Here is a 116,434-nt window from a genome sequence, read left to right as displayed (position 1 = left end):
AGGGTGTTCTCGCTGCAGCGAGAGATGTCTTCTTATAGCGAAAGAACCTTGGGAGGAAGACGTGAAATTGTCGCTTTTTCACTGTAGCGAGAGGTCCCTTACTATAGCGACAAAGCAATAGTTTATGGTGCATTTTTTGGTGTAGTCTTGCTGTAACGAGAATTTGCAGAAACTAGGGTGCAGTTTTTTCTGATGTTTTTGCTGCAAAAACTGATGATATATATATGTATGGTGATGAAAATATATGTGTATGTTTGAAACTAGACTGAAAACTTGGCTAAAGTGTTTGGTGCAAAGTGTTCTCGCTGCAGCGAGAGTATCACGAGTAAAGGGGTATTTGAAGGGTTAGGGTTGGAGAAATTCATTTTCCACCTTCCCTCTTCAAAATCTCTTTGATTCTTTCGATCCAAAAATTTATTTCACCGATTAAATTGCTTCCAAAGTCGTTCGTGAGCTAGATTGAAGGTTGTATTTATGTAGGGAACGCTTGAAGGTGAGTTTTAATAATTAGGGTTTCGATTTTCATTCATCTTCTTTATTTTCTGGATTCTCTTTGAGTTCTCATAGAGTTTTCCATGTGTCCTAGGGATGAAATTCGTGTGGAGAATGTTTTCTATCATTGTTTGTGTGTAAGTGTTCAATTTGAGATAAGAGAGACTCTACCCTATCTCATTGTATTTTGTTTACCGTTTATCTTGCTAAACGTTGTAATGTGGTTGAGATAGAGGAAAGAAAATGTGTGATTGATGAAAATTATTGTGTGTTTGAATACAATGTGGTTTGATTGTGGGGTTGACATATTCTTGATTGAGAATATGAGTGAATGTGTGCATGTGCATGTGCATGTCAATGATTGATGATTGAATAACATACATGGTTAGAAATGGGTGTAGATGGCATGTTCAATGTAAATGTAAATTTTGTTGACAATGATGTGTGATGGAATAAGGGCATATGTGTCGAATGTTGTAAATGAATGTGGGCCTATGTGCCGTGTAATGTGAATGATTATGGGCGTTGTGCTGTATACTGTGAATAGATGTTGTATGTAACGGAAATGCGTGTGAGTGAGGCATGTTGAATGTCGTTGTAATGATGCTATGAATAGTTCAGTAATACACTGGAGGTGTGAAAGATATGGACGGTAGAAATACTTTGAGAAAGAGAAAGTGGTGGTAACAGCAATAGTGAGCGTGTGCACCACAGGCCACACACTCTTTTCCTAATTAGACTTCTGACCATTAACTTTGCTGAGCGGTTCGTGACTACCTACGTAGTATCCATGAGGTGGGGTAACTGACGACCATCTATTGTGTGAATCTGTGATCATAGTGCCACAGTAAGCGTAACTGTGTGTGGTGAGTGCATGCATGTAAAATGTTTGATGTCGTGAGTGCATCAATCATGAATTAAAATGAAATGCTTAAAATAATGCTTGTGATTGATTTTACTTGTATGACTATGTTAGAAACTATGTGAAGGGTGACCAAGGTGAATCTCTATGTTGTGTGTATTGAATATTGTAAAGTACTCATCCTTATATTTATTTTTCAGGTGATCAAGACCAAACTTAGTGAAAAAATAGATGTGACTGCTATAAGACTTTGATTTTATTTTAAAATTCTAATATATTTGAATTAGTCATGTAGTAGTTTCGTTGATCAAAATTTGTAGACACTTATTATTCAAAATATTTTGTTAAACCGCGGGTTGGAAAAACCTATTTAAAAATAAAATTTTATCATTCCCATTTTACAAAATTAGTATTTTAAAATTAAATTTAAAGTGATATAGAGTCGTATATAAACGACTTTTCATATAAAGACTTTAAAAAATTATATATTAAGTGTATAGAATAAATTTATAATTATACCTATTTTAAAATTTGAGACTACATATGTTTGATAAACTTTATTTTGTTGGGTTAAATGACATTATTCATCTAAATTTCATATAAAAAATTTGAAAAAATTAAAAAATTGTAAATATAATAATTTACGGTATAATTTTTACTTAAAAAATACGTAAATATTTTAAATATATTAGAGACTTCAATAATTATGTGTTAAACAAGAATTTATAATTTTATCAATCTAAAATTGTAAATAGGAGACATGGCTACTTTTAAAAATAAAAAATGTATCTCCCACTTTCCATTGTCAGAATTTGCATAGCCAAAACAATCAAAGCTTGGCCAGTAGAATTTTATATTTATTATTAGTGGGCATATTATTAGCCACTTTAATCACGGATGTTTATTTTTAAGTTACAATATTATAACAAAATTAAAATAATGACAAGTTGTCACCGTCGAGGTCGATGGGGCCATGCAAGTTTTCCTTAAACTACTAGTTAGTCTGACATTAAAAAGAAAAAGTAAATCCACCATATTCATACATAGATAAAAGAATAACAACAATGGCAGTCAATGTTGACACTATGTTTTAATATCCTCACCAAATCCAAGAGCCCAGGTTCAAATCAAAATGTGGAAATTAAATGGTTTCAAGTTGGACCCGTGTATTATATGATACAGTTCTTGGTACCCTTCTTAAACCCATTTGGTGACAGGTCCAAGTTCAATTGCTTCAGATGATTAACTTATAATTCATTTTCATTATCATTAATTACTTAATTTTGTATGTTTATATCCAAAGTCAAAAGTAGGTGGGAAGGAAGCAATGATGCTTCCAGCCTCATTCTTTACTCCCCAAAAATATGATCATTTTATTGATACCCTTTACTTGTGAGTGAGTTGTGACTTTTCATTGTATTTTTCTTCTATCATTCACATCAGAACTATTTAATAAAACGAATGCATTGTTGTCAATTTCAACTCGAATTCTTTCACATAAATTATTGCAACCTTTAGAGTTGTTGGTTTCGTCCAAAACAACAAACGTGTGCCCAAGTTCACAAGTTGACCCCACTGTTTTGTTTTTGAATCTTGTAGCTAATAACATTCCCTTTCTACATCAGTAAAAAAGTAAAACATTGAACGGTCTTTGCACATGAAGGTGTCTACGACATGTATAACTAATTTGTAACATAGGAGTCTTCGTGTTCCAGTGATGGCAAATTCTTGTGTATGCATCCCGTTGTTCACACTTTGTGTTGTTGGCCTTACAGTTTTTGTTCATGCACAGCAACAAACAGGTTAGCATTTCTCGGCAACATTATTATTATTGAGTGAGGTCATGGAATATTTTCTCCAGGGTAGACTTAACTTGTCTTTAAAGGGTACTTAAAAAGTCTTTGGCTTTGCTCTTGTTCATCATCATTCATCAATCATGATTCATGGAGTACTATGAAGTATGAACATACCTGGTTAAGCTTCTTGCTTTTAAGGCACCCATCTCTTATCTTATTACAGGCCTTTAAGACAATAAATAAACCATGACCCATTTTGGAAAGTTGAAAAAGCTAAAAAAATTTATTCCTTAATCTGTTTTGCCCTTTATTTCAGGCTTCATAAGCATAGATTGCGGTGGTCCAGAGAATTTTCAGTACACAGATGATGCCACTAAAATAAGGTACAGCACAGATGGAGTCTACATACAAACGGGGGTTAATAAGAACATCTCTTCTGACTATGGATACCCAAATAATCCCATTCTGCCAGAACCACTCTCAGATCTCAGAAGCTTTCCTCAGGGAAAGAGGAACTGTTACAGCTTAACAGCAGGAAGAAAAGGAAGTTTACATTTGATTAGGGCTTCCTTCTTGTATGGCAACTATGATGGAGAAAACAAGTTACCAGAGTTTGATCTCTATGTTGGTGTCAATTTCTGGTCATCAGTGAAATTTAGAAATGCTTCGGAGGAAGTTACAATGGAAATAATCAGTATAGCACAATCAGGGGTGACAAATGTTTGTCTTGTGAACAAGGGAGCAGGAACTCCTTTTATCTCAGGATTGGAACTGAGACCACTTAATAGTTCTATTTATAGTTCTGAGTTTAAGGAATCTGCTTCACTGTCACTTTTCAAAAGATGGGACATTGGATCACTAAATGGAAGTGGAAGATATGAAGATGATATTTATGATAGAATTTGGTCCCCCTTTAGTTCCTTATCTTGGGATTATGTCAACACTTCTTCACCAATAAATGTCAATGGCGATGGCTATAGAGCACCATTTGAAGTCATCAGCACTGCTGCTAGACCAAGGAATGACAATGATGCTTTGGAATTTTCCTGGACCCCAGATGATCCAAATTTGAAATTTTATGTCTACTTGTACTTTGCTGAAGTGGAGAAGCTTAAGAAAACACAACTAAGGAAATTCAATATATCATGGAATGGATCTCCATTGTTTGAATCCATAGTACCAAGCTACTTGTATGCAACCACTCTATCTAATTCAAAATCCTTGGTGGCAAATGAACATCGAATTTCTATACACAAAACAAAAGATTCAACCCTTCCACCCATTCTTAATGCAGTTGAGGTTTATGTAGTAAGACAGCTAGATGCACTTGAAACATTTGAACAAGATGGTATGATATGTTTTCTTTGCTAAAATTTCATGTGCAAAAGCAGTGCTCTATAGGCTCTCTGGCACTTGAATAAGAAGAAAATCTCATGCATCCTTGCCAAACAATTGTATTACTTGCAAGTTGCAATTGTTTTTTAGTTTGAATGATTATGCCTTTTAAGTGAATTCAATTATATGTTAACACAGTTAATGCAATGACGACCATAAAGGAGAGCTATAAAATTCAAAGAAATTGGGTGGGTGATCCATGTGAGCCAAAGAACTACTCTTGGGAGGGTTTAAATTGCAACTATAGCATTCAGCTTCCTCCTCGAATCATTTCTCTGTGAGTAATCTCTTCGTATTGTTTCCATTTTTTTCTCTTTTTCCCATTCTGAATGTCCTGATTGAATAATAGGGTATTGCTTTTGAGTTTTAACTTTATATCACGATATTCAAGTTTAGAAGAAAACATTTTCTTTTTATAGGAATATGAGCTCAAGCAGTTTGATTGGGACAATAACCTCTGCTATTTCCAATCTCTCCTCGTTGGAATCCTTGTAAGTACACATGATAGAAAAATTTTGAGTGCGATATCATCTTGTTTTTAACATATACAAAACTTCTCCGTACTAAATAACACTGTTTTCTTCATCCTATATTTAATATCACATAACATACATTTTTTTATTCAGGGACTTGCATAACAATAGCTTAACTGGATCAGTGCCCGAGTTTTTAGAAGAATTGAGATCCCTTAAATACTTGTAAGTTTTTTAATGATGGTTGAATGGCCAATGCATAAAGTGGTAAATTTGAAATGGCTGATGCAAGAAAAATAAAATATTTGCAGGAATTTGAAGGGGAACCTACTTTCAGGTACCCTCCCTACCACTCTTGTAGAAAGATCAAGGGCTGGATTACTTACATTGAGGTATGTCCTCCTATCTTAAACCTAGAGATTCTTATTACAAGCCTAGCTAGTTTTATTTGTCTTGAAATTAACAGGAATCATGTTGAAGAAAGTTAACGTGGAAGTATGAACTATATATGAAGCATCTAAAGATTTATAGGTGTCAACAAACATCTTTACATGTAATTATGACCTGACTGCCTTGTTTTCATCTTTTTCAGCGTGGATGATCAAAATCTCTCTGACTCAGAAGAGAACAAAAAGAGCAAGAAGAAAATTGTTGTTCCAATAGTTGCATCAGTATCATCAGTTTTAGTTCTATTGATTGTTTTCGTTCTCATTAGGAAACTTAGAAGAAATGAACAATCAGGTAATTCTTGTTTTTAATGATATGTAACTCCTTCCATCTGATACTCAACCTGAAGAATGGACATAAAATAAATGGGAAGCAAAATATTAACCATACTTAGACTAATTTTTCTTCTTGAATTAAGATGAGGAGATGAATATGCTCAATAAAGGAGGAAGAACTGTAACAACTAAGAACTGGCAATATACATATTCAGAGATCTTAGACATCACCAACAACTTTGAAATGGTCATTGGGAAGGGAGGATTTGGAACTGTGTACGCTGGTGAGATGAAAGATGGCAAACAAGTTGCAGTGAAGATGCTTTCTCCATCATCATCTCAGGGGCCAAAGGAATTTCAAACTGAGGTAATTAGTACCACATTCTACCACTGAATTAAACAACTTAGATTCCATGCAAAATGATATTTAAAAGCAAAACCATCAAAATAATATAATCATGGCTTGCAGGCTGAGCTCTTGATGACTGTTCATCACAAAAATTTGGTATCCTTCATTGGTTATTGTGATGATGATAACAAGATGGCACTCATATACGAGTACATGGTCAATGGAAACCTAAAAGATTATCTCTTACTCTCAGGTGCCCCCATACACCTCCAGAATTCTGATTACACCTCATTTATCTAATGTAATATTCATGATGTCATAAAATATTTAAAGAGACTAAGAGAGCATGCTGCAATGGAATATCCCATGGTTGCAGATAAAGATACACCTTGCTTGAGTTGGGAAAGGAGACTTCAGATAGCAATTGATGCCGCAGAAGGTCAGTATATCTTGTTGTATATCATCATCACCTTTTGCCTTCAATTTCACATTGATACCACATGTTGTTATGTCCCTAGATCATCACACAGTATTAATGAAATGAAAAAGATGTTTTTCTCATTTTTCTTCCTTTTTATTTGGGATAAAATCTCTCTAATTGTCACCTCATTCAATTTTGTTTGTGGATTGTTTAAACCACTCTAAGTGCATGCTTTATATTTTTCATCTATGACTATGTTACCAAGACTAATAACTTGAAACCCTGTACATGCATAAGTAGTTTTGTGCAACTAAATTCTTTGCAATTTGTAGTGATGTTTGATGAATGATGTGTTTGGCCTTGAAGGGTTGGATTACCTACATCACGGATGCAAGCCACCTATAGTTCACAGGGATGTGAAATCAGCCAACATTCTTTTAAGTCAAGAATTAGAAGCTAAGATAGCAGATTTTGGCCTCTCCAAGGAGTTTAGAAAAGATAACCAAAATGCAGAGTCTGCAGTGATTCATAATGATGCCGGAAACCCAGATACTGCAGTCGTGGGCACCACAGGGTACCTTGACCCAGAGTAAGTCCTAATCCTTGGATTCTTTTTTGTTTGGGTGCTACAATCAGCGTAACCTAAAAAGTTAATGAAAAATGTTAACAACAACTTTTTAAGCAATTAAGAATAATAAGATTTTATATATAAAAAAAGTATTATTTGTTTCTACATGAGTGTTTCCTCACATTTTGGTTTGTGCTATTATAATATTGTAGGAAAATGTAACCAAGTAAATAATAACTTTTCTTAACTATGTTACAACGATATAGACTAGAAATGTAACGAAACACTCCTAAAACATTAGTTTTTTTAATTAGTATAAAAACTAAATTATAAATAAATGTCAACTATCAGAAGTAAAAGTGTATTTTAACTAAATATTTATTATATTTGTATATCTTTAATATAATAAATATTTTCTTTTTCTTTAGTATTCTTAGATACTGTTCCCAACAACATAGTCCAATTACTAGTACAAGATTACATGAGAACCATGCACAAAAAGAGTTTTATCATAGATTTCCCTCGAGGCACTAACTAGATTCAGTAAATTGTCTTGTGCATGTATTCAGGTACTACAAATTAAGGACCATGAATGAGAAAAGTGACATTTATAGCTTTGGAATCGTTCTACTGGAATTAATCACGGGTCGTCCTGCAATAATGAAAGGCAACCCATTAATGCATATACTTGAGTGGATAAGACCTGAGCTTGAAACAGGAGATTTGAGTAGAATTTTAGATCCAAGGCTCCAAGGAAAATATGATGCAAGTTCTGGGTGGAAGGCTTTAGGAATAGCAATGACATGCACTGCTTCAACTTCCATTCAGAGACCTAAAATGTATCTTGTGTTAGCAGAGCTAAAACATTGTTTAAACATGGAGTTGCCTAGTGATAGTGAAACATTTGTGGCCCCTAAGCAATTCTATGGCGAATTTTACAGTTCATCTGAAGCATATTCCTTAGATAGTGGATCCACCACCTATCCTTTCCCAAGATAGTGCAAGTATACATTGATTGTACCATTAGAAAGTATTTAACTAAATTGTAAAATTTCATGAAACCACTAGGTTGCTACAAATAGCACTTCTTTGCCTTATTTGGTGGGGGAAAAAATAACATATTCCTTTTGTTTAATTCATCTTGTCTACACATAATTAATCAATTTTGAACTTACAGATATTCAATTATGCTTTATAAATTTGAGCATTTATTTAATTTTAAATGAAATAACCTTAATATATATTTTTATTTTCCTCTAGTAAAATAGATATTTTTTATTTTATCATATGTCTATTTTGAATTTCTATATTTAATTAAATCAATTTTTTTCTCGTTACTTACTTGTCTAATAAAAAGGAATTTAGTTTATTTAATAATTATAATTAATATAATTAATATTTAAGTTTCTTCAATTAAAATGAGATGCTTATAACTCATAATTAAAATAATATTCTATTAAAAAAAAATTTAGAAAATTCGAAATTAAGAATTTTAAAAGATCTTCGTTTTTATATTTATTTAACTTTCAATAAGAATAAAATAAATTTTCTTAAATCATTTTTCAAATCAATATTTTTTGTACATTTGACATGGACATGTGCTATATATGTGTGAAATACATATTGATTGAATTGCAAATTCAACATTCAAGATAACGAAAGTGTTTGATGTATTATTTGGAGAGATATTTGAAAGGTTTCTTTTTTATATTTCGAATGTATTTTTAAAATGTTACCATATTAATTTTTAATAATTTAAATAACAAAATTATACAAGCTAAATAGTTATCATCAACGAGTATGAGTTGCTATAAATTTAAAGGCGGGTATGTAAACTTATCAGCTCATAATAAATAAATATGCCAATTCACCTGCATTTTAAATGGACTTAAAATATCCTTTGGAGCTGGTAAAACTAATATATATGATATACTGTATAATGTTTAAAATACTAAGTTTTTTTTTTTTTAAACACAGATGATTATTTTCGAGTAAGGTAGATTACTATTTACGGCAAATTAGAACAATCATCTACTACTTTATTTACATCCATTTACATGTTCAGTAGTAAAATACTTAAAATTTGATTAATACATGTCACCAGTTCAGAAACTGTGCTTTTAGGATGTAGGAAAAAGATTTACATCCATTTAAACCTAAATTAAGATTTTTGTAATTACGTTATATTTGATAAATAAATAGATCTTAGCTTGATGAAAGTAGATAATTTGCCCCAATTCATTTTATTCAAGGTACTGTGAGAATGGTTTATACTTATATGCAGAGATTTTGACAAAAGAGAAAAACTTTTATAGGGATTGATCTGAAATCTTGAATAGTTAGTAACAATTAAATTTATAAAAGATCAATTTATTTTACAAACGAAAACCTGTAATGATTAAGAATTTTGATAGAACACACCAATGACACACTATTTTTTTTATTTTAATTTTTTTGCTAAGAATATCCCACATTGAATCTTTTACTGCAGAATTTCTGGCATGTCCAAATTAAAAATATATTGGTTGAGAAAATGAGGAGTATGAAAAGGACAGATAAAGAAATTATTTTATTCAGACCATGACCGAAGAGGCCCCATGGGACAAATCTTCAAAATTGGCAACACTTTCTGGTCATTGTTCAACTTCAAAGAAATTTGTGTAAGAAGATGCGAATACTCAATGTTCATTCTGTTCCTCACATTAGACTTATAACATATAATTTGTTAATTTTCTGCATTCAAATTCTAACATATCAGTATGACTTCAATCGTTCGAATTATCAATCAAATTGACTGTTCAAATCATGTTTCCGCTATTTTGTCAGAAGAAATCGAGTTGCCTTTGCCAGAGCTAACTAAACCTTGTCTTTATAATTGATTCAAATTTTAAATTAATAAAATTTAATTCAGCACACGTTAAAAGATTACATATTCAAGTGAGAAGTTGTATAAACTCTATTGGTTCTAATTCCATTCTTATGAGTATTACTCATATCATACATGTAATATTCTAATTTTTAATAATAATAAAAAGAGTATTCTAACTCTACTTTTTTCAGACCTGCACATTTTAACGCTTAATGCATTAGTGGGAATATAAATCAAGATAAACGGCTAGTTTACTCCAATAGAAGTACACTCTTGTTCAAATATCTTCTTTCGGTAATGCGTTTATTACAAGTTAATTATGAATCTATGATCGCTTTCATTGATTAATTTAGGGGTTGAAGGGTCCAAGAAATGAAATTCGTATACATTAAGCAAAACCAATATTTGGCTTAAATCTAAGCTTGAGCAAAAGAAATCAGGCTTGTTTTCCACCTTATAATAAGATAATATATAGTGCCTGAAATGAATGAGTGTAGAGTGAGGAACAAACACAAGTGCTGAAGAAAGAGAGACACACATAGTGATGCATGCAGTTGTTGTTGTCAGATAGAACCCTTTTTTTCTGCTATTGGAAATTGCTTAAGACCCAACGCTAATTTCGTGATCCCTGAAGCCAAAAAAATTTGCTGACCGCGTCAGATCACATTGTTTGGGTTTGAGGCCCACAGTATTGTAGAAACCAACTATGTACCATAATTAGTGAGATTCTTCTAACATGTGATAAGACTTATGCAGTAGATCCCTTGAATAAGATGTATTTACTTCCAATTACACCGCTATCACTAAGTTTGAAAGTAATTCAGAAGCTTTCATCATTCCTCATACATGATAATGATACAACCAACTACTTAAATAAGAAATTCAAACACTAGCTAGTTACAGTTATTTAATCACTCTAGTACTTTAAATAACTTGATCATTAATTCCACCCTCATTTTCCCTTTACTTTCCTTTATTTTATGGTGTCTTTGTTAGCCATATGACGGAGCAACTTGGCTGTTTTTGTCTTGAGATGCAAATCCATGATTAAGCAGATCGTTAAGCATATAATATTCAAGCAAAATTACATCATCTTCACCTTCATGGTCATACCCAAACCATTGGGTATGTTTCTTCTGCTCCACTGAGGAAGTTGCATTGGAAAGCATTGAAACTTTCCTAGTAGGTGGTGCACTACAACTACTACCTTGGTTATAAAAAGCTTCTGATTCCATAGGCATTGGTAAAGGAACTGGAATTGATGTTTGCTCCGAATCAAAAACATTGTGGGAGTCAAAACAAGCTGAGTTTTGTTTTTGATCAAAAACAAAGGCTTCAACTTGAGGTTGAAGAGTAAAAGTTGAGAAGTGATGAGTACAACTAATAGTATTGCTGATACTGCCATTGTTGCCAGTGGCAATACTAGTGTTTCCTGCCAAAAACTTTTTCTTTAGCTTGGTGTTCCAGTGATTTTTCACATCATTGTCCGTTCTCCCAGGCAATTGAGCTGCTATAAGGGACCACCTAACGCCAAAAACAGTGCTTATTTTCACATGTAGTGATAATGCATAAGCAATGAATCAATGAAAATAAAGATTAAGCGTGCATTATGATATCTATTCCCATATAAAAAAGAATGAACTTGCCTGCTTCCAATGGAGCCATAAAGAGTGCAGATAATTTTGTCTTCCTCCTCAGTGAACCCTCCAAGCTTGATATGAGGCCTTAGATAGTTCAACCATCTTAGACGACAGCTCTTCCCACAACGCTTAAGGCCTAAATGGACACCCAAATATTGAACACAAAAGGAAAGGAGTTTCATATATATATATGTGTGTGTGTGTGTGTGTGTGTGTGGATGAGTAGTACCCTAAAAAAATAATAATCCATTAAGAGATATGCCAGGAAATGATGAATAAAGAGACCTGCTTTTTGAGGGAGAGAGATCCAATTACCACCTGTGCCATGTTTTTGGAGGTAGTTTTTGAGGGTAGCATCTTCTTCAGGAGACCATGGTCCTCTTTTCACGTTAGATTTGTCACAGCATGGAGCCCTTCCCATGGTCTATATTCCTACTTGGCCACTGAACTGATCAATATAAAACCAAGATCAATCACAAAGAGAAGAAAAAGATAGAGAGAAAAATTGGTGTGTGGCTTAGAGAAGATGTCAAAGTGAAGAAAAAATATGTGTGGTTTTATAACCATATATCAACATGGATTGCAACTTTTGAAAGCTTGACTTCGTCTCACTGACTAACTGACATTCTTCTTTTCTTTGTTTCCGTTTTTGTTATCTTTTTCCTGTTCTTTCCATACTCTTAATCAGTGTGCTCAGTATTTCTAACCTTCTGATGAGTTGGCTTTTCTTAAGAAAAATAGGTAAAGACTGAAGAGAGAACGGGTCAATAATGAGAGTATTCAAATGCAATAAAAAGTAACAATATTCCAATGCAAATATCAACCCATACCCAATGGGGTTTAAGGCCAACATGCGCATAAATACAATGCTGCATTTTGCTTCGGATATATTGCCATATATATTTATGCTAGCTGTTAACTGAATCCGTATTTGTTCATTATTGATTCATTTGTCCATTTCAAGCTAATGAACAATCTTCTAGTCCCAACTAGTTAATACGTTTTAGCTCTGTAACTAACTAGTTATATGTTGAAGAAAAGAGTGTGTAAACATTTGTCCATTCATGCAATTAACTTCGACTTAATTCAAGCATTTTTCGAGTGAAGACACTTCATGATTACGCAGTTTGAATGCTTGTTCTTTCGGATGACTATATTATGATTCCAAGTTTGGGGCTTCCTTTTTGGATGATTTGCATACGTTGTTATTGTTTGTTGGGCACATGGTAATTTATTACTAATGGATAATAGTTTCGACTATTTGTAATTTATATGTGACTCTTTTCAGACAATGTGCTAGATATTTGAACATTTTCAATACAATGCAAATTCGTACTAAATTGTGAAAGTAAATATTCATTTGTTGAAATTCAAATTTTATGAAATTAGTAACTACTCATTTTACTTATATGAACAATAATGTTTTCTGTGAATTAAAATTTGATAAATGCAGTATGTATTAAATATAAATGAGCTTGTTTTTATCAATATGTCTAAGTGAGAACATTATTTTTTTTTATTTATATGTAGATTTATAGATACAAGGTAATATTAATTACTTTTTCCTCAATTACACCCTTATGCTATTTCTCAAATCCTAATAAATGTTCTACTATTGGGCATAAATTATTTATAAGAATTTAAAAAAAATATATCATAAAGATAAAGCTATCTATACATTTATTAATGTGTATATGTTTCTTGTCCTCACTGAATATAAACACACTGATAGTATGACAAAAGTACTTTTTTGTGGTTTTGGACTAGGACTTGTGGTACCATACCACATACGCTTGCTACTAAAGCAGCAACAGAGTTGTCCTGGGACCATAACTCACTCAATTTGGAATTTGGTCTAGCAAGTTTTTTACAAGAAAAATAACATTCTATGATGGATTATCCTCTGTCATTTCCTACCCTTAGTTGAAATAAAATAATTTTGTAAGTTGTAGCCCAACAAAAGAACATACTGGCCGTTCTCAACAAGGCCCAATACTTTTAAAAAGTTCAGGTCCAGATAATATCCGGTTCGAGACACCCAAATAAACAAACAGAACCCAATATTTATATTCATTTGGGATGTGAAACTGTGAAAATGTGTAAAAGACTTGCAAACAAGTTTTTCATATTTAGAAATCTAATATGGAATGAAAGGGAAAAAGAATATGAAATGGGGACAGGAATAAAGTATAAGCAAGTATGGTATTGTTGTTTATTCTTAATTCTTGTGCTCTTCTTATCTTAAAGCGAAATTACAAATTCTGACGAACCTTAAATCCCATAAAAGAGAATCTACAAGAAAAACAGTATACATATATCTTAAGAATCCGACCACATCCTTAAATGGTAAATAAAATGAAACAAAAGAAAAAAGTTCCATCTTGGATGGCAATGCTGTAATCTAGCTTAAGCTTAAGAAATGTAACAATTTTTAACCTTCTTTTGAATCGGAGTCCCGGAGAGTGATATGAATTGTGAAGGGCATCAATGATAAACCTAACTCGAAGCACAATAAAGTGAGTTTTATCTTCTTTGTGGGATTCTGTCTTTTGGGATAAGGCCAACTACATTATTAATATTCTCTTTAAAGAGAGAATTTGTGATGAACTTAGACATGCATATGCATAATACATACAAAGCGTTTTCAATTTCATTGTATGGCAGTTTATGGGTCAATTCCATCCCATCTTATCACCAAGTTGCCACAAGCTCTTTGATCTTGTCTGTTGTTTAATAATTCATTTATTTTCTATATTTTAAAGGCCCAAACCTGTTGTCTCACAACCTACAGTTTTTCCCTCAACTCAGGCGATGCTACCAAGCTTTCTCTTTGTAAATATTAATTAATACTTAGTAATTTAATGATATAATAATAAAAAAAAATTAAGAGACGATTTCAAGCTTTGAAATGTGATCAAGTGCTCAATGTTTTATACAGAACAGCAGTTGAAGTGTTGAATGTATAATAAATTCATGAGTGATCTTTTAAGATTGTATGGATTGTGTATTTTAGTCTTAAAATTTTAAAGATCTTTTGTTAATTACTAAATTCGTAAAATATGTTATTCATTTTAATTTTTACTATCATTTTATGTTAAACAAACTTAAAATGAATGTCATTTTATAAAGTCATATACTAATAAAAAGTTTTTAAAATCTTAAAAATTGAAATGTATAACTCGTACAATCGCAAAAAAATAAAAATAAAAAAATTGAATGTTTGTTCTAAATTCATGCATAAAAATGAAAGTGATGTTAACAGTTTTTCATTGTAGGATCTCTATTATAGTTCATTTGTGTCGTATATGCCGTATCCAAACAAGAAATGTCCTATGCAGATACAATCTACGATATATTTAATACATTTTCTCCATTATTTTACAAATATATACTATTAGACATCTTATAAGTATTTGTATTCTAGAAATTTCTTAATGATTAATAGAGTATTAAAGGCATGTTTAGATTTTCTTTTATTTCATATTACAGATGTACTGTGTAACAAAATTTATTGGAATTCAAACTTACATAATAGACAAAACAATGAATGCTCCCATGACAAAATATGAGTATCCGAGGACCTTAAGTGTCCACAAAAGGAAATGGCAAGATGTAGTTGTAATTTGCCATACCCTTCACATGTGTGCCACCTTAACGGTGTGTTTGGGTTAAGTGATTTTAAGAGCAAATACTGTAGGAGGACCCATTTTGTGTAGAAAGGATCATTTTTAATTTGCTTGTTTAGTTGTTTTTTTATTGGAGAAAAAGAGGAGATAATTTTTTGCATCATCTATCAAGCGCTGATCGGTAGGACCACAATGTTAGCATGCAAAAATTTCTTAGGAATTTTGTACTCTATTTCTTGCATGCTTTTCTGTGTGTTTAATCCCATCCTCCAAACAATGCCTTAAGTAGTGTTGCCAACAGAAAGACCAATCCAAAATCCCTGACAATTTTGGATTTAACATAAATATATGTTCCCCCAGTCCATTTCAGGATGACAGAATTATGATCGCGATAAGTGATAGGCTTACTTTTCAAAGTACCTGTTCATGTAAAATTACCCTCACTTACTAACCAAGTTAATAATATAATACCTTCCCCTCACTTTAATTCGCAAATGTCTTCTCAATCGTAAGACTTGTTCAACTTTTCATTTAAATTCTAACTAGTGACATAATGGAACACGCTTTTTTCAATCCAATGTTTAGATCGTATATGTATACACCCTTTTTTTTTTATGGAAGTTAGGCTCCAAGTACCAACACGTTGTCTACTGTTTAGCAAGTGATTCAAACTATGCGTTTTAACAATTTTGGATGTGTCTGGTGAACAAAACAGCAACACATGTATCAATAAAAGTAATTCTACCCAAGTTTGAAAATTAACAAAAACCATAATATCTATGGCTTTATTACATTTAGAAATCACAGGAATCGCCTGAAACAAGTTGGGTTGTTTTTCTTGTCCTGCAATTACATAAGCATGTTATCTGCGAACAAAGTCTCGACCTTTTGAGTGTAATCTTCTAACCCCCGAGATAAGAAGTTCAATATACGCTAAATAAGTAATCCTCTATGTGGGGATCACACTGTTACATCACCAATAGGTTCCCCTTTGCAAATCGACAAATCCTAAAAGAAAACTCAGAACAAGTCACCATTTTCGTGTCAAAGTGGGTTACGAGGAGAAACGAATGAAAGGACTTCTGAAAGAAAATATATTCATTTATCCCAAACAAGTGTTGTGTGCCAAGTCCAAGTCCCAAACTGGGATAGTTCCAGAATACATTATCAACTAGTATAAGAATTTTATTAATACCAATTTTCTCCAATTTTAAACCCTCACATCCCAATTCCGCATATCGTTCTTATCTATCTCCATCAAGATATTTGAGAATAATCGTTCCTGGATTCTAGTATTCTCTACTAGCATAGGAGAAAATTCCGACTGCAAGAATCAAATCAAATCTCCCATATGAACAACAAGAAATTAGTCCCAAATAAGGAAAAAATATAAAAGTCACCACCACAGTTATAAATCACTTCACAGCCACAAAAAATTGAAAACGGGAGAACATTGTGAAGCAGGATGAAACAAATGATGAGAAGAGAGGGGCAAGTCCAGAGCACATTTGGATAAAAATATACATTACATAAATAATTTGCATCACAAGAAGGGGCTTGCATCCTACATATTATAATACATTTATACATCAATGGGATTAGTAAGTGACAACAGACACGCTAGTTAACATTGACACATGGTAATAATTCATAATCATAGTAATAATAATAATAAGGTAGCTATACAAAAGCTTAGGATATAGTTTTATCTCCCAAATCAATGCTTATGGCTGTCTTGACTGTTCAAGAAAAACCCCCCCCCAAAAAAGAGATGCTACTCTTCACCCATACCATTAGAATAGAATATTTACACGGAACATTCACCTTCACAACTCGCTGCTTCCAAAACAAATCTTCAATCGTCCATCTCATTCTTCAAGAAGAACACAAAATACGGCACCGCAATAAACCATCCCTAAAACCCACATTCACTTAACCAGCTCAGAAACCCACCCAAAATCCGGAGCCCCACCCATTTGACGACCCGAACCCGACCCATCCAAAGAATTCTCTTTGCTCAGTTTCTCAAACATCTTAGCCCTTATGTCTCTCCCAGACTCCACCCTCTCCATCACTGGCTCCTCCTCACAGCTCTGATCCCAAAGTTCAAAATAGTTTACCCCAGAACGACCCGGTGCCTGAGTCGGCGTACTTGGAAGACTACTAAACCCGGGTCGGAGCACGGATCCTCTCGGTGACCCGAATCCAGGAGACCCCATTTGAACGTTCCTGCTTGAGGGGATCGATTTCAACTTCCCCAGCTGCAAATTCCGCAGAGAAGCCACCATCTCGTTCATCGAACTTGAGCCCAGTGACCGACTCAGCGACTGCGTCATCGGCGACATCGGCGGCGACTCCGGCGGAGACACAGACGCCGGAGAAGACATGAAGGGCATCGAAACCTGCCTCAGCGGAGACCCATCATAAGAATCCGCCGAGTTCGCGCTCCGGGGACTCTGCTGCGGCATGAGACGAAGCTGCTCCGGCGTGTGTGCGAAGAAGCACACTCGCCTGCGGCAACTAGTCCCGTCCTTGCATGGCTGAGTCCTGTAACGCGCAGGGTGAAGCCAGCACTCGAACACGCCGTGCGCAAACTCGCATGCGTCACCCTTCTTGCAATTCCCCTTGCGGAAATCGGGGCACGCAGTGCCAGAGTAGTGGAACTTCCTCGGATCACGCCGGCGAGCCTTCTCGCCGGGATGAGCGTAAGGACACTCCGTCCAGTCATGGGACCTGCCACGTGCGCACCTCCTCACTTTGAACTCGAACATGCGGAAATGATCGCACGAGTACGCGTCCACCGGCGCGTCTGACTCACGACCCGGAACCTCGGAGTCGGAGTCAGCGTCCGTCTCGTTTGACGGTAAGTAACGCTGCAGCGCCGTTAGTGCTTCTTGCAAATAGTACGGAGAGTACTCGCCAGCATTGCCGTCGTTAGCGGCATACGGAGAATACATCTCCGCCGTTGGATCGTCATGGATTGGCCACGGAGGCACGTGGACCGTTGGATTTGCGCGATGGTGCTCTCCGAGCATCATTTTGGTGTTGGGTTTTGGTTGTATGTGGATGTTTACAGAAACTCCGGCATGGTTAGCTTCCCTTATAAACTGCCACTTAACCGTGGTTCGGTTGGGATTAACCATGGTTGGCTTAAAAAAATCAATGAACTGCAATTTTTCTACTGCGGTTAAAGTAGAGGGAGTTTTCTCCGTCACCGCGCTCGTGCGAGGATCTTATGTGACAGCCTGCTTCCTCGTTTGCCATGTATGACGAATGAGGAGGAATTGTCGTTCCACGTGGCATCTCCGCATTGAAGGTCATTTCCAATTATGACCACGCTGTATTCCGTTTCGACCTTTTCTTTCTCAGACGCCCCTGGTCTTCGGAAAGCGGTGGAGCGTGTGATACGCCACATTAATCAATGAAGATATCTCCATTTTTTTTTGCATTTATAATTAAATATTATTTATTTAAATGAAAGTGGGCAAATTTGGAAGCCCACAGTGTGGTGTGAATGATATTCTTTCAATTTTTTTCTGAAATAAAACCAATGGGCAGAGTGTTGTTTTATTCGTTTTAGTTTTTCAAATAAAAAAATGAGTTTTTGTTTGATATTATTTTACTGCATTCATCAACTTTATTTTTATCTTTTTACAAAAGCAGAAGATTATGAAGACGAAGTTGATAAACACATCTCATTCTTAGGTCATACCACAGGCGTGATTGCATGAGGAGGGCTTCACGTATCCACTGATGAGGTTGAAAGAAGCACGAGTCAGAGACGATTGACACAAACAAAATGGGGATAAGTGGAAGTAGATGCAAAATGATAATCATTCAATTAAAGTTTTCCATTTTAGATAAACAAAAACAATTTTATGAAGTTGAAATCAGAACCAATGATTAGACCGTTTCATACATCAAGAACCTATCATCTATGGTATATAAAAAAAGGGTATTTGAGTTAATAGATTGAAAAGAAAAATGAATAATGTGACCTTTGGTAAATAAAATAGGACATTGAATTGTAGGGGTGCTTCTGCTTCTGCTTCTGTTCTGGTTCATGTTATTTAAGAGTTTTTATCTCACGTCAATATCATCTCCTACTTGATGCCTATCTAATCCATTACTTGACTTTCATGTCACCGGTCATTTTAGCCCCTCACCACACCGTTCTTATCGTTTCCACTTCCCTACCGCCCCTTTTTCTTTTCTTTTTCTTTTTCATTTTTAAGACAACGACAACATCCATTAATTAACAATATATTAATCTTTTCTAAAATCAAGTTATATATCTATTTAAATATACACAATTTTTAAATCCCAAAAGTTATACCACGATATACAATTTTTGCATATTTGAGGAAAAATACCTTAATTTAAAGAAGCACGAGAAAAACGCCTTTAACATACATATGGAAAAGGACAACATAAAAGCCTTTCCGGAACTACAGCAACTAAGTATAATTAGACGCAGATGACACATCTTGGGTTCAGAATCTGCAGTTCTGTTAATCTGAGCTATAATTTTTTCGTAATCTTTTTTATTATAATCAATTTTTTTATCGCATCAATTTCCTTACCATCTATTTATACAAAATTATAGAGTTTTATTATCCCATTAATACTTCTCTGCTACAAGTCTGCAGGACATGAGGTAAAACAAAGTTATTCACTACCTAAATCACTTACCAATTTTAATATTTTGATCATAATATTTATATGTAAAAATATAAGGAAGAAATATATGTTTATAACATATTTTCATATTTTGGATGTGAAGCACAATTAGATGAACGAAGGTTTGCATACACAAAAGTAGATGCGAGGACGCACGCAACCGTACGGATGTCCAGGAAAGTGTACGTCTAGAAGAGGTTTTTCAAGAGAGAATATTGCTTCATTTTTTTATTTTTAAATTACTAAAAACATGTAATTTAAAAAAGTTAATTTAATCAAACATTAAATTATTCTTCTTTTCGTGTTTTTTTTTTTGAAAAGGTAAATGAATTTTGTAAAACCACAACTCAAAAGTAAATTAATTAATTGAAAAAAATTATAAGCAAAAATAATTTATTTTTAAAATTATAAAAAATAAATGAAAGTAGATTTCTTCATATTATTATATATTGAACTTGTTAACTCTTATAACAAGTGACAGAGGTGAATTGCTAATCTTACTCAAACCCTTAGCCTTCAAAAAGCGTTCATTTCAATATTCCATATCATGCTGATCTCTTATGCTTTGGACTTTGCTTGGATTAGAATACTAAACCATATAAAACATATCTCATATACAAATATATGAACTGGAGAAGCAAGCTTTGATATAAATGACATATAATGCTCCTACGATCTCTTCTATCAGCTATTTGCACCGAACCATCCCTTTTACTTGCTAGGTATATTAATATATTCTCTGTTGATTTTGGGTTGTCATTACTCATTATCTCTCACTAGGGAACTAATTTTGAAACCAACAAACCGAAGGTTGGAATGCATTATCATTTCCTTTTCTGAGCACAATATTCTAAATTGTTTGCACTGAAGGAGTTGCATGCATGGAGCCATGCATCTTCGTAACCATGAAACATGTTTTGTCCTGTTTATGAGTGATAGTTGCGATGTTGTTGACGATTAGACGAGAAAGACCGGTGGTGGCATGCAAGAATGATCATTAATTGGAAGCTTAATAGCATGGGGGACAACACTATGGTAAAGAAAATATTGCTTAATATGGAAATAATTTAAATTACAAACTAGTATTAATAAATCATCAAGACTTAATCTCAGTCCTAGTCCACGCTGATGTTATCCTCCCAACCGTAGTTGTTTAATCCCACAGCTTTATTATTTATTCATTTTTGATAATTTTAATTTTTTTATATTATCATATTCTTATATAAAAAAAAGTCACATCATACTATCTTAAGTCTTAACTTTTATTAATTGATCACATGGTGGGTATTATCTTAATATCTATTTAAATAGGTGTACTTTTGAATTATTTATTTACCCATATATATTTGAATTACACACAAGTTATGCTTAGATAGTGATGTGGATGGGATAAAATGTTGGGACAATATTTTGTTCCAAATTTGCATGAGTGGACCACATATCCTTCCGTGGATTGCAAAATCTCATATTGACAAAGCACTTGACAATCAATAAAGGCAACCATTTTGGTAAGAGCATCGAAATGTCATCGATCACAGTGATGTTTTGGCGTATAGTCACAGATCTATGAGAACTGCTTCTGCATATTGTTTCCACCGCATAAATTCTCTCTTCCGTATCATCCTTCTGCCCCTGGTTGGTCGTTTAATTTTGCAAACAACAAGTTCATTCAAAAATATTGCTTTCCAAATCTGGAAATTAATTGCCGTTGCCTCCTCGTTAGGAATCATATTATTTCAACCAAATCATCATAATCCAATTCTATTTTTGTTCTGTGAACTTCCTCAGTAAACAATGAGATTGTTAGATTAAGTAATAAGAAAATTACTATCATTAATTAATAACTTTACTTTACTCGCACTGGATAAGGTGAGTTAAAAATATGAACAATATTATTATAAGATAAAAAGTAATCAAGTAGGAAACCTATCACATTTGACAATTAGCATTTGGATACTTCTGTCTTGGAATCAATTGTGACTAGCCAGCGTGTGAATGCATATGTTTGAGAATTAATTAATTTTAGGGAAGATTTGCCTTGTGTTAGAAAAACTTTACCAAAGGCCAAAGCAGTTTAAAAATTTTACTATTTAAAAAATATATTTTATGGCAATGTTACATATATAGAAGTTTTTAACACACACACACACACTTGACAATAATTCCATTTGAACTGGTCTCTTTCCTTCTTTAATTGGTTTATTTTAAAAATACTACATTTTATAATTTATTACATTTTTTTTAAAAATAAGAATTTTAAAATATATATATATAATACAAATAAAGACTAAAACTAAAATTGAGTTTAGGTAATTGGTTTGATTACTGTTAGTTCATATTTTTTAATTTTTTTACTTAATCACCCATTTTACTTTTTTCTTTAGTTTCTCTGAAAACTGTACTGAAAAATTTTAGTGATTAGGTCCTTTATCTTTTTATTTCTCCCTTGGTTCATTCTAACATCTTCACCTTAATTCAAACGTTGAGAAGTGTTTTTAATTATGCTTATTAATTAATTCTATCGTTGCATTTTATTTTATTTTATATATATAATAATAGAAAAAGATAAGTAACAACAAGTCAACACCAACGACCTTGGTCTGAGGAAAGAAAATATTTGCTTCCTCGCGCCGTGTATTGCGAAGTTAAAATTAAAATAGCTTTCTTGACTAACAATCCTTATCAAAAGCGTTTTTGTTCTTGAAAAATATTTCGTTCAACTTTTCTCTGTATTAATCAAAATTTAAAGTAATTTCTAAATATTGAAGTACAAAATTAAAAAATAATAATTAATTTAACATTAAATTTTAATAAAAACGATTCTGATCGTTTGTATCTGTACCGACAGCCACCTAGAAAAAACAACTCATTTAACTGAGTAGTGAGGAGCCACATTATTATTATTATTCCAAACTCATTAACAAGCTTTATTGTTGCTATATATCATGTTCATCGAAAACGTGTGAATTGTACAAGGTTTGATGTGGGCTGAAAATGAAGCACCACATTAAATTAAGTTTAATGTGGGAAGATAAACTGCATTGATTAAGAACCAACTCTAGAGTTCATTCTTTATTTATCCTTTGGCCATATGCATCTAATGTGTTGATGTGGGGTTTATTCCTATGTGAATCCTTTGGGTAGAATAATGATTGGTGTCACACCTAAGTGAAACAAAATGGGTGGAAACGTGGAGGATAACCTTGAAATGGGCATGTGAAAAGGGATAGAGAGTACTGAAGAGGGAGCATCAAAGATGAGGGGGTGCCAAACTTTAAGCAGCAACAAGCATAAAGACGACTAGTGCAATCTCTGACACCTTTCTGCACACGCTACACTTGGCCTTTTTCCATCGCCTTTGATCGTCCTTTCCTTTAATAGCTCTTCTACGATTACGCCACATGCATCTCCTTCTTTTGTCCTTTTACCCGTTCCTCTGTTACCGTACACGTTGCATTCTTCCGTTGTATTCTAGACAACTCTATCCATATGCTAATCTCCAACTACTCCTTCTGTTACTACTTTCGTTATTCCACTTTTTGGTACACAAATATTATTACTTCTAATCAAATATCTTCCATACACATTGTGCTCGTCAGTTTTGTTCTAATCAAATTCTTATTTTATGTGTATATAACATGAATCGGGTGCAGCTGAGTAATACTTGCTGAAAGATGTAACGATGATTGATTAAGTTTTATAAATATAACTAATTCTGAATTAATATTTGACAATTTTTCACTTTTATTCTCTCATTCTAAAGGTTGATGAAATCTGAAAACACGACTAGTGAATATCATATGAAACTAGTCTCATCAAGCAAAGGGCAGCGCCACAAATGCGCCAGTATGTTAAAGTTATTGGTCGTAGCATGGGCATGTAGGGCTAGTTGTCGTGAATCTAGCGTTGAATTACTAGGCACAACGTATATTTAAGTCATTAATTAGACTTGCTCGTTTATTAAGTTAACTTTTGTCTCTTATCGTAATTTTAAACTAACGGTTTAATTTGTAGATTCGGGCTGTGAAAACGACAAGATTAAAATATAACAGGTTATTCTGTGTGCTGTTATTAAATATTAATAAATGAGTGACGTTTGCTGAAAGACAAGACTAGCACAATCTAAAGTAAATAAGGGTGATTACGTAATTAAATATATACAATAACTAAAAAACTCTTACATATAAGTGTGTTTGAAGGGTCTAAAGCTGATAATATCGTGAGATGCAACTGTGCCAAGGGTTTGCTAACCCTAGTTACAACTAAAATGAGGGACACATGGCCTTCAGGAAGACACGAATGGCCCTTGTACCTTCCGACATAATGTTCAATAAAAAATCTTCCATACATTTATTTATTTGATTGGAACTGCTATGTGTATGCATACCCCACTCCACGTGTCCCCTCCTTCTTTGACCATACACGTGTATCTTGTCTTTTATTCTAAAATCATCCCACGTGTTCATTTTTCGTTCTTTATCGCTCTCGAGATTTGCGTGATTCCTGTTTGTGTCTGTCACGCAGTTTTCAATTATACTTGTTTTCTGTAATCAATATCATTTTTTTTTCATTTTCTTTTAATGTTCCCCACCTTTACCAGAAATAACTATGTATTTTGACTTGTTTGATTGAATGGAAGAATAAAGAAAAATAATAATAAATAAATATTATTTTTTATTTCTGTTAAATAAATCATCAACTTATTTGTTGAATAAATAAAAGCATTGCCACATTGGGAATGAGAAGTCTTTTTTTGTTTTCTGGTCAACAATGAGCAGAGACCAGAGACACCAATGTGTGAGAGAAATTAATAGAATTTCAACTACCTTTCACGAATTGAATGTTTGCAAATTTAATAAAAATTGAGTAAAGGCCTAATTTAAGAGAATAAGAGAGAAAGTCATCTTAAATTATTTATTTTGTTTAAAGAATCTTTTTTTTCCTATTCTCTCATTTACATATATTATTACCTAAATGCAAATGAATTTATAATTTTCATTGGTTTTTTTAAATCATAAATATTTCATGTCATAAGAAAAACTAAATATTATTATTATAATAAGAGAAGTACACAGTACAAAAGAATGATAAAACATTTTTCTCGTTTAATATTTAACACATTTATATTTTTTATAATTGGAACAGATTAAGAACATTAATTGATCAACGAATTGAAGGATACCAATAATACCATCGATGCAGTGGAAAAAATATCTGGCCAGTACTATAGAAAAGCACAGCACCAGTTCACCGTAATTAGTGGATAAATTTCTGGCCACAAATATATCTAGTGGTCAGAAATTATGATCATTACTTGTAATAATTTTCAAAATCATCGTTCAAAAGCTAAGGAATAAAGAAAGGTAACCAAAATTTTTTTCTATTACGTCGACAAAGACACCCTACGTTACCATCAACTCCGAAGCTCTCCACATTGCATATAATAGAATGGAAAAATACTCATAAAGGAAGGGAGCACGTCATTTAATCGATTTCTTAACATTAATTTTAATTATTCAAAATTAACATATTTTTAATAAAAAATGTCATGTTTCAATATAAATATATAATTTATTTTATTTTAAATATGTATTTTGATTATATTTAAGAATATAAAATTAATTCTATGGAACTAGGGAAGACAGTGAGTCAGTGACCGTATTGCTAGGGTATATGGGGGGCAGCGAAAATCATGATTAATAAATTATGAAAATCATGACATATTTAAACAAAATTTTCAATTTTTAAACTATAATATGATCATAAATATTGGTCCATTTAACTTCAATCTTCCCATATAAATACGAATTTATATGAATTGATTTCTTTAACCGCAAACGTGCATAAGCTAACACGTTTCAGGTTGGACCAATTTACATACCCAGTACCATGTGTTGCATTAATTAGCTTCTGTTTATTTTGACGTTTGAAATTTTATTTTATTTTATAATAAATAAATTGAAGTTAAATTAATTCATAATTGAGATTAATTAAGATATATATTTTATTTTTGTTTAACGATTTAAAATAAATTTTATCTATCTTTAAAATAAATATGTATTAAAGAAATTTATACATTAATTGATGAAGATAAAAAAAAGAACACGTAGTTATGAAAAACTTAAAGTAATTTTTAAGATGAAAAATATTTAAATAGAATTTTTTTAATATACATTGGATATACAAAATGTATATTTTTAGAAAATGAAAAGATAATTACTATTTGTTACTCCAATTAAACAATGATTTGCTCTCAACGTTGAAAATATAAATGAGTTTTGCTTACACATGAGTTCACATGGGGTTGGTTTGGTTGCTTATGGCATCTTTAATCTTGAATTAGGACAAAACCATTGTGAATCCTGTTTACTTCCCCTGCAGGCAAGGAATAAACATGCAGAATCATGGCATGTGATTTCTGATGTAAGCACAGGCAACGTGTATACCCTAACGATGAACGAGCCATTCAAACTTCAATGCTACATTAAAAAGAAAAACACTTAATGATTGATTAAAATTATATATACATGTATGTACTATGTACAAATACAATGGCATATCATAGTGACATGGTATTACATGGACATACGAACATAGGTAATAATAAATAATCTGTAACAATACATTTATATTGACTTTGTACAAAACAATAAAATTAAATAATGTCAACACTTTAGAGAGGAGATTGAGAAACACTCGTGCTAGGAAAATGTTTTTTACGATTTATATATCTGCACAAAAAGTAAAAACAGAAAAGCAAGAAATAATAAATATAATATGTTATGTAATATAATAGCAGAAAAAAATAAAAATATGAAATAAACGTTGAGTTTCACATTAACAATCAGTCTAGTTTTTTTCTTTTTTATTCTACAGATTTCTTTCTAAGAAAAACACTTTTTTAAAATTAAAATGTATTTTAATATTTACTCAGAAACTAAAAATATTTTGTTAAAAATTTACGGCATTAAAATACTTTTTTCCCCTTTTAACTAGGATCCAATTATATTTTTAAATACCATTTTTTAAGAAGAAAATAAAAAATACAATAACTCTCCTAACATTTAACATCAATTTCAAGTAGTAGTAATCATCACATAGAAGTATTATATATATAAAAAAATGACAGTTTTCTCCAAATTAATTATAGTTTTGATCTAAGTGGGCGGCGACCCCATGATTTATGGAGGATGGACTTATCAATCTTGAAAGTAAGATTTCAAAATCACTTTGCTGGGTGAAATAACGTGAAAAGTAAAAAAAAAGTTATAACTTAATTATTATTAATTAATAATTAGTTGCATTTATATAAAAATTATAAATAGTTTTTTCAGGACATTAATTAAAATATTAAGATTATTTTATTGATTATAAAAATGTAAAAATAAATTATTTTTACAATTTTTAATGTATCACAATGTAATTTATAATAAAAATATTATTTATTAATTTTTTTACTATTGCTCTTACAATATGGATTAATAAGACCTTTTATAAAATACTTAAATTCAAAAAAATAATAAATAATTATATTATTTTACCTTTTATATATATATTTATTATAAGATAAGATAAGACTGAAGGCAACAGTTTTGTTTTAGAATTCATTCGTTTTTGTTTAACACTAAAGATATTTCTTAGCTAATAATTGGAGATCATTTTCTTAGGTATAGTAATTATTGAAGTGAGTTTTACTACAAACTGTTTTATAAATTATTTTTTTAATTTTATTTTGTCCAAACAATTAAGGAATTTTTAAATTTGCGAAATAAACAAAAAGAACATGTTTGTTTGCATTTTTAAAAACTAAAATTATATGTTTTTTTAGTTTTTAAATATGAAAACATACTCTAAATGTGTGTTTGGAAAAAATTAGCCATTTAAAAATATTTACTTATTTTTAAAAGTATTTGGCAAAAGTAATTATTATTATTTAAATAAATTAAATCAAGCATACATTAAATCCATCTGTGAACTGACAATTTAATGACATGTAGATATGCACATAAAGCATATTCAGGAGCTATATTTTTTTTATATAATTTATACTGTTTAAAATTTATTTATATATGTTTATTTGGAATTTTTACACATTTCGTGTTTTTTAATTTTAAATTTTCCAATATCTCATTAGTGAGATTATATTTCAAAATGTTTTCATTTTAACTATTGCGACTTTTTGATGTATTCTTTGTTATTATTATAACTAAATCTTGTGAAGTCACATTCTAGATTATTTAATTAGTAACTAAACTCAATATTCAACAGGTAAAAAAAAATTTAACATTCAAAGTGGTAAAGTTATAGATGCTAAAAGTATAAAACTACTGTAGTTTTAAAGAAAACCAAGATGCTGTGGATATCAGATATGGTTTATGGACTATTTATGATTCAATAACTATCCTCGAATATGTGACTGATTACTAAAAAGGTATTTAGTGTGCATGTGATTACTAAATAAGTAAAATACATATTAAAATGGTAAAGTTTAAATTTCTTCTATAAATAATAAACTTTTACATAGCTGTATCAGTAGAGAAGAGTGGGAAACCGTGGATTATAGAATAACTTCACTCAACTACTCCGTAGAGATACATTAAATACTGTAAATAGGTATGTGATTTAAACTGTGTTAGTTTAATATGAAGAAAAAAACTTGCAACATTAAAATAAATCGTATTAAAGTAAATTTAAAATAAATTAAAAAACACTTGGAAGTAAAATTGTATTTATAATTATGCAAATGAAAATATGGTGAGGTTGTGGGAAGACCTTAGGGGTGAGATTTATGGTGCAATAACGTGATACTGATAGCAACGTCTCCCTTGTGCTGCTGTCAACATTTGTGGGATTTAGAGGATCTGGTGACCTGCCCAACTGAAAGTGATTGAACCAAAACAAAAACAAAGTTAATTCAGAAGAACTAACGAAACATAGTTTATACTAAATATATGACATGAATTTTGGAAGTGTGTCTAATATGTTGACTTGGTGACCATATATCTCTCTCTTTAATTATAAATCTTTATATTACTGTGCCTGTACGCTAAGTTTTTGTGGTACGAGGATGCGCTTTGTGCCGCCCCAGAGTGGCAGTGTCTTCCCATGCAATATTTAATAATAAATTTAACTTAATATATTTTCATCCTTAATTATTTAAGATATATGAACGTCTAAACATGTTAAAAGATACACGTTTAGATCAGTATATTAGAAGTAAACTTAGTGATCCAAAATAAATAAATATGTATGATATTTATAGAATATAGAACGTAATTTTTTTTATAAGAATTCAAAAATTTATATAAAATTAAAACGTTAAATAATAAATTAAATGTAGCATAAAGATAGATGACATAACTTAATAAACTGTATTCTTAAAAAAAAGAAAGAAAAGGAAAACTACTGAAACGTGAATGAGCATACGCAATTTGCTAGAATAAGGAATTTATTTAGATGTGTAAAAACATTCCCATGATAACAACCATTTCCATACACATCGATACATTCTTGCAGGTGATCATGAAAGTTGTTTATTCATTCTGTGGCAAATTTTTGTCAAATCGAAATTTAAATGATTAAAGTATATAATATTGAAACTTTCGGGCAGGTTTCAAGTTAGAACTATGCCGTATCGTAATAATTATAAAAGCAAGACCTCAATTTAATTATGGATATATAAATGTAAGAATATATATAAAAACATTTTAAAACATCGTCCATATATTTATATATATTAGTTTAAGATTACTTTCCCTGATTCTTCTATTTTTTGAAATCAATTACTACATTTTTATTTTATTATGACTTATTTCTTTCATTAGTTAAAAAGCTATGTTCTTAATATAAATAAGGGTTAGTATATATGCTACTTTTTATGATCGAATCAAACACATCAATATATTAATATATTGCAATAATTTTCATTACATAATAAAGTATTATACAAAATTAATCTTCTCTTTATTTTCTTCTTCAACAGCTAAAGCCTTTATGTAGTATTAAATGATACCATCCTCTAACATGGTCTGTTACTATTTTACTGGTGAGCTCCTTGCAATTTGAATTTATAGTTCATTTTCATGATTCTTCTTTGAAATTAATTCTCTCTCTCGCCAAGTCAATTACTTTTATTTTCAAAATATTTTATTTACACAGTAATTATACCTTTTTGAGATGTTTTTCATATATATATATATATATATATATATATTTGGAAGCTTTATGGTCTGGTTGTTTAAGTGCCTTTATTTTATTAAAGTAGAATTATTTATTTATTTATTTAGATAACTTGTAAATTTTATCTTTCACACTGAGAGTTTTTTAAATTTAATAATTTTAATACTTTTATGATAATTTTTTTCTGCCACATATATTTATTGTCATTCCTCGCAGTTTCTTAGAAACGAGGGAACATGATTATATTTCTGCCGTATTGCTGTAATCTCTGTCAATAGTTGAAATTCATGAATAATCGAGTTACAAATGTCACTTTGATATTTCCTATATATAAGTGATCGATATTTCATGTCCATTGAGAGGGATATATGGTTATACATGTTTTGATTCTGCTACTCATTCAAAGGACTTTAAATATCTGATAAGCAATTGTAAACTTGATGTGATATGTTTCCTTGTCCAAATAATTCATACTAAACCAGCTTAGGAAACTTCGATGGTTCCAAATACGACAAATTGAACCACATTCTAATCCAAGTTTACTTATTACGAATTTCACAACCATATACAGCATATTGAACCTCGTATTTTTCTTTTTCTGTGGGCATCTACAATTATAGGAAGTTATTGAAAAACTGAACTAATTTAACATGTTTAATGTGAAAGGAATTGGTTAATGAAATCCATTGATTTTTAGGGAATCCTTGTAGTATGAGGAACAGCACATAGATAGTTTTGAAAAAGGTGTGTGTGGAACATACTTTTGCGTAGCGAATGAAGCTAAGTTGGGGCCCAAATGCAGCTCAAAAGCCATGGAAGACATGAAGCTAGCATATGGTGATGGGTAGTTATGCAACTTGGCCGTGCAGGTAATATTATAATCGTTCCATGTAATTGTTTCAACACTGACCAAAAGCGTAATGGGTATGCAATGTATTTTAATGAGGTTTGCCTTGTATTTTAAGATTGAACCTATGAATCTAAAAGAGGATTATATCCTTATCCATTAGCTTAGCTTAGGAAGGCAGAGCAATGGAACTTTTGTGCTTAGCCAAAGCAAATATTTGATTCTGTATAATATTGGGGGGCCAAGGTAGGTATTGACGTGAGAGAAGAGCAAAATAATAATAACAATTAACAACAACAACAACAATAATAATAGTGTTAATGGAAAGCCGAATTTAGAAAGTTGATGTGGTTTTTATCAGAGGGCAATGAAGTGGGGTGGGACCACACCAAATAAGAGAGCCAGAAATTAGTAAATTCTCTAAGGTCTATAGGCATAGTATAGATCTTAATAATAACTATTCCATGCCCACATAGTTAATGATTTATCCGTTAGCTTAGCTACAGGGCCCGGTTGCAAAATCTTAACAAGCTTAATTAGTAGGAAAATATTGAGGAAAATGTAGAGTTTGATATGGTTTGCACCAAATTGTGAAAACTTTCACATTCATATACATGCATGCATTTTAATAAAATTCCCATTTTCTAAATAGTACACAAACTCTTTCCTCACAGATGAAATTGGGTATTTCAAATTTATGGTCACCGATTCAATAAGTGCAGCGAAATAAGAAGAAAAAGGATTGTGCGTCTGTGAAGATTGCATTGTGGGTAAAAGTTATGTTTCCCCAATTAAGCTTATTTAGTGGAAAGTACTTCAGATGGTAACTTGCTAAGCACAGAACCCAATCAATTACTATCCTACACAAATGAATTTGGCATTTAAAACTGAGTTTAAGCAATTAATAATGATAAGATTTTATTAAAAATGTATTTAGTATACTTTTATAATTCAATGTTTTTTTAATAAAAATGTACTATTTTTGTATATTTAAATTCAAAAACCTTATTTAATTTAGGGTGAATCTTTTCATTAAGAGAAAGGTACCATGGTTTCACCACATTTCTTAGTTGTGTTACTGTTACTATGATGTGATTTATTGTAAATTTGAGAATAATCTCAGTAATAGAGTGAGAAGTGAAGTGAAAAATCCTAAAATGTATGGTCGTATAAATTTAATTAGGTAGAAAATTTATTTTTTACCAGAAATGTATTAAAAAGAAACGTAATTTTTTTTTGTTACAAGTTCTAATATATTGAACTTATCTTACAAATAAAACAAATATTTCAAAATCGAATGGAATCCAAGCATGGGAGTTTGAACTAAGTTGATACAATGCGATGATCAGTTAAAAATCAATTTAATATCACTTATGTTTGAAGCACTAAATTAGTATTCAAATAATCTTTCAAGATTCCCATTAGGGATTTGCTCTAAAATAATTCTCCAGAAATACAATTTGCTTTCTCATTTTTTTTCCAAAAATTTATTTCCTCAAATGCATAGATTTATCATGGACCAAAGCCCTTGTGATACTTTAGCAAGCCCAAGCTTCTGTCTACTACTATCCTAAACCCAAAACAAAGATAAAAAAACATACAAAAAAAGTTGCATAGGCCCAAGATTGCACGGTGTGCTTAGCCTTAAAAAAGGTGTAGTGACTGGTGAGAAACATGGATGTGCTGCCCATTCATGATCTTTATATTGACAAAAACAAAATTATCTGACAAAAAAAAGAGAGGCTTAATTGCATTTTCAGTCCTATATTTTAATGTTAATGTAAGTTTGAATTTCCTAATTTTAAATATTCAGTTCCTCTGACTTTCATATTTATTTTTTATAATTTTTTTCTTATATTTTAAAATTCTTATCTCTTTAAATTAAATTTATTTAATATAATAATCTATTAAAGTAAGTAATATCTAGCAATTAATAGATGTATTTGCAATTAACAATCAATTACGTGTTTTAAATTACATTGTCAAAACATTATTTAAAAAAAGGTTAAGAATTGATTTTTTATTGTTAACTAATTCTAAAAGTATGCATATTACAGTAAATATAAATATATATATTACTATAAAGTGTTGAATGAATTATATTAATATATATAATTCAGCAGCCTCGACATGGGACGTTGATGTTAAAATCAAGCCCCAGACGGATAGTTCTACGACGTGGATCAACGTATGAATTTGCTGGTGACTACGAACATAACCATATAAATATCATCCATTAACATTGTGTTTATCGATTTTGTTTATTAATTTATGTTTTATGGATTAAATGAAATAATGTGTTCACTTACATGGATAAATGGTGGCTATCTTAGTAACAAACATTTCATTATAAATAAAAGTATAAAAAGTTTAATGATTAATACAATTTAAAATAATTTTTATTTTTTAATTAAAAATATTTGTAATTGTTTATTGTAAACAAAATCAAGAAGTAGTATAAAATTGTATGAAAATTAAGTTAATTAAAAGTTTAGATTAACATTTTAAAGATAATAATACATGTTATAAAATAAAATTATAAGAAATTATTAAATAGTAATAATTTATGTATAAACATTATACACGGATCTTTATCTATTTACAAGATATTTTAGGATAAAAAATTGAAAAAATATTTGTCTTTAGATGAAAAACTATTCCATTTAGTGACTTAATTGGTTGCTTTATTTGAATTGACTAATACAGTTTGATTTTAATAATTATAATATTTTGATATTTCAATCTTAATTGTGCGTGTTAAAAATAAATAATTTGGTAAAAATAAAAAAATTATATAAATAAAGATTATATTTCATTATTTTTTAAGCACGTAATATATATATTTACATAATAATACTTTTAGGGTGCACCAAATATATTACAAATAAATATTTTTTTAAATGCAAAAATCAATGAAGTAAGTTTTATTCCATCTAGTTTTATTCACTTATTTTTTTATATATTTTTAGAATTTTATCTAGTATTCACAACAACTAATTAATTTCTTCATTTGTAGTAAAATTATTTACAGATTTTTAGTATGTTGTTTTATTTCTCTTATTTATTATTTGAATATTTTCTATATTCTCATTTTAATTTTTCTTTTTATGGTGAAATAATGAAGAAAACAATCATAAATGTCATCTTAAAATTATAAAGTAATAAGTTATTGTACACAAAAATTTCCTTAAAAAACAACAAATAAAAAAAGACAAAGTAATAACTGGCGGTTCTCGTGTTCTTATCATGATATTGTTTGACCCGACGCCACGTGAGGATGAGATGGATTTCAAACGGATCAATACAACCACATGACAAATAGTAGCATAATATTACAGAAAACGACTAAGAAAATGGAATTAAATCATTATAAAATAAATAAATGAGAGTATACACATGTATCATTTGTTAATTTTAAATATTTCATATTATTGAATTTAAGAATGTATAGTTGATTCCTAAAAACAATTCATTTTAAATCATATTTTAAAATTAAAGATGTAAGAACAAATTGGATAATTGTATTAATATTTTTTAACAGTGTACTAAGGTGCTTAACAACTATATATACCCCCTTTCCACAATCAGCTCAATCATAGCAATTTCATAAGGATTTCCTCTTCCTAGCATTTTGCAATATTACACTGCACATTAAGAAAAATGACTATCCTCATTGAGCAACCTGAGCTAATGACAATTCCAAGAATTGAGGAGAACAATGAGCATTCTCAGCATGAACTGGTGTTGGATGGTGGCTTTCCATTGCCAAAGCCACCCTCAAACGATGGATTTGTAGTCCCTGATATCAATTCATATGGCAACTCTTTCAGGTATATATATTCATTCTATTGTCTTAAACAATTTTTTATACATCATTTATGAATTTAATGAGATCGTGTGATTTATGTAATTATCTTTAGTTTATTTTCATGTTGAGCTAGTATACAATACAATGCAGAGATTACTATGGTCAAAGTGAAAGGCAAAAGTCTGTGGAGGAATTTTACCGACTACAACGCACGAACCAAACATTTGAATTTGTAAGCAAACTTGATTGCATCAATGTGTCAAACACTATCGTTTTATAATTCTATTATATATTTAAACTATTAAAAATTAACACATGCGAAATATTGTGTATTATTATTTTTATATATTTATATATACTCATACTAAAAATATACTTTAACATGCAGCTTCTTAATTATATCATGCATATATGCATGGGATTTTAGTTTGAGGCTTAAAAAATGTCTTCGTCATAGCCTGTCATCGTTGACCAAATAAATTTCTGTAAGAGTGTAGATTATAAAGAATTAGTAAGGAGTCTGTCTAATCCTTATATATTTTGAAAACTATTGTAAAATACCGCTGTATAAAATTATGCAGCTACATTAATTATTGTTACAAGAATAAAGGAAGCTCAACCAATATTTAATTAAAAAATAATCACATCACAATTAAAAATACATTATAACCATAACAAGATTTAGAATGATAAAAAAAATACCCAATATAATTTATATGAAGTAATTAACTAAAAAAAAAACACACCTAAATATATCTTCTATTAACAGTACATAAAACGTTTTTCATGTTTTATATGTATTTTATCATGATACATGTACGACGTTTGACATTCTAATGTTTCATACCCAAATATTTATATAAATAAACTCTTAAATATTCAAGAATATTAGAATGACTTGCATGCGTAATATCTGATATGACTAAATTACTGCAGGCCAAGAGGATGAGGGAGGAGTATGGAAAATTGAATAAAGTAAAAATGGGTATATGGGAATGTTGTGAGATGCTTGATAAAATCATGGATGCAAGTGATCCTGATTTGGAAGAATCTCAAATTCAGCATGCTTTGCAATCAGCTGAAGCTGCTAGAAAAGACTACCCTAATGAAGATTGGTTGCATTTGACTGCTCTCATTCATGGTACACAATACTCATATACAATGTTCAAATAAATATCATCACACAGAATTTTATATAAATATCAATCCTTAGATATGGCTTTCTCCAACTTATATACTTGGAATGCCTATATTATTGCCAATGAATAATTTCAGCTGAAAATGTTTATCATTTGTCATTTCTTTTTTGGTTTTATAGATCTTGGAAAGGTTCTTCTCCTTCCCAGCTTTGGTGGGCTTCCTCAATGGGCTGTTGTTGGTGAGAATTATACACTAAACTTATGGTAACAATTTTGAGTAAATTATATAAAACTAATTCTATCTTCGAGAAATTTCAGAATCCCTCCTTAATATTTCTAACATTTTTATAAAATTTGAATAATCAATACTATTATGATTGACACGTTAACATGATTGTTTTATTTTGAAATATAAACCAAATTATCTGACACTTTTCATGATTGATCTCAGTTGATATTGTCTGCTATACGACTTTCTACAAATATAAAATTTTGGAAATAATAGAATGTCAACGATTTACCACAATATATATAGTTTTCACGATTTGAAATATAAAAGAATATTTGTTGCGGGTTTTTCATTTGCCAAACTCATGATTTACGTATTTACTGACACAAAAACACTATCCATGTTGCAGGAGATTCGTTTCCTCTTGGCTGTGCTTTTCATGAAGCAAATACTCACTCCAAGGTATTTGCTAAATTTCCAATACAAGAAAAATAATAATGCTTCATGTTTGTGATGATAAATTTTCAGCTCTCACAAATATTTCTTCCTATTGCAGTATTTCAAGGACAGCATAGATTATAGCAATCCAGTTTATAACACTAAAAATGGAAAATATGATGAAGGATGTGGACTAGAAAATGTACTTATGTCGTGGGGACATGATGAGTACATGTATTTGGTAAGTTCATACACACGTGAAGGTCAACATGTCATGCATATGTCATATAATTAAATTTAGACTTAAACATGTTTTTATCGTTGAAAATATGATAAGTTTTAATTTACTTTTATTCTTATATAAGTTTATTTATTTTTATTCTCTATATTCAACAAAATGATATATTCTGACTCTGAGCCTTTTATTAAAGACTAAAAATATATAAAATTTGTTATTTTTAATAGTTAAATATCTTTTTATAAGGAATAAAATAATAACATTTCATATTTTCATAAAAAAATAATATTTAACAGTGCATTGAAATCTGCAGGTCGCTAAGGGAAATAGCACCACCTTACCTATGGAGGCCTTGTTCATTATCCGATATCACTCTTTCCATCGTACGAATTTTTATCAAGTTCTGCTACGACTTATATAGAATTTTTTTGGTTCAGCTATGAATTGTATAGTATGTCGTTAAATAATATCCAACAATTATAACAATAGCACGTAACTTCAAATTTATACATAATCTTGCAGCATTGTACCAGACAGGAGCATACAAACACTTGTACAGTGAAGAGGACATCAAGAACCTAAAGTGGCTTGAAATATTTCAGTAAGATAATTATTTTTAATTACTTTGGTTTTAACAGATCAATTTATACCATGTCTTCACCTAAACATGCTAAATAACCAAATTGATTGTGTTTCTAATACTTTCTATGATACAAAACACACAGGAAATATGATCTCTATAGCAAGAGCGATGTTCGGATTGATGTTGAAAAGGTTAGCCATACTATGTGTCGCTCATTGAGAAGGTGGGCTATAAAATTTTTATGATTTATATATCTTAAAGTTTGATATTGTTTATTTTTTTTAAACTTAAAATTCAAATCAAATCTATTTTTTTTTCTCTTTTTTGATGTGATGTACTCATTTCCTTTGTTTGCAGTATTTCCCGGCAAAGCTCAAATGGTAAATCTTGAATGAAGATAAAGGAAGTTGGCGATTAAGTGAATTAGGGACAACATTAAAATTATAGTTTATTTGTTTTATACAGAAAGAATAAGTTTTTAATTTGTATTACCAATGTTCTTGTAACTGCTAATGTGTGGTGCGGGATAATTAATAAAGTATTTCATTTTAATAATATTGTACAAAATAAAATGTAATTTAATTATCTTGATGATTCAGATTTTTATTACCAACTAGATACGGGTGGTTTTTATTATGAATTATGCACAAAAATAGTATAAGGATGTTGCGGATGACAAATTTAATTTGGTTTCTGACTAAGAAAGGGTTTGAAAAATGGTGGCAACAGAATCTTAACGAAGAGAATATTCAACGATTCATTCATAGAACCAATCTTCATTTGTGTTAATTCTGCATTCTGGTTTCTGACAAAAACCGTTCCTTTGATGTTATCAATGTACGCACGGAACCATGGCTGTGATGTGATGACTATGATGTTATTGACTACTGAGAAATAATAAATACATTTTATTATTTTAAGTTTCATATCCTCTCCATGATAATCTCACTGTAAATAATTCTTTTCCAGTAATGTAATTTTCTGATATATTTAGTATAATAAACTCTGCTAACGTCAATTTTAAAATTGATTTTAAGTAATTTATAGCAATAGTTTAAAAATGTAATATTAAAAATCTGAGTTTTATTTATTAGTATGTCTTATAGTTGTTAATTAAAGAATTAAAGGAAAAAATATTAAAAATTATGCTAACATACATTAAAAATTATAGAAAAATGACATTAACTTTAATTTTTTAATCAATGATCTTAAGACCGTGGTTAATATACTTGTATATTTTAATAAATTTATATCCATCGTATTAAATGCATAGTGAGATTCATGTAATTTAATAAAAGTAAATATAAAATTTATTAAACAATAAAACTTATATTAAAAAGGTGTGTTAAAAATATATTATCAATAAGTTTTATGCTACTTTAGTCTCTTAGAAAAATAATTTTAAAGTTGTATAGTTGGTAAGCGATTTGAGAAGAACAATGTTTAAAGCAAAAATTAGGTCAACATTTTTGAATGTTCTTTTAATTAAATCTATACTTTCATTTTGATAATTTATGACAATATTAAAATTCATTAATTATGATGGAAAAGCAACGTAAAATATATCTAAAAATTGTACTAAAATATGTCTTAATGTTTACTGTGCACCTCATTTTTTAAGTACATTGAATGAAAAGATGAGAAAAATATATAAAAAAGAAAAGAAAATATAAAAATATAGTGAAGGTTCTTATATAGAAAGACAAAGTGTTAAAATTGAAGATAGAGTTGTTTAAACTTAAAAAATGTATGCATAAAAATAATATTATTTTATATAAAAGTTTGTCTTAGAATATAAGAATAGATACAATAAAATTTGTCTTGATCATGAATATATAAATGTGTTACATCGAGGAATCGTGAGTCATATGCACAACCCCTCCACACGCAATTACATACAACTACTCCACACGCAATTACATACAATAGAAGTTAATTAGGTTTAATCATGTCCTTAAAAAAAATCAAATTATAGATTTATTGATTAAAGTTGAATCAAGTTGAGTTTTTTTCTAAAAAAACAAAAAGCTGCTCATTTTTTTAATTTAACAAATATCACATGAAATTTATGCAACAAACTAATACTATTTTTATTCTTATTCATAAAAAATCAATATTTTTATCTTAATTAAGAGATAAACTTTTTAAATATATTTAACCTTTGATTTTTTATACTTATTTATTATAAATTTTTTAATTAATTAAATTTATTCATTTAATATAAAAGATACTAATTTAACTATTTAATATTATAAATATTTTAAAAATAAAATACATAATTACTTTTTATTAATATTAATAAATTAAGCATTTATTTTTTATAAATAATATATATAATTTAACCATGTTATGCTCCCCTATCATATTGGCACCGTATTTGCATGTTTCCATATAATATTTTGTATCAGTAAATTATAAAATTGATGTACAGTCATTAAGCACTCCCACATAACAGGTTGGCACTGGCACTGGCACTGGTCAATAAGTGTTCTTGTTCCTCTTCTTCTGATGCTGAACTGGACTCAGTGATCGTTATTATCTTCCATAATCCTTCTTCTGTTGTCGAGCCCTCACCACTGTTCCATGGATTCTCGTTTGTTATGGGAAGCCAATGATTTGCCTACAAAACACAACAAACAAAAGATGATTCTCTGCTTCCTTCTCTCCTTTCTTCTCCTAACAAGTCAGTTCTCTTTCTCATTCACGTCTCTTTAATTTTTTTGTCATAAGCTCTTTAAGAAGTCTGAAATGCATAAAGATGCTGTTGTTCTGATTTTGAATGAACCAATTGAACACAATTTCTTGCATTTCAACACCAGATTGGAAATAGAATCAAAATTCACCGCTCCACTTGGCGGCATGCCTGGGAATGTTAAAAGATGACATTTTTTTTTCTGGGATAAGTGATTTAGATGTATGAATTATCAGATGATTGACTGTGGGGTGAAAGGAAAATGAAATCAGAAACCACCATTATGAGTTTGAAGAGACACGAATTACTTGAAGTGTGTATATATTGCCCAAGTCTTCTAATTTTCTCAATTAAGATTGTGTGAACCAAACTTTCTGTACGGTTTCTACAAAGAGTAAGAAACATAGATAGAATATGGTATAGAATCTAGCCCATAAGAGGGTGAGTGGAATACTGAACTTCTGTGTCATAACATGTGCTTCACACTAAAGCAATTTGATTATCATATTGACTCACTGGATCTGATGCTTAGCACAATTCTTTTACAGCTGTGGGGCTAGCAGTCAGAGGCAACATAAGTTTTGGGATAGTTTCAGGGGTAGAAAAATATAATGAGGGATTGCCAACAAATCAAAGAGATATTGTTGAATCAAAGGTGGGAGTTGTTGCAGCTGATGATGCTCGGTGTTCTGCAATTGGTGTTTCAATGCTTAGGCAGGGTGGACATGCTGTTGATGCTGCAGTGGCCACTGCATTATGCCTTGGTGTTGTTTTCTCGGCATCAAGTGGCATAGGAGGCGGTGCTTTCATGCTTGTTCGATCTTCTTCCACCTCCCAGACAGAAGCTTTTAACATGAGAGAAACTGCTCCTTTGGCTGCTTCACAGGTTTGACGTTAACTCTTACGATAAACCGTTGAAGTTGTTAAACCTCATGGTTGAAATTGGTAAAGCAATTTGACCAAACCAAATTGACATGTGCATTTAAGATATAGGCCAAGCTTGGTATGCAATGAATTAGAATGAAGCAAATTGAAAATAACACTTTGTTGTTATTTCTAAGAAGAAAATGCCATTAAGACTTCAATTGTTAATTTTTTGGCCCCTCTTCTACTGCTTACTTGGAAATGTTGAAAGTTAGCAAATAATATTTCATAATGATCATTTTCATTTGCAGAAATCTACAACAATGCAACTTACATTGTGTATATATTGTGAATGTCAACTAACAGAATATGTATCAGAACAACCCCAAAGATAAGACCTTAGGTGCATTGTCAATGGGAGTTCCGGGTGAATTAGCTGGCCTTCATGCGGCATGGTTGAAGCATGGACGGTTGCCATGGAAGAGTTTATTCCAACCAGCTATAGAACTTGCTAAAAATGGTTTTGTAGTGTCTCCTACTCTTGGGGATTTCCTAGCTAAAGATGCAAATAAGATAATGAATGATCCTGGATTAAAAAATATATATGCACCTAATGGAATTTTGTTGAAAGACGGGGATATGTGTAGTAATGTGGAACTCAGTCGCAGCTTAGAGGTAGTGGCAGAACAAGGGCCACAAGCTTTCTACAATGGAACCATTGGTGAAAAGTTAGTAAAGGATGTCAAAGAAGCTGGTGGGATTTTAACGATGGAGGATTTACGCAATTACAAGTTGAAAATAACAGATGCAATGACTGTTAATGTGATGGGATACACCATATATGGAATGCCACCTCCTTCATCTGGAACACTTGCTCTTTCTCTGGTGGGTAGATTCCTATGCCTTCTTTTCTTCATGCTATTTTCATCATGTTCTGTAGAAATCATGATGTTATGCTCTCTTTCATGAGTCTGATGCTGAAAAAATGGAAATAGACATGTATCATATGTGTTGTTTTGGTTCAAGGATTGGAAGTTTGGAATATGTCATAGACCAACTATTCCAAAAGCATAAGCTGTCGTTTAATTTCATGAGTCTAATGCATGATAAAGTTTTATATCTCTAATAGAGCAAAACTTGGTGACCAACGTTTCATATCAATACAGAATGATGCTTCAATTGTTTATGTCCTTTTTATTGGTTATTAGTTGTATGTTGGCGTATTTTAATAATTTCTATTAGCAGGTTCTAAACATCTTCGACAGTTATGGAAGTTCTGATGCTGCAAAGGGAAATTTCGGTCTACACCGACTGGTAGAAGCATTGAAACACATGTTTGCTGTTCGAATGAACTTGGGTGACCCCGACTTTGAAAGCATTAGTGAAACTGTAACTGAAATGCTTTCCCCATCTTTTGCAAAATATATTCAGCACAAGATACTTGATAACACTACTTTCCCTCCAGAGTATTATATGAACAGGTGCAGTCTACTAGTTGTAGTAGTTTGAATGAAAACATTCTGTTTTGCTTGAATGTTGCAAAGTAACTAAGTTGTTAATATAAAAGGTGTTCATAACCATGCTGGGCAGGTGGAGTCAACTCAGAGATCATGGGACGAGTCATTTGTGCATTGTGGATGCTGATAGAAATGCTGTATCGCTGACAACAACCGTAAACTATCATTTTGGTGCCGGCTTTATTTCTACTTCTACTGGAATTCTGATCAACAACGAGATGGATGACTTCTCTACACCTACTGATATATCCCCGGATAAACTACCTCCTGCTCCAACAAATTTTATTAAACCAAACAAAAGACCATTGTCTTCCATGACTCCTATTATTGTCACAAAGGTATTGCTTTCAGTTTCCTATACAAAATACAATAACAGTAAGCCATTAAGAATTGGTTTAAGGTAGGGAATTGGAAAGTTTGCAAGAGTGATGTGATCAAACCTTCTTATGCATGAATCTACCATTTGATACCATTTTGCAGGATGACCAGTTAGTCGGGGTAATTGGAGGTAGCGGTGGAATGAACATTATTCCAGCAGTGATTCAAGTCTTTCTTAATCATTTCATCTTGGGAATGAAACCTTTGGATGCAGTTCTGAGTCCAAGGATATATCACAAGGTACTAACTGATTTTTATTCCGATAGTTCCTTGATATATGATGCTTCAAAGTTCAAACAAAAATCTAATTTGGATCTTTATCTGATGCAGCTAATACCAAATGTAGTTCGCTATGAGAACTTGACTGCTCATGATGGTGAGCACATCGAGCTTTCAAAAGAAAGTAGGCTTTTCCTAGAAGAGAGAGGTCATGAACTGAATGAGTCTCGGGCACTAGCTATCACTCAGCTTGTTGTTCAAACTATCAAACCACCATTTAACATGAACAGGAAAATAGGTGAAGACATCAATTCACATACAAGGCATAGCACTCTAACAGCCGTTTGTGACCCTAGAAAGGATGGATCTCCAGCAGCTGTTTAATTATATATTCAACTGTTCAGATTGAAAATTGTACTGCACATTCATTTCAAAACAAAAATTGAAAAAAAAAAAAAAAAAGTTCTAGCCATGTTGTATCAATGCCGTCTTGGACAAGGAAATTTGTCTGTATTTCTTTCATTGAAATCATGACAGTGAAAATAAATTAAAGTTAAGGCCAGATTAGCTGTGAAAGGAAGTACTACACAAGTGCTAAAAATTGATCCTATGTCCTATCCGTGTACCATATTCATGCTCAGTGCTTGAAAGTTGAAACTGTTGCAGACTTGCAGAAACATAGCTTTTGAGTTTGTCTTTCATTGAATACACGAATATTAATACATCATCTCGGGTCCCTCTTTCTTTTTTCCTTTCTAATGAAATCGCCAAATAAAAAAATAATTAGAATGGAACAACCACTTAGTACAGTTTAAATTTTGTATGAAATTTTCATTTAATGGAAATTGCAACTTCTTCTATGGGTTCACACTAAAAAAACACGTTTACCATGGACTTGGGATCGTGTGATCAAATGTGCCACTATATAGGTAAAATGCATGTATATGTTATTTCACGGTGGGCATGGCACATGAGCAAGACTGCGAGAAACGTGTACATGTGAAACAAATTCCAAACTGAATGTTCTACAAGATTTATAACTCATTTTTATGTAAAACGGAGAAATATATATTAGGAGATAAAGATAACTCAGACATCCGAGCCGAAGTTAATAAGACGACCAAAAATAGTAACAACCTCAAATTATTGTACATAGCCAACCGACCTGCAATATAACGTCTATGGAAACTAAAGCATGTAAAATACTCTTCTCAGTACATTATTTGGTTTAGAAATCATAGTCATTAGAATGCGAATCATCACCCCCAACTTTTGTTCCATTTATAACGTATTCTGACGGAATTTGCATTCAAGACACAAGCTCGAGAGTCAATTATAGGAGAGTCCTTTTGCAGGCCATGTCTACACAAGAATTAATATCTAGACAGCTCCCTTCAGCTAGAAAACGAGTCGTGTAAGCCTGTTATCAATATTAATATAACCACTATTAACAATCTACTCTGTAACACAAGTGATACAATGATACAATGACGTCATCGTTTACACATCACTTGTGGATTGGTTCTCATCGCTGGTGGTGCTGTGGAGGCAACTAATTTTATGATAGAAGACTTGATCCAACTATGATCACATCTTAATTGTATACATTTTTTGGGTTTCACAATTTTGGGGTGTATATTCATAATGACAATGATACCATGCACACTTTAGGGAGCCCCAAGATATCTTTTCAAATACCACTATACCAATTACAACCCATCTAGCTCAATGAATTCAAAATGCCACACTTTAGTGTCAGCACGCACAACGGCCCTTTGTACAACAGGCACTAAATCTGACTAAGGGGTGATGTTAATATATATAACCATAAGCTACACCTCAATTGGTCGGTGAGCAGGGGCAGGGAGTACCTCATGTCATGGATTTGAAATTTTCAACTTATCGGGTATTGTGCTAATACCAAGGGTCAAACTTCTTTTCTTGACAAAAAATATACACAATCCATTCATACAAGGGGAGCGAAAAAAATAAAACAAAATGAACAACACTCAAATTTTCTTTCATAAAGAAAATTGGAGATTATCTTTTCTACTTTATTGTACAAAGAACAGAGTCAATAATGACACACAAATCACTGCATATACTCTCTTTTTTCTCCTTCAAGATGTTTTATCCATCAGCTGAATTGGAGTCAGAATATTTGATTTGCTTGTCTCCACAATACAACCATTCATGACCATTTCCTCCAACATAAAATGTGCCTTTTCTAAATGGAACATGATATCTAGCTCACACTGCAAGAATAAGTGGACAAAAAATATAAACAATTTCGCTGGAATTTACGTTCAAAGAATGAAAGGAAGAAAAGAAAGACGTTTGAAAGGCATGTGGGGAAGAAAAACTAAGAAATTAAAGAAACAGAAGAAACCCCGAAGACTCCAATCACAGCAGGACTTACCACATTGCCAAAATGACGATCCATGGTTTCTACCAAGAGATGTATAAACTCCAAAATAGCCAGCTCATTCTGCAACATCATAAAAGAAGGTAGAATAAGCACTCAAGCAGAATTTGAAAAATATCATATTTTTTACACAAAAGTGATGCATATAAAATTCTGTTGAAGTTCCGTATGTTTAACAATACTAACAACTCAATGCAGTTCTTATTTTACAACCCAAATGTCCCCTACATTTCCTTAGATACACAAAAACCTCTTCTATGCATGTTCACAGCTAGACTATTTCACAGAATTATTCATTTTATGAAGAGATTTAACATTTAGTACTCAAAGATTTGGCTTGCTCCAAATTATTCAGTGTGTTTGTATGAACCAATTAAAAATAAGAGAGAATGATTTACCTCATCATCATCAACTCCAACTAGAAAAAACAAAGATGCGTAGCGCCTATACACAATTTTGTAGTTGCGATGCTCTACAAAAGAACACTGTCAATGAATCAGTTAGAAACGGAAATCAGATACCGTCAACACTAAAGAGCAACAACAACAATAAAAGTTTCAATTTAACACAAATAAGCAAAATATGACACATTCAAATGAATAAATCACGAGATCTCAACATAAAATGATTAAATTGAAAGGGAACCTGCTGTTCGTTACGGGCGAGGCATTTGCGAACGATTTCACCTTCAAGGGCTCGCCTTTCTTCAAGAGTGAGGTATTCGTAGTATTGGGCGAGACGCGTTTGACCTTGCTTGTTCACCATCAACACGAATCGGATCCCCATTTTGCCCTAATTCCCCTTTTCACTTCACCTTCTCCCACTGCAACTATACATACCACCGCATAAATATTCTTTTTTTTTTTTTTTAATCAGTTGATCGAATCAGTAAAATAAGTTAAAATATGTTAAATGAAAAAAAGAAAATATTAATGTTATTTTATGCGAGTGTAAATTACGTAAAATGTTAAAGATAACAATTTAGAAAATTAAATTTTAATTTTTAATAAATTAAACAAACGTTACTTAAAATAATTTTTTATAAATTTATTTTATTTTATTTTTTTACCAAACTTTTTATTAGCTCGTAAGTTATAAGTTTTTAAGTAATCTATTAATAAATATATTTATATTTTTGTATTGTTCGAATTTGTATAAATGTATTTATATCTTTTATTAGTTAATTTAATTTTAAAATAATTAAAATTTAAATATAAAAAACAATTATTTATTAAATAATTATTTTTAATGTAAAAAAATAAAAAATATTTAATTAATTTTTTTAAAAATTATATATATAAATAAATATAACAATTAAACTTAATTTATTTATTATTTTAAACATTCTAAATTTTAATAATTATAAATAGTGTAACCAATTTTACATAGATAAATTATAAATTTTAAAATAAGTTAAAAACTTGTTTTATTAAACATATTCTTACATTTGTCAGTTTATATAATTATTATATCATTAATTAAACTAGTGAATTTTTTCCACATTGTACAAGTGTTATTAAATTAAAATTATTTTTAAATAAAAATTAAAGATACATTGTATGTCTTTTTTAAAAAAATTTAAAAATATTTTACCATATTAAAATAAGACTAGATTAAAGGAGATAAAAAATTTAAAATTAAAAATAAATTACAAAATTAAAATTAATCAACAAAAATAAATACTCAAGTAGGAGAAGTTACACAGTATAACTAATAAAAATGAAAACTAACTCTTAAAGACAAATTTACTTAAAATTTGCAAGTTATATTTTATATATTGAGATAAGTATATACTAACAAATATTTTAGAAATTTTAAGTAGGGAATTTATACATAATGTTTTTATAACAAATTATAGTAGGACTATATTAAAAGTTATAGTAGGATGGAGTCATGTTTGTTAATAATATTTTTTTATTCTTAAATTTTAATTAATATTTCAATGACACTTATTAGCATTCTTTGGTTAATCAGAATTAATGCCTAATGATTGTATGAGTGAGAGCTTAAAATCAAATATTTTATTGGGTTGAAGTTCTTCATATTGGTAATTGGTTTTATTTAATTTTTGTAAAAAAATAAATTCTAAGTTTTTAAGTTTTGCCTCCATTAATTATGTAAAACTTGTGTCTCATGCACCTACTCCTTAACCCATTTCTTTTTCCTGTTTGAAGAGAAACAAATATTACTAAAATTTTTTTAAAAAAAAGAGATGTTTTGTTCATCATTCTCACTAAAAGATAAAATTGTAAATTTTGTGTTTGAAAAATTTTCAAGCCAAACAAAATCAAAATTAGAAAAAAAAAAGCTCTGATATAGAATTACATTTTTTTTGGTTACTTGAACTGCAAGGATCAATCTCCATTGTTTTTATTTAAAATTAGATTTTTTAAAAAAGTTTTAATATACTATGATCAAATAAATGTTGATTTTTTTTTCTATTTTGTTTTCACTACATTTGCAAATTAATAATATATTTAAGTTATTATTCATCTAGCTCATGGGGTATGTTAATAGATTGTCTGAGAAGTGAAGTTTTTGAGAAGAGAAATTTCGTATTTAAAATAAATATATTTAAAATTATTTAAAAATATATACAATTTGATAAATTGATGTAATTTGATATATTAATGATGCATTTATTATTATAAATATATATAGTTATGTTAATTTAAAATTAAAAAATATATCTTCTCCTTCCCTTTTATATTTTTTTCCCAAACACACTTTAAAAGAAAATCATAAATAGTTAAAGTAATTTGCTAAAATTTTTGTTAGAATGAGTTGAAATGAGGACGCCTCAATGTATATAGACGTAATATAAATTCTAAAATAAGGGCTTTTTAAAATTAATTAAAATAATATATTAAACTCATTATAATTTTATTTTGAACAAGGGTCATTAAAATATATTTAGATTTAAAAGGAATTATAAACTAGACGAGAGACCTATTTTTCAGAAGATGAAAGCCGTATTTTTTAAATGATAAAAAAAAATGTTTTAAAAGAGTCATAATAACATATTAATATAAGGTGTCTATTGTTTTTTAAGAAAATAATGCTTATGCTTAATTATTTTCCTATTAATTACTTAGTAACTTATTTTTAATTATTCATAAGATTTAAATAAAATTGAAGGGCTTGTACAAGGGAAGTGGGAAGGTCCAAATCCTATGGGAGTCTGGCCACCCTTGGTTGAAAGTATTATTAACTTATAAATAGAAAAATCATCTCTGTGACTTTAATTCATTTAATAATTCATAAATAAATAGTATAACAAAATTACCTGTGACTTTCATACAAGTCCACATTTTTCTTCTTAAAAAATATTAATTAACCAGTCACACAAAATCGTAGATTGGTCAAATATCGTACTTATTACCATTCAGCAGCCTTCTTATACTATAGACTATGGTTGAATGGACGATTATGAATTGATATTATACATTTATTTGAATTGGAATTTGCATGTGATAACATCTACAACTTATAATATAAGCACTAAAAAGAGGGTGTGCCGTGCAGTGCACACAAGCTACATTTGACGACCATACACGTTTTCTAATTTCTTGAATTCAAAAAGTTCCAAAGGTAGAGGCTGCTTCCAAAATTGGAACCTGAAAATGAAAATCAGGTTGTTTCCCCCTCCCCAATTAATCGCACGCCATGCCCAATAATTATTTATAGACAATTTGTGTTGAAGTAGAATAAATTAATCTATCATTGAACATAGTTAAGGGGCGTGAAAGTTAATCTTAACCATAGATTATTTATTAAAACGTGTTAAAAATTAACTTTTTGACTATAAATCAGAACACTATAGCCTTTGCCAGGGTGACGTATGCTCCATAATTTTTGGACTTTCTAAGTGATAATATATTCAAACTAATGAAGCTGATTTCCGCATAGAGCAGATTTGATTCGAAGTTTACAAGCTACAACACAACGAGTAACTAATATCTTGATCATTTAAGGCCGAGTTTTCCACAGCCACATTATTGACAAATAAGGCCAAAAAAGATGCTCATATATACTGCTTATAAGCTATAACGCATAATAAAAGGATAAAGGAATGGTGATGATAACTAGCAAGCTGCGGGGTAAATGCAGCTGATTTCTTTGTTAACTGAAGAGTCATCCTGAATAATGTCCATCCTGTAATTGTTTTAATGGTTCTTCTCCTTTCTTCTCTTCATTGACACCCTTGACATCTAAAAAGCTGGGTTGATTTGTGGAAGATAAAAGCCTGGCCCACATTCTATCAGTTATCACTACATGGTTCTGTCTCTCAGTGATTCTCTGCAAAGCATTACAATGCAACAAAACATTGGTGAGTTAACCAAAAGACTACCTCTTGCATCCTAAAGTTACTTTCTCAAACTGCTTTCAATGTCCTAAACGTTATAACTTGATAAGGTATTTAAAACTGAAAACATCTAAATCCATCAAAAGTTATATCAAGCCCAATGAAACTCACATAAAAGGGTATGTAAGTTTGTCTTCCATTGACAAGTCCACTTGTATAGCCAGTGTAACCTGCCATTGCTCCGTGAACAGCACTTTGAGCAAGAAGTGTGCAGTACACGTTGTCAGAAGCATTGCTTGGAATAGCTCGGATCATATAGGTTGGATCTGTAAAACAGTAAAGAGAAGGCAATACTCTTTAAGCCATTACTCCTTTCAATGTGCTTGTGTACAGGTACAAATGCTTTTAATCTTTACGAACCTATGTATTTGAGAGTTATGGCCATCGTCTTCTGTTCAGCAAAATGATCCTGGAAGGTCAAAGTGCTCAAAGTAAGAGGCAGAAAACATCCTCATAAACATTTTGCAGTCGTGAAAAAATTAAGAAAGAATAAAATAGAGCATGTTTTGTATGGTTTAGTTTTGATTACTGAAATCATATTCTGCTACAAGTTCTAGAAAATTTAAACATGCAAACTAATGATGGCAGTGATAGTAGGTGATGCTAGACAGGTCAGCTAATGATCAGAGCATAAATAAGCAGGGCTGTAAGGAAGTAAACAAATTCAGATCACCTTCAACAAAGAAATTAAGAGGATAATGCTGTCCATGAACACACTGAAGAGCACAAGGCATCTAAAGCAAATAAAACGAATAACAATCCAACCTTAATCTTTTGGGATATCCATAGCCCAACATCTTGAAGAAGCTTGTTTCCAGAAGCATCCTGTTTACTCATGGATTGCACGCTCTCAGAAACAAGTTCCTGTCCTGCTCCTTCAGCAATCACAATAACCATGTGCCCATTTTCTTTGAGTCTTTTCTCTATATATTCAAAAAGTCCACCAGGACCTTCAAGGAAAAAGGGTGACTCTGGAATTAAGCAACAGTCCACATCCCGACTCGCAAGAGTAGCATACATTGCAATAAATCCTGCACCATGCATCCAAAATAAAGCATATATGAAGTCAGGTTTGCTAACATAGTCAACAAAAGAACTTATGAACATCATATTTAGCTTCTTTTTTTTTGTTCCTTTTAAAATGTTACAATGAGAAGACAACAGCTATATGTTAATTGAATTGAAGTCAGTTGCCTCCCTTATGGCCTTGTTATTTTAGAGATTGTTAGATGGACAGAATGATTGACATTCTATTGAAACTGCAAATGGTTTGAGGATAGCCTGTGTTATACTCCCAGATTAAGCTTCCAGGAATCATGATTTATGTGTCAAAAGGTATTTTTGCACCCCAATACTTTGTCAGGTCTAATAAGAAACAAGATATGAGCTTCTTCATTATCCTTAGGCTACTGAAGGTAACTAAAGAATGAACCATTTAACTGATGAATGGAGGCATCTTAAGCACTTGGGAAACTTACCACTGTAGCGACCCATCAGCTTGACAACGCCTATACCATTCTCAACACTTTCAGCTTCAACATGTGCTGCATTTATAGCTCGCTGAGCCTCCTCAACAGCAGTGTCAAATCCAAATGACTTATCAATAACCTATTAAGCAACAAAGAGACAGCAGAAGAAATTTACCAATTAATGATGCTAATGGATATAAATCATGAGTTGGAAGCATCAATTTGCAAGAAATTTTTTTTACCGGGATATCATTATCAATTGTTTTGGGGATTCCAACAACTGAAATTTTGAGACCACGCCGTCTTACTTCCTGTATGGATAATCAGGTTGAAAGTTGAATCATTAACAAATTGCGTAATGCAATTAGTTTCACAGATTTAAATACCAACAACCTTGGTGAAAAGTTCATTTATTTTCCTAAACCCACAAATCTAATAGACTCATTTAAATTATAGATACCTCAAAAATGGCAGATGCACCCCTCTGAGTTCCATCTCCTCCAATTATATAAACCTGAAATTCAGAGAGATGTTAATCTCAAGTATACACTCTAAATATATACTTCAAAATAGAAAGAAATGCAGACCTGATTGATTCCTCGATCTTGAATACTGTCAACTATCTTTTTGGTGTCATGTCCACCTCTTGATGTACCAAGAACAGTTCCTCCACGCTTATGTATATCATTCACACTTTTAGGAGTTAAAGTGATCCAATTCCGAGCATAGAAACCCCGGTATCCTCCCTTCACGTCACAACATTATCATTAGTTGATGAGACTAATAAAAAACTATGATTGCAATCGATGGCTTTTGTAGATTTACTCTCTAACTGATAAGGGAGAACTAAGGATTGTGAAAATTTGCAGTGTTGCTAATCAATGCCTTTGGGGCTGACGTTAAGGAAATATCTTATACCTTAGGAGCATTAGTTAGATTTTTTCATTAACTTTTAGCTGCACCAAATAAGGAAACAGTTGTAGGGTTACTAGAAAGCAATAATAAGGCATTGATCTCTTTCAGATAAGAGTAAGTTAGCACATTAATAACTTTAGGCGTTATAGCTTGTACTAAAAAAATGGGCCTAACTCACTGAGTCACTCTTAAAAATTAACTCAAAAGAGGACTGAGCTTTATAAGAAATATTCTGACTTTATCCTTGACGGATGTAGGATATTTTGAAATGCCAGTGATACTTGTCAAAAAACAAGCACAAAATTTGCAAGTAAATGCCATGAACAAAACATCCACGTACATTGATTCCCAGAACTTTCTTCACGCCATACATATGGTGTAAGCCACACACCAATTCCCTAATCACAGTGTTGAGGCCAGGACACAGACCCCCACATGTGACAATGGCAGCCTGAACTTCATCCGATTCAAAATAAACCTGAAAATCCAATTTTCGAAGGCCATAAACAAAAAATACCAAATATATCAATTAATGCAGAAATAGATCTACACCCATAGAAAAATACCTTCTGACGGGGTCCAGCACGCCGAAAATGTACTCCTCTTGCACCATCTTTGTGAACAACAACCTGTCAGTAGTCAGAACAAGATGTAAATAAACGACATGAAAATTAATGAACTTAAAAAGTGATTCATTTATAATATAACCAAAGAAAAATTACATTTAAAAAAGTTACTAAGTACCAACCTTTTGAGGTACGCTATCATCAACATGAACAAAATACTGCCTGGCAAGTGACAAGTAAAATTCAATTCACCGATCAACCACAAAAAGTGCAGGAAATTAAAACACGAATAAGAAGTAAACACTTACTTAACCACTGAGTAAGCAGGGTTGTCTTGCAAAGGATTGGGGTATGTCTGCAGCAACACCAATATATAAAATCATACTTTGTATTTGATTGTACCCGAAAATAAAAAGATACATTAATATCCACCATCCATAAAAAGCTGCATAACATCATTTTTTTCACTAAAAACGAAATTCCTAATACTAAGCTACACAATTACACCCCAAAAAATAAATTGTGGACCCAATTCATCGTTTCCGATCTGTAAGCTGAAAAATCATTAAAACACCAAAATCCCCCCAAAAAGGGATTTTTTTTTTTAATAATTTGTCGGTGCTAAAAAAAAAAAGAAAAGAAAAGAATAAAAGGGTCGTTGGTTTTTATAAATACTAAACATTCGACTCATTCGAGGTAAAGAAAAAGCAACGGACGATCAGTGAAGAAAAAAGGAACACATGATCAGTGATCGATCAAGTAGAGAATAAGCAGCTTTTGACGGTGGCGTAAGAGAAAAGCAGAGTAGGGAGAGATTATGAAAACGATGACGTACTTGAAGGTCCGGAAAGTAATCAGTCAAATGTGGAACATCCTCGAGGATATAACCGGCGGTGCCGGTGACAACCTTAGGGTCGGAGTTCACAGATGAAGCCATGGCAACCGGTGATGGTGACCTGAAAGATTTAGGATCAAAGAAACCGTTGTTTGTGATGGAGTGGTGATTGTGATTGGAAAAAGAAGCGGTAGAATCCATTAAAATTCAAAGGAAGGTTATGATCACAGTCATGGTAATAAACGGAGTTGAAGAAGAGAGGGTGATATATATAGTAAACGGAGTTGACCGAAGAAAACACGGAGAAGAAACAGAGGGTGCTACCCACCAAACGGGAATTGAATTTTTTTTTTATAAAGAATGGTTCGAGAAAGGAAGAATAGAAACTGGTGGCAGAAGATTGTAAATGGGTTTTGAAGAAAGGTCTACGCTTTCGTCCACAGCTTTATGAGGGTCTGCGTGGAACACAGTGATGGCTTGTTCTAGAATAAACTTTGGAGATTCCGGATTCGTAGTGTCTTTTACATTCTAAATTGGTAAATTCTAACTCCTGTCTCTTGCAAATAACAGGACTTGTCTCTCCCTTGATGCCTCTTTCTATGCTAATTTATTAACAATTTTTAATTTAGAGATCATTAAAATGCAGAGCAAATTATCTTCATGTTTTTTTTTTTAACAAATGTTTGAGTTAATCTTCAAGATTTATGGATTATGTTTCGTTAATCTCTAACTTTGTCCGAAAATTATTTTAATCATTTCAGTGTTAAAAAAACTATCATTTTATAGAATTAAGAATTAATTAAAAATTAAAGTCTAGAAATTTTGAATATATGTAATGTAGGACTCACTTAAGATGTTTTTGTGGTATATTAGTCCATATTAATGCTCACTTTTTTAAAATAGTAAATTATGAATCTTATGAAAAAAAAAAAACTGCCTACTTATCATTTTATGTCTGTTTTAGTGTTATTAATTATAGTCTCTGTATTTATAAATTTGTTATCATAATTCTAAACAACCATTCAATTTAAGAAGGTCCAGAATTCAAACGCAACTTTTTAAGCCTCCATTAACTTAATACATAGCTGGGTTGGACATGAGATTCAAAATTTATTTAACAATTAATGCCTAAAAACCCCACTTCATCTCAAAGAATTACAATTAAAAAGTCACGCTTCTCGCCCCAAAGGGTATAAAATCTTCTGAACTTATCAAAGTAGTAAATAATTACACATATATATACAATTCATTAATGTATAATACTTTTTTTCTTATCAAAAATTATAAACTACCATAAAATGCAATACATTAAATATCACAATTTTTAAGAAAAATGCTTATTAACTTTTTAAAAATATATCATTAAACAAACATTAATATATATAATGTTTAAGTTAATGATTTATTGTTTGAATAACTTTATCTTTAACTTGTATTTTTTTCATTTCTGTAATAAATTAGACATCAGTTTTGATGTTTGTCACTTGAACGATACATATAATGACAAATTGAAGAATCATATTATTTATAAAATGTTTTGTATAACATTAGTTTTTATAACACTTATTTTATTACATATTTTTTTTGTTTACATATAAAAATTGCACAAGATAATCTATAACTGACATTTCTCAAAATTTAAATAGTTTTCTGAACTTTCAGCCGATTTGGACGTTGATTTCAGAGGTTATTATCATAATTATTATAATATTTTTTTACTCGTCATTGTTGCATGATAAACATCCTGGAAAGGCAAACTTAATTTAATTAATACACATTATTAGATGGATGATGTCTACCCTAAGGAGTATATTCAATAATGTTATAAAAAGTCTTACCAAACAATAAAGTAATATTATAACAATTAAAAAGTAAGACCTTTGTTACGCATGCTACATGTCACTTTTAAAACAGTTGTTCCTTTCCAATACAATTAACTTCTTTCATGATAATTTTTTAAAAACTTCTTATCATGCACTTGTGAATTACAATAGAAAATTTGTATTAATGTTTTAACATGAATGAGATAAAGCTTTGTTATTGTTATTGAATAATATTAAATATAAAAGTTTGTGTAGCCAGGAAACTGATAAAATGGATGAGATATTTATGGAGAATAAAGAAGATGCAACGCAAGAAAATGATCTTCTGGTTCTCCAATGTATACCACAAAAAAAGAAAAAGTATATGAAGGTTTTGGTTGAAAATACCACACCATTGTCCTTTGCATTTATATATACTTATAATAAACACAAACGAATTGAAGAAAAATACAAGAATTGAAGTTGTTGTCATTCGATCATAAAGAACATTGGATTTTGTGTGTCTTCTTTTTGTGTCAAATTACAATTGGATCCTACACTTCAGACTTTAGAGCACATTGCACTTTCTGTCCACTTTTGTCCGTATCGCTCTGAATTGCAATAACTAACAAAAATGACATTACATTTTAAGATACTTGTAACTGTTTTTACACATTTATGGCTAAGATGTTTTCATTTTTCTCAGAAAGTAGATGTCGTTTGCGATGCAAACTGAACACCATAATAAATAATCATATAATGAGTTTTTCTTTTACTTAGCAAATCCATAAATAATGTCCACTGCAAAAATTGTATATGTATCTTAGTTTATATAAATTACCATATATTTATGTTATTTCCAAGCGTTTTTCCTGAACAATAAAGGCATGATACTGCAATATGATGGAAAATACTATATTCCCGCATGCAAAGTCGTATTCTACATCGACAGCACACAGGCATTGAATCACATGAACTTGATGATTGTATAAAATTTTAGACATATTTTCATACACAGCTAAAAAGAAAACCCCGTGAAGGGTGATAACATTCGTCAGAACCAGGTTCGTCTTCACGGATGTTGACAAAAAAGGTATGTGGACCAATATAAATATATGATCTCTTATAGTAGTATTTACTATCAAAGATGGTCCAAATCATTGTCAAAAACAAAAGACATGGTCCAAGTCCAACAATAGAATACAAATTAATGAGTGGTGCATAGCTATTCTAACATGCCTTATGCCACCGCCAAGGTAAGGTTTACCATTCATCATCCATTTTTTTCTTTCTAGGAGTACATTATTAAATCAATCCCATTACCCCATCATTATGTAAACATATGAAGTTGAGAAGAATAAATATATTTCAGGACTCAATTCATACAAGAACGTATCTCGAGAATCAAGATTAATGTAATTTCGAGAATCTAAAATAAAAACAGCACTTTTCATAAAGTTACATGCAATCATCTATCGATTTATGGTGCCCCTTTAAACCTTATTCGATCGTTGTTGTTCTAAATAAAATGGCCACAAATTAGTGTTGAGTCATCTAAAGAATTGAAGAGGGAAAAAAATAATAATTAAGAGACAAGATCCGGTCTATGTGCTTGAAAAATCAATGGTCTTGTCCAATAGGAAGAAGTGAGCATCCTCGTATATTAATATTACCTTCACACCTTGAATTTTCTTCTCATCTATTTTGGTTGTTCAAGGATGGTGGTTTAACTATTCTTTTTTTGTAAATGTTATTTAATTTGATTTTGAAATAATATAGTGAGTAAAAACATTTTTTCCATGATCAAATTTCATGCCCAAAAGAAGAGAACCTGGCTTAAGCATTCCCATAAAATGTGCAATTTCTCAGAAGCTGCAAGTGCTTATGCCTCATGAATAAAATAAAATGTACATGGAATGTTAAAATACAATTCTAGAATATTTCATAATGCTTAAATTTAGGAAAAATAAGATTTTGAAATTTTTTTCTTAAAGATTAATTAAAATATAATTATTTCGTCTAAAAATTAAAATACACAATGTGTGCCACCATCATCACCAAACATTTCACTAATTTAAGTATTCCGTTGGTGGATCTTATCGATCAATTAAAAAAGAAAGAATCAAATTACTTTCTAACACATGCTTCAATATTTTTTTATACAATTAAATCTATATGATAAATATATTTAAATCATCACACCGTACTACCCAACATGATCTTACATTCTGGTATGGAAAAATTGTTCCCTTGATGGTGTGCCTCGTGATTATTGTTCCTCTTCTCTCACTCGTCATAAATCCTCCAAAATCAACTTTCAGTTTCATGCAGCTTCACGTTTATGGAGAGAAGCTCATGAACCACACAATGACGAATTCCATGGCCTTCTGGAATATGCTGCTAACTAATATTACACATAAGAATATTAAATAATAGCTTCTGAAACTGAAACCTGATGTCTTTTGGATGCACTTCCTTTTCCTTCTATTAAAACTTGGTAAAAATGTGCTTTAGAATGCAGTCTTAGTTGAATCCTTAAACTATGTTTGGATTGTTACACAGTTTTGTATCACTACATAATCCACTATATTTTGTTACACAGTTTTGTTACATCTAAGAGTCCAAGTATAAATTCACAATTCTTTTGATGCTTATGACTTAATAGATATATATTTGTTTGTTCCACTCACTTATATCTATATTTGTCTTGCAATTGCACCATCTTTCTGCGACTATGCATTTTATGCTACCCCCAATGTTTGGTACTCTTTCTTAACTTGTTACCTTAATATTCTTGCTTCTATAATGTGCAGTACACACAAGTTCATCCAGTTTCAACATTCAATAACATTTGCAATAACACTGGCATATTTGGTACTCAAGTCCTAACAAGAAGCCCCTCTGAATCGTTTATATTAAGAAATCATATTTTGTAACTGCATGGGAATTGGGAAATCTTAGGCCGGTCATTATTTGTAGCTTAATTAAACCTCGAAGCAGACCAGAACATAACTTCCAGAGGATGCAATCAAGCAGATCTGGAACTCTTATGTTACCAAAATTATTACCTTCATTGAGTTTATGTACATATTATAATTTGAACGCAGGTCCAATTTAAGAGTGTGGGAGAGGGTGCGCTCAAGTTTAAGTGATTTATTAATCTGAAGAGTCTTGGCGATTTAGACTTCTAGCATTTTAGCTTATATGCCTTTTAACTTGATAACCAAACAAGGTTGAGACTTTATTATCTAACAATGCATATGGTATCAACTATCAAAGACCAACCTTCCATAAGCTTAAATTATTGAGTAAAAATGTATTATGGGTTTTGCATATGCTTGGAAAATGCATTAGCTCACCCTACCTAACTTGTGTCGAAATTCTTTTGTTTTGAAGAACTGGGGTGGCAAGTATTGAACTCCTAACCCTTTGATATGATATTGTACAACAAATACCAACGCTCCGAAAGGTTAGATATTAGGTGAAGGTTTATAGGTACTTTTTATATCTAACAAATGGATGATGATCTGCCTTTCTCTAGACAATGGCACAATCTATATTACTATTCATCATTTTCGTGATTTTATCTTCTGTCACTTGATTCACAGTTTCTGCCTTGGTGTTCTGATTTTGTATTTAAAGCTTGATATAGAAACTAAAGAGCTTCGTGCAGTGGCTGCTTCTGTACAAGGTATGTTGGTATATATGCTTTACTTTCACTTGACAAGCATTTTGCTTTTATGATTATCACATTTTGATGGGTAGCGTTCCACTTTTTATTTTGATTTCTGTTCACAGTTGAGCTGGTACTGCTGAATCCTCACAAACGGGTTACAAAATCTGGAATCTTTGATAGTGTAAGTTCAACTCTTTATCATCGAGGTTTTGACACACACGGTGATAACTATGTACAAAGCATGACATTTATTTATTTTTTATCATCGAGGTTATTAATAATCAATTCATTAGTCTTTGACTCTTTAGTACACTTGGTCTTTTCATGTTCTGTATAAACAACTTTCTTGCTTGTTTACTGATTTTCTTTTTCTTTTCCTCTTTGCCATTTCCTTTTCTTTGACGTAGAAAGGTAGTATCTATTGTGTAGCAAATCAGCTGTGCAATGTGAATCTAAGGACACGTTAACCATATTTGACAAATATCTTAGGATGTGTATATTGCCACACTCATATGTTTATTACCATTCCCTTTTAAGCAACTTTTGTTTAAAATACCCTTTTTTTTCTCTCTTATAACTATATCAATAATAAGGATATTTTACATAATTTTTTTAAATGGGTGTGACAATAGACATGTAACGATAGACATTCTCTATATCTTATTGTCACTATAAAAAGAATTAACCATGAAGATTGTTAGCACTTAGCAGGGATAATGTTTGACTAAGGCAGGGATTGGGCTTTAGAAGCAGAAGTTTGGGTTGATTTAATTCAATAAATGAGTTGTTCTAGACTTGTGGCACAAGTGATACTTCATTGTCATAATTGTGCTTGTTTTCCACAAAAGAAGAGTCAATTAGCTCTGACTTAGGATATTGTGGCCAACCCCTAATCTTGGAAAATAAAATTGCTACTTCTTATGTTACAGAGGATCATATTTCCTTGCCCTGCAAAAATTCTGGCTGTTTCTTGTTTTCTCCCCAGTGGTATATGTTCTGCAGTGTTATACGCTCCAAGCTATGACTCAGTGAGCCACAAGCTATATCTATACATCCTATCTGGAGGCTCTACATGTACATGCAATCAAGTGGTGCAAAATTAAATAAAAAATCATAAATATTCATGTAGTTAAGAAATTATTGGTTATGCTCAAGCAGCAGAATCTGACTATTTTTGGGTACATAATTCATGAGTTTCTCATCCATGTTTTGATGTTGCGCTGAACTCACAACTTCTGGATCGAATCCTTGTATCTGAGAGCAAATGGTAATCTATCGATCGGTAACATCGTATTTTAGCATACATGTTACTTCATTAAATATCGAAGATTACGACTGTTAATAATTTAGTTAAGGAAATTGTAAAAAAAATAAATCATTTTTTTATTAAAAAAGTATGACAATGCACTCATCTTTTAGATTTTAAATGTATTTTAACATAATTTTTAATAAAAAATATTTATTTATTCATATTAATCAGTGTTTTAGCAAGAGCCTGTAGTTAAAACAAATAATCATATTGTACATTAAAGTATGCTTTGAAGTTTGAACTATGAGTTTGATTTCATATTTATCTATCTATAATGATGTAAGGAAGTTTAAAATTCCAGCCATATAAACTAATTAATATCCAATGTTTCCCATATTTCATACCCGCTTTTGTATTTAATTTACCAATGTTCTTCCATTTTGCACGCAAGATAGTTCTCACCCGAATGTTCAAATTCTTAATTAGAAAATCTATACGTTATTGCCTATCAGACTCGTATTTTTGGAATGTCTTGAACTAACTGAGTACTTACTCTCATGTTGGTGGACTTGTGATCACTAAAATTCTCACCCACCAAAGAATTTAACCTCACAAGCAATATTCCCATACAGGCCCAAGCCAAAGAAAAGTGGGTCAAATTTAAGTATGGGCCACCCTCTGAGAAGTAATTCTTACCCATCCATTGTCAACGTATGCACTAACCAAAAATAAAGCAAATAAGTTAAGGGTGGATAGCCCCTATTTCCGTGGCCTAAGGTCCTAGCTTAGCTGGAACCAAAACTTTGTTTTAGTATCCCCCAAAGATGGGAAAAGTGTATGGTGTGGTCTATGGTGTGGGATGGCAATTGAAAATCAGATGAATATGTCCCCCAGTTGATATAACCTGTTGTCTTGCAATTCAATGTTTTTCTTATTCTTAATTACCTCCTAATTAATTACTTTGTACTTATTTAATGAGAGCCCTCATGATGCTAAATTTGTCTCCCATATTATATTAATTATTGATGTTAATCACTATTGGTCTCGAGAATAATTGCAATTTTATAATTAGTTATGTATAGCATAAAATATCCCGGTTGTAGCTAGAATGCCAAAATTTCAAAGTATTCATGTCTAAATCTTCCTTTGCACTCTAGAATATACATAAACACCGTATCAGGAATTGTACTAATGTAGTCCCTTAAGAAATATTCTCAAAGATGAATTGTGCAGGAAAAACAAAAGAGTGTTTTGGAATATTTTTGTGTATAAAAATTTAATCCTTCTTTTTATACTATAATTATCCTTACTATAAGAGATGATATTCCTCGGAACTGTGTCACCAACCGTTTTGTAGGTGCACAAATATTATTAAACAGTGGAATTTTTATGGTTCATGCAAAGCAAATAAAGGTTGTGAGAAGATGAAACTGTGTTAGGATGTGGGCTTCGTGGGTTGGTTCGTCCAAGGTCAACTTAAATGAATAATCAAAGCAATTTGATTCTCTCATTTTCTTTTTCGCACCTTAAAAATCTTATTGGTCAGAGTGAGAAATGTGAAATGATGTTATACAAGTTGAATTTTTCTGGGGTCCTCGAGTTGGTCCAAATTTCTCTTAGATATACCCTTAATATAGGATATATTCCTTAGGTGTGTCCATGATATTTAGGCAAAAATTCTATTTCCCCTTCTCATTCTCAGCTCCATGAAATAAAAGCAAAGCTTGCAATTTGCAAAGAGAAAGAAAAACAGGAAAAAGGAAAAGACACCAGACAAAGGGGCAATCATGGCCATCTATCTATACTGCAAACATCATTAGGGACCCTCCATCATTTTTCTCTTGACTGCTCCAAAGAATGTTGTTATAAACGTGAAACCTAACCATCATCTGATTAAGATACTTTATGGGGGCATAAGATTTCCATGCTGGACCCACATAGTGGTGTGGGTCTACTTCTTACTTCTTATATATGTGAACTACATAATTTGTGTCCAAGTGATCAATACTTTATATAAGCTAAGAATAGAAATAACACAAGGTCGAAGTAGATGACAAAATAAAAAGAGAGAAAATAATAGCACCATCCCAACAGTTACATTATTTTTTTCCCTACACTGGTAAATTATTAGCAAAAGAAAGGGAAAATAATAGTTGTATCCCAAGAATTATAACTGTCCATTATTTTTATTACCTGCAGCTGTAAACAATTTGGTGCTTCTAGTCCAAGTTACAGAATTTCTTTTTTTAAGAATATGATTTAACATAAATTCTAGTAATTAGAAGAGGTGGTGGTCCATCAAGTACACTGCTTTGTCTTGCTTATCAAGCAATCTACTAATACTCCCCACTCATCTTTCACTCTCTCTCTCTCTCTCTCTCTCTTCCCTTGTGTGTGTGCAAAACATTCATGGCAAAAGCATCATGATCAGCACTCCAGCTCAAAACCCATGTGAGTTTCTATCATCCCTTTTTCCCTTATTTCCATCTGAGTGTCTCACCGTGTCTTTCTTTCTCTCTCCCTAAAAATCTTGGCTTTATTATATGTCTGACATTAATCTGTTATGCTTAAATAATGAGACCGTAATTCTGCCTGATGTCGTCGTTATTACTCAAAGTTCCAAACTTTGTGACACGTATTAAGAAGTCACTATTTACATTTTAGTATTATATATATATTAATTAATATATATTCTATTTGTTTTTCCTGTTAACTTTTGATGAGAGCTAAACTGCAACTAGTGATAGAAACCAATATTGCATCTTAGAAATGGTTAAATCTAGTTCATTAAAAACGTTTTTGTGTTTCTTGTGATATAACTTTTTCCTAGTTATGTATATAATAAAATAAAGAGTATTACGGAAATTGTTGGGTTGCTATTCTTTTGAAGGGTATCCTTGATTAGTAACAGCTATGTGGCCGTTTTGTACCCTTTTGCTTTTGTAGTCAAGGCTCAAAGAAAGGTGTAATACTAGTAGGATAGAGGAGAGGAGAGAGGCTGGACTTTGAGCTTTAGTTAGAAAGAAAACCATAGAAAAAAACCAACCGGGTTTTCTTTCTTTCTATCTTGTTTCTTAGCTTCTCTTTTTTCCTCTCTCTCTTTCTCTCTCTCTCATAAACCGCCTACATACATGCACTTCTTAAATTAGAAAAGACTTAAAGGTACTATATGTGTGTTTGAAGCAGCCACCTTTTCCTTTATTTTTTTTTCTCACTGGCTTCAGTTAAAGTAAGCTATAGAGAGGGAATTCTGGCGTTTTCCATGGTTAAAGCAGGTTTATAGTTCAATTCTATTGCAACAATTTCCTCTTTCCTTCTTCTACGTTCTTCTTTATCTTATCCTAACCGAATATTTTCCCTTTTTTCTCCTGTTTTCCTGCATATTCTCATCTGGGTTCTGCAGATTTTATTGTTTAGGATTGATTTCTTCTCTAAAACAGCCAAGTATATGCTAGGGAGTTACTATTTTCAATCATCATTTTTTGTCTATATTCAAGATTTTTCTCTTTGTCCATCACTTCGTGTTGTTGTCTAGTTTTCTCAACCGGATCATCATCTGCTCAAGTACATGTATTTAATTTCTTGATATATATATATATAGTTCATAAACTTGTGAAAAATGATTAGCCATATTATTCTTATTTTGGCCTTCAAGTCACTGAAAATGATTGTAATATTCTCTTCATCCAAGTTTCTTTGTTGATCTTCTGTAGAAATTCATTTTTTCATTTATCAATCTCAGTCAGCTTTTGGATTTTCCTGAATATAGAGAACCAACTTGGACATGCTCAGTTGTGGACTGTTCCATAAAAAAAGAGTTGCAATATTTCAAAGCATCTGGTTTCATCAAGAGAGATAGCATAACATAGCATCCCTCACACACTCATACGTCACCATGAATAAGATCAGCAACTTGAGCTCTGTGAGTAGCTCTGATCTCATAGATGCCAAGCTTGAAGAGCATCAGTTGTGTGGATCCAAGCAGTGCCCCGGTTGCGGACACAAATTTGAAGGGAAGCCGGTACGGAAAAAAATCTCAATAATATTCTTGCCTTCAACGAAAAGCCTTTGACAATATGAAGAAGAATCATACACAAGAAAAGCAAAACCATATTAATATGCTTATGGCTGCTTTGTTATTGGCCTTGTACAATTTATTTTGATGGCGTTTCCCTTTTTAATTTTCCTTGGCTAGTTAATTAAAGGCTTCACCCTCTTTATTTTCTCTTTCCCTTGTTTTCTTCTTCTTTTTCTTCTTATCTTTCTCACTCTCCATATACTTTTAGCTTTAATTTTGGTTTTTTCACTTGAACTTCAATGGAGACTACTGCAGGATTGGCTTGGTTTGCCTGCGGGAGTGAAGTTTGATCCCACAGACCAAGAATTAATAGAACATCTTGAAGCCAAAGTGGAGGCCAAGAACATGAAATCACACCCTTTGATAGATGAGTTTATTCCCACTATTGAAGGAGAAGATGGAATTTGTTATACCCATCCCGAGAAACTTCCAGGTGTGAGATATGGTTAAAATATACTGAAAAAAAAATTCAAATCACCTCTCTTCAATTTCTAACTAATTAACTCTCACTACTCTCTTATCCGTTGTTTTTGGTTTTCTAACTATCTTATCCATATTAATCATTATTTAATTCCCAGTTAAGTTTTACTACATATACATAGACTAAAATCATTTTTGGCATTAACAAGAAATTTATATTATACTTAATATATCAAAAGAGATTTATCTTGCAGTTCACCAAAGTCGACCTAACTTTGATTTTGGGTGTGTGGTTCATATATCTATCCATCTAAACAGGAGTAACAAGAGATGGGTTGAGCAGGCACTTCTTCCATAGACCTTCAAAGGCTTATACAACTGGGACAAGAAAGAGAAGAAAGATACAAAACGAATGTGACTTGCAAGGTGGAGAAACCCGGTGGCACAAGACTGGTAAGACCAGGCCAGTGATGGTAAACGGAAAACAAAAAGGTTGCAAGAAAATTCTAGTCCTTTACACCAACTTTGGAAAGAACAGAAAACCCGAGAAAACCAATTGGGTAATGCATCAATACCATTTGGGTCAGCATGAAGAAGAGAAAGAAGGAGAGCTTGTGGTGTCAAAGATATTCTATCAGACACAACCAAGGCAGTGTAATTGGTCAGATAGAAGTGCAACAACTGGTGAAGGAAGTGGAGAGCCTAATAATAGCAGAAGAGACAGTGGAAGTGGAAGTTGTTCTTCCAAGGAAATAGTTACTCACAGAGATGAAATGTCTGCTGTTGTTGGTGTCCCTCCAATAACAAGTTTCACTCATCCTTTGGATATGCAACACCTAAAACCCGATCATTTTAGCTTCATCCCTTTCAGGAAAAGCTTTGATGAGGTACACTACACACATATATTATTATTATGTATATCAATCATGCAGCATTCAAACATGCTCTCATGTATATATATAGCATCACGTTTGATGGGACACTTGCATAGTTTTAATTCTAATTAGGCACCTTTAAGTTGAACATGATGTTTCACTTATATTCTTGACCAAACCAGACATAATTCACTGGATTTCAACATTCTTTTGCAAAAATTAAAATTTGCTTTTGCACCAAAAGGTGAAAATTAAAACATGAAAGGGTTAAGTTAGCTGCTGATATAACCATTGCTTGCACACGACGCATGAAATCTTATGGACTAGACTTTATTGTAAATCAGTATCAACCAACTACTACCTGTTTACCTACCGCTGAAGGTTACACCCACACTGATTAAAAGAACCAAAGCAACAAAGTTAGAGCTAAAATATCTACATTCATAGACCAAGAAAAATGAAAAAGAAGAGGTTGACAATTGACTTGGTATCTAGCTTGCTAGAAAATTGGGTGATACATAATATATTGTAATAGTTGAATGTGATTGTGGACACTGCAGGTTGGAATAGGAGAGGCTTCAACAGCAAGAGAAGTGCAAGCATCAGGTTCATGTGATGAAGTACATGAAAGGCAGCGACCACAACATGTAACTCATCATCATCATCATCATCATCAACAACAACAACAGCATCCTCATCACCAGATTTCAACCTCAGCTTTTCATATCAGTAGGCCTTCACATCCCATCTCCACCATTATCTCTCCTCCTCCACTCCATCACACATCCATCATTCTCGATGACAACTCTTACCACGTCTCTAGAATAATGCTCCAAAATGAAAATTTCCAGGTAATTAATCACCACTCAAATCCCATTTCTTAAACATGATTATATGGATGATTATAATTTTCCTCCTTTTGTTTTTCATAATTCAGAGCTATCATAGCTAGTAACAAATAATTATGTCAATAATATAAAGAAAGAGTAAGGGTTCATCTGTTAAACATATTAATTCAGTGCTTATTTAATAACTTACCCTATAAGAGCTTATATTGTGAAACTTATTAAAATAATAAGTTATTTTTTTTTATTTTATAAACTTTATTATGAAAATTATTAAAAAAATTTTAAAAAGATTTCACTAATACACACAAATTTTGTAAAAAAAAATTTCCAAATATATTCTAATGGGTCAATATGATATCCGAGAATAAGATATATCACTAATTAGGTTATCATATTCGTGAAACACAGTTTTTATTCTCTAACTGCTATCAATTGTCACAAATAATAATAACAATAAAGCAGAAAAAAAAATATATATATATATAGAGCCCAAATTTCAACTAAAGCATGGTTGCTTATAGAAATAACTATAGTTCCACATGTTCCTATTTTCTTAAAAAAAAATTGAGATATGAAATTTGTAAAGAACCTACGTTACGCTTGCTCTTATGTAACTATAATAATAATAATAATAATAATAATAATAATAATAGGAAAGGAAAGCGTAGTAGTAAAAAAAACGAGTCATTTAGCATGTGAAAATCCAATATGGAGTGAGTCTGCATGGTGTGTAGTGCATGAGTTAGACTCAATAACTTGGCCAGCTTTTGTAAGTGCTTGATAAATCACAAGCATGAAACTGTCTTTTCACTTTTTGAATGTTGTTCAACATGATGATTAGGATGTGTGTTTTGAATTTGATTGTTGACCTTGGAAATGCATCTATGGCATTTGTACACATGGCAGCAACAGCAGCAACAACATCATAAGCTTGGAGGAAGGTCTGCGTCTGGATTGGAGGAACTCATCATGGGGTGCACTTCAACTGAAATCAAAGAGGTAGGAGAGAACTTTTTGACTCGGAATTATATGAACTTTGTGTGTCATAATGCCCATAGAGAGAAAAAGAAAAAAGAGGTCATTGAATGAATAAATAATAATTTATTTATTTATTTATTTGCTTTTATTTTGAGGTCACAGTAATTATCATCCCAGTAAATAGAAAAAGAAAAATATATAGCAAAACAAAATGTGGGACACCGAGGCCGTAAGGAAGTTTAAAGGAAAAAGATCTTCTCTTTATTTAATTTTTGCATTGTACAAGAGATCGAAACTTCTGCTAACATCATTGTTTTCTTCCTACTAAACTACTCCAAATGTTCAATAGTTTTCTTTCTTTTTCTGTTTCTTTGCTCTCATAAACAAGCTAATTGATTAAGATAGGGGGAAAGGTGAAAGCAACCTAATTTTATTTTATTTTTTCATTACTGGCCGTGTTAGTAAAAACGCCCATTGACGTTTGACACTTTGAATATGAGGTGGAAAGGAATCATGAGCCAGTCAATTTCCATTTCCTTAATTATCATATGTTTCTTAAGAGTATGATTAAATTATATTCCACAAACCCTAACCCTAATTTTTCCATTTCTTACAATTCCCTTGCAGGAGTCATCCATCACAAATCCACAAGAAGCTGAATGGTTGAAGTACTCTTCTTATTGGCCTGACCCTGACAACCCGGATCATCATGGGTAAGAGAGGGAGAAAACCTACCAAAAAAAAAAACAGAGAAAAAAAGTGAGTGTGAGAGAGAAAACTGTAGAGAATAAACAAAAACCATATAGACAGCATCATTGTCATTATTATTAATGCTTGAAGCCTCCCTCAAGTTTCCTTACAACAAAAGGCCAAGAAATCATCCATAGTTTGCTCTTTTTCTTTCCTTTTTACCCCTATGGAGGCCTGTTTATAAAACTTTGGTGGCTCTCGCTAGAACTAACAGTGTGCAACGGTACAAGCTGGAAAGAAAGAACAAAGGGTAAAAGAATGTAAATCAAAGAAAAGAAAAAAAGAAAAGGAACCCAAGAAAGGCTGCTGTCACTTCTGACACATGGAGAGGGAACCAAAGACCCAAAGTAAATGTATCCTGCAGCATGAAAATCATCACTATTTTGATTACAATACCATCCCTCGTATTATTCTTATTATTTTATTATTTTGAAATGTTTGTATAATTTCACTTTTCTTGTTTTTTATACCAGAAATATACCAATGAGTTTGTGCAAACTGCAAACCACCTTGTTACTTGTGCTGTAGTTAGTCATCACTTTGTTGTTATAGTAAAATATTAAATGTTATTTATATTTATACCATTATATTTATATAGAAAAATGAAATGTTCAAAAGAGTTTGTCATTACGCTTCACTTTCTACTTCTTTTCATATTTTTGAAAGGTTTAGAGAGGAATCACATAGCTTTCGCTTTCTCTTTTAGAATTATATATATTATCGAGAACTTTACGTGGAACCTCAGGCGGTGCAAGAATTCTCAGGCTAAGTTACTCTCATGGCCTCGGTGCAAATCAAAATTGATTGTCACAAAAATATAAACAAAACGAAAACAGAAAGAGCGTATATATTTTTTTTTAAAAAAGAGGGGGGACAAAATAGGGGAAAAAAACTAATTTAAATGTCTAAAAGTGTTTAAATCCATTTTACAGGAATTAAATTATCATATCTTGCTAAGTTGATGGTTGTATATTTTAAAATCTTGGTTTAACAAATATACCTTAAGCATTATATAAGAACGTGCTTTTGAACTTTTACACAAGCTTATTTTGCATATCGTGTAATTGTTTTTATTTGTTTTCTGCGATACATTCAAAATCATGCACGCGAACATACATATACACATTATATTCTATCTATTTACATGCATATACATTTTTTTTCCATAATTTCGTTTATCACTTATTATTTGCAGCAGTTACGTACTTTTTCTTATGTTACATCCGTATTTTATATTGAATATAGAGGATGGAAGCAACCAATTAATTTTATTTTGTATTTTGCACTTATCCGATCTCATGCATAACAGCCACTACCATAAGTATATTTTTTACGCCACGGCATGTACAGTAAGCTGCACTAAATCTCCCTCGAAGCTTTACTGGTGCTGATGCCTTCCTATAATAGAAAGAAAACTTACTTTAAGAGATGAAGTTCAAGAAGATCTTTTAGTTTTGATGGGTCCCTTCAACTGACGAACGATCTCGTGTTTGAACCGTAACGTTATGTAATATGTACATGAAATGACTATGACTGCATTTATGTGTATGTGTGTGTGATGCCCTCGTTCAATAAAATTATTCACTTTTAATTTAAAATGAATTTTGGAATTTCACTTTAATTACTAGTGTAAAGGCATCTATTGACATATTTGTGTCTGTTATAGTGAACGAGGGAACCAAAGTTCAAATTTCTTGATTGAAAATTTTGAGTTTGATTTTGAATAACAATACAAGTTAGATTTATTGGTGAGATTCTTTTTTGATTTCTCGTTTAGTTTTTTTGAAAGAGAGTGATACTAAGAGACAGACACTTCTTTATTACTTTATTCTGAGTTAGATTCGATCTTTTCCTGCAGTGTTATAGAGTAAAGATGTACTTATCCCATCTGAAAGAGAAAGAGAGAGAGAGAGAGTAACGTGCATGTTAATGCTATCTTTTCTTTCATGGGACATGCATGATAAAGCTAAAATCAAGATGAATAGGGGGCAACCTCATTGTAATTTCTGAAGGGAATAAAGAGAGAATAAGAAGACAAGAATAAACTTTTTAGCTGCTTTTATTTCTGTGCTCTTTTAAACGACTACGTATCATCCCAGTCCTACCTTCCATAAGGATTGGTGTGTGTTTTTGATATATATACTTACTGAATATTGAGAGAAAGAAAGGCAACCATTTATAATCATATGTGTATTTCATTAATTAATTACACAAAAGTCTAATGCGAAACTAAATATGATATACTGTATGGCTTTGAATCTGTTTTAACCAAGCGCTTAAAGAATCTTGTCACTGTTTCTCAGATTGATATATAGGATTAAGTAATTAGGTTTGAAAGCATGTTCTAACATAAATAAACAAAGAATTAACAGAAAGAAAAGAGGAAGTGTCTCTTTCCACATGCCATTTAAAATTTAAAGGAGGCCTAAAAAGTTGATATTCAGTTCTTTCACTTTATGGAAGATTTTGGATGCTTTTGAAGAGAGGTATTATGGATAGAACGGTAATAGCAGAGTTAGGGTTTCTTGGTGTGCCAGAGATTTGGTCCCATAAAGAACTCGCAGGAGGAATGGTGGTTGTGCAAAGAAGAATATAACAACATGGTTGTTACCCAACTTTTCTGGATTCTTTCACATGGGCCCAGCTTTGGGCCTGCTTCCATTTTGAAGACCCTACCACCTCATGGTTTTCATTTCATAGCTTCGTTTCCCTTCAACTATTGTTGATTATTTATAAAATGCACATAGATTTCACAATGTTATTTTATGAACTATCTTATTCACAACTAGTGGAGTTAAGTTGCCATTAGATGCCAATTGCATCATTCTCTGTGAGTTTGTAAGTTTTATATTTCACGATTTGATTGAGCAGACCAGTCTATTTATTTGTCTTTTACACAGATAGATTGATAAATCATGAAAAATTTAGTCATGTCAATAAAAAGAAATAAAAGGAACCAGTATAAGACTATATAAAACATAATTAGTATAATATTAAGATGAAGCTATGTACAGTTACAAATTTCACATCTGTTACAAATTACTGGCATGTACAGTCAATCTCTCATTAAAATAATAAATTGTAATCTTGATCAGTAACTTCTGATATTATAAAATAGTCCATGCTATTGATGAATATTTTTTATTTTTTATATACTCGATAATGATGTTTTTGAACTACTACAAATGAAAAGCACATTATCACGTATATATAAAAAAATTATATACGTGATATTGATTCTTATTTCTCTAAAAAAATATAATGGATCACAAACAATTTTTATTTTCCAGTCCCACATCAAGCCGTTTGCAGGCTTGGTACGTATGAACATGTTCCAGTTAGGCCCATCTCAATGAAAGCAAACTCTGAAGCCTATCTTAACCAAGTCGCATCTCCCTCTCCTTGAGCCCAAGAAAATTCCATTAGATAAAGAAGAGGCCCAACAAAATTGTTTTCCAATAGACAGAATATGTATGCTGATTGATCAAACAAAAAAGTAATACACTGCCAAAAACCAAAAAAGAAGTTATGCCTTATTGTTCAGCTATTGTTATGGTTGTGGAATACAAGATGGGCCAGAAAAAGGAGTATATAAAAATTATATATATCACAATATACAGTCCTCTTTCCTCCATTTATTATTAAGCAACACTCTAGTGTTAGTCACAGTGTAATTATCTTCCACTAAAATCCATATAAAGGCATCCCGTTAGCCAAACCAAAGCATTGGATGTTGATCTACAACCAACAATCCCCTTCACAAGTAGTCAAAGCCTTTTCAATAATCAAACTATGCTGCAACCTTGGCTCTAATCTAATAACACCTGTTTGCAAATTAATTAGAATGACTTTTTTTAACAAATATTAATTTTTTTATATAAATATTGTAGGTATATACCGAAAATGTAATGTATTTTATTAACTGTATATATGAAATACCAATTATATATATATATGAAATTTTTATACCAATTAAATTATTTATTAGTGTAATATACACACACATCACACTGTCGGCATAAACTTAAAATACACATGCTAACAATTTCATTTTTGTTAAGTTTATTAAAGGGATAAAGTATAATGACTAAATGTTAATATATATATTGTTTTTTTAACAATGAAATGCACATTCAATTTCTCTCTTAAGGAAAATTCTCCAGCATCAGTTTGAATTGATCTAGTGCTGACGCGAGGCTAATTTTGGAGTGGACCATCTTAGCAATATGGCCGCTAAAGAAACTTCAATGGCATGTTAATCGGATCCTACTGTGTGGAATAAAGAAGGAGGCACTTGCAAATTAAGGTGATAATGCAGTTTATGCTAATATTTTGATCTTATGCTTATGCGTTTGAAACTTTATAAGCATTGGGTTTTGTTTTGCTTTTGGTCAACAAAAAGCATAGTGTGGAGTGTGGAGAAAATGTGTAGATTGTTTGTCTTTCACAAAAGCCCGAGTTCAGTAACCCAAATTTATTCTAATCAGTTTAAAAGAAAAAAGTGGTTTAGAAGAGACTGATCTCAACAAATGTTAGGGCTTAGAGTTTATAGCACGTGAGATTTTATCAGACCAAAAAAATGGGGAATTTCTTAAAATCTCAGTTCTGATGATTTTAAAAAGAATTTGGACCTTAATTTGAGAAAATATTCTTTTTTTTATTTTCATGAATAATTACAATTATACAACTTTATTTTTACTTTGTTTTCTAATTACAGTAATTTTCATTCCTTCTATTTCTAACTTTTAATCTTCTGTATTTTAATATGATAATTTAGTTAAATTTAGTAATACTTATTTATGAATGAGATAATTTAATCATTTTCTTAACTTTGTATAAAATATAAATTTGATAACATTCACAATGTTTTAAGTTATTCATAAAAAGACCCGACAATATATTAACTAAAGTAACATCATTCACAAGTTATACGTTAGTTATAATTAATGCTCAAATTTTTATATCTATTGCATTCTAAAATATACACATGATTCAACCAATTAGTGACTCTGGTGCTTCAGCAAGTGAATTTAATAACATACTCAACTGAGAGACACAAACTTGTTCTTTCCTCCACTTTTGGTATTCAAATGTACTGTTTGACAACTTAGAAATTTGCAACTTCATAATCACAAAAGATATTTTTATGTACCATTTTCTCTGGCTAAGTCCTAATCCATCAATGATACATGCTGGACACCAATATCTTGCCGATGAGAATAGATAGAGAAGTAAAGGCCAAGGAACATAACATTTATGTAGCAACAACCTCCAAGGATCAAAGATGGGACCTAAATCAAACTCATGTCGCAATAATTACACGTGACCACCCGCACCTAACCGGCTAACCCTATTGATATTGGTGACATCATATGCAACTTGCAAGTGTTAAAAGTAGATTTTGAAGGCAAAAATAAAGAATGAGAAGAATGAAGCAGATAGATAGCCTGTAGAATACAAATTGACTTGGCCTAGTATTATAATGTTTTGGCCATTTATTTGCATTTTGCAGTAAATAACCCCCCAAGCTTTGAAAAAGATTTAATTTAATAGATAAGCAATTTTGGAATTACTTAATTTATATTTTATATTTTAATTCGTATAAGATTCTTTATTACATCTTAGTTCCCATTATTTCAATAATACGAGAGACTAAATTAAAATATAAGCTATAGAAAAATTATAGGAACTAAAGTGTAATAAAAAAAATATGTTTAAGAATAAAAGTTTTTTTTTAAAATAAAGACTAATTTATGAATAAATATAACTATATAAATTAAATATATTTTTTAATTAACATACTCAAAATAACATACGTTGCTTATGTTGAATTAGAAAAGAGTTTTATTACCTAATTTATGTTCGTGGGTTAGAGTTGCCCCTTGTCTCATGTGCAACTGTGGATAAGACTATACCATTATAAAATATAAGGTCTTGCTATTAGTGTCTTTAATGAAGTGGTTAAAGAATTAAAATTTAAAATTTTTTATTTAAAATTTCGTTGAGATGCAATAAAAATTATCAAAGAAACTATATTAATAATGTTTTTTACATAAAAATTACCTTAAGTTTTTTAGCCAATTATTTGCCTTAAGTTCATATTATGTTGTAGAAGAGCTGATCAAGAGGAATCTTAATTTCCCTTTTTTCCATTATGTTTTATGGATCCTCTTTGCCCCTTTTTTCTTTGTGAATTGGAACAAATGTTCATGACCAGTCATGGAACTTGGAAGCTAGTTGCTTTTGATTAGTAATGGAAATGGCGTGCCCTAGCTTTCTTTCTCCTCGTTGTCACGCTAAACTTGCTCAGTCTAATGATTGATTTCTGGATCATGTCCTCATCATTTAGATAAGGAAGGGAACAATGTCACTAACTTTTGTTGAACTTCAGAAATTGTAGTTCAGTTAGTATAAAATTCAAAGGCATTAGTGCCACCACAATCATATCTAAACAAATTTTGTCCACTTTTGGGCAGAGAAAATCACCCAAGTTCCTGTAGAGAGACATCATCGACTGTCCCTGTTTCTCTAGAAATTTATATTTGTATTATAATTCCGCTTTTATTTCAAAACTTAATATTCACATGCAATATTCTACAACTATTTATAAAATGCAAAGTGGGTTCATGAAATTGACAATGCAAGCCTGTAAATGGCTCCGAATCCAGGGTATGAGTGGAAATGAAGTTTTGGATGCGTGATTGATGGGCGTGTAAGAGAGGGCACGTTGAGTATGGGAATTTGGATACATGAATCATGAAAGAGAAGGTGAAAGTTTCTCAAGTAGTAAGTTGATTTATGGGAAAGAGTAGAATTGTGTAGTTATTTCCTCAGAAGCATACATACTTCTAAATAATATTTGTGGTGTCATAATTATGCCGAGTACACATTTATTTTAGACATTGTATGAATATTTCAAATACTTATATTTTTGTATTTCATTTTTGAACTTTTATATCAATACTAATTGAAACACTAGAGTGATCATATTTATTTAAAGTTGTTTTATATGTTGTATAATAATTGCGACGTGTCTTTACAAAATTTACTGTGTTATCATATTCGGACTGTATTCATCTTGTCTGGGTTATTTATGTCTCATACAATGTTGGGAAAGTTGTTGTCCCCTGTAGGTTTCATTATGTTCAGTGTGCACGTTAGTCAAATTATAGTTTTTTTTTTAATCTTTTTTCTAAGATTTAAAGTTTCTCAGTTAGGAAATGTTTAATTTGGCTGTTTATTTGAATATACTAGCTAATTTGTAGGAGTGCTCAAATCCTATATGTGTATTGTTAATCCTTTTGTCACCCTTCAAATTAAGAGACACATTCCATAGGTAAGAGCATACCATCACAAATTTAAAAGTTTATAAAACAATTCTTATGAATCAATGGAGCAGGCACGGACAATCAGTAGCCAGCAGCAACCATCTGGCAACCATTGATCACAAATTTAATTACCTCTACCAGTTCCTAGAGTAATAGTACTTTGTATTTTTCTTATTTTCGTTTTCTCCTTATTGCTTGGTACAGATCGAGATTCACAAGATTAAATTCTCAATTCCTAAGGGTTGGAGGGTTTCCAAAAGGACGCGAGTGTGTCAACTAAGCTATATGTTCTAATTCTAGTAGAAGAGAGAAAGATGAGTGAGCTCCACTTCAGTAACATGGTGAGCAATACTGAAGGCGTTACTACACACCAACTTGGCTCTTTTTTTCTAGTGCTTTCTGGAGCTAACAAGCATCAAGTAGCTTTTACCACTGCAATTAACATTCTTAAATTACAATAACCAAAATCTTGCTTGGATAGCATAGGCAAGTGCAACCCTCCTAATTATCATGTTTTTTCACCTTAATCACTACAAACCCGTATTAAAATAAAATAGTGCCTTTTTAATAAGAAAAATCAAGTTTAAGTAATATAATCTAAGATGGACGGGCTCTCTTGTCTATCATTAATTATATCTATTTGCCGATGTTCGGATTTGTAATGCAAATAAGACCAAAACATCTGAAAGATGGCTTGTTTGTCTGTAGCCACTAATAATATTAATACATACCAAAAAGTTGTAGTGATTACTTATTAGTTCTCCCTTCTCACCTCACCACACTGTTCTGACACAGAAATTTTCGTTTAACAGAAGTCAACATCTGTACAGAAAAAAGGTAGACAAAGGTATGGCTCAAACTCATTACACAAACTAAAAGGAAAATGGGAGAGTGAAATAGGAACATTCAAAGAGTAATCAAAAAGAGTAATCAACCCCACCAGTCCACCACTCTCTCTCTTCAATGCAGCAACTTTATTTGGATTTTGGACAATCTTAGAAGCATACCCCCGAGTAAGCATCTCGGTATCTTGAGCTAAAAATGGAGAAGAGCTGCGTTCTGGCTTTTCTCCTCTTCATTCTCCATTCAAGCACAACAAAAGCTGCCTTTAGTGTAAGTGGTGGTGTTGGTGTAGGTGTAGGGGTTGGTGTTGGTGTTGGTATTGGCAATGGAAATGGTGGTGGTGGCAACAATGGTGGGGTGGTTTGGGTTGGAGGAGGGATTAACAACAACCCAGAACCCTCTGGATCTTCAGTGCCAGGGCTTGATGGAGCTTACACAGCACTGCAGGCTTGGAAATCTGCAATCACTGAGGACCCTCTTAAGATTTTAGATAGTTGGGTTGGTTCTAATGTGTGCTCTTACAAAGGGGTCTTCTGCTCAAATCCTCAAGATGAAGTGGATGCATCTGCTGTCCCAGTTGTTGCAGGGATAGATCTTAACCATGCAAATCTGCAAGGAACTCTTGTCAAAGAGCTCTGTTTACTCAGTGATTTGTCTCTTCTCCACCTCAACAGTAACAGGTTCACTGGCACTATTCCTGATACATTCAGAGACCTTGTGTTTCTGGAAGAGTTAGACCTCAGCAACAACCAACTTTCAGGTCCTTTCCCAGCTGTTACATTGTACATGCCAGGCCTCATCTACTTGGACCTCAGATTCAACTCCTTCTCTGGGTCCCTTCCTCAAGAACTTTTCAGTAAGAATCTGGATGCAATATTCCTTAATAACAATCAATTTGAAGGTGAAATTCCTCAGAATTTGGGTAGTTCCCCAGCCTCAGTGATAAACTTAGCCAACAACAAGTTGAGTGGAAACATCCCAGCAAGTTTTGGCTTCATGGGTTCTAAAATAAAGGAGATTCTGTTCCTCAATAACCAGTTAACTGGTTGCATTCCTGAAGGAGTAGGACTCTTCACAGAGATACAGGTTCTGGATGTGAGCTTCAATTCACTCATGGGTCATTTGCCAGACACACTCTCTTGTCTGCAAGATATAGAAGTTCTCAATTTGGCTCATAACAAGCTTTCTGGGGAGTTATCAGATGTAATCTGCTCTTTGAGAAGCCTTGCAAATCTAACTGTTGCTTACAATTTCCTTTCTGGATTCAGCCAGCAATGCTCAAGGCTTTTCTTTAGGAATGTGGGTTTTGATTTCTCACTTAACTGCATTCCTGGGAGGGTCATGCAGAGACCTCAACCTGAGTGTTCTGTGATTCCAGGTGGTAGCCTAAGTTGTCTCAGAATCCCCACACCAAAGCCTCTTGTTTGTGGCTCACTGGCTGTAAGTAAGTCTAAGCACATTGATCCCATTCCACCTTCTCCTTAATAGTAAGTTACAGGATGGTCATAACTGTTCATTATTTAGTGCTACCAATCTTAATTCACATTCAGCTAATTTAATTCTTCAAAGATTCAGTATGCATATTCGTAATTATACTTGGCGGACACGGATAAGACGTGCCTATATTTTGAACAAAAAATACCTGCGACCCTTCTAATTGCCAGATTCTAGCAATATCTATCTTGATTCTTGATTCGCATAAAGTATGGAAAATTTTATGTTTCCCGTGACATGTTTGTTTGATTTTGGTTACTTTAATGTTTACTAGTTTATCACGGGCTCTCCAATTATTCCTTCAACAACTTCACTAGCAGCATTCGACTAGGCCCTACTTGATTGCTTCTCAACAGTAAAACTTGACACCACTGTAATGCATTTGGTTACATCATAAGGTTATCCAAATTACTTGGAAAGGTTAACCTCTCCGAATTCCACTTCAATTATACAAATGGGAGATAACATAGGATTTCCACTGTGGCTTCACAATATTTCATGATAAGCAATTATTAATCAGTTATGAATGCAGTGATAAATTTGCATGCTGAATAGATTTACACTTCAGAAGTGCCGTTGAACAGCCAAATAGCTTAAAGCACGTATTGCTATTTGGTGAAGACCTGCTTAAGTTCCTTTTACAATAGTTTTATTAATTCTTCAAAAGCTTCATAAAAATTATTAAAGGAAAAATAAATATTTAATAATTTTAAAATATTGTTAGATAATTTAGAATTATTCCTCAAACTAAGTCATACGTGTAACATGCAGCATATAATACTTGTATCACTCGGAAACCTTGTTGTAACAACCATAATATTAACCTGAAAAATCGTGGACATTGGACTGGTATTACAACAAGCAATCATGAAAAAGAATACAGATTGCTGAGAAACCATTTTCAAGCTAATGGATATAATACATTGGGTTTGGCAGTTTAAAAGACCGCGAGGCCACTGCATAACCCCACAAATCACTCCACTGATCCCCAGAGCTCCCATGAATCCTGTAACCTTCGTTCACCAACTCTGCTCTCTTCTCAGACTTGTAACTAGTGGCTGGTTTGCCTTGATCAGAAGACCCTCTGTTTCATTAACAACAAATTTGAGGTTAAATTATTTAACAGTACAGAACACATATAGTTCTATGAGCCAATAATTTAAGTACCTTAAGATGAGTCTCTCCCAGTTTCGGTACCCTACAAGTAGAAGGTTTATCTCTGTGGCATTCCTTTGGTACTCGCTCCTTCCAGTTAAGAGAAATATCTTGAACCCCAATTCCTGAAGCTCCTTATACAACTTCAAACTGGCTTGCAATGCTGATCTGATCTGTATTCCAAAGTTTGAAACAGATTAACCATAATGGACTAGACCAAAGAAATTCGCATATATAGTTACCATGTGTAAAGCAAATCAATTCCAGATTTTAAATGTTGTGATCATGAGGTCTGGTTAAATCCTTTACTCTTGTTTTTCAATAGAAACACAGGTGTTTCACTCATTTTGGCAATTGAAAGAAAGAACACGTCTTCATGGTAAAATAACTTCCTATTAGGGATAACAATCGCATAAATAACATTTATTCATTAATCACCCCAAATTCCATAGATGCGAGAGCCATTGATGTTTCATAAACTCCTCTTCCTAATTTCTGAACTATATTTTCAGCATCCTTTGGGAAACGAAATCAATCTGTCAAAACACAACCCAAACAATTACAATTGTAGAATCCCATTCTCGTACAGTTACACCCTAAGACTACCTTTTTGTTAAAGGCTAGTTTCATTTATCAATGACTTAATCAAGATTTTGTTCCTTTGGTGTCTATTTGGATTTAATTAACTTTTAACCAATCAAAACTTTTATCCAGACGCAGCTTTCCAACTAAAGATTCTCACTGTCACTACAACGTTTAATGATAACCTATTTTTAAAACTCAAACCAAGCAAACTTATGTTTCACTTTAGTCCTCACATACATAATTTAACCATGTGCTTATCAATCAAAATTATTTTATTAAACAATTAAGCATCAAACCATTACTAAGTAATAACATTAAAAACAAAATTCTAAAGTAATTTATCACCACTCAACGGAACATTTTAAATCTAATAGATTAAATTAGAACAAATTGCTCTCCCCGTGATGTCAATGAAGTAGCATTCTGTATCAAAAAATTTAACACATTAATAAAATTGCATAATACAATTTTCAATAACAATTAATTATTTTTAAATTTATTAATATATGTGTAATTTCAAATAATTTAATTTGATAAATAAATTATTTAATGTTTTTGACATCTATCATTTATGTAGCTATTGACGCAATCATTTACCCGAAATCGACGTCTGCGTAATACTGCAAATTGGACAACAGCGTCTCGTCGATATCGAACACCCACGCGTCTCTTCCATCTTCGCCCAATCCCACACTCTTCGCAAACGCCGATGAAAAATTTCCGACCACCTCAATATCCCTCCAATAATGATCTCCGTACATGTACTCCTTCACGAACCCCACGCAACTCGCCGGCACTCGCCCCCAAGCGCCTGCGTTGTTCGTTTCTACCGCCAGCCTCCAACTATCGCAGTACGCGCCGGTAATGTCCTTTTCCGACGGCAACTTCAACGTGGATTCCGAATAAATGCTACTGATCGTTGAAAGGAACAGAAGAAAGATGAACGACAAGCCAGAACCCATCGCCGGAAAACGTATAAGCCTCAACGGAACAGCTTTCCGGCGAGCTTTTTTATTGATTTCGGAGATCACAAGTGAAACATGAGGGAAAGGCATTCGTGGATGCTATGTTCCATATATACAAACAAAGATTATGATTTCATGAACGTCATTTATTTATTTTTTTATCGTTATTAAATTATTAATTATATTTTTTTCTGTGGTCCAAAACATAAAATTATATAAAGTTGGGTTTGATTTTTTTTAAAACAAAAATAGAAGGTTCAGTTGTAAAAGGCCCAGGTCATATTGCCGCAATGCAAGCCCAAGCCTATCCGTACATTGTGAGAAAAAGCTACTGGACCCAAAAAGAAAAAAAGAGTTAGTATGCCTTTAAATTAGTTTATTTTAGATTGAAAAGGGTTTTCAATTAAAAATTTCTTAAAACTGCTTTTAAATTATATAATTATTTGTAAGATTAGAAAAACTCTTTTAAATTGAACTTATAAAAGTGTATAAATAAAAAACATTTATTCATAAATTTTAATAAATTGCAATTGAATATATGTTCTAATTAGGGGGTGTATATATTGACATTTGTGCATTTTATAAGCGAGTTCGATTTTAAAGAATGTTGATTGTGTGCTGTGTGTGATACCTGTTATATATATATATATTATTAATAGATGAATGATTAAATTTATTATTTTTGAATTTTAAACACTTAGGTTATGTATAGTTTTTATATAAGATTTGTATAGCATATTACCATATGACTGCTGTCTAAACCTATGTGCCTTCAAATACTAAATGAAATTGTCTCTTCAACCTTGTGACAGCCAGAATTTTTCTAATTAGATTATGAAATTATTTATTTATTTTTTGTCTTACTATTCAAATATTTATTTAAAATGTTTAATTCTTGGGTGTGCTCAGTTCATTAAGCAAACATAGTTACTATCTCAGTGATATAATATAAGAAAATTACCCAACAAATTTTGTTCTAATATAAAATATCTTTTTTATAGTTTTTTTTATCCAAGATATTTCACATTTAAGTAAGATTTAATTCATTTTAAAATTTAAAAATCATTAAAGTGAACTTTTTTTTTGCTAAGTTAAAGTGAACTTTATTTCTTTTAATAAAGTCATTTTCTATTTATATACATAATTAAAAATTAAATAGTAATCAATATACTTAAAAAAATTGTAGTTATCTACTATGATGAGTTTTATTGTTATCTTCTAATTTATTTTAGTAATTGATGAATTTGTTTTCTTCCTATTGCATTACATGGTCTGTCCATACAATGAACCCTGACTAAAAGTGTCAAATATTTTAAATATAAATATTGAGTTCATTTATCATATATTGAATCAGGATGGGTCAACACATATTATTGTCACACTGTAAAATCGGATAAAAGGAAATTTTAAAAGAAATAAAAAGTTATACGGTTGATTGTGATAATATATTAATTAAATCATAAAAAACAGTGCTATGCATTTCATATAAAGAAACTTGGAAGATAAGAAACAAGCCACAAAAATGTCAAAAGAAGGAGCGAGATACAAAAATGATATAACATTTATTAAATATTTTGAAATAAAGAAACACATAAAAAAACAATAAATAAAAACCTAAATTTATAAATAAATAAAAAATGAAGATATATAAACAGACATTTGCCTGTGGTTTGTCTGTACAGTTCACTACAAAAAAAAATGCAATTAAAATTAACAACTCTCCTAATTTAACTCGACCTCAAAGTTGAACCAACAAAACAAGAAGACTTGATTAATTGAAGGTGTATGGATCTATGCTCAAACCAAAGTTCCAACTATGTACCAAGTACTAAGGAACACATTGGCTGTCACTGCAGCAGATAGTAAGAACTTTGTAATTAATGCAAAAACAACAATTCAATTAATTCACTCCAAGCAGGTTATGGAAATGACACTTGTTCTTCATGGCAAAGCTCCTTTCTAAGTTTATGAGAGAAAAGTTGGCAAGCATCCATGCTAAGATCAATGGCAGCAGAGAGTGCAATGAACAAAGCAGCATCAGCCATGCATGTCACATGCTGTGCACCAACTTGCACCACAGGTTTGCTAACTTTGCCTTCACCCTCCACAGTGGAACCCATCACAAACCCTTTTCCTGGTAACCTTGAACCCAACCCAGAATCTCTCATCACTTTATAATCAATACAGAATTGGCCACCCTTCTTCACATTCATTGTGGCCTCAGCAATGGGTATTCTATTCACAGGTCCATTCTCAGTTACAAGCTCAAACTTGTAGCCCAAACCATCAACATGACCTCTTTCTCTCCAAGCTTCTAAACGTCCCCAAGGCTTCCAGCTACTCACAGATGCACCATTGGGGCGAAGAATGAGCCATGCACCTGGGTTTGATCTTGATACTCTATCTGAACCTGGGGAAGGGACGAATGGGGTGATCATAGATGCAGCAGCAACAGGTGAACCAGAGAGATCATGAACCATTATCATCCAACCTTTTCTCTCCCTCCCATGTCGTTCTCTAACTCCTTTTAATGTTCTTCTCCATCTACTTGGGTTGTTGGTAAAATCTGAGGGTAGAGACCTGAATTGTGGACGTGGAAAAAATAAATCATGAACAAGTTGTATGGTTTATTAAATTAAGAAGCGTATAATAAAACAAAATCATACATTAATTAACTCGTAACAATTCGCAACCTAATGAAAAATTGTCAAACGTGCTAGGATAATTAATTATATGAGATATTAATACTCAGCAAGATACTGGCACACGGGAGGGAATCCTCGGCAGTTATGTTTCACAGTTTGGAGAATCTCATTCTGTTTGTTTGACCAAACCTTGGTTTGCAGCTAACCAAAAACCATTTATTCTGCAACATTAATAATTTGTGCCAATATGCACTCCATTTCGAAGTAAAAAATTTGGTCAAGGACCTCGAGGTTTAGCTTCAATAAAAAAATCTCATTAAATAAACCACCATTAAAAAATCAATAAATAAAAAATATTGCAAATTAAGTTATGTCGTATTGAAAATAAAATTAAACTATGATTGAAAGCACGTTAATAATATTTTCAATTCCTTAATTAATTTCTTTATAGCATATACTATTTGCAAAAGAAAACGGGTAACTAACCTCACGGTTTAAAATTAAGTGATTGATTTTATTTTATTTTTGCATGCAAAGAAAACTTGTTAAGCTATTGATTCAGCAAACCAGGAGTTTTACTTAAAATCGGGGACACTAACGTTCAAGGCAAGGAAGCGATTGTGCACCAAATAGTTACATATCTAAGGCTCTGGGTTCCTCGTAATAACCTATAATAAATTTAGTAACCTATATGTTTATGGTTTATCTTATGAGAAACGAAAAAAATATGCTGGAAGACAACATGATTGAAAGAAGGAAAACTGTGGAAGTGCCAAAGTGGCAGCATATTTGTGACTAGGAGGAGAGTGGAAAAGGTGTTGGGAATGTCAAAATATCGAGGGTCAAGGGAAGTTTTCCTAAAGTGGAATTGCCAGCAAAGAAAATAGACTCAAGAAAATGAAACTTTCGAGGTAGCAGTGCATTTTCCATGTTTCTATCACGAGAAACAGAAAGAAACAAAGGGCGGCTACGATACCCACCAAATAGAATGGACACAAAAGGATAACAACTAAGCCACGACACGAACACGAGAAACATGAAAATGAATTGAGCTGGATAAGGTGAGAGACCCGACTTGGCATGTGCCCATGGTTAGGTACCAACCTCAAAGATATCGACAACCCAGCCCACATGCCTAAACCTCACCTTAATTCATATCTATAATTAACCTACCATATTCCCCCCACTAGTAAATTTCCCAGCCTAAATTTATATCAATACAATTTTATATATTGTAATCTAATAAATTATTGTATTCTAAATAATTAATAGTGTAAAAAGTTATAATGTGTTAATATACAAAAATTAAACTCAATTTATATTTCGTCTATTATTATTTGTCTGTATGATACAGACAAACTTTAGAAATAATGTAAAACCAATTAATTGAATGGAACAAAATGTAAAAGATTAATAAAGTAAACTGTTTTATCTGTGCAACCTCTATCTCTATAATACTCCAAAGAGAGTTTCTTTTTCTTTTCTTTTTAAATGGTAAAAAAATCATTTTTCATATCTAAAAAAAGGGTAAAGCTGCCATTTTCAGCGGTTGATTCACCAACCATGGTTCATGTTCATGCTAGCACACAGAACGATGGAAAACTAGAATGCAAGGGGAGAAAGACTCACCGAGATCTTGAGTTACGATCAGCGCTGAACTTGCAACTAAAAACGGGTTGTCTAATATTCTCCTGAATCTGGAAAACCACGGGACTACACTCCGGTTCGCCTCCGAATTGGAAAACGAACCGGGGATCCGATTCGGACCGGACGAGCAAGTGAAGCCGGGCCGAAGAGCCAAGCTTGAGCCAGCCATGGTGGAACGTGTTGGAGCGTGAGAGAGCATCGTTGAGGTTAATGGTGACGAGAACGCGGCCAAGCAACTTGGCGCTGGTGACGCCACACGCGCGGGCCATGCTGCCGGTGTAGACGGCGACGCGAAGGGTGAGGGGCTTGGCGGATAGTCGCCGGAGAGCGGCGGAGTCGAGGTGGAAGCCGGCGGCGGAGGTGGTAGTGTCGGGAGAAGAGTCTCCTGTGGAGGAACAGAGAGGGAGAAGTGCGGTTTGAGAGGGAAGATTGTTGATGCGAATTTTGCAGAAGCAAGGAGTGGTTGAAGGATGAACCCCTGAGAGTGGTGAAGGTTTGGTGGCTAATGGAAGCTTCAGCGCCATAGACTCAACCATGAGCCGCACGAATGGGCACGGATCCATGTACTCGTTGGGTTGTTCCTTTTCCAGTCACTGGGTGGCTTTCGGAGAGGTCCAGAGTCTCGAAAACATCGACCTTTTTATGTTATAGGAACTAGGATGGTGTCGACAAGGTTATACCACGATTTTCACAGTTGTCTCTTAACAGGGCGTGGATTGGATTTTCTTCTTTATTTTATTTTTTGGGATTGGTTATGTTAGCGAGAAAACAATTGAATGAGAAAACCATGATGCATCGATGTGATGAATGAGAATGATGATGAGAATTTATAGTTAGGTATCACAGTTGGCCTCTGTCTGTGAAAGATGAGTTAGAAAAGGAAGAGTAAAAATTAAAATGCAACAAATCATTTTGTTGTTTGGTTATATGCTAATTTTTCCGCTGATCTTAGGCAAGTGCTTCTATGATACAGGGAATCTCGTTGGATGTTCCCTGTTAATCTTTTTTCCTCATGGGGGATGATTTTTTAATCTATGCAACTTTATGTAAGATAAATAGTTATATATAATTAACATTATTAATAATTATTGAATTTATATTTTTTTATAAAAATTACTTATGTGTAAATTTTTATTTTATATAATGTGTAGATTAAAAAAATATTTTTCAAATATATTGTCAGAAATTTTAGATTTTGGATCATGATCCTGGAAACATTTTTTTTGGCTTGTGTATTCTTCAGATGGAAAAAAATATATAGTGTAAATTAAGTAATTAATCTTATAAATCATAATTTCACTCCCCTCTCTGCTCCCTGTCTCTTAATACAATATTTACTAGCTAAAAATTTAACTAAGCAAGAAATTTAATGATCTCTTTTTCTTAATTTACAATATTTTATTTGAAGAAAACATTTAAAATAGAGAGATGTGAAAATATACCACGGAACACGGGATGAATATTTCAGTTTAATTTTAAAAACTTGTTCAATAACCAAAATTATACGCATACAAAAATATATGGATTTTTTATCCAAAAATTAATGATACCTAACTTTAAATTATCTCTGTCACAAAGAAAAAATAAATATGAAATAATTTTATGTTTTTTAGATAATATCATAAAAAAATCTTTAATTAATTGTAACAAATTATTTACAAATAATTTATCGTTAATTAAATTAGCTTCTATTAATATAATTTTTAACAAAATTAATTTATTCATTTAAATATTATTAGTTTATATTAATAAATTATAATTATTTTAAAAAATAAATTAATTAGCATAAAATATTAATATAAATTAGTAACACATCAAATATTAGTATAATGTTGCGCACGCCACAAATTTTTTTTTTCTAACAAACATATATTATATATAAATATATTAAATGAGAATTATTTTTACATAAAGATGAGAACAACAAAAATTATTTGTTAAATCTTATTATTGATTATTGAAACTAAATTATACAAATCATGTAATTTTTCAAAAAAGTTATGTAACTCCTTTAAGTAATTTTGTGGTTTTTAAAAAAATCATTCTTTATTATCTACACATAATTATATAATTTAAATTTACTCATTTCACTCTTACCTAAAAATGACTTTACTAAATCTATTCATTACATGTATATTAAAGATCTACTTTACTAATACTTAAATTGAACAAATTATTAAAATGAAAAAAAAAATCCTTTTTTTAATCATGACTCTAAAGTTATTGAAAAGATATAAGTGAAGTAAAGACACATAATACCTTAGAGATGTAATTATTAACATGAAACCAAAAAGGAAGTGCAACTTAACTGATATTGAACACATTTAAAATGATAACATTCTGATTTTAAGAACTTGTGGTCGGTGCCAATTAAAATGAAACAAAATAAAAAAAATGAATGTGATCTTTATTTAAAAGTATTAGTGAATATCAACTTGTGTAATTATTTTTTCTTTTTTAAGAATAGAAATGCATTCATGGTCTCTATGAAAGATTAAAGTGGATCAACCTTGGTATCTATGCCACCCCAATTTAACTCTTCAGTATTTTCTGAATAATATAATCAGGACAATAAAAAAGTTTTTGTCTAAATTTTAACATATATATGTGTATAAAAAAAAATGAAGATAACTATATATATACATTACCATTTTTTTCTTCAAATAATAAAACTGATCTTTCCCCTTTCATCATTGACCTTTTATTCCACGCCACCTCACTGTCCTCAGCTTCTAAATAAGCCTTTAAGCTTTAAATAACTAATTTGGGAAATTCTTGTTCATGCCGATGCTCTATTATCCATAAGGAGGCTCTACCCTTTATGCAGAGTATGGTACCATGGTTAAATTATGTTCCTTCTTGATAAACGACTGTCTTCAACCTCTGTTCTGGTGTCCTTCTGACAATTGCTGATGTAGGAGGGTACCTGCAAAAGACACTCCGATGTTGAAGTTAGGATTCGGCTCAGAGTAATAAATGATATTCAATAATAAAGAGTCAACCCTTTATCTGCTCTTTCTACCTTTCTTTTATAGACACTGTAATGGGCTAATGGGCCTGAGTCAACTCTGACTTTTGGCCCTTTTCATGGTTTGATAAAATTCTAATTATTATTTATCTTTGAATCTTAGAGATACTGATTTAGACTAGCCGAATAGGTATTCAGTTTCCTTTCTTCTATATGTAGGGTCTATCAATTTCCCTATCTCGTACAAATTATATTCTAAAGACTATTAATTTGCATGATAAATAAGAACTAATGAACGAAAATCTCAACTAAGGTAGGACGAAAACATAAGAATACTTCAAAGTTTGAAATCATTCCACCACTATTATTAACTACTAGATAACAACATTGAAGTTCTGTTGAACTTAGTCCACCAAATTAAATGTAATAATGAGCAATGATTTAACTTTTGAACAAGTTCATCAGAATCTTTATCGATCTGTGTTTTTAACATGAAAACTTCTATTCAGTTACTTCATACGACATTGTTGAGTCAAATTGATGATGTATTCTAATTAATTGATATTGTAAAACTTTTTATATATACTAATACACTAAAATCAATCTCAAGGAAATTAATTTAAGGATATTCTTCTTTGCAAAAATATATATAACAAGTAGTTAATGTAGATATTTATTTATTAGTATATTATTATGTATGAGAAAAATGGGTTATATTAAAGCGTGGGGTCCCTCAACAGCTGGATTTAGGCTGTCATCACGTTGTAAAGGGATTGGAAGGAAGTGGTTGGGTGGGTTGGATTCGGACAAACCCAGAAAATTTTTCCTTAGCATCATAATCCATGACTTCTGCATTAATTTGGCACATTCTTCTCCTACTATAAACCTTGACTTGACTGCGCTTTACCATTTTTTGGTTCATTTATATTATTGTTTGGTAAAGTGCAGTGATGATAAGGAACCAAAGACTGTTTAATTTTCAGCGTCAACCCTTCATTGCAGTTTTGCTGGTCGACAGAGATTAAGATTGCACAATCCCATGGTTTGTTGATGTTCATACCATAACACTTCTAATTGCGAAAATTAAGTCAAGTCTTCCAACTTGGAAGTTGGTTATCTAAGTCTAGCTTGTGACTGTTGGAAAGCTATCTTTACTTACCCCATCTTTCTGGTGCCATGGTGCCATGATCTCATTTTGTATCCAACTTATATCCAATAAAAACACAGTTATATCTGATAAGGATGTGATTTTTATTATAATAATTTGTATATGCAATTAGAAAAGTAGTTTTCAATTTGACAGATAGGTTCATATAATGACAAACATTTTAGAAGGTGCAATTTTTAAAAGCTTTGTCAATTGGTTCGATAGTTATAATGTTGTTGTATTCATATACCTTGTGAATAAAAAAACATCAGTGGGCAGTTTTCGTTATGAAGATCAGCGAAATGATATTTAAGATATAAATTGATAAAGTAAATTACGTATGAATTATGAAATTTTATCTCACAGAGTCTCTATATGTGTGCGCTCACCTTTAATTTCAGTAGATTATATTAGAATTCAGTTCATATTACTTTTTCCTATTTTCATTATTTGATGTATCTCAAAGAAGTTTCTCCACTTTTCAACACAAAGTTCTGTTTGTAAATATGTCAAATTTTCATAAATAACTTGTCTTTTATGCGAAAAGTTAATTATATAAAAATTAATATTTTTACATTTGAATGTGTAGTTAATCATGAACTAATTTTACTACATTCAATTCATTTGTAGCCATGACGATATAAACTCATTTCATAAAATTTAAATTTATGAAAGAGATTTATACTGATAAAGTACTCCTGCGCAACATTGTAAATTAATATAAGCAAAACTCTATCATGATTTATATATCTAGCTACGACCAAAGACCTCTACATACACTCGCTTATGTTGTTGAGACTTCTCTTTATAATGAAAAGAAATTAGCATAACAGTCTCAGTATTTAAATAATTAAAAATTGATAGTCTATATATATAATATTATGTATTATATTTTATTTATTTATTATTTATTTTCTTACACATACGTATCATAAAACTGTTCAAATAAAAAATAAGACACCAAAAGTTATTCAAGAGAAAAATTATTGATGACATAAAGGCTGGAAAGTGGATGTTTTTGTACTATTGAACTCAAAAGAAATCATATGCATAATTCAGTGAAGGATCACTGTGGACTGTGTAGTGATCAACTACATCAAAGAACGTTCACTGCATGGTGGATCCTAAGAAAACCAAATCTGACATATTTGTGTGAACACTGCAAGCTTGACGTAGCTAGGTAAATATTATCATCTGTAATTTTGTGCCATACCAAATTAAATGCCACATTCCCCTATTCCTTTACACTTTACATAAACAGCCACCCTTATGATCAATATTGCATCAAATCAAAAACAAGAAAAACCAGAAAATACTTTATGTACTGTACAAGTATTTATAATAATATGAAAATGTAAAAATATAAATAAATAAAAAATTGTGTTGTTCTAATTCTGTGTTAACTGTTATCAACATATAACTACTAGTAGCTAATATATAATACACAGAGTAATCAATTTATTTTCTAAGTTTTCAAAGAGGAGGACATGAATGCGATGGATGGATGAATGAATGAATGAATGAAGAGTGATGTTTTTGGGTCTTTTCTAGGAATAGGTGAGTCCAGGTTGGCAATGGCCAATATGATGATGGCCGTACATTGATAGCATAAATAAATATAAACAGTGACATTCTCCATTCCCATTGCCAAAATTGCCAGCATCAAATATGGAGGAGAAGTTTGGTGGGTAGACAGGCCATTTGGGTTGTGATTTGCATATTGATATTTGGTCAAGAGATTGAGGTTTGATTTGAGTGGGGTCCATCACTGCAACACAACACCTCTCTGTGGACCCCCTCTCCATGCTTTTGCTTTACTTTGCATGATATTAATTCCTGTAATCATTGTCCATTAACAGTAAGTTTGGCTTCGCACTGAACCCATTCCATCTACACACGATAAATTTTTGGGTCCTGTGGAACACGTGATTTCAGTCATTCACACTTTGTCATGTGTGTTTTTCTTTATAAAAAATATATATTTTTATGTAATTATTATTCGAGATGTTTAAAAAAAAAATTAATTAAATATTTATTAAGGTTTCACTAAATTTTTACTCTAATTTTTAAAAATTATTTCACATCTCAAGTCTATAATAAATGGTGTTTTTTTAAAAAACTTACCATGGTTATCACTTCAGGCAATAATCATTATCCTCTATTCACTGTTAAAATAATTTTATATTTTTTAATAGAATAAAAATTTAGGAGGGCTAAGTATCATTTGTCAGAAAATTATAGAATTTTACCTCAATAACATGCAATATCATTAAAAGTAAACATTTTATTTAAAAATAAATTTTAATTAATAAATAGAACGAACACCTAAGTTTTTTTCCTTTTCAATATTTGATTCATGGATGATTAGTTTTTTCATTTTTGTTTTAATTGTCATTCATCGGTGATTAGTTAAAGTTCAGTATTACATTTTTGGGTCAGTGATGAAGTACATTAGAATTTAGCGTTGTCCATTTTTCTTTATTGTGTTATGCAATTAATTAATGGGCTCATCGGCTCCATTCTTTCTAAGGAGAGTGAAACTGACTAAAGGCCCAAGCCTGTTAAAAATTGAGTCAACGGTGATCGTAACATAAACTTATATAAACATTCAATTTATTAAAAAATATATAGAATTATAAATAAAATTTATTAAATAAAAATAAATTTGTATAAATTTTGACAAAAAAATATATTAAAATTTTTATTATCAATATTTTTTTAATCTTATACATACTTTATTTATTTGTTAATAGTATAAAAGCTATAGTCCTCATATTTTGTGGGTACACGAACAACTAGGATATGGTCTTTTGAGTGGACGCGCATTCAGTTTAGTGATTGAAAGTGCAGTCACTTTATTTTGCATTTTTGTTAAAAAAAATTTGTTTAAATGATAGTGTAAAATTTTGTTTCACTGGACTGTCCAGTTCCTCCAGAACCCAGATCTCTTTTGATTTCTGTGCTTAAAACATGAAGAAAAAAAAGTTTTTTAAATACAATTTTTAAAATGAAAATAAGACAATAGCTTTATAATAAAAAAATGAAAACAGTTAAATTTTTACCTATCCCATAAAACATTAAAACTTAATGATCGACTCTCTCATTGTGATTATATCTTCGCATCTGAATGGAATAGCGTTCTTGATTCTAATAAATAAAATTGATACTATTACTTACACGTAGCAATATAAACAACAACAATAATATTATTAGCAACACTTATATAATATAAAATTATAAAAAAAAATCATGTAAATGCAAAAAGTAATAGAAAAATATAATATTACATGAACATAAATTAATTTCTATTTAAATGACTTTAAAGCTTTTGACATGACTAATTTTTTAATATTATAAGTGCACTAAAAATGCCAAAAAGGAGTGTTACAATATTAATATTGAAGTTTTTACAACAGTGAATGTATAATATACTGAAATTAAGTACTTAAAGCACTATACATATTAAATGTTATAACAAGTATTATTTTAAGTAGTCTAAAATTAATTTTTGTTTAGGGTTAGTGTTTATTAGTTTAAAAGAATTTGCACAAAATATGATTTAAATATGTTAAATAGATTAGTCTTATATATACATGTGAATATAACAAAACTTAACATCAGTGGAGTAGTCTTTCAAGCTAATTTTAAAAATTTTTGATTTTTCATTCATGTAATATCTTATAAATTTACTATGCATAAAATAAAAATAGAAATTGGTATTGAGAAAGGAATATAATATGCATGGTAGAGAGAGTGTGTGAAAGAGAGGTGGAATTGAGCCCTAAAATGAAGGGAAGGATGAATGGCAGGAATTGGAGGAAGAGCAAAAGGGACGGTCATGTCGTTAGTGATTCCGCATCACCATGCAAATATGCATCTCTTGTGTTTAAAATAACATTTCAAGGCTACACAAAGAAAGAACAATAAAACCAGAAAGCGAGTGTGTGAGAGAGAACAATAAGAAAGAAGAAAATGTCGTGGCAAACTTACGTAGATGAGCACTTGATGTGCGATATTGATGGCACAGGGCAGCACCTCTTCGCCGCTGCCATCGTTGGCCACGATGGTTCCATCTGGGCTCAGAGCTCTTCCTTCCCTCAGGTATCTATCTTTCCACCTTTTCTTACATATTTGGGTGCAGTTGCATATTGTTTTTATGTTATGTGACATTTCTCCTTTAAAGCTGTGATCCATTTTTATGCTTCTTTTCAGTTTAAGCCTGATGAGGTCAATGGTATCATGAAAGATTTTGATGAACCTGGTTATCTTGCTCCTACTGGCCTGCATCTTGGGGGCACCAAATATATGGTAATCCAGGGAGAACCAGGAGCTGTCATTCGTGGGAAGAAGGTAACTTAGATTGTTATAATCATATCATATTTAAGCTATTCAATCTTGCTAAAAACAAAAGACGTGATTCTTTGTGCAACCAAAATTGATGTTTTGTGAATTAGGACACAACCAATTGCATTTAGGAATATATTCATCACATCTTTTTCACTTTTTTTAATCTTTGTTTTCTTTTACTCGTTTAACACAGGAAAAGAGTGTGAATGTAACATTTTTCTTTCTTCACCTTAGAATCCTCACAATATGAGCTTGTTGAACAGGGATCTGGAGGTATCACTATAAAGAAAACTGGGCAAGCTCTAGTTTTTGGCATCTATGAAGAACCTGTTACCCCTGGGCAGTGCAACATGGTTGTTGAGAGGTTGGGAGATTACCTCGTTGATCAGGGTCTGTAGACCAAATGCAGCAAATTTTTTAACATGGATACTTTTTTATTTGTTTGTTTACTATTGTGATGTGCACCCGTTTCAACCCTATTGGGAGTTGGCGCAGAAAATAACAGTATGAGAATTAAGATGTTGTTTGTTTCAATGTTTAAATTTCATTAAGTACTTTAGTGTTTTTGAATGTTGTTTTCTTTCCACTCTTGTACACGTGTATTACAAATAATTTTATACTTAATATTTACTTTACACAATATAAAAAAATTAAAAATATATAAGCGAATATAATAAATTTTTTCATATATATAATTTGTTATAAGTTAAATTTTAGTAAAAGTTGCGTAATGTTTACAGAGATTGATATTTTATTACTTAAATAAAATTGAATAAAAGATAAATTTTAAATTAATAAAATACTATATATATAAAAAGAATTATTTAATATGATTAACAAAATAACTTTTCAAAATGATTTTATTTAATAAATTTTATGAAAATGTTCCGATTTAAAATCTTATTTTCAATAACTCTATATAAAAAGATATTCATAATAAGTAAGCATGAATATTTATGAATATCTTTTGAGTTTGATTAGCTTATAATACAGTTGGATAAAATTGATTTTAAAGAGTTGGGACAAATTATATTAGAATATGTATTTTTTCATAAAATATGTGAAAAATAATTTTTTAATGATTTAACAAACTAAGCCTCTAAAATGTTAAAAAAAAAAAAAAAGGTGATATGTATAAAATAATGTGTCATGATTTAAACATAAAATCAACACTTAAAACTGCGGCAATGTGTTGTGTTCTTATTTTAGATTTTCTTTTCTTTTCACAGCAAAGAGTGAGAGATGTAAAGAGTGAATTCACTCAAATTGGCTAATTTCTATCATTATTTTCAATTCAACCAAACTGGAAAAATAAATTAAAATGTATTCACTTCATTTAATTATAATCCACCTATTTCAATAGAAAAACAAAGCGTAAAACTTTAAGGAAATTTCATTTATAAAGAAAAATATTAGGAAAACTTGTGTTATGATGCATGGGCTATAAGCAGGGTAATGAATGCATAAATATTAAATTATAAACCAAACAAAAGTTTTAACATCACATTAATTATGAATCAATGGTTTTAAAAAATTAAACTGTCAATTGAAAACGAAGAAATAATTCTCTAACCATTTATATCTTAACAATATAAAATTAAAAGAAAATCCAACTTCCCTAAGAACCATTTGTGATCTTAAGATAAAACAATATTTAGAGGTACTTTTACTCAATCCTACAAAATATTTCATTCAACCTGCTAATTCAGAAGTGCATCAAGAGTCTATCTAACTTTAGCCTTCACCAATTTTCTTGTATATTAACAAGAATATTATAGTTTCAATGAGGAGGAATGTAGAATAGCGTTTTCACAAAAAAAAAAATAATGATATTTTATCTTTTTTTCTTATAAATTATCTAAACTAAAACTAAATATAGTTGTTATCTTTCCAAAGTTGAAAAAAAAGAGGTGTTCTTAGTTTAAATCCTTACCTTTTTTTTTTCTATCGTTGTTTTTTAATTCAATCAATTAGGAAAAATAAATTAAAATTTATACATTTCATTTAATTATGATCCACTTATTTCAATATATACAAACAAAGCGTAAAAGTTAAAGAAAATTTATTTATAAATATGATTAAGAAAACACAGGGAAACTTGTGTTATGATGCATAGGCTATAAGCCGAAGAATGAATGCACAGAGATTAGATTATAAACCATTTTAGTTATAAAAGTTTTAATATCACATTAATTATGAATCAATGATTTTAAACATTTAAACTGTCAATAGAAACTAGAAAGTAGGAGGCAAATTTTATAACAATTTTTATCTTAACAATATTAAAAATGAAATAAAAGCCCAATTTTCTTATAAAACCTATAAGCACTACAGAGACTTATCAATAAAATAAAAAAAAATAATCATTTTTCAACAACCATTAACTCCAGCAAAGATATTATAATTTTATGCAACAAGAATGTAAAGGTAAATAACTTCCAATTCAAGAAAAATATATTTTATTTATTTATTAATTTCTTACAAATATTTACTAAAAATTATTTAAACTGAAAAATCAAATTAATGTGTTGTGTTCTTTAAAAGGAATTTGCAGAAAAATATACATTAAAGTTGTAGATTCTGTCTGCTACAGTGTGGAAAAATGGTGATTTTTTTTAAAAATATTGAAAATTTGAAACAAATGAGCATTGATTCTCTCTCTCGATAGTGACAAACAATTAAAGAAAAATAATTGAAAATAAATAAAATAATAGATAATTTGTTTGCGCGGCCTCTTCGTTTGAATTTATTCATACTTTATAAAAAGTTAGGAATGTGATGCATCGGTGCTCCGCCGAAATTACCTGTCATAGCCTGTTTCCTGTGTCTTTTTTTATTTATTTATTTAACTTCCCTGTTATTTGTTAGTTTTGCTGATAAATACCTTATTTCTAATTTTTTGCACTTTCCTAACTTTTTCGTAAAAGTTGTCTATATTTGAAGTTTACAAATAGGTCAGTTTAATCAGTTAAATTCAAATAAGTTCACTAAAATATAATGTTTTAGACTTTAAATTTAAATTAATTTTAAACCTTTTAACTTAACTCATTTAAAATTTTTAAATTGGATTATAACTAACTTAATGTATTAAAATGTAAAATAAAAGTTTAAACCAAAATTAAACTCTCATTTTAAAATTTAAATAATAAATAAGATTTTTTTAACTTCACTCAATAAAATTCAAGTTCATACCATGTTAATTTAATTTGTGTTTCTATCATTATTTTTAATTATATTATTAGTCTATAAATAATGAATTTTTATCTCAGTTAAGTTACTTGAGTTATCAATTACAAAATTTTTGTTTTCAGATACTCTCAAATGCACAAATAATAATGAATAAATAAATTTGTTAAAAAATAACTTCTCAAGTTAATGCATGTTTAAATAAATTTATTTTTAAAAAATTATATTTTCTTAAAAAAGTACTTATTTTGTTAAAAAGAATCTCATTCAAAGATACACTTAATCTCTTCAAAATTATATGAATGGAAAAATTAGTCTTTAAAAAATTTATTTATTTATTAGTTTAAATCACATTTTTATAAAAAATCAATTTTTATATTATAAATTATTAACATCAATAATATTTTATAAAACTAAAAATAATAAAATATTTTAAAACATTAAATATCAAAAAATTAAACTCATATAATTTCAATAACTAATAGAATGTAAAAGTTATTCATTCTTCAAAACAAGTTACACAGAAGACGAGGGTCCTGGCTGCAATTTTTGACATAGTATTAAGTTAACCCGTTGTACTGGTAAAAGGTAAACAGATGATATCCACCGTTTAAATAATACTATATCCAACGGCTGAAAAGAGGTTCATATTTTAGAAAACGAAGTGCTCTCCTTATACATTCCCTTATGCTTTCCAACACTTCAAATGGGAATCAATTGAAACGGTGAATCAATTGTGGATCCTAAACCCAGAATAGAAGAACAGTGAAATCACTGAAAAACGAAGATGAAGACCAAAACGCCATTGAAGCAGCTGAAGCTCGCTGTTCCTGCTCAAGAAACCCCCATTACCTCTTTCTTGTAATTTCATTCATTTTACTCTTCCATTTACAAACCCATTGCATCTTCTTTGCTTTATCCCTTCAATTTACCGATAAAGTTTCTATTTTTACTCCTATTACTACATTTCATTAGTTCTCTTTGCTAGCTCCTATACTGTGTTAGGGTGGACTTGGATCAATGGATTCAACAATTTTTTTAATCTGCAGTGGCTTAGTGTTCTGTATTCTTATCATGATTTGGAAACCAATCCATTTCAGGAAAAAAAAAAAGTGAAGAGAGTTCACATTTTGATATCTTATTTCAATTAAAAAAAAAAACTTCTTTTTCTCATGTTTATGAAGTTGATTGATTTGGTTATTCTAATTGTCAAAAGAACTGCAAGTGGAACATTCCACGATGGAGATCTACTATTGAATCAAAAAGGGTTGCGTCTCATCTCTGAAGAAAAAGAATCTCGGGTAGCTCTATTACTTCACATTCCCAGTGATTTTCAATTTGCATTCATTTTGTTGTGTAGAATCTGTAATTTACATGCCTTGAGTCAGCAATACTGTTCAATGTTTATTATTTTTTCCTTTACTTTCTCACTCACAGTATCATTGTTATTTTATTTTTTTTTGGGCTTCAAGCATCTTTAGCTTACAATTTGTCTCTTTAAACAGCCCTCAGATGGTAAGGAACTGGAATTTGACTTCTCACTGGATGACCTTGAGACCATCAAAGTAATTGGAAAAGGAAGTGGGGGTGTGGTACAACTTGTTCGCCATAAGTGGGTTGGAAAATTGTTTGCTTTAAAGGTTGTCGTGCATACGTATTTTAAATTGCTTTTCTTATCGATAGATTCGCCTGTGTGATTATTCTTGACACATTGTTGTGTATATTCTTCATCCGATCTCTTATTTTAATTTTGACATGCTTTTCTTTCGATGACATTGAGTCATGCAAAAGGAAAGCAAAAATTGGTTTTCCATTTGCTTTTAAATATGATATGTAAACATGGAGGAAGTAATATAAATAAGTGGTTTTTATTTTTATATAGAATGTATTAAATGGAGTGGAGAGTTCAGTAAATCTCAGACAAACGGCCTTTTGAAAATGTGATCTAGAATATTTTTCCAAGCTTGCTTGCCTATGTCTTCAGGTGAAAGATGGTGAAGAACATAATCCAAGTTTAATTTTGTTTCACCACCTTCGGTGAAACAATTTACCACTGTGATCTTGCTTTGTTGTAAAGTATTGTCGTTTAAACGGAGCATATTGTTTCGAAAATAATTTCCTACCTTGTGAATTTTACATCTGTATGACACGGTTCTGACTTATTTATATTGCAGGTTATTCAGATGAATATACAAGAGGATATTCGAAAACAGATTGTTCAGGAACTGAAAATAAACCAAGCGTCACAGTGTCCACATGTTGTAGTTTGCCATCACTCATTCTATCATAATGGAGTTATATCTCTTGTGTTAGAATACATGGATCGTGGTTCTCTAGCAGATGTAATTAGACAAGTAAAAACAATTCTGGAACCATATCTTGCTGTGGTTTGTAAGCAGGTACGCTGGACTATACTTCTATTTCTTGTTAAAATTGGCAGATTATAGTCCTAGCAACACTTGAGGCCTTCTGTTTCCTTTATAATTATTCATGTGCATATTTCAGGTATTGCAAGGTCTTGTTTACTTGCATAATGAAAGACATGTAATACATAGGGACATTAAACCATCCAATCTGTTAGTTAATCACAAAGGCGAGGTGAAGATTACTGATTTTGGTGTTAGTGCTATGCTGGCTAGTTCAATGGGGCAAAGAGATACATTTGTTGGAACTTACAATTACATGTCGGTATGTCACTTTCCCTTATTTACTCTTGTTCCTTATTACCAGAAACTGATTAGCATTTCCATTTAAATTTATGATGATTAATATTGGTTTGTTTGTTTGTTGATTTCCTTCTATAGCCAGAAAGAATCAGTGGGAGCACTTACGATTATAGCAGTGACATCTGGAGTTTGGGCATGGTAGTACTTGAGTGTGCCATAGGACGGTTTCCTTATATACAGTCTGAAGATCAACAAGGCTGGCCTAGTTTTTATGAGCTTTTGGAAGCCATTGTGGAAAGCCCGCCACCTTCTGCTCCACCTGATCAGTTCTCCCCGGAGTTCTGTTCATTTGTGTCATCCTGGTAATTGTTTTTTGTTTACTTCCTTGGTTTCAGTACAAAGAAAAATAGAAAACTAAAATATGGCGCTGAAGTGTTTCAAGGATGGTGTTGCATTATGATCTATTTGTGTTTTGACTACTTGCTCAGCTGCACTTTAAGCTTTCTAATATCTATATGATAAACTTGGTGATTAAATTTTAACAGTTTCAAGTAAACAAGCCACGCTATCTCTTGCACATTTGTGCAGTTTGAAACCTAGTGTTTGTGCCTTCTGCTGTAGTTACTGTTTGATCCATTTGTTACATGTAACTCAGTACATTAAATTTGTTGAAAATTTTGAACATATTCCATTTCTGTTGTTTCTAAGTTCATTACGTGGTTTAATGACAGCATCCAGAAGGATCCTCACGATCGACTGACATCCTTGGAGCTTCTGGTTAGTAATCTAATGCTGTTTTACTGTTTTTCTTATTGTAAAATTCCCTTTTGTGGATTCTTCTAATCTCATTGTACTTCCAGGGTCATCCTTTCATTAAAAAGTTTGAAGATAAAGATCTAGATCTTGGGATTTTGGTAGGTAGCTTGGAAGCTCCTGTAAATTTTCCCAGATAATTCTTATAATGTAGAGTGTAAAATTTGTATTCGACAGTCATAACAACAACTCTTGGTGACAGCAGGGAAATTTCTCTTCAGTTATGCTATATTAAATATAAGTATACCCGAATTAGTCCTAAGCTTGTTGACCTCATTCTAGTTTCTGAAAACTGATATGTATAAATAGTTGTTTCTTGTTTGTATTCAAGGGCTTGATTATTTTGTTTAGTATTTTCTTTACGAATCATAAATCCTTGAGCCAGACTCAATTTGCAATGCTAAAAGTAATTTAACTGGTTCGAAACAGGAAGGAATAATTAATCGTTAACTCTAATCCTTGAAGTGTGAGGAAGCAAGAAAATGTAATTGCAGGCATCAACTCCAAGCATGGACAACTCTAGGATTTGAATCCTCTGTTATCAATATATAACAGTCCTGTGAACAGAGATTTTTTTTTTTATTCTACAACCTATTCGATCTATTTCAAACCAAAGCTCAAATTAAATATATTTTTTTGTTCTTATCGCTTCTAACATGACACACAGGATCCTGACGTGTGAACTTGCCCTTTTTCTATTATTTTGATTTAATCAGCTTGTTATTTGAATTTTGAACTCGTAGCAGACATGTTAGTTGTAGGCTTTTAGCAACCAAACCACCAATGGCTGGGTAAAGACTATTTCTTAGTTCCATGTTGATTTGAAGCAGGATTAGTGCTCATTCTTGTAAAATGAATTTGTCAAGTGAAAAAGATATATTGATTATTAAATTCTGTTCGAAAGACATTTTAAGTATGTTTGTTTTCTTTTTTAAAATTAATTTTATACAAATTTGAAAAATGTTAGAGATACGGAGAGAGAGTGAAGGATTCTTTTGAAGAGCATTAGAAGTTGAAAAATAACAATTTTTCTAACACATTCTTTTAATATATTTTTAATTATTAGTTAAAATTTATTAAAAGCTAAAATCACATGAATTTACTTTTTACTCCTAATTTAATGGTTTTGTTTAATATTTTGTATAATTTTCAATAAATTTTAACAAATAATTAAAAGTGCTAAAAAAATATGTTTTTAGAAGTATTATTAGAATTAAACATGTTAAGTTGCATTAGCTAGTCTATTTAAATAATACATAAAAGTAAGCCTAAATTGTCCACATGTTTGAAGATTCAACTCTTATCTCACTGCATCTGCAATTGAATGTTGGAATATTATTAAGGAGAAAAGGATAGCTTCGAAACCAGGCAAAAAAAAAACATTTTCAACAAACCACAAGTCGATGAAATCGTTGAGTTCAAGATAAATAGTAATAGTGAAACAGAGATAAGACCATAAAAATCACTGTTATAAGAGTCTTGCCTGACTGTTTATATAGAGAAAGGTGAGACACACATGAAGCTTTCCCACATATTTTGCCTCATTGTTTAAAAGACGTTTATGGTGTAAAATGTTTCGGGAAGGAAAAGTGAGCACTGCAACATTTTTCTTAACTGACTTGGTTTAGCTTCATTTCTATATTGTTTTTCTAGTGTTATTTTGGCCAGGTACCAGATATCAATTATGTAAAGCACATAGATTGAAAATATGACTAAATGCACATAAATTGAGGGAGAAACAATGTAACCTGAGAAGGTTGATAATAGAATAAATAGAAGGATGACACTTGTAACATAGACTACTGTGGATGACAAATTTCAGTAGACATGTTGTACATTAGATCCTTGTGTTTGTAGTTACCGATCAAGAAAAGAACATTTTGTCTCATCTATAGTGGCTTTATATAATGCTTATTCAAAGATGATTTCTTCTTTTTAAGAATATTCAAAGATGAACTTTAAAGATTGGATCAAGATGAGTCAATACCAATAGTCAGAAACCTATAAATAAGAAAAAGACAAGTAGAGGCCAGTGTGGATCAGGATAATTTTGGTACACAAAAAAAAAAACAAAAAACACTTGATTTTCAATAGTCCATAAAAAGCACTCAATCCTAAAATCTTAAAATAACTAAAAATCTCCTTCAGACTCAGTCATTACAATAAATCACAGTTACAGATTTAGTAATTAATATTTCGTGGCTTTCATTGAGTATTTTCCGTACATTCAAATCATCAGGAACAGTATCAATAGGTAAAACAAAAGAGAAAAAGTATTTTGAAATTCTGAGATGATGTAATTATGTTTAAAGTACTTACATTTTTCAATTGACAATCTTCAAGCTCCAAACTCTGCATTTTGTTAGGGAAATGTGAAAATAAGTTGATGGATTTTAAAGCAGCATTCCAATTCAAACAAAACCAATTCAAACTGGGCAATGCTGCATCAATATTATTCTTGCCACATCCAATGATTGCAGAACAACTTCAGAATGAAAATTTATTTATATAGAACTGCAGGTGACAAAAAATAGAGTGGCTAAGCAAAAAAAATCAATAAAGGGAAAAAGGATCATGCCATCTGAACCTGAAACTTCTTCCATGTGGTTGGGTAAAGGAAGGGGGAAAGAGAAACAAGCAAAAGATAAGCACTATGAAACAATGCAATACATCAAAACAAGGTATTGTATCTAAGGTTTATCTTGTCTGAAATCTGAACACTTCAGTACAAAAGAAAGAAAAATGTAAATGAGAAACTAGCAAAGAATAAAGAAGCTTGATGGTTAAGGTAAAAAAAATCAAATTAATAGATCAACTTTTTCACTGATTATGTCTGTTTCATACTGATTCAACTTATAATCTATAAACTTTTTATTCTTCCAAATTTATGTATTGAACGGACTAGAAACAAGATTGATTTCCGATTTTCTTGAGTGGGTCAATTGTTTTAATTATGTTAATTAAAAACAGGGTGATCAATTTTCAAGAGTAGGTTATTTTTCCTTTAGAAACAGTTCAAATTGACTGAAACACTTAATACATCAAGTTTTCTAATACGTACAACAATTAAAAATTGTACAATTTAATGTAATTTAATATATGAATATTATTAAATATTATAATTTTTAATAAAAATTTATTATGTAGAATGTTAAAAATTAATTATGTCTTCTCCACCTGTGCACTTTTGGAAGAGAAGAAAAGTTGAATGGACGAGGTCAATGGTGACAAGCAATGAGGGGACCAAACATTCCATTGAATCAGTGGGCGTTGATTGAATCAAAGGATTAAAATAGGGTCATAATCCAATCAGCCGTGGACAGAGATAAGATTTTGCAAATGCATTGTTTATTTTATTTTATGCTTATTTTTCAATTAAAAATTATACTATGAAACCTACTTGCAAGTGGCATGGCATCCAAACCAAAACCATATGATATAATCATGTGGTGGCGATTTTGGCCATATCCAAACACCACACCATCATGACTTGTGAGTTGTGACCAAGTCAATCTCCTTATCCTCATCTCTCTCTAAAATGTTGCATTCTTCTCGTACGAATCCAGCTCATTCTAAAATAACAATGGATATTGTCTTGTCATTAACTAAATTATAGGGTTCTAAATAATAACCATATTTTTTCTGAGGAAAAAATTATAACCCTTGTTACTTTAGAGATGAAAAATAGGTGACGACTTGATTTGATAGAGACACACATGATTAATTTTGGTATGATGAGTGCAAAACGTTCAACCAATTGCAAAATGCCCACACATTCCATTCCATCTATAAGGTTAACACACGTAGGTGGAATATTTTAGCAAGCAACATATGACACTATGTTTTGAAAATGAAAAAGACTTTTAAATAACTCGTCAATTCAGCAACATAGATTTTAAAGATGAACCCCCCCCCCCCCCCCCAAAAAAAAAAAAAAAAAAACAATATATTATGTATTTGAAAAAATTTAAAAGCATATATAGCTCTTATAATTTTATTTTCAATATAGGGGTTCAACTTTTTTGTATGAGAGCAATAATGATATTTAAATTTTACACTCTTACTCTCTCTTTTTTTATTTTTTTTCATTTAACAGCAAAAAGTGAGAGAAATATAGAAAGTGATTCTCACTTAAATTAGTTAATTTCTATGATTGTTTTCAATTCAATCAAATAAAAATCTAGGAAGACTTGTATTATGATGCATGGGCTATAAGCAGAAGCATGAATGCGTAAATATTAAATTACAAAATTTCTAATATCATATTAATTATGAATAAATTATTTTAAAATTTAAACTGTTAATTGAAAATACCCAGATAATTCTCTAACAATTTATATCTTAGTGATATAAAAATAAAAGAAGAATCCAACTTCCCTAGAAACCCTGCGAGGTTAAGCCAAAACATTCTTTAAAGTTACACTTTTGACCAAAAATTGATTACTGAGTCTCAATTTTACATTTTCCAATTTCTTCGTGTACTTACTTTTATTCTTTTGCTTTTGGTTTAGATTTACATGGGTGTGATAGAGATGCATCAAAAGATGGGAATATACCTATCTGTCTTAGCTTTATGAAGCAAAGTTGGCGAGATGTGGACCTTAGTTTCACCCTCCAAAAATAATAAAAGAAGTTAAGACGGTGAGTCAGAACATGGATGTCTTCAAATTTAGACCTTATCCTCTATCCTAGCTGTCAGTTACAAGTTATGCATTTTACACCATATATAACGTGATCTGATAATGACAAAAATTTATAATATATTGTATATATATAAAATCTTAGTGAACAATATAATAACAATAAAATTGGTCAATGTTATCCAATTCTTCTTTGGTAACCTTTATATAAGACCCAATATTTTATCAGCTGAACATAACTGCTCCATACACTTCATACATATGCAATCATGCATGTTTGTGTGATGTACATACTTATGAACTCTCTCAATATGAAGGCATGTTTCATGTGATATATATAGCAGAGAAATCAGGATCTTGGGTGTCTTAAATTTCCTTTTCTTCTTCTTAACATGCAATGAGTGAGAAGGCACAGAAATTTTTTCTAGAAATGAATGTAAAGGGTATCATGAATGATGATGGAGCTGGAAACACCAAGTGGGTTGTCAAAGATGGAGAATATAGCAGTGATTCTACATCCATTGGACTCATCTCGGAAGAAGATTCAATGAACTCTGAGTGTTCTTCTTCATCAGAGTTGACCGAGGATGCATCCTCTTCAACATCATCTTCATCAACATATTCAAATGGACCTTTATACGAACTATCAAACCTCATGAACCATCTCCCTATAAAGTAAGCAATTAAATCCTCATGCATTTCTGAATTTTATTCAATTTTCTTTTGTTACTAAATACACAAGCACACACACAAACACATCATCATCATAATCATCATCATCAGGGTTGTTAATATTAGGAAATGTTTTGAATTGGTATAAATAGTTGTGTTGAGTAATTTATGACCTGTGCAGGAGAGGGTTATCTATGTTCTATCAAGGGAAGGCTCAGTCTTTCACATCTTTAGCAAGGGTGCAGAGCATAGAGGATCTTCCTAAGAAAGACACACCTTATAGAAAGAGAATGAAGTCTTGCAAAAGTTATGGTGGAGGCTTGGATAGTCATAGAATAGCCTACTCTCCAAAGGCTACAATATCAAAGAAAGTTTCAAGAGGGTCTTTTGCATCTGTACTTAACAAAAGAGGGAGTTTCTTGGGAGAATCTAGGCCTTCCATTGCTATTCACAAGAACTTTTGAATCCAACCTGTTAGAGTTATTGCTTATTTCGTGTACAAAATCAGGAAAATTTTGTATCCCAAAGGGTTTATATATATATATATATATATATATATATATATATATATATATATATATATATATATATATATTATCAATTAGCTACATGTTAGATTAGATTCATCATTGCTTTTACTTTCCATGGTGATATGATCCTTGCCTGTTGCAGTTATTACCATTGAGACTCAAAGATTGCTAATTAGGTATATGATCCTATGGTATACCTTAATTCACGTGACACCAAATCCTTTTTGGGTCATGTTTTAGTGTTTTTTTTAATATGGATACAATTTAGTCAATTGTATACAATTTTAAGGGAAAACTCCAATTTGTTATCTCTTAACTTTGCATAATTTGTCCTTTGGATCTCTGACTCCAAAAATTTATAATACGATCTTTAAACCTTCCAGGGATGTATTGTAGTCTGTTTGTCCAATTTTTCATAAAATGTTACCGTAAATTGTTGTGTTTCTAAAATTTCAAAACTAGAGTAATTTTTAAGTTGGAAAGGATAAAATAAACTTCTCTCGTCAAGAAATTTGGTCCATAATAGCTATGCGATTTACGCGTGATGATTTATGCAAATATTTAACAAAAATAAGACAGAAGGACTATGAAATTATAGAGATCGTGTTACACATTTTTTGAACTAGTACGTTTTCTGTACTTTGCACAATTATCATTAAATTAAAACAATCTTTAAAACAACTTTCACAAATATTTATTAAAATTTAACAAATTTAAAACAAACAAATATTTTAATTACTAATAATAAAGATCTTTTTATGTTAAATAAGATAAATTAAAGAGATAAAATTTTAAAAATTAAAATAAAGAATAAAAATATTAAAAAATATATAAATTTAAATTAATATTAAATTAAAAAATAAAAAGATAAATAATATCTAAAAATTTTATCATTTAAAATTACCTTGTTTAAGAATTAAGACAGATAAAATATAAAATTAGATTTGGGAACCAAAGTGAAAATTTAAGGGCCGATAAATTAGATTTATTTTCCCCTTAAGTAAAGTGCTACGTAATAATATGAATAGTATTTTACTTAGATTGTTGTATCTTAAAACCTGCAATTTATCGAACAATTTGTCAAGACTATTTTTTTTAAGGAAAATTGTTATTTGGAAAAGGGGGGAAGGGTGAAATGGGTGCAGAGATGAATGAGATAAGAAGATAAAAAGAGAATGAAAAAGTATAAAATGTGACATGATTTAATACAAAAAATAAGAAAATTAAAATTTTAGAGCCAATTGTTTTATTCTAAGTAGAAATTTGTATTCAATTCATCTCATGATTTATTCTAATGAGTATGGTCTATTTGTGTTGCTGTTATATTTGACGATTGATCCATTCTTTTTTCTTAACATTCCGTTTACACATTAGATTTAGTATCTGTTTAATTTTACGTCCTAAATAGTATTGAAGTACATATATAAACTAATTTCAATCAAATTTTAAGTGTTTATTTTATTGATACATGCGATTTTCATCGAAAATAAAATCTTTCCCAACACTTGCTTAGTATTTAACAACATAATTTTAAGGTTGCTGTTCTCCTCAAGAGATATAATTAACACGTTAAGGGTAGAGCCACATGATATGATGTAAGATGTCTTCCTAAGACGAGGAAATAAGGGAAATGATTCTTGAACAATAGAAGAAGATAACAAATAAATAAAAGAAAAGGATAGATATAATCATATACAGTATCAATTTATTTTATATTCAAATAACAAAACTGAGGAAATAAATTGTAAAGTGTAAAAAACAAGAAACTAAACATGCAAAAAGAAATTGCAGGCTCAATACCACAACATGATTCCGAACTTTAACAAAACTAATCCTGTTTTGAGATTCAGAGTGCAGAGTGATCGGTACAGTTGCCTTTTTCATTTGGTAACACTAGAATCCAATAATGTCCCATTTCTTATTTTACTTGGGACACGTTAAACGAAATATAGACTTGATAACATCGAAATAAATTTCAAGGGACCTTGTCAACAAAATTGCTATAAAATATTCCCTACTTTCCTTTTTTTCACCTCAAATACAATAAACAAAACGAAAGACCTAGAAGAGATAATTTAACTTGCCTGAAAATTTTTAATTTCGAAGCTTCCTATTGTGTACATATAAAAAATGTCTGGTGAAAAAAACTGCACTTGTACTCCTTTAGATGGTCATAACTTGTAAACAGGCTCAATTCCAAGGAGATAAAAGCACTTTCTCATCACAATTAACGTTGCTTCACACAGCAAGAGTCTACTAGTTTCCTCAGGCGATCCAACAACCTGCCAAGGAAAAGAAGTTTGAATTATATGGCTTAATCTAAACATTATTCTTTCACCAAACCTTACCTACGATTCTATTGTTTATGAGAACCCACCAGAAGTAATATTTGCAAAAGTTTTATGGATAAAGAAGAGATTTCAGCTGAAAACCCACCACCAAGCACTTTACAAAGTAATTACTAGACTGACGTATAGTAACCCTATCTTTATCATGTGTCACGACAAATATGACAAATCTTCTACTTGGAAGCTTTATGCATACCTCATCACAAGGAAATAGGAACAGGAAGGGCATAGAAACAAATATATATATATATAACATAAGTTGATGGCTTTAGAAGTATACCTGACAATTAGCATAAAATTTTTTCGAAAAGATTTCTGCCAAATTATACAGGTATTCACACAACAGATTGGGCAACAAATTGGTGCATGCCTCCTCAAAAACCTGAAAAAAAAACAGTAAATGAAGCAATGACAGGCCAGAAAATTTTGGGTGAGGAGCCTTTGAGTGGTGAGGTCAAAGTTAAAGATGATAAAACTTAAATGACAACCTAATACTATAATAGTATTAAAAATTTTGAGACTGACTGAGGCATGTGCCTCCATGTTGGCTAATATAAAAGTCCGTCTCTAACAAAAAACCCATATATGAGGTAAGTATCTTTGGATTGTAAAATAATGTGCAGGAATCCCAGCCGCTTCAGTCTTGAATCTTGATATCTCAGTCTTTTGTTAAAAGAAAAAGGGAGCCTCAGAAACGAAGTTTAAAATATTACTGGTATATAAAGATCTAAAGCTAAAAAACAACATATATTATTCACATATCCTACCTCAGGAAATTGTAGCAAATGAAGCCCCAATGCACGCTCATCTTCATGATCCAACACTATTTTACCATTCTGCACAAGTTGATAAACATGAAATAGACGGTAAGAAATGTGAACAAGTTGATATTTAGTTGACTGACTGCATGCATATAAACACGTGGAATACTGAGCATGTCAAGTTTATAATAGATTGCTGAATTGACACACTTCAAGTCAACCATGGGACATTATAAACCTAGGCACAACTCTTGAACTTGCATCATACTGTAAAATTATGTATATGATACAAAAAAAAAGAGTAAACTTACTCTCTTTACTTCTTCTATGTCTTTACCAGATTTCCTGATGATGGAACAAATCCTAGCATGTGCATACAGCAAATAAACAGCAGTATTCCCCTGTTTCACAATAAGCTCAGGAAGGTGAGACATAAATAACTTCTTATCTGTTTTGGCAGCAATTGTTAAGAAGGAGGAGCGAACAGTTGTAGTTTAAAAAAGGATCTGGTTCTTTAAAGTGAAGTTTCCACTTAAGAGAGCACTAAAGGCGGTACACTCTCGCAAATCCATGGTTTATTATTAATGTTCATGTATTTTACCAAAATTTAGAGCAGTGATGTTTTCCATCCATAGTTATCAACTACAAACTACTGAAAGTTACTCTACACTTCAGAGGATCTTTGTTAAGGCCTTAAGGGAGAAAATAAAAGTGGGATAGGCCCCAGAAATAATAGTCATTATATGTACTAGCTTCTTTACTGTATGTCCTCAATCATACACTAAAAATTAGCATTCAGTGAATGCACCTTATCATTAAGCATCTGATCAAAATTGAATGTGTAATTTGTAAATCTGTTGATCTTCAAGTCAGCATACCTGCAAACATAAGACATGAATATATGGGGCTATAATACAAGCCTACAACTCGTTTAGCATTCACATCACAGGATAAACAAACTGCAAATGAGAGATATGTCAAGTCAAAGTAAACCATATGTTACTAAACCATGAAAAGGTTAACAACCTAGTTGAACTCGTGTTGTCATGATTTATTCTATTCAACAGTTAGCACCACAATCAGAAACCTCAATGTAAAAACCAAAAATTAGTAATTTATTAACAGGATTCTGAGCATTAGTTCAGAATATAAAGCACCCTGTATATAACAATTTTAAAAATTCAGTCAACAGGAATTTGTTAGCCAAATAATCTGTCTACATTAATGCGAAGAATATGGCCACCAAGAAGCAACAGACAACTTAGCATTTGCTGGACAAAATGTTGATTTTACTTATTAGTATGGAAATAAATATTGAGTTAAAGGAGCTTACTTAACAGCCCCATAACCAACTGCCTCAGATGTTTTCTCAATCTCCTCCTCAGACCAATCTTTAGCTGTATCTAAAAGAACATAGGATTTGGAAAATTAACTGTCTGGTGCCCAGAATCCCACTAAATGAAATTAAATAGGCACATGCATTCATAGATCTTAATCAAGCAGAAATTTCATGTCAAAAATGCTTGCATGCAGATAAGGAAGAAGTAAAAAGAGCACAAGGCAACTGGTACTTTACCACGTTCGAGAATGGCAATTTTACAGCGCCTTTTAGCTTCATCAAGCAAATCAACCAATCGAACAACCTCACTGCTGCGACTCCGAAATCGTTTCCCATCATCCCCAAGAACAAGACCAAAACCTATATGAGTACATTTTGGAAATGCATTCTCATCTTTTGGCAACCAACCTGCACGCCTAAAGGCCTGAAAGGAAAATTGAAGGGAAAGTATGACATTTTAACTTGTTGGAATATTGGTAGTAGACTAGCAATATGTCATGGTACATGACTTTTCTATTGTGAAAAATGAAAACATAATATAAAATAACTGATCAGAGAAAAACATTTGGAAAGAAATATCAGAAAAATACGCACAAGTCAATAAGTAAGGTGCAAGGACAGCTCACTACAAGCAAAAGCAAGTAGAAATGGTTCTTCTGACAACAATAAAATGCAGTAACCATAAGATGCCATAAAATTCATCATTTAAGATATACCTTAAATAGCATATCAAAGTGTTGCTGCTGCCCAATATCTGTAACATATACAATCCACTCAAGTTTTTCTTCATTTAGACGATACCTACATGATTCAAGTAGCTTAGACAAACAAAACATTCTGTTTTCCTCATTTTTCTTGTTCCACCATACTCAGATAAAAATGCAAACAGAAATAGATATCCAAATTTTACATGAAAGGCAAAGTATATACAAATCCAATATAAATAAATTTGAAACAATAATTGGTAAGTGATAACAAAGTTTGTCACTCGAGTGAGCAATTCCTAACAGAAATTTCAAAGTTATGTCCAAAAATACTAAAAGGAGTAAAACTAACCAAAGTGATGCTAGATCAGTTGAAAAATAATTGTAGCCACCATCTCTTTTCACAGCAATAAGTGGTATGTTTACACCCTCAACAAAAATCACACGAGCCCCATCACTATCTTCAATCAGTCCTAAATTATCCAGTTTCTCTAAAACCCCAGGAATATATGGATTATAGAAGCTCTCTCCCTGTGACCAAATATATCATCATTTAGTACACAGTAAAAAATGTCACAATTGCTGATATAAGTAAAAGCATCTGATTAAAGACAGAATCTAAGCCACATCATTGAATAAAAAGTACAACAACTGCCAGGTTTCACACAAACCCAAGAAATATTAAGCATGCATACTTTTTCATAGAATTCTTGGTGGTCTAATAATGCATTGCAAAAACAACTTAGAGGTTCCTCTTGGTAGGTACAAAAAATTGAAATCACGGTTTAAATCCATAAAGCCAGTAAAAAAGGAAACTAGAAACCTAACCATTTCTTCCAATTGAATTCCAAGGCGTTGATAAACTTTGTTGAATTCAGCCCTACTAACATCACAAATTTGTTCCCAGGCCTTGCGATACTCAATTTCTCCACTCTGAGACCAAAATTAATATGTACATAAAATTTAAAACTGAGTTCCCCAAGTTCTCACAATAGGGAGACAAAAAAGGAAGGAAATTTCTAAGATATATTTTACCTGGAGGCGGACCACAGCCTGTTGTGCCCTCAGCTTAAATTCAGGATCACTATCAAACCTAACTTTTGAGGCCTTATAGAGTGCCTAAAAATGCACCAACACACGATTTTAAAAAATAACTTTTCCAATTAAAAAAAAAAAACAAGTGCTTTAGCAAGAGAAAGATATGTGTGTGACAAAAACCATAACGAGAAACTAAGTGACAATTAATGAGATCATTATCCTGCAAGTCCTGTAAACATTGCCATTTTTTAAGAGATATTTTCATAATTGTTAGAAAATATGAAAATATTTTAAATTATCCTTATTAGAATTATGAATATGGGCCGATTTAATATTGGGGAAGGAGAGTGAATGGGTTTAAGCTTGAGTAACCTACTTGTCTAAAATGCCTTAAGCTATTTTAGAGCTGAAGTCCTCTTACTTATATACCTTTTAAAGTGTTGCTAACCCACCAATGTGGGATTTTATATCTTAAAACTCTCCCTTAAATTCAACTTGCTTTGGACTAGTTGAGACTTGCATATTTATTTTATTTTATTTTTTTCACCCGGTGCTTGTAATTTCAAGTGTTTTTTTGGACCTCTACCTCATGTCTATTTCTTTTTTTTTTTTGTTGCTTGATTTTGGGCTCCTTTTTTTTCTTTATTTTTTTAATGTCACAAGTCCAATTTTTTTTTTGTCTACTTTTTTAATTTTAACTTGGGCCTTTTTTTGTTAGATTTGGGCTCTAATATCATATTTCGATTTTGGAACGTGGACATGATCCAATATTGGGAGAGGAGAGTGAATGTGAGTTACAAGTTTGAGTGATTTACTTATCTAAAATGCCTTAGGTTATTTTAGAGTTGATTTGCAGCACTACAAGCAGAGAAAACCAATTACTCTTTTAAAGCCATTTGTCATGGGAAAATAGCAGCTTATATTTCCTAGCTAGGTTTATGGTATTATAGCAAGTTAATTTATAGATAATTTGGAATGCATAGAATTTTCTGCCATAGTGAAATTAATTTAATTACAATGAGGATGCATCAAATGAATTAAAATCAATGTTTGTCAAATCTGAATGAAGAAATACCAAAAAAAACAATATATGATTAAACACCTAAATAACATTAACTAGAATAAATGTACATTTAATATATTTTCTTACCTGAAGATCTCCAATGGCTGCTTCACTAACATCTTTTGAATTTGGAAATTTCTCAAAGAGGTATGCAATCAGCATCCCAAACTGCAAAACAAATGCATGAAGTTTGAACTTTATGGTACCAATATCAAAATGAGAACCTTCCTAATGAAGTGTTCTATCATTCTAGCAAGTATGTCATAAGGATATTCCAATAAAAATCTGTTTGAAACAGCTTATGAAAAACAATTTATGACATTCATAAGATGTTTTCAGCTTATTTAAATAACAAGTTTCTTGGTATATTATCAAAATAAATTGTTTTCAGCTTATCTCAATAAGTTTCATCATTAAACTTTAGAGTACATGTCATCATTTAAAAATGACTTATTGAATAAGCAATTAGATAAATTATGTATTCAACAAACCATAGTCACATAATTTGCAGTACTCTCCGGTAAATGGTACAGGTGCGCGTACGTGGTACGCTACCTTGCTACCTATGCGGTACATGGGGGATATAAATAGTTGGTATACTATTTAGGTATGTAGTACGCTGAAAAATATTAATCGGTACGCTATCAATAGAAGAATTATATATCAATCAATGCAACAACTTTTATAATATAAACGCACCTAAGATCAATCAACCCGTCTAAGATCTGAAAGATGAAGAATCTGAGTAGTTAGTGACTCTATTAACTGAATGCAGTGAAGTGAAGTAGCTATGAAAAAGCATTGAAGCTGAAAAACAATACGTCAAGTCAAAGGTACTAATGCGCGAATTGATGTGAACGGATTCTCCAACGTATCGCGAATTGTGTGCACAATTCAATTTGCAGTACTCAGGGCAGTGGAGTGAATTATGTGACTATGATTCAAACCCACCCTAAGTAATCAATGGACAATGCTAATTTAGTGACTAATTGAAATAATGCAATATCAAAAGTATTTCCCTTCTTTGTGGAGGGGGTGTGGGGGAGAGAGTCTTGGGACATCATTTTACATAAAAGAATAATTGAGAATGCATGTTGTACCTTCATCTAATAATTAGAAATGTAATACAAGTATGTGATCATTACGATAGTTAGAAAAGCAATTTACACTATCCATTGATCCAAACATAATTAGTTTTCAAGCCACCTAATAATGCTAATGAGCATAAAGCAGTCAAGTTTAATGACAGTTGCAAATGAATTATGAATTACCCAAAGTCATGAGGTGTGTGAAGACAATGTATAGCTAAGATGTGGTCATGAGAAATGGCATAACCATTTAACCTCAGATTAAACATGCACTGCTTCCAAACTCATTGCACAGAAATACCATAACTTTAGAATACCTGTGTTCCCCAGTCACCAATATGGTTTCTACGGATTACACATTCCACGTGTGAAAATTCAAGCATACGAGCTAATGTGTCACCAATAATGGTAGATCTCAAGTGACCAACATGCATTTCCTTTGCTATATTTGGTGAGGAAAAATCAACCATAGCCCTCTTGACTGGAAGTCGAGGTGCCCACCTATCAATACCATCCACTAGCATCCTCTGTAATATCTGCAGGAGGTTTTTATTTATTTTAAGTACTAAACAAGGTCTTAATAAGCTCAATCATCTAAACAAACTAAAAGCATTAAGTTTCTCATGTAGCACCTTTCCAATTAATGGACACAATAATTCCCACGATTAAAAAAGTAAAAGGACTTAGACACTAGGTGCATACTCTTTCTAAATTTTAGAAGATAGAAAATGAAATCACCTGTGCTATCCATTTCTTCGACAAGACAACATTGACAAATCCAGGACCAGCTACAGAGCATGAATCTATCATTTCAGATGGAGGAAGATTGTTAATGATGGCCTACACAATCAAAAACATACAGATGAACATTTTACAATGACAAAGCAAGATCCAATTAAAAAATCTATACTTAGTACGAAGGATTAAAAAAAACGCAGACGGATTGAGGAAATAAAAAAAAAGTATGCATATTAACCATGATTATACCTGCCCAATTGCTGGGGGACCCTTATATCCGGTCTGCTTTCCTTTTATCTTAGACCATATACCCATTGCATTATTACTGCACCAAGTAATAATTCTATTTTTCACCAATTCACAGTGCAATTAAAACCTCAAATTCACTTGGCACTTGACATACATGACAAGGAGGATAAAAGTGAACCAACCATTGATAATCTCCAAATTTTACACCGCCGCCTTTTACAGCGCAAGCATCAACTAACGGCACAACATCTGATTCATCAGGCACCGTTGCCCTCAGAGACAAGTCAAACAGATTGGCCAACTGCCTTCTTACACTGGCCGGATTATCTATTTCCTATATCATTCCAATCACAATCACAACACTATTTTATTACAGAGAAAATGAAAACAAACAAAATAAATAAATAAATAGTTTGAATTAGGAATGAGAATTCAATGAACTTACAATTACTGCGGTTGAAGCAGGTTGTGTCGTAGTGATTGGGGATTGTGTCTTAGTTACTGATAAGGCAAATCTCCTAGAAGCAACCTTCAGTAAATCTGTCCACATAGCAACATTCAAACAAAACTACGTCGTGTAAGTGAATTAACGTTGGTCGTAACATTGAAGCAACGAGAGAGAGGAAGCGTAGCTGACCTGAACCAGGGGGTGGAAGAGCAGGAGTGGAGGGAAAGTGAGAAAAACGATTGAGGTTTAAGCACCCTAACCCTAACATCTTCCTTGTTTTTCTTCTTCTTCTTCTTCTTTGAGGTTTCACCCTTTCCAAACACTTCAATTTCCGTTGTTAATAGTTTTAGCCGTTTTGTGTGCTGTGTGCTCGCCGTCGCTCAAGATAGGTACTGGGCCACCACCACTGAATCACAATTTTTATTTTCAAAAAAATCGCATTAAATTTTTAAATTTCCAAATGCATTTAATTTTATATGAATGATGATATTACATCATTTAATCCACTATATTCTAATCCTTTTGCCTACGTATAGACAAATAAGCTTGGATAAAAAAATAGAAGAATTTCTTTAAATTTTGAATATCTTTAGACATCATTTGTAATTTTAAAAAATATATATAATTAAAAATAATTTTTACATAAAAAATTCTACTCACCAAAAAATTCTGCACAACTTAAATTTTTCATTTGGGAAGGTAAAAGCTTTGCCCATCCTTAAAATTTTTTCCCTTATATAACAATATTATG

General features: G+C 31.4%; 14 protein-coding genes and 1 pseudogene across 26 annotated transcripts; 8 read left to right on the top strand and 7 right to left on the bottom strand.

Annotated features, from left to right (window-relative positions):
- The first annotated feature begins 3,034 nt into the window (after positions 1-3,034).
- Positions 3,035-8,209, top strand: LOC113867411 (probable LRR receptor-like serine/threonine-protein kinase At4g29180). The gene is made up of 12 exons (XM_027502720.1): positions 3,035-3,156; positions 3,467-4,498; positions 4,684-4,822; positions 4,965-5,036; positions 5,172-5,243; positions 5,330-5,410; positions 5,611-5,759; positions 5,884-6,107; positions 6,210-6,342; positions 6,466-6,528; positions 6,877-7,099; positions 7,648-8,209. The coding sequence occupies exons 1-12, from the start codon at positions 3,072-3,074 to the stop codon at positions 8,075-8,077; spliced, it is 2,703 nt and encodes a 900-aa protein (XP_027358521.1). The 5' UTR covers positions 3,035-3,071; the 3' UTR covers positions 8,078-8,209.
- A 2,730-nt stretch (positions 8,210-10,939) lies between these two features.
- LOC113868087 (transcription factor MYB36-like) lies at positions 10,940-12,008 on the bottom strand. The gene is made up of 3 exons (XM_027503652.1): positions 11,873-12,008; positions 11,594-11,723; positions 10,940-11,471 (listed from the first exon to the last, which is right to left on the bottom strand). Exons 1-3 carry the CDS (start codon positions 12,006-12,008, stop codon positions 10,940-10,942), a joined length of 798 nt encoding a protein of 265 aa, XP_027359453.1.
- A 3,942-nt stretch (positions 12,009-15,950) lies between these two features.
- Positions 15,951-19,252, bottom strand: LOC113867365 (zinc finger CCCH domain-containing protein 20-like). Of its 2 annotated transcripts, XM_027502645.1 has the most exons (2): positions 18,156-18,270; positions 16,732-18,116 (listed from the first exon to the last, which is right to left on the bottom strand). In XM_027502645.1, the coding sequence occupies exons 1-2, from the start codon at positions 18,249-18,251 to the stop codon at positions 17,142-17,144; spliced, it is 1,071 nt and encodes a 356-aa protein (XP_027358446.1). In that variant the 5' UTR covers positions 18,252-18,270; the 3' UTR covers positions 16,732-17,141. The 2 variants fall into 2 exon arrangements, with proteins under 2 accessions (XP_027358445.1, XP_027358446.1); XM_027502644.1 differs by having other exon boundaries at positions 15,951-19,252.
- Positions 19,253-34,579: 15,327 nt separating this feature from the next.
- LOC113867396 lies at positions 34,580-37,738 on the top strand (annotated as a pseudogene).
- A 2,007-nt stretch (positions 37,739-39,745) lies between these two features.
- LOC113867111 (glutathione hydrolase 3) lies at positions 39,746-43,726 on the top strand. 5 transcript variants are annotated; one of them, XM_027502134.1, is made up of 7 exons: positions 39,746-40,037; positions 40,595-40,932; positions 41,277-41,795; positions 42,156-42,391; positions 42,501-42,765; positions 42,908-43,045; positions 43,136-43,726. In XM_027502134.1, exons 1-7 carry the CDS (start codon positions 39,938-39,940, stop codon positions 43,406-43,408), a joined length of 1,869 nt encoding a protein of 622 aa, XP_027357935.1. In that variant the 5' UTR covers positions 39,746-39,937; the 3' UTR covers positions 43,409-43,726. The 5 variants fall into 5 exon arrangements, with proteins under 5 accessions (XP_027357935.1, XP_027357938.1, XP_027357939.1 ...); XM_027502137.1 differs by having other exon boundaries at positions 39,799-40,037; positions 41,222-41,795; positions 43,136-43,502; XM_027502133.1 differs by having other exon boundaries at positions 39,849-40,037; positions 42,477-42,765; positions 43,136-43,462.
- A 427-nt stretch (positions 43,727-44,153) lies between these two features.
- On the bottom strand, positions 44,154-46,283 carry LOC113867856 (AP-4 complex subunit sigma). Its single transcript, XM_027503354.1, has 4 exons — positions 46,095-46,283; positions 45,848-45,934; positions 45,444-45,512; positions 44,154-45,279 (listed from the first exon to the last, which is right to left on the bottom strand). The coding sequence occupies exons 1-4, from the start codon at positions 46,233-46,235 to the stop codon at positions 45,145-45,147; spliced, it is 432 nt and encodes a 143-aa protein (XP_027359155.1). The 5' UTR covers positions 46,236-46,283; the 3' UTR covers positions 44,154-45,144.
- A 3,009-nt stretch (positions 46,284-49,292) lies between these two features.
- On the bottom strand, positions 49,293-54,182 carry LOC113868145 (ATP-dependent 6-phosphofructokinase 3-like). 2 transcript variants are annotated; one of them, XM_027503710.1, is made up of 13 exons: positions 53,601-54,182; positions 53,074-53,120; positions 52,948-52,987; positions 52,766-52,828; positions 52,540-52,677; positions 51,872-52,030; positions 51,745-51,798; positions 51,527-51,595; positions 51,294-51,423; positions 50,581-50,846; positions 50,176-50,224; positions 49,927-50,081; positions 49,293-49,748 (listed from the first exon to the last, which is right to left on the bottom strand). In XM_027503710.1, the coding sequence occupies exons 1-13, from the start codon at positions 53,799-53,801 to the stop codon at positions 49,584-49,586; spliced, it is 1,536 nt and encodes a 511-aa protein (XP_027359511.1). In that variant the 5' UTR covers positions 53,802-54,182; the 3' UTR covers positions 49,293-49,583. The 2 variants fall into 2 exon arrangements, with proteins under 2 accessions (XP_027359511.1, XP_027359512.1); XM_027503711.1 differs by having other exon boundaries at positions 49,309-49,748; positions 50,176-50,203; positions 53,601-54,147.
- Positions 54,183-63,269: 9,087 nt separating this feature from the next.
- LOC113868146 (NAC domain-containing protein 75) lies at positions 63,270-68,277 on the top strand. 3 transcript variants are annotated; one of them, XM_027503713.1, is made up of 7 exons: positions 63,270-63,602; positions 64,097-64,348; positions 64,661-64,838; positions 65,144-65,712; positions 66,261-66,551; positions 67,455-67,547; positions 68,154-68,277. In XM_027503713.1, the coding sequence occupies exons 2-7, from the start codon at positions 64,223-64,225 to the stop codon at positions 68,241-68,243; spliced, it is 1,347 nt and encodes a 448-aa protein (XP_027359514.1). In that variant the 5' UTR covers positions 63,270-63,602; positions 64,097-64,222; the 3' UTR covers positions 68,244-68,277. The 3 variants fall into 3 exon arrangements, with proteins under 3 accessions (XP_027359514.1, XP_027359515.1, XP_027359513.1); XM_027503714.1 differs by having other exon boundaries at positions 63,319-64,348; positions 66,276-66,551; XM_027503712.1 differs by having other exon boundaries at positions 63,319-64,348.
- An 8,128-nt stretch (positions 68,278-76,405) lies between these two features.
- LOC113866811 (leucine-rich repeat extensin-like protein 4) lies at positions 76,406-77,932 on the top strand. The gene has a single exon (XM_027501611.1). It carries the CDS (start codon positions 76,646-76,648, stop codon positions 77,930-77,932), a length of 1,287 nt encoding a protein of 428 aa, XP_027357412.1. The 5' UTR covers positions 76,406-76,645.
- Positions 77,933-78,770: 838 nt separating this feature from the next.
- On the bottom strand, positions 78,771-80,715 carry LOC113866810 (acid phosphatase 1-like). The gene is made up of 3 exons (XM_027501610.1): positions 80,279-80,715; positions 79,109-79,264; positions 78,771-79,025 (listed from the first exon to the last, which is right to left on the bottom strand). The coding sequence occupies exons 1-3, from the start codon at positions 80,641-80,643 to the stop codon at positions 78,848-78,850; spliced, it is 699 nt and encodes a 232-aa protein (XP_027357411.1). The 5' UTR covers positions 80,644-80,715; the 3' UTR covers positions 78,771-78,847.
- Positions 80,716-82,270: 1,555 nt separating this feature from the next.
- On the bottom strand, positions 82,271-85,740 carry LOC113868045. Its single transcript, XM_027503598.1, has 2 exons — positions 84,921-85,740; positions 82,271-83,226 (listed from the first exon to the last, which is right to left on the bottom strand). Exons 1-2 carry the CDS (start codon positions 85,499-85,501, stop codon positions 82,566-82,568), a joined length of 1,242 nt encoding a protein of 413 aa, XP_027359399.1. The 5' UTR covers positions 85,502-85,740; the 3' UTR covers positions 82,271-82,565.
- Positions 85,741-93,025: 7,285 nt separating this feature from the next.
- Positions 93,026-93,798, top strand: LOC113867647 (profilin-4). The gene is made up of 3 exons (XM_027503058.1): positions 93,026-93,154; positions 93,266-93,403; positions 93,664-93,798. The coding sequence occupies exons 1-3, from the start codon at positions 93,026-93,028 to the stop codon at positions 93,796-93,798; spliced, it is 402 nt and encodes a 133-aa protein (XP_027358859.1).
- Positions 93,799-97,373: 3,575 nt separating this feature from the next.
- On the top strand, positions 97,374-100,205 carry LOC113867854 (mitogen-activated protein kinase kinase 6). Its single transcript, XM_027503352.1, has 8 exons — positions 97,374-97,447; positions 97,803-97,887; positions 98,092-98,226; positions 98,761-98,985; positions 99,092-99,274; positions 99,391-99,614; positions 99,984-100,029; positions 100,113-100,205. Exons 1-8 carry the CDS (start codon positions 97,374-97,376, stop codon positions 100,203-100,205), a joined length of 1,065 nt encoding a protein of 354 aa, XP_027359153.1.
- Positions 100,206-105,102: 4,897 nt separating this feature from the next.
- On the top strand, positions 105,103-105,841 carry LOC113868040. Its single transcript, XM_027503593.1, has 2 exons — positions 105,103-105,380; positions 105,559-105,841. Exons 1-2 carry the CDS (start codon positions 105,103-105,105, stop codon positions 105,839-105,841), a joined length of 561 nt encoding a protein of 186 aa, XP_027359394.1.
- Positions 105,842-107,589: 1,748 nt separating this feature from the next.
- Positions 107,590-116,076, bottom strand: LOC113866938 (arginine--tRNA ligase, chloroplastic/mitochondrial-like). 5 transcript variants are annotated; one of them, XR_003505115.1, is made up of 18 exons: positions 115,873-116,031; positions 115,681-115,775; positions 115,418-115,569; positions 115,236-115,311; positions 114,987-115,088; positions 114,566-114,784; positions 113,248-113,328; positions 112,095-112,178; positions 111,888-111,992; positions 111,412-111,590; positions 111,072-111,156; positions 110,593-110,779; positions 110,350-110,419; positions 109,825-109,894; positions 109,328-109,417; positions 109,023-109,091; positions 108,536-108,918; positions 107,590-108,189 (listed from the first exon to the last, which is right to left on the bottom strand). XR_003505115.1 is itself a non-coding variant. In XM_027501740.1 (18 exons), exons 1-18 carry the CDS (start codon positions 115,949-115,951, stop codon positions 108,079-108,081), a joined length of 1,956 nt encoding a protein of 651 aa, XP_027357541.1. In that variant the 5' UTR covers positions 115,952-116,076; the 3' UTR covers positions 107,683-108,078. The 5 variants fall into 5 exon arrangements, 4 of the variants coding, with proteins under 4 accessions (XP_027357541.1, XP_027357543.1, XP_027357542.1 ...); XM_027501740.1 differs by having other exon boundaries at positions 107,683-108,189; positions 108,536-108,637; positions 115,873-116,076; XM_027501742.1 differs by having other exon boundaries at positions 107,683-108,189; positions 108,536-108,637; positions 114,566-114,775; positions 115,873-116,007.
- Between the last annotated feature and the right edge of the window lie 358 nt (positions 116,077-116,434).

The sequence above is a fragment of the Abrus precatorius genome, unplaced genomic scaffold (genome assembly GCF_003935025.1).
Source record: "Abrus precatorius isolate BTA unplaced genomic scaffold, Abrus_2018 Scaffold5, whole genome shotgun sequence".
NCBI lineage: Eukaryota > Viridiplantae > Streptophyta > Magnoliopsida > Fabales > Fabaceae > Abrus > Abrus precatorius.
The sequence above is the reverse complement of the archived record's forward strand: the minus strand, read 5'-3'. Positions and strand labels throughout refer to the sequence as shown.

Bases quoted from the DNA above. Each gene is read 5' to 3' on its own strand.
- LOC113868045 (XM_027503598.1), bottom strand. From the start codon at position 85,501: ATGGATCCGTGCCCATTCGTGCGGCTCATGGTTGAGTCTATGGCGCTG. The intron at 83,227-84,920 runs GTGAGTCTTTCT...TCCACAATTCAG, and splicing joins GATCGTAACTCAAGATCTCG to GTCTCTACCCTCAGATTTTA.
- LOC113866938 (XM_027501740.1), bottom strand. From the start codon at position 115,951: ATGTTAGGGTTAGGGTGCTTAAACCTCAATCGTTTTTCTCACTTTCCC. The intron at 113,329-114,565 runs GTATTCTAAAGT...TTTGTTTTGCAG, and splicing joins TTGGTGACTGGGGAACACAG to TTTGGGATGCTGATTGCATA. The intron at 111,157-111,411 runs GTTAGTTTTACT...TGAATCATGTAG, and splicing joins ACTGATCTAGCATCACTTTG to GTATCGTCTAAATGAAGAAA.
- LOC113868146 (XM_027503713.1), top strand. From the start codon at position 64,223: ATGAATAAGATCAGCAACTTGAGCTCTGTGAGTAGCTCTGATCTCATA. The intron at 66,552-67,454 runs GTAATTAATCAC...TACACATGGCAG, and splicing joins TCCAAAATGAAAATTTCCAG to CAACAGCAGCAACAACATCA. The intron at 67,548-68,153 runs GTAGGAGAGAAC...ATTCCCTTGCAG, and splicing joins CTTCAACTGAAATCAAAGAG to GAGTCATCCATCACAAATCC.
- LOC113866810 (XM_027501610.1), bottom strand. From the start codon at position 80,643: ATGGGTTCTGGCTTGTCGTTCATCTTTCTTCTGTTCCTTTCAACGATC. The intron at 79,265-80,278 runs GTAAATGATTGC...AATACAGATCAG, and splicing joins TACGCAGACGTCGATTTCGG to ATCAGCATTGCAAGCCAGTT. The intron at 79,026-79,108 runs GTACTTAAATTA...TTAATGAAACAG, and splicing joins TGGGAGAGACTCATCTTAAG to AGGGTCTTCTGATCAAGGCA.
- LOC113868087 (XM_027503652.1), bottom strand. From the start codon at position 12,008: ATGGGAAGGGCTCCATGCTGTGACAAATCTAACGTGAAAAGAGGACCA. The intron at 11,724-11,872 runs GTCTCTTTATTC...GTGTCCATTTAG, and splicing joins CTCTCTCCCTCAAAAAGCAG to GCCTTAAGCGTTGTGGGAAG. The intron at 11,472-11,593 runs GCAAGTTCATTC...TTTTGGCGTTAG, and splicing joins TATGGCTCCATTGGAAGCAG to GTGGTCCCTTATAGCAGCTC.
- LOC113867111 (XM_027502133.1), top strand. From the start codon at position 39,938: ATGGATTCTCGTTTGTTATGGGAAGCCAATGATTTGCCTACAAAACAC. The intron at 41,796-42,155 runs GTGGGTAGATTC...TTCTATTAGCAG, and splicing joins GAACACTTGCTCTTTCTCTG to GTTCTAAACATCTTCGACAG. The intron at 42,392-42,476 runs GTGCAGTCTACT...GTTAATATAAAA, and splicing joins CCAGAGTATTATATGAACAG to GGTGTTCATAACCATGCTGG.
- LOC113867365 (XM_027502644.1), bottom strand. From the start codon at position 18,356: ATGGTTAATCCCAACCGAACCACGGTTAAGTGGCAGTTTATAAGGGAA.
- LOC113867856 (XM_027503354.1), bottom strand. From the start codon at position 46,235: ATGGGGATCCGATTCGTGTTGATGGTGAACAAGCAAGGTCAAACGCGT. The intron at 45,513-45,847 runs GTAAATCATTCT...ATGATGTTGCAG, and splicing joins TTGGAGTTGATGATGATGAG to AATGAGCTGGCTATTTTGGA. The intron at 45,280-45,443 runs GTAAGTCCTGCT...TTATTCTTGCAG, and splicing joins ATCGTCATTTTGGCAATGTG to TGTGAGCTAGATATCATGTT.
- LOC113867647 (XM_027503058.1), top strand. From the start codon at position 93,026: ATGTCGTGGCAAACTTACGTAGATGAGCACTTGATGTGCGATATTGAT. The intron at 93,155-93,265 runs GTATCTATCTTT...GCTTCTTTTCAG, and splicing joins AGAGCTCTTCCTTCCCTCAG to TTTAAGCCTGATGAGGTCAA. The intron at 93,404-93,663 runs GTAACTTAGATT...CTTGTTGAACAG, and splicing joins CTGTCATTCGTGGGAAGAAG to GGATCTGGAGGTATCACTAT.
- LOC113868145 (XM_027503710.1), bottom strand. From the start codon at position 53,801: ATGGATTCTACCGCTTCTTTTTCCAATCACAATCACCACTCCATCACA. The intron at 52,031-52,539 runs GTACGTGGATGT...TGTGACGTGAAG, and splicing joins AGAAAGTTCTGGGAATCAAT to GGAGGATACCGGGGTTTCTA. The intron at 51,799-51,871 runs GTCTGCATTTCT...TCTGAATTTCAG, and splicing joins AAGATCGAGGAATCAATCAG to GTTTATATAATTGGAGGAGA.
- LOC113867411 (XM_027502720.1), top strand. From the start codon at position 3,072: ATGGCAAATTCTTGTGTATGCATCCCGTTGTTCACACTTTGTGTTGTT. The intron at 4,823-4,964 runs GTGAGTAATCTC...TTCTTTTTATAG, and splicing joins CCTCCTCGAATCATTTCTCT to GAATATGAGCTCAAGCAGTT. The intron at 6,108-6,209 runs GTAATTAGTACC...CATGGCTTGCAG, and splicing joins CAAAGGAATTTCAAACTGAG to GCTGAGCTCTTGATGACTGT.
- LOC113868040 (XM_027503593.1), top strand. From the start codon at position 105,103: ATGAGTGAGAAGGCACAGAAATTTTTTCTAGAAATGAATGTAAAGGGT. The intron at 105,381-105,558 runs GTAAGCAATTAA...TGACCTGTGCAG, and splicing joins ATGAACCATCTCCCTATAAA to GAGAGGGTTATCTATGTTCT.
- LOC113867854 (XM_027503352.1), top strand. From the start codon at position 97,374: ATGAAGACCAAAACGCCATTGAAGCAGCTGAAGCTCGCTGTTCCTGCT. The intron at 98,227-98,760 runs GTTGTCGTGCAT...TTTATATTGCAG, and splicing joins GAAAATTGTTTGCTTTAAAG to GTTATTCAGATGAATATACA. The intron at 99,275-99,390 runs GTATGTCACTTT...TTCCTTCTATAG, and splicing joins GAACTTACAATTACATGTCG to CCAGAAAGAATCAGTGGGAG.
- LOC113866811 (XM_027501611.1), top strand. From the start codon at position 76,646: ATGGAGAAGAGCTGCGTTCTGGCTTTTCTCCTCTTCATTCTCCATTCA.